At 46.5% G+C, this 112,651-nt stretch overlaps 3 protein-coding genes, 1 long non-coding RNA gene and 5 other non-coding genes across 13 annotated transcripts; 7 read left to right on the top strand and 2 right to left on the bottom strand.

Annotated features, from left to right (window-relative positions):
- Positions 1 to 24,425: 24,425 nt before the first annotated feature.
- On the bottom strand, positions 24,426 to 49,933 carry LOC122693998 (BRI3 binding protein). Its single transcript, XM_043902092.1, has 3 exons — positions 49,569 to 49,933; positions 38,039 to 38,141; positions 24,426 to 30,015 (listed from the first exon to the last, which is right to left on the bottom strand). The coding sequence occupies exons 1-3, from the start codon at positions 49,770 to 49,772 to the stop codon at positions 29,594 to 29,596; spliced, it is 729 nt and encodes a 242-aa protein (XP_043758027.1). The 5' UTR covers positions 49,773 to 49,933; the 3' UTR covers positions 24,426 to 29,593.
- Positions 49,934 to 53,328: 3,395 nt separating this feature from the next.
- On the top strand, positions 53,329 to 84,451 carry DHX37 (DEAH-box helicase 37). 5 transcript variants are annotated; one of them, XM_043902088.1, is made up of 27 exons: positions 53,329 to 53,543; positions 56,578 to 56,747; positions 59,677 to 59,789; positions 61,257 to 61,599; positions 64,500 to 64,648; positions 65,480 to 65,572; positions 66,753 to 66,849; positions 67,724 to 67,837; positions 70,590 to 70,691; positions 70,885 to 70,999; positions 71,607 to 71,702; positions 71,908 to 71,990; positions 72,825 to 72,972; positions 73,419 to 73,495; positions 73,822 to 74,054; positions 75,900 to 76,011; positions 77,720 to 77,826; positions 77,917 to 78,105; positions 78,575 to 78,699; positions 78,815 to 78,931; positions 80,201 to 80,373; positions 81,166 to 81,280; positions 81,405 to 81,542; positions 81,740 to 81,834; positions 81,928 to 82,001; positions 83,657 to 83,754; positions 83,910 to 84,451. In XM_043902088.1, the coding sequence occupies exons 1-27, from the start codon at positions 53,438 to 53,440 to the stop codon at positions 83,993 to 83,995; spliced, it is 3,468 nt and encodes a 1,155-aa protein (XP_043758023.1). In that variant the 5' UTR covers positions 53,329 to 53,437; the 3' UTR covers positions 83,996 to 84,451. The 5 variants fall into 5 exon arrangements, 4 of the variants coding, with proteins under 4 accessions (XP_043758023.1, XP_043758022.1, XP_043758024.1 ...); XM_043902087.1 differs by having other exon boundaries at positions 83,572 to 83,754; XM_043902089.1 differs by lacking the exon at positions 83,910 to 84,451 and having other exon boundaries at positions 81,726 to 81,834.
- A 4,659-nt stretch (positions 84,452 to 89,110) lies between these two features.
- On the bottom strand, positions 89,111 to 89,182 carry TRNAA-UGC. Its single transcript has one exon. It is a non-coding gene; the product is annotated as a tRNA-Ala (tRNA).
- Positions 89,183 to 89,444: 262 nt separating this feature from the next.
- TRNAD-GUC lies at positions 89,445 to 89,516 on the top strand. The gene has a single exon. It is a non-coding gene; the product is annotated as a tRNA-Asp (tRNA).
- A 1,555-nt stretch (positions 89,517 to 91,071) lies between these two features.
- Positions 91,072 to 95,679, top strand: LOC122693297. The gene is made up of 3 exons (XR_006340853.1): positions 91,072 to 91,389; positions 91,957 to 92,370; positions 95,522 to 95,679. It is a non-coding gene; the product is annotated as an uncharacterized LOC122693297 (long non-coding RNA).
- TRNAF-GAA lies at positions 91,781 to 91,853 on the top strand. The gene has a single exon. It is a non-coding gene; the product is annotated as a tRNA-Phe (tRNA).
- On the top strand, positions 92,354 to 92,425 carry TRNAD-GUC. Its single transcript has one exon. It is a non-coding gene; the product is annotated as a tRNA-Asp (tRNA).
- Positions 95,397 to 95,468, top strand: TRNAA-UGC. The gene has a single exon. It is a non-coding gene; the product is annotated as a tRNA-Ala (tRNA).
- A 6,484-nt stretch (positions 95,680 to 102,163) lies between the features above and the next one.
- UBC (ubiquitin C) lies at positions 102,164 to 106,042 on the top strand. The gene is given in 3 exon segments (XM_043902086.1): positions 102,164 to 102,302; positions 103,228 to 105,930; positions 105,932 to 106,042. Coding segments are annotated over 2 exon segments (2,727 nt in total). The 5' UTR covers positions 102,164 to 102,302; positions 103,228 to 103,230; the 3' UTR covers positions 105,959 to 106,042.
- The last annotated feature ends 6,609 nt before the right edge of the window (positions 106,043 to 112,651 follow it).

Genomic DNA, 112,651 nt, shown 5'->3' with positions numbered 1-112,651 from the left:
GGCCTCGTTGCCCAACAGTGGGATCCTGCCCTCCCACCACCACCTGCTTTGGAACTCATGTCCCCTGAATTGCAAGGCAGGCCCTCAACCACTGGACTACCAGGGAAACCTGTGATGGGAGTTATTTTGAAGTTTCATTTGCTGTACTCTTATTGCACCTTGGCACTGTTCTGGGGGCCTTCCCATATTCCTCATTATTTATTCTGACAGCAACCCAGTCAGCTTCTCCCAAGTAACAGTTTTTTGCAGTGCTGGCATTTTAGGAACCCCCTCCCTCCACCACTTAATCTTAAATAGCTCCCATCTCCCAGTCACGACATAAACATAGGTGCTAGCTTAGAACAGAGTATTTACTATGCTAACACAACTTCCAGAATTTCCCCTTCCCCTGACCTCCAAGTTCTGAGGCCAATTCTAGCTCTGTCTGCAAGTCACCTCCTTTGTGAAGGCGGCTGCATCTGTGCTAAGTCACTTGAGTCATGTCCAACTTTTTGTGACCGTACAGACTGTAGCCCACCAGGCTCTGCTGTCTGTAGGATTTCCCAGGCTAGAATACTGGAGTGGGTTGCCATTCCCTTTTCCAGGGGATCTTCCCAACCCAGGGATCGAACCCAGGTTTCCCATATTGCAGGTGGATTCTTTACCATCTGAGCCACCAGGGAAGCCCAGAGAAGGGTGGGAGTCCATCTCAACTCAGAAAGCTCATCTTGGAGGGACTCTTGTTTATATGTTCACCCCTTTAACGCTGGACTGCAGATCCCACGGGAGCAAACTCCTGTCTAACTGGTCTCCACAGGGTCCCCAGAGTCTGATCCATAGTAGGAGTTTAAGAAATGTTCATTCATTCATTCAGAAATGTCCAGCGAGTAACTGGTGTTGGCTAGCAAGGGCCAGTTGGGGGTCACTGTGTAAAGCATAGACCTAGCCCTTATGGGCAGAGAAGGCAATGGCAACCCACTCCAGTATTCTTGCCTGGAGAATCCCAGGGATGGAGGAGCCTGGTGGGCTGCCGTCTATGGGGTCGCACAGAGTCGGACATGACTGATGCGACTTAGCAGCAGCAGCAGCAGCCCTTATGGGGGTTTCCCAGATGGCACTAGTGGTAAAGAACCTGCCTGCCAATGAAGGAGACATAAAAGATGCAGGTTCAATCCCTGGGTTGGGAAGATTCCCTAGAGTAGGAGATGGCTACCCACTCCAGTATTCTTGCTGGAGAATCCCATGGACAGAGGAGCCTTGTGGGCTACAGTCCATAGGATCACAATGAGTCGGACAACACTGAAGCCATCTAGCATGCACACAGCCCTCCTGGGGAGTAGAATTCCAGAGCTTTACATGTAGGCTGACCATTTGTCATGAAGCCAGAGGAGGGGCTGGTTTGATATACCTGACAGCTACTTGATTCATTCTTACTTCTTTCAGCTCAGAGGCACCCGCCCCCAACTCCATAGAGGCACAGGACCTGTAGGGGAAGCCAAGGGAGAAGTAAACTACAGTCAAAATAACTGGCTATTTGTCCTCACCCCTTGACTGTCTCCCAGACACACCTTGGTTGTGCCTTTTCAGGCCCCTCCTTGCTGCCTCATACTCTTCTTTTTTGAATTTTTAAAATTTATTTATTTATTTTTACTTTTTGGCCACACTGTGTGGTATGTGGGATTAGTTCACCTACCAGGGATCAACCCTGTTCCCCCTACATTGGAAGCACAGGGTCTTAACCACTGAACCACCAGGGAAGCTTCTTAACAAGCTTAGAAGGGAGTGGGGGAAATGAAGAGATTCAAGAAAGTTCTTCCCATCTAAAATGGGAACAGAGAGGAAAGGGATAAATTAGGCATTTGGGATTACTGTATACACACTACTATATAGAAAATAGAAAATCAGCAAGGACCTACTGTAGAGCCCAGGGAACTCTGCTCAATATTTGGTAACAACCTATATGGGAAAAGAATCTGAAAAAGAAGGAATATATGTATATGTATAACTGAACCACTAGCTGAAATACAACATCGTAAATCAATTATACGTCAATGTAAAATAAAAATTAAGTTAAAAAATAAATACAATGGGAACAGAGCTGGAAGGGCTTTCCTTTACCAAGAATCTTAAACTATCTGTGGGTAACCCCTCTTGGGTCTCTGAAATTCCCATCTTCCCCATCTTACCAGTTGCTTTCTTTATTCTTTTTTGGCTGCACTGGCTCATAGTTGCTATGTGTAGACTTTCTCTAGTTTGGGTGAGCAGGGCCTACTCTCTAGTTGTGGTGCCAGGACTTCTCATTGCCATGGCTTCTCTTGTTGCAGAACACAGACTCTTGGTCTCAGGCTCAGTAGTTGTGGCACATGGGTTTAGTTGCCCAGTGGCATGTAGAATCTTAGTTCCCTGGGCCAGGAATCCAACCCATGTCCTCTGCGTTGGCAGGTGGATTCTTAACCACTGGACCACCAGGGAAGTCCCATCAGTTGCTTATGTTTGATTTAAGGATTCAGATGGATACTATTTATACACCACACTCCTGACCTGTGCTTCTCCAGGCTATTCTAGCTGCTTCCAAAAAAAAAAAAAAAAAAATGAAAGAATATAGACATTTGCCAGATGAAATGCACTTATCTTATTCTCAGACGGCTGACCTTCCAGTCACTGCTTTGGAATTTCCCCTGTTTCCCCTTAAGTTCACCTGTGTTCATTTTTATTTTTCCCACTGTGGAATGTGTTCAAGTAGATTTTCCATGTTTCAAAGTTCGCACTATTATACAGTTGACCTTTAACCGATAGAATAAGTTATGTGACAATATTGAGTCCTCTGGAATATGTTGAAAGCAGTTTCATGTGAAAGGCATGAGTATTTGCAAAAAACTCCAATGATCTGGAAGAGAAGTAGCATCCAACTTGACATAAGAGCCAAGATTATCAGAGGAAAGCGCATATGTTTTTGAAATATGAATTTCATGTTTCTCTTATCACTTTCACTTTTCACTCTGAGAGGTTTCTGTTCATTTTAGTACTTCCATCACCCATGTGTGATAGTCTAGACCAGGGGACCCCAACGTTTTTGGCACCAGGGACTGGTTTCATGGAAGACCATTTTTCCATGGATGGTGAAGTGTCGGGGGAGTAGCTACAGGATGATTCAAGCGCATTGCATTTATTATGTACTTTATTTCTATTATTGCATCAGTTCTACCTCAGATCACCAGAAGTTGGGGACCCCCTAGTCTAGACCATATGAAGCCATCAGTAATAACTAAGGAAAGTCAGATCCCCAAGTCAGGACCCGTTCTGTCACAGCTCCTGTGTCTCAGGATTCCACAAGGACAAAGAGGACAAGAACTGAAGATTCTTCACCTGCCGATCTTCGAGAAGAACCTCCCAGACAGAGGGCATAACAAGTGCAAAGGCCCTGAGGCATGCTTGGCACAGTCAAAAGGTAGTGACCGTATAGGGCCTTGGGAGGCTCTAGGGTAAGGACTTCAGATTTTATTCAAAGTGCAATCAGAAGCCACTTGGAAAGTGCTGAGTAGGAGAGGGATCTACATTTCCAAAGGATTTTTCTGTCTGTTCTGTGGTCACAGAGTAAATAGGGTTGGGTTTGGGGGGCAGGATGGAGTGCAAGCAGAGAGACCTGTTAGGCAGATATTGGTGGAAACGTGGAGCTGCTGAAAAAAGAGGAGACTGTATATACATATCATGGATAGGAACACAGAAGACAAGATTACAGCATCTTTTGACATCTCCTCCATGGATTCCACTGGATGACTATCTTGTCATTTACTTATCTCTATTCATATATATATGTGTGTGTGCTGCGTGCCTGATAACTCACTTCAGTCGTGTCCAACTCTGTGTTACCCCATGGACTGTAGCCTACCAGGTTCCTCTGTCCGTGGGATTCTCCAGGCAAGAATACTGGAGGGGGTTGCCATGCCCTCCTCCAGGGGATTTTCCTGACCCAGGGATTGAACGCGCAACCTGGATCTCTTATGCACTCTACATTGGCAGATGGGTTCTTTACCACTAGTACCACTTGGGAAGCCGCTAGTACCACTTGGGAAGCGTGTGTGTGTGTGTGTGTGTGTGTGTCTGTGTGTGTCTGTGTGTGTCTGTGTGTGTGTGTGTCTGTATGGAGTGGGATGCCTTTCCCTTCTCCAGGGAATCTTCCCGACCCAGGAATTAAACCCAAGTCTGCTGCATTGCAGGCAGATTCTTTACCATCTGAGCCACCAGGGAAGTCCCGTAGGTCTATATACTTCTATATAAATATAGGTATCTGTAGATATACATCTCTAAATGTCTATATTCTTAAAGAGATGGAAATACCAGACCACCTGACCTGCCTCTTGAGAAATCTGTATGCTGGTCAGGAAGCAACAGTTAGAACTGGACAAGGAACAACAGACTGGTTCCAAATAGGGAAAGGAGTATTGTTACCCTACTTATTTAACTTCTATGCAGAGTACATCATGAGAAACACTGGGTTGGATGAAGCACAAGCTGCAATCAAGATGGCCAGGAGAAATATCAATAACCTCAGATATGCAGATGACACCAACTTTATGGCAGAAAATGAAGAAGTAAAGAGCCTCTTGATGAAAGTGAAAGAAAGTGAAAAAGTTGGCTTAAAACTCAACAGTCAGAACACTAAGATCATGGCATCCAGTCCCACCACTTCATGGCAAATAAATGGGGAAACAGTGGAAACAGTGACAGACTTTATTTTGGGGGTCTCCAAAATCACTGCAGATGGTGACTACAGGCATGAAATTAAAAGATGCTTGCTCCTTGGAAGAAAAGTTATGACCAACCTAGACAGCATATTAAAAAGCAGAGACATTACTTTGCCAACAAAGGTCCGACTAGTCAAATCTATGGTTTTTCCAGCAGTCATGTATGGATGTGATAGTTGGACTATAAAGGAAGCTGAGCACCAAGGAACTGATGCTTTTGAACTGTGGTGTTGAAGAAGACTCTTGAGAGTCCCTTGGACAGCAAGGAGATCAAACCAGTCCATCCTAAAGAAAATCAGTCCTGAATATTCATTGGAAAGACTGATGCTGAAGCTGAAACTCCAATACTTTGGCCACCTGATGCAAATAACTGACTCGTTTAAAAAGACCCTGATGCTGGGAAAGATTGAAGGCAGGAGGAGAAGGGGACGACAGAGGATGAGATGGTTGGATGGCATCACCAACTCAAAGGACATGAGTTTGAGTAAACTCTGGGAGTTGATGATGTACAGGGAGGCCTGGCATGCTGCAGTCCATGGGGTCGCAAAGAGTCAGACACAACTGTGACTGAACTGGGCTGAAATGTCTATATATGCGTAGAGATGTTTTGGAAGAACCAAGGGGATGTGTTGCTGCATTAGAAAAGCAGTCCTTGGGAACCTCCCTGAAGGTCCAGTGGTTAAGAGTCTGTACTTCCAATGCAAGGGGGTGCACGTTCAATCCCTGGCTGGGGAACTAAGATCCCACATGCTGTGTGGAGTAGCCATGAATAAATAAAAGAAGATGGCCCATACATCTCATTAAGAGCTTTAATTCTGATTTAAAAAAAAAAAATTAAGGCAGTCCTTGAAGCCCAGAGAAGATGAAAACAAGCTGTAACAGGAAACTGATTTTCCCCATATCCTAACCAAAGGAGTCATGAAGTAAGACTCAAAGAAGAAGAAAGAAGACCTGGCCTGAGAAGCTGGCATATTTCCATTTCCAGCAGCTAATGCAAAGCAGGTCCTTCCAGGCTGGCCCAGCAAAGAGGTGAAAGCGTGATTCCAAGTGGGGACTCAGCCAAGTTTGCTGAGTTTACCAGGCCAAGGGAGTTCTTGTTCAGGCCTCCATGGCGTGATTGCCTCAACCGTCCACGCCCACCCATGTGACTGTGGAAATCAGGTGAATGGTACCCAGACGTGCCTTAAGTGGTCGCCCAAAGTTCAACGTCTCCACCTCCTCTCCAGCACCCAGGGGAAAGGAGAGAAGAAGGTGTGGTCACAGTCCAAGGTCCTCACCAGGAAAAGGAGTAAGTAAATGGTGAAAAAGTCATCTGATGGGATCCACAGAAGAGATGTTGAAAGACGCTGTAATCTTGTCTCCTGTGTTCATCTTTTTTATAGGGAGAATGTATTCAGTTATTGCTTGCAGTGTTAAAATGTATCATCTTTGGAAATTCCCTAGCAGTCCAGTGATTGAGACTCCACACTTCCAGTGCAGGAGGCATGGGTTTGATCCCTGGTCAGGGAACTAGGATTCCACATGCTGCGTGGTGTGGCAAAAAAAAACAAAAAAAAAAAGCCTTAAATCTTTGTTTACCCGTCCATGATCTGGCTCCCCTTAAGAATCTTCACTCCACAAGGTCAGGGTCTTTGTCAGATTTGTTCAGTGTCATAACCTGGCACCCTGAGGATGCTCCATAAAGATACACAGAATAAATATATGAAGGATCATAGTGTATGTAAATGTCCATCCATGTGCAGAACCCTCCACTTCAAGCCTTCTCTTTCCTGCAGTCTGGAAAGGAAGATTTCCACCGGCATAATTTGGACATGGAATTCAGTCTTCCACAAACTGGTTTTGACCCACACAAAAGCCTAGGAGCTGGATGGGCCAGGAGCTAAGAGACAGAACAGGGCAGTCACAGCATACCCCTGCCCCCACACACAAGAGTCAGGGGCTAGAATGAGATGAGGAACCTCAAGGCTAACACTCGAGGTTCTCTGGCTGGATGTTCCTCAATAGACTGAATGAAAATCTGTTCATGAAGCATATTTTCTATATTCAAGGAAAAATCAGAAGACTATATTCTTACTCACTGAAGCTAATTCAAGAAGATGAAGACTGGGACTTCCCTGGTGGTCCAGTGGCTAACACTCCTCACTCCCAGGGCTGGGGGCCCAGGTTCGATCCCTGCTCAGGGAACTAGATCCCACATGCCACAACTAAAGATCCTGCATGCTGCAACTAGGGCCCAGTGCAGCCAAATAAATAAGTATTTTTTAGGAAAGGAAGATAAAACCATAAAATCTGTTTGATTTTTTTTAAGGATCTTGATTACTTTTTATTAGTTACAAGTTTTCATGACAATTTTCCATTCCCAGAAAATTAAATCTGCATTGAAAGAATGATTATTTGCTATGACTACTGATTTTAAAAATAATACATTGCTATTTATTAGGAACTTCCATAACTACTCCTTAATTTTTTTAAAAATTTCTTTTTCCTAAATATTTTTATTAAACTGCATTGTAGTTGGATTAGATCACTATTCTGAAAGTGACCACAGAAACTGTGACTAATATCAGATGAAGGACACATTTTTAAGAAATTGATAATATTATTTCGCAGTATTTTCCTCATATAAAAATGCCAGGTAAACACTTTTTTCATAATTTCCTTCAGAACTGAAAGCTTTCATGAAGACGTTGAATTTGACATACATTTTGAAGAAGAAATAGAAGTAAACAATAGAATGGGAAAGACTAGAGATCTCTTCAAGAACATTCAAGATAATAAAAGAACATTTCATGCAAAGATGGGCTTGATAAAGGACAGAAATGGAATGGACCTAACAGAAGCAGAAGATATTAAGAAGGGATGGCAAGAATACACAGAAGAACTTATACAAAAGAAGATCTTCATGACCCAGGTAACCATGATGGTGTGATCACCCATCTAGAGCTAGACGTCCTGGAATGCAAAGTCAAGTGGGCCTTAGAAAGCATCACTATGAGCAACGCTATTGGAGGTGATGGAATTCCAGTTGAGCTATTTCAAATCCTAAAAGCTGATGCTATGAAAGTGCTGCACTCAATATGCCAGCAAATCTGGAAAACTCAGCAGTGGCCACAGGACTGGAAAAGGTCAGTTTTCATTCCAATCCCAAAGAAAAGCAATGCCAAAGAATGCTGAAACTACTGCACAATTGCATTCATCTCACACACTAGCAAAGTAATGCCCCAAATTCTCCAAGCCAGGCTTCAACAGTACGTGAAACATGAACTTTCAGATGTTCAAGCTGGATTTATAAAAAGCAGAGGAACCAGAGATCAAATTGCCAACATCTGTTGGATCATTAAGAAAGCAAGAGAGTTCCAGAAAAACATCTACTTCTGCTTTGACTATGCCAAAACCTTTACTGTGTGGATCACAACAAACTGTGGAAAATTCTGAAAGAGATGGAAATACCAGACCACCTTGCCTGCCTCCTGAGAAATCTGTATGCAGTTCAAGAAGCAACAGTGAGAACTGGACAAGGAACAACAGAGTGGTTCAAAATCAGGAAAGGAGTATGTCAAGGCTGTATATTGTCTCCCTACTTATTTAACTTACATGCAGAGTACATCATGTGAAATGCCAGGCTGGATGAAGCACAAGCTGGAAACAAGATTGCCAGGAGAAATATCAATAACCTCATATACGCAGATGACTCCACCCTTATAGCAGAAAACGAAGAAGTAAAGAGCCTCTTGATGAAAGTGAAAGAGAAGAGTGAAAAAGTTGACTTAAAACTCAACATTCAGAAAACTAAGATCATGACATCCGGTCCCATCACTTCATGGCAAATAAATGGGGAAACAGTGGAAACAGAGACTTCATTTTGGGGGGCTCCAAAATCACTGCAGATGGTGACTGCAGCCATGAAATAAAAAGACGCTTGCTCCTTGGAAGAAAAGTTATGACCAACCTAGACAGCATGTTAAAAAGCAGAGACATTACTTTGCCAACAAAGGTCCGTCTAGTCAAGGCTATGGTTTTTCCAGTAGTCATGTATGGATGTGAGAGTTGGACTATAAAGAAAGCTGAGAGCCGAAGAACTGATGCTTTTGAACTGTGGTGTTGGAGAAGACTCTTGAGAGTCCCTTGGACTGCAAGGAGATCCAACCAGTCCATCTTAAAGGAAATCAGTCCTGAATATTCATTGGAAGGACTGATGATAAAGCTGAAGCTCCAATACATTGGCTACCTTATGCAAAGAACTGACTCAATGGAGAAGACCCTGATGCTGGGAAAGATTGAAGGCAGGAGAAGAAGTGGACAACAGAGGATGAGATGGTTGGATGGCATCACCGACTTGATGGACATAAATTTGAGCAAGCTCCGGGAGCTGGTGAAGGACAGGGAGGCCTGGCATGCTGCAGTCCATGGTGTCGCAAAGAGTCGGACACGACTGAGTGACTGAACTGAGCTGACTCAAAGAAGGGCAAATACATATAAAAGAAATGAAGGGTGGGTGGATATTTGTTGTGGTGTGACCTCGTGGAGCTGACATTCTCAAGGGGAGCCAGATCATGGATGGGTAAACAAAGATGATAAGTTTTTATTTTTTTGCCATACCATGCCATGCAGCATGTGGGATCCTAGTTTCCCTGACGAGGGATCAAACCCATGCCCTCTGCACTGGAAGCATGGAGTCTCAATCACTGGACCACCAGGGAATTTCCAAGAGGCATGCATTGAAGCCTAGGAAGATGCAAGGCTTATTTGGTTAGAAAAAGTGTGAATAGGAGAATGGGATGAAATTTTATCAGTGACTTTTTCATAAAGTCTGTTTTCTCATAAATTGGTGCATCTAGCCATTTCTGCAAATCCAGTAAACTGCTTATTTGGCACACTGGTTTTTGGCAAATTGGTTTTGGATGATTCGGACCACTTCTGGGATCACTTGACATAGACATTTGTTATTAGTTCACATGTCATTCCCTGCAAAAGGCCTTCCCCAGGCAGCCAACAATTCAATAAACCTTCCTCCCACTTTTCGCCCAGCTACAGATTATTTTATTCTGCTTCCTTCATAGTCTAAGACGAAACCATTCTGATTTTTTTTAAAAAGTATTTATTTATTTGGCTGTGTTGGGTCTCAGTTGTGGCACATGGGGTCTTCGTTGCATCACAAGGGATCTTTTGTTGCAGACACATGGACTCTCTAGTTGTGGCCCAGGGGCTTGGTTGATCTGAGGCCTGTGGGATCTTAGCTCCCTGATCAGGAATAAAACTGCGTCCCTTGCATGGCAAGGTGGATTCTTAACCACTGGACCACTAGGGAAGTTCCTTATTCTGATTATTAATTGTTTTACTTTTTTATCTTCTGTCTTCCCCCACTGCCACGAGGTTCCTTGAAAGCAGGGAACTTTCTCCTTGTGTTGGCACATGGCAGGCACGCAGGAAATGTGACACATGAACACAAATGCCCCTTACAGCTCATTGATCTCTACCACCGTAGGCTCACAGCAAACAGGACACAGGCCACTTTCTTGTGCTTTCTGTACCACATTGAGTCACTCAACACCATCCACAACCGGGAGATTCACTGTCTACAGGGTTTTAAGACAGTCTTAATCCTTGTTAGCCGAGTGCTTCTGGTGAAAGAGGTATTCTGACAAGAAGCCTCATTTAACCCGAGGTTAACCAGCCCTAGAAGTCATCCAAGACTTCCTATGATTTCCTCTCTAGACTGTTTTTAACAGGGCAAGAAATGGTGACCAGACGAGGTGACTTTCCACCCTCTGGCTTGATTTGGCTCCTTATGTATTTGCGAAGTTCATTCTTCAGAAACCAGGCTTCCAAGGAAAAGGACCAAATTTCATGAAAAACAGTCTCTAGTGTATTCAACAACGCAAATGTTGAAGGAGGGTGCTAGATGGTGTGAAAGATGGAGAGAAATCTTCTAAAATTTATTTTTATATTAAAAAAATTTTTTGCAGAGAAATCTTATTTTCACACACACAGATTTCCCTTCCCTTTTTTATACAGTCTCCTGTGAGCACAGTAAAAGGCCTCCAGGAGGCTACCCTTTGCTGGGAAACCTTCCCCCATCACGTTACCCCATTTCCTTGTTGGTGGTTACAATTCAAAATACTGCCCAGATTCTCCACCCCATGGCCGTTTTTTTTTTTTCCCCACCCACAGCGCTAATCACATTGTGAAAGGAAGTCCTTGGTGTGCCTTCAGCAAGCTCCAGAGCAGCACTTGGTCCTTGCCCATGAGTTCTGGGAAGAAGCAGCTCAATAAACACTTACGGAGAGATTCAGAATTGAGGGTTCAGAATTTGTCTGTTTATACTATGTCTTTATTGGGCATTTCTTTGGCAATATCGGACAACTTAAATCTTTCACTTATTTTTATTAGCGGTCTTTTACTTATGTAGTCAAGATTCTTTTGTTTTTTTGATTTAAAAATTTTTAGGATGCCAGGAAAGAGTTTGATGGAGGGGGTCCTTGGAGGGAAAGGACACTCTGGATAAAGCTGTCCGGCTCTGCTCTTTTTTTTCCGTTTGGCACGACTGCGTTCGTGTAGGCTTCTTCCAGGACAACCTCACCAGACCCTCCTCCACGCCCCGTGACCCTCCACTAACCCTGGGCCAGCAGGACCCGCCCTTCCAGGAGCCCGCGCCCAGCGGCGGCGGCGGCGGAAGGATCCAGGTTGCAAGCACGAACCACACTTAGCTCCCACACTGATTGGCTGTTTGGGAGCTGGCCTCACATCAGCTCAGTCCGTCTCACTGAGAAAGGCGGGCCTTGAGCTCCAACCAATTGCAAGGCGTTCCGTTGCATCGAAGCCACGCCTTCCAGCCAATCGTAAAGGGGATTCAGAAAAAGGCGTGCCCAATTGGCGCTGGGCACGGGGGCGGGGTCATCCTTGACCGCTAAGGCGGAGTGCTGTCACCTTGATAACCTGTCTCAGGCGGGTCACCCTGCACCAACTGTTTGTCTCCCCCAGTCCCGAAATATTCACCGTTGACCTCACTGAGTCACAGCCTCGAGCTCGACACCTGTGGGGCTAAAGGAAGGGTTTGCTTCTGAACTGTCTGGGACACGCTTTTTCTTTCACGTAGACGTGCAGATGCTTATAGAGGGCTCCTAATGTTTACGAGACTCAATGCACTTGGGGAATCAGAGGGAACCCGACCAAGTTCGGTGGGAAGAAAGTGAACAAATTCATCAGATAACTCAAGTTAGTGAGAAATGTCCAAATAGAATAAAGTCACAGAACAGAGAGTGGCTGAGGGCAGAGGTGAGGAGGGGGCTACTTTTGATGTGGACATGGCCTGAGTTAACATATGGATTCTTTAGAATTACAGTTGTGACCCTTGTTGTTCAATTGCTCAGTCGTGTCCGACTCTGCGACCCCATGGACTGTGGATAGCCAGGCTTCCTTGTCCTTCGCTATCTCCCGGAGCTTGCTTAAATTCATGTCCGTTGAGTCAGTGATGCCATCCAACCATCTCATCCTCTGTCGTCTCCTCCTCCTGCCGTCAATCTTTCCCAGTATCAGGGTTTTTTCCAGAGTCGGTTCTTCGCATCAGGTGGCCAAAGTATTGGAGCTTTGTGATCTTTACCAGGAGGCACCTTTTCAACCATCCCCTCTACTTGGCTATGGGGCAAGTACAGGCGTGGGACCTGAAGGCTGGATTCCACAAACACAAGTGCCTACAAGGAGATTTCACGTTCTCCTTGCCTCAGCTTATTAAAAAGCAGAGACATTACTTTGCCACCAAAGTTCCGTTTAGTCAAGGCTATGGTTTTTCCAATAGTCATGTATGGATGTGAGAGTTGGACCATAAAGAAGGCTGAGTGCCAAAGAATTGACCCTTTTGAACTATGGTGTTGAAGAAGACTCTTGAGAGTCCCTTGGACTGCAAGGAGATCAAACCCGTCAATCCTAAAGGAAATCAATCCTGCATATTCATTGGAAGGACTGATGCTGAAGTTCAAGCTCAAGCTTCAATACTCTGGCCACCTGATGTGAAGAGCTGACTCATTAGAAAAGATTCTGATGCTGGGAAAGATTGAGGGCAGAAGGAGAAGGGGACGACAGAGGATGAGATGGTTGGATGGCATCACCGACTCAATGGACATGAGTTTGAGCAAGCTCTGGGAGATGGTGAAGGACAGGGAAGCCTGGCATGCTGCAATCCATGGGGTCACAAAGAGTCGGACACAGTTGAGCGACTGAACAACAACTGCCTCAGTTGGTCCCACCAGACTCATTACCCCTCCTGAAGACTTGGTTGTGAGAAGCTAAGAGAGGAGAGAATCCATTGTCATAATGCAGGCAAATTGTAGACACTCAATATTTATTTATTCACAGATGCATTTTTACCCAGAAATCTTATTGAACACAAAATAGAGTTGGGGACAGTCTTTTTCTAACTGACTGGGTCCTTTCTGAAGATTCAGGCCAGTCTTCTAAAGGACTGGGGCCTTATCTAGGCCTGAACAAATTTGATCATTTCATTCTTTCTTTAGATTCCTTTTCTTACTCCAATTGGTTGACACAAATGCTGATTTCATACTCTCTTATGAGATAGCTTCTTGCTGCAGTTTCTTTTGCTAATTCTGTTCAGTTTTTATTCCATGGTCTATGATTTACATTTTCCCAATGCTGATGTTTTATGATTTAATCAACATCCAGTTCAAACACTCAACCAGAGACAGGACATGGGCATGCATACCTTTGCCACAGAACAAATAACATCCTACTCCACCTACACCACTGAAGGGTAACCTGGGCCCCAGATGAACTTGGCCCACCTTAGGGAGCCCTGGGATTAAACACTACTGCTCTTATTTCACTCTAGCTAATAATGCTATCCTCATTGCATTACAATGGGCATAGGTGGGACAAATAAAGTGTGGGGGGACGGGGGGGAATGGGAAGCAAGTTTATCCATTAGACTAATGATGTAAATACACCTTTTCATTCAATCTCCATAGATTGGTTTCAAATTTCCTGCAGCAAGGGAAAGATGGGTAAAATGAAATTAACAGCCTTGTTCCTAGAAGACTATAGGCAAAACTAAATACTTAATGATGTTCTATTCTATTCTATTATATAATAATATTATGTTGTGTTATATATTAATGTTACAAAGTGGTATAGTTGCACTAAGTGCAACCACTTGCATAAAAGTCATAGAAACACAGTGGGGACTTTTTAAAAATATTTATTCAGCTGCATCAAGTCAGTTGCAGCATGCATGATCTTTTAGATATAGCATGTGGGATCTAGTTCCCTGATCAGGGATTGAACCCAGGGCCCCTGCATTGGGATCTTGGAGTCTTAGCCACTGGACCACCAGGGACGTCCCTAGTATGGGGACTTAAGGTCAATAAATCAAATTGAACAAGCGCAGCTTCTGTTGATCAGAACAAATTTACCGACATTCTTCATGTCCATCAATAAAGGAATAGTTAAATACACTGTGGTATATCCATAAAAATGGGATACCATATGCCAAAGAATGGTACAGAACTCTGAGATATATGTACAAATAAACAAAACAAGGTTCAGAAAGTAGATATAATATGCTATTATTAGTTAGATAATGGTACATACATACATGCTCCTGTAGTCCTTGGCTATCCCTTGCATGAGTCACAAGAAACTGATGAAGGGGTTTGCCTTGGGGAGGAGAATGTGAAGGTCGTGGGAGCAAGACCACTAGATATTGTTCACCCAACCTCCTTTTGTTCCTCTGAACTGTGTACTATGTGATTACTTATCTTTCAAAAAATTTTTATTATTATTATTTTAAATTTTTATTTATTTGGGCACACCAGGTCTTAGTTTTGGCATTTGAGATCTTCAGTTGTAGCACGTGGGATCTAGTTCCCCAACCAGAGATGGAACCCAGGCCCCCTGCTTTGGGAGCAAGAAGAGTTAGCCACTGCATCACCAGGGAAGTCCCTGATTACTTACCTTTGCCAGCAGGTCTCAAACTTTTTCGTTTCAGGACTGCTAAAAATGGAATGTCTGTGTTCCTCCAAATTCATATATTGAAACTCAACCCCCAATGTGATGGGCTTTTGGAGGTGAGTAGGTCATGTGGGTGGAGCCCTCATGAATGGGATTAGTGCCTTTATAAGAAGAGCTTTTTTTCTACCATGTGAGGACACAGAGAGAAGACAGCCTTCTCTGAAACAGGAAGCAGGTCCTCACCAGACACCACATCTGTGGGTGCCTTTATCTCAGACCTCTCAGTTTCCAGACTGTGAGAAACAAATGTTCAAACCACCCAATTGATGGTATTTTTGTTATAGAAGCCCAAACAGACTAAGGTGAGGAGCTTTATATATATATATGTGTGTGTGTGTGTGTGTGTGTATAAATGTTGACTTACTGAAGACCCTGAAAGCTTTTGTTTTTGTGGTTTATTAATTAGAATTAGAATCTATCAGAATTGATAATCAAATTAGAAATAATTACCAAATTAGAATAAAAACTGAGAACCTACACACACACACACACACACACACACACACACACACACACACACACACAGCATTGACCAAATTTCTTTTGGGTTTTTCTGTGTAGAAAATCATATAGAAAAACCTGAACAAACTTTATGGCTAATCCAATATATTTATTTAAATATAATAGGGACTTCCCTGGCAGTCCAGTGGTTAAGACTTCACCTTTCAGTGCAGGGTGTGCGGTTCAATACCAGGTCAGGGAATTAAGATCCCACAAGTTTCCCAGCCAAAGGAAAAAAAGAAAAAAAATCAAAACATAAAACAGAAGCAACTGTAACAAATTCAATAAAAATTTTGAAAATGGTCCACATTAAAAAAAACTTTAAAAAATTAATGATAAGTTCATTACATAGTACTGTAAACAATGTATTTTTGGAAAAATAATTACACTTTGCTAAACAAAAAAAAATTAGAAGAGTGGCATTGTTTTCCATTCTTGCAAATCTCTAATGTTTCACTTTGCCTTCGATGTTTCCCAGCTACAGGGTCTTTTCCTATGAGTCGGCTGTTTGCTTCAGGTGGCCCAAGTATTGGAGCTTCAGCTTTAGCATCAGTCCTTCCAATGAATATTCAGTGTTAACTTCCTTTAGGATTGACTGACAGGATGAGATGGCTGGAGTAACAGGCAAATTTGGCCTTGGAGTACAGAATGAAGCAGGGCAAAGGCTAATAGAGTTTTGCCAAGAGAATGCACTGGTCATAGCAAACACCCTCTTTCCAACAACACAAGAGAAGACTCTACACATGGACATCACCAGATGGTCAACACCAAAATCAGATTGATTATATTCTTTGCAGCCAAAGATGGAGAAGCTCTATACAGTCAGCAAAAACAAGACTGGGAGCTGACTGTGGCTCAGATCATGAACTCCTTATTGTCAAATTCAGACTGTCAACTTGAAGAAAGTAGGGAAAACCCCTAGATCATTCAGGTATGACCTAAATCAAATCCCTTATGATTGTACAGTGGAAGTGAGAAATATATTTAAGGGACTAGATATGATAGAGTACGTGATGAACTATGGACGGAGGTTTGTGACATTGTACAGGAGACAAGGATTAAGACCATCCCCATGGAAAAGAAATGCAAAAAAGCAGAATGGCTATCTGAGGAGGCCTTACAAATAGCTGTGAAAGGAAGAGAAGTGAAAAGCAAAGGAGAAAAGGAAAGATATTCTCATCTGAATGCAGAGTTCCAAATAGCAAGGAGAGATTAAAAAAGCCTTCCTCAGCAATCAATGCAAAGAAATAGAGGGAAACAACAGAATGGGAAAGACTAGAGATCTCTTCAAGAAAATTAGAGATACCAAGGAAACATTTCATGCAAAGATGGGCTTGATAAAGGACAGAAATGCTATGGACCTAACAGAAGCAAAAGATATTAAGAAGGGGTGGCAAGAATACACAGAAGAACTGTATAAAAAAGATCTTCACAACCCAGATAATCACGATGGTGTGATCACTCACCTAGAGCCAGACATCCTGGAATGTGAAGTCAAGTGGGCCTTAGGAAGCATCACTATGAACAAAGCTAGTGGAGGTGATGGAATTCCAGTTAAGCTATTTCAGATCCTGAAAGATGATGCTGTGAAGGTGCTGCACTCAATATGCCAGCAATTGGAAAACTCAGCAGTGGTCACAGGACTGGAAAAGGTCAGTTTTCATTCCAGTCCCAAAGAAAGGCAATGCCAAAGAATGCTCGAACTACCGCACAATTGCACTCATCTCACACGCTAGTAAAGTAATGCTCAAAATTCTCCATGCCAGGCTTCAACAATACGTGAACCGTGAACTTCCAGATGTTCAAGCTGGTTTTAGAAAAGGCAGAGGAACCAGAGATCAAATTGCGAACATCCGCTGGATCATTGAAAAAGCAAGTTCCAGAAAAACATCTATTTCTGCTTTATTGACTATGCCAAAGCCGTTGACTGTGTGGATCACAATAAACTGTGGAAAATTCTGAAAGAGATGGGAATACAAGACCATCTGACCTGTCTCTTGAGAAACCTGTATGCAGGTCAGGAAGCAACAGTTAGAACTGGACATGGACCAACAGACTGGTTCCAAATAGGAAAAGGAGTACATCAAGGCTGCATATTGTCACCCTGCTTATTTAACTTATAGGCAGAGTACCTCATGAGAAATGCTGGGCTGGATGAAGCATAAGCTGGAATCAAGATTGCCAGGAGAAATATCAATAACCTCAGATATGCAGATGATACCACCCTTATGGCAGAAAGTGAAGAACTGAAGAGCCTCGATGAAAGTGAAAGAGGAGAGTGAAAAAGTTGGCTTAAAACTCAACATTCAGAAAACTAAGATCTGGTCACATCACTTCATGGCAAATAGATGGAGAAACAGTGGAAACAGTGGCAGACTTTATTTTCTTGGGCTCCAAAATCACTGCAGATGGTGACTGCAGCCATGAAATAAAAAGATGCTTGCTCCTTGGAAGAAAAGTTATGACCAACCTAGATAGCATGTTAAAAAGCAGAGACATTACTTTGCCAACAAAGGTCCGTCTAGTCAAGGCTATGGTTTTTCCAATAGTCATGTATGGATGTGAGAGTTGGACTATTAAGAAAGCTGAGCGGCAAAGAATTGATGCTTTTGAACTGTGGTGTTGAAGAAGACTCTTGAGAGTCCCTTGGATTGCAAGGAGATCCAAACAGTCCATCCTAAAAGAGATCAGTCCTGAATGTTCATTGGAAGGACTTATGCTGAAGCCGAAGCTCCAATATTTTGGCCACCTGATGCGAAGAACTGACTAACTAGAAAAGACTCTGATGCTAGGAGAGATAGAAAGCAGGAGGAGAAGGGGACGACAGAGGATGAGATGGTTGGATGGCATCACCAACTCAATGGACATGAGTTTGAGTAAACTCTGGGAGTTGGTGATGGACAGAGAGGCCTGGCATGCTGCAGTCCATGGGGTCACAAAGAATTGGACACGACAAAGTGACTGAACCGAACTGATCTGAAGGGAAAACTACTTCTCGACTCACAACCTTCTGACCTCCAAATGGGTGGAGTTTCACCTCAACATTAGGTATTTGCAACAGTACCTACTTGAGGTTGGTGCAGACCACATAGTTTCCAGGCTCAATCCACTAGACTGTCCCCCACCCCCACTTCAGATGCCAATTGAAAGTAGTGGGTCCCCAATAATAGTAAAGCAATCAACGAGGTGATATGTTAAGATCTTCTCATTAAAAAATAGTTGTGAGGTGAAAGTGAAAGTGTTTGTCACTCAGTCTGTCCGATTCTTTGCGACCCCATGGACTGTAGCCCGCCAGGTTCCTCTGTCTGAAAAGAGTGGATATATGTGTATGTATTACTGACTCACTTTGTTGTACACCTGAAACTAACACAACATTTTAAATCAACTGTATTCCCATAAAACTTTTTTTAAAAGCTGTGAGGTGGGAAGCGGGACAGTTTAGGAGATTGTGATTAACTTATACACTGAGAAGTAAAAGTGAAAGTGTTAGTAGCTCAGTCTTGTTCAGCTTTGCAACCCCATGGACTGTAGTCTGCCAGATTCCTCTGGCTATAGAATTCTCCAGGCAAGAATACTGGAGCGGGGAGCCATTCCCTTCTCTAGGGAATCTTCCTGACCCAGGGATCAAACCTGGGTCTCCTACATTTCAGGCAGATTCTTTACTGTCTGAGCCACCAAGGAAGCCCTAAATATACGCTACTATATATGAAATAGCTAATAAGGACCTACTACTGTATAGCATAAAGAACTCTGCTCAATACTCTGTAAAGACCTATATGGGAAAAGAATCCAGAAAAGAGTGGATATATGTGTATGTATTACTGACTCATTTGAAACTAACACAACATTGTAAATCAACTATACTCCCATAAATTTTTTTAAAAAATAATACTTGAAAAAAAATTTAAACTAAAGCAATGGGTCCCCCAGGTTACCCACACTTCTGTCCAACCTGGCTACAGATCAGTTTCCATGTTCCCCTCCTCGGGTTCAATAATTCACTAGTTTGGCCCATAGTACTCAGGGAAACACTTTTATTTACTATTACTAGTTTATTATGGAGGATGTGATAAAGGATATAAATGAACAGCCAGTGATAGCAGTACCTAGGGTAGGGTAGGGTCTGCAAGGGTCCTAAATATAGGAGGCTTTGTCCCTGCAGAGATGGACAACATCCTCCTCGTACAAGGACGCCTCCCCCAACTTGGGCGTTGCCGTTGTTGTTCAGTCGCTCAGTCGTGTCCTACTCTTTGTGACTCCATGAACTGTAGTATGCCAGGCATCCTGTTGTTCACCATCCCCTGGAGCTTGCTCAAACTCATGTCCATCGAGTTGGTGATGCCATCCAACCATCTTATCCTCTGTCATGCCCTTCTTCTCCTACCGTCAATCTTTCCCAGCATCGGGGTCGTTTCTAATGAGTCAGCTCTTTGCATCAGGTGGCCAGAGTACTGAAGCTTGAGCTTGAACTTCAGCATCAGTCCTTCCAATGAATATTCAGGGCTGATTTCCTTTAGGATTGACTGGTTTGATCTCTTTGCAGTCCAAGGGACTCTCAAGAGTCTTCTCCAGCACCACAGTTCAAAAGGATCAATTCTTTGGGGCTCAGCCTTCTTTATGGTTCAACTCTCACATCCATACATGACTACTGGAAAAGCCATAGCTTTGACTCTATGAACCTTTGTTGGCAAAGTAATGTCTCTGTTTTGTAATATGCTGTCTAGGTTGGTCACAGTTTTTCTTCCAAGGAGCAAGCATCTTTTAATTTCATGGCTGCAATCACCATCTGCAGTAAGTTTGGAGCCCAAGAAAACAAACCTGGTTGATGCAGTGGAAATTCCAAGCCTCTAATGACACCATTGTTTCCTTGGAAGGATGGGCGCTTTATTAGCATAAACCTCTGGGTTGGGAAGATCCCCTGGAGAAGGGAAAGGCTACACACTCCAATATTCTGGCCTAGAGAATTCCATGGACTATACAGTCCATGGGGTCGCAAAGAGTCAGACAGGACAGAACTATTTTCACTTTCACTTTCTTTTCCTGTAAGGTTGAAAGGGGCTTGATATGAATAACAAGAGACACTGCCTTCACCATTATCACTAAAGAAATTTCAAAGATTTTAGGAACTCTGTGCCAGGCATGAAGACCAAATACATATTTATTGTACTATCACACCGGGCTTCCCTGGTGGCTCAGACGGTAAGGAACCCACCTGCAATTCGGGAAACCTGGGTTCAGTCCTTGGGTTGGGAATATACCCTGGAGAAGGGAATGGCAACCCACTCCAGTATCTTGCCTGGAGAATCCCTTGGACAGAGGAGCCTGGCAGGCTGCATACAGTTCTGCAGATGGTGACTGCAGCCATGAAATTAAAAGACACTTGCTCCTTGGAAGAAAAGCTATGACAAATCTAGGCAGCATATTAAAAAACAGATATTACTTTGCCAATAAAGGTCCATCTAGTCAAAGCTATGGTTTTTCCAGTAGTCATGTATGGATGTGAGAGTTGGATCATAAATTCTCCAAACAGGACTTCAACGGTACATGAACTGAGAACTTCCAGATGTTCAAGCTGGATTTAGAAAAGGCAGAGGAACCAGAGATCAAATTACCAACATTTGTTGGATCATAGAAAAAGCAAGAGAGTTCCAGAAAAACATCTACTTCTGCTTTATTGACTACATCAAAGCCTTTGACTGTGTGGATTACACCAAACTGTGGAAAATTCTTAGAGATGTGAATACCAGACCACCTTATCTGCTTCCTGAGAAATCTGTATGCAGGTCAAGGAGCAACAGTTAGAACCGGATATGGAACAATGGACTGGTTCCAAATTGTGAAAGGATTATGTCAAGGCCGTATATTTTCACCCTGTTTATTTAACTTATATGCAGAGTACATCATGCAAAATGCCAGGCTGAATGAAGCACAAGCTGGAATCAAGATTGCCGGGAGAAATATCAATAACCTCATATACACAAATGACACCATCCTTATGGCAGAAAGTGAAGAGGAACTAAAGAGCCTCGTGATGAAACTGAAAGAGGAGAGTGAAAATGTTGGCTTAAAACTCAACATTCAGAAAATGAAAATCATGGCATACGGTCCCATCACTTCAAGGCAAATAGATGGGGAAACAGTGGAAACAGTCAGAGACTTTATTTTCTTGGGCTCCAAAATCACTGCAGATGGTGACTGCAGCCATGAAATAAAAAGACGCTTGCTCCTTGGAAGAAAAGTTATGACCAACCTAGACAGCATATTAAAAAGCAGAGACATTACTGTGCCGACAAAGGTCCATACAGTCAAAGCAATGGTTTTTCCAGTAGTCATGTATGGATATGAGAGTTGGAATATAAAGAAAGCTGAGCGGCGAAGAATTGATGCTTTTGAACTGTGGTGTTGGAGAAGACTCTTGAGAGTCCCTTGGACTGCAAGAAGTTCAAACTAGCCAATTCTAAGGGAAGTCAGTCCTAAATATTCATTAGAAAGACTGATGTTGAAGCTGAAGCTCCAATACTTTGGCCACCTGATGCGAAGTACTAACTCACTGGAAAAAAGCCCTGATGCTGGCAAGATTGAAGGCAGGAGAAGGGGTTGACAGAGGATAAGATGGTTGGATGGCATCACAGACTCGATGGACAGGAGAGTTTGAGCAGGCTCCGGGAGTTGGTGATGAACAGGGAAGCCTGGCGTGCTGCCATCCATGGGCTCACACATAGTCGGACAAAACTGAGTGACTCAACTGATCTATCACATCATCACTGCCTACAGCCACCCTCCCCCGCCACGCACACCTGCTTTTGTCTAATTCTAGCTCTATAATTGGAAATCCTCCAGCCTCATCTTTATCTGATCCTCTGGTCATTTGACAGTGGTTTGCAGAACAGAGGACTGCTATCAAGCTGGGATTGACTAACCTGATGGTGTGTTTAACTGTCTTGTTATCAGGGTAGATTATCCCACAATGAGACCATTTCTAGACACAGACTCAAGTACAGTTTGTATTGTGCAGATGAAATACTGTCCTGAATTAGGAGATTCATGTTTTCCAACAAATATGCCTTGAGACTCTGTGTCTGGCATTGAACCTGTTTTAACTTGCTAAGTAGTGTCCAATTCTTTGTGACCCTATGGACTGTAGCTTACCAGGCTCCTCTGTCCATGGAATTCCCCAGGCAAGAATACTGGAGTGAGTTGTCATTTCCTTCTCCAGGGAATCCTCCTGACCCAGGGATCAAACCCAGGTCTCCTGCATTGTAGGCAGATTCTTCAGGGTCTGAGCCACCGGAGAAACCCATGTTTTGCATAAAGGTCCCTAAGCTCATACTTCTTCCCTCCCTGGGGACCACATAAGCTCACAGAGCCAGGCATTACTACCAAGATGCTTCAATGTCATGAGCACAAGAACCTGAGTGATTCATGCTGGCCATGTTCTAGCACTATTTATATTAATATAATTCAATATAATGAAAGCCACAAATGCAAGCCACATGTGCAATTTAAAATTTCCAGGAAGGGACTTCCCTGGTGGTCCAGTGGTTAAGACTCTACACAGTCCCACTGCAGGCTTCTTGGTCAGGGGGCCTAAGATTCGACATGCCATGCGGCCTATATAAATAAAATATTTTAGTAACTACATTTAAAAAATTTTTATTGGAATATAGTTGCTTCACAATGTCGTGTTAGTTTCAGGGGCACAGCAAAGTGAATCAGCGGTACAAATACTCACATACATCCTTTTTCAGATTCTTTTCCCATATAGGTTATTACAGAATATTGAGTAGGGTTCCCTGTGCCATACAGTAGGTCCTTACTAGTTATCTATTTTATTTTTTGCTGCACGTCACAGCTTGTGGGAGCTCAGTTCCCTAACCAGGGGTTGAACGTTGGCCACAGCAGTGAAAACACTGAAAACTAACCACTAGACCACCAGAGAACTAACTCCTTATCTATTTTATATATAATAGTGAGTATATGTTAGTCTCAATCTTCTGATATATCACTCCCCCCCATACTTCCCCTTTGGTACCGATAAATTTGATTTTGAAATCTGTGAGTCTGTTTCTATTTTGTAAATAACTTCATTTATGTAATTTTTATTATTAGACTCCACATATATGTGATACCATATATTCGTCTTCCTCTTACTTCAATAAGTGTGATAATCTCTAGTTCTATCTGTGTTGCTACAATTGGCATGCTTTCGCTCTTTTTATGGCTGAGTAACATTCCATTGTATATACATACCATATCTTCTCTATCCACTCATCTGTCGATGGACACTCAGGTTGCTTCCATGTCCTGGCTATTGTGACCAGTGTTACTATGAATATCGGGGTGCATGGATCTTTTTTTAAAAAAGATGTGTGCTCTTGCAAAATGATCAACCACACATATTAACTCACTCAAATGAATGATATTATCATTTCTCCTTCTGGTCCCTACTTTCTCACCCAGCACTGATGCTGTGGCTCATTGCTACATTGTCTTTCACGATGTGGAGTCCCAGCTTTTGACTTGTTCAGCTAGGCCAGCCAGCGGGCCTCCAGATAACGTCACAATGACTAGCCTCAAATTGTCTTCTGGAGACCACTGTGAGATTTTCTTTGCAATATAAATATTCCCAGGAGCAATACTCTCCAATCATAAGTGTATTTAATGTCACCTGTGGTCTCGCGTGGCATGGTATGCCTGTCACCTCTGGGGAATTGCGGGTCCTAACTGTGGGAACATTTGTTCCTGAATGTTGGCTAATGCTAAAGAAATAATTTTTAGCACCCATGAAAGCATCTCAGTTCAGGGTGGGGTGGAGAGGCGTACATCAGTTGCTATACCCTGCTAGGATTGCCTAAATTAGCAAATAAAAATAAAGGACACCCTATTGAATTTGAATTTCAGATAAGCAACAACTCTTTTTTTTCCCCTTTGTTGTAAGTGTGTCCTAAATATTGCAGGGCACACACATACTAAAAAACATATTTGTTGTCTATCTGACAAATAGACAGGTATCTTGTATTTTATTTGGCAACCCTATCTCCAGTTAAACAATTAAACTCAACATGGTATGCCCACTCTTCAGACTGGGGAACAGGATCATGGAATCAGCATGACATGTCAGTATTGGGAAAACTGCACACAGGCTTGGCTGGAAGTAATGAAATATATTTAAGAAGTCTGTACACCAAAATTACAATAAACATTTATTAAGGTGTAATTTTCACAATATTTTCATTCTGTTCTGAAATTGGTCTACAAATATCTCTATGTAACACCAAAGCCAGTGATTTAATAAATAAGAGAAATGTACGGATTGCTTTGCCAAAAAAATAAGCCTTATACATTTATGTCTATTTATATTTGTAGAATCAGTTTCCCAAGGCTCATGAAACTAAAGTGAGCACACGCCACATAGGCACACACACACACCACTATATTAAAATCAAATGGATTCAGAGTATCAAATTAAATGCCATGTAAAATTTATAACCAGATACACGAAATGTGAAGTTGACTCATGAATACACTGTGGATCATGGGTACCATACCTCACAAATATGATTTCCAGTTGAGAAGAGGGAAGTAAGTGCTAGGCTGGATTTTAAGTGAGCGCTAATCACCACCATCATCACAAAGAAATCAATTTAATTACAGTATTCAAAGAGTTAACACACATGCGGATATTAAATTGACACTACAATAAAATCTTTAAATCTGCAAAAAGACATTAGAACATATGGTTGATAACACCACTAGCTGCCACAGATTTTCAGTAGATGGTGCAAAGGGCAATCAGGTTTTTAAATCACCACCAGGGAAACACTGGTCCTGGTGTATCTCCTACAAATCAAGGAATCAGTGAAGAGCAGAGTGCAGATTTCAGTAGGCTGGACAAGCTTTGTTTATTCCAGATCCTATTTATCACATTGATGGTTGTCCAAGTCTTAATTTGAAGGCTACTGTATTAGATCCTGCAAAAGTATATGCTTCTATTATTCACAATAAGGAGCAAAGCTTGAAGTACTCAAACGGCCATACAACAAAACTTTTGCAGAATGGTGATGTATTATCCAAAAAAAGTTGGGGGAGGTGGGTGACACCTTTAGGTCTTGGAAATTCCTTCTATTTTTTTGGCCATGCTATTTCCCCCATCAGGGATTAAACCTATGTCCCCTGCATTGGAAGCATGGAGTCTCAACCACTGGACTGCCAGGGAAGTCCCCAGAAATTTCTGTTAAAAGTGAGCTAGAGGGATGGCTGTGTGTGTGCTCAGTTGCATTCCCTTTGTGACCCCATGGACTGTAGCCTACCAGGCTTCTCTGTCCATAGGATTTTCCAGGCAAGAATACTGGAGTGGGTTGCATTTTCTACTCCAGGGGACCTTGCTGAACCAGGGATCGAACCTGCAACTCTTGCATCTCCTGCACTGGCAAGAAGATTCTTAACCACTAAACCACTCAGGAAGCCCCCATACTACACTTGATCTTAGCCAAAAGGCCGAGAGGTGATGGCAAGAGCTGGCTTTTTGGTTCAGTCAGTCAATCCAAAACCCATCAGAAGTGATCGGGTATCAACCTATAAGGCCAACATCCTTCCTCAAAAGCATCTTAAGAAGTAGCAGAGGGAATTCTTTGGCAGTCCAGTGGTTAGGATGCCTCGCTTTCACTGCAGAGGACCCAAGTTCCATCCCTGGTTGGGAAACTAAGGTCCCATGAGCTATGCGGTGCAGCCAGAAAAAAAAAAAGAAAAAGAAAAAGGAAAAACAAAAGGTAGCAGGAAGCAAGGGGATGAAGTAAAGCAGGATTCCCGATAGTGAGAAGGTGTCTTAGCCATGTTTTAGATTCTGCACTGGACATCTGACGTGGTATTCCTAACCTCTCTAGGTTACTGAAATGCCACCAAAGTGGTTTAAACCTTCCCCACAAGCCAGCCCCAGGGGGTGGGTGTACAAAAGTCCTTTTACAACCCTCGCAAGTACTGACCCCATCCTGCGTGTTCACCCTTAGTGCCAACAGGAAATGTCTCCAACTAGCTACTCCCCGCCACAGTCAGCAGGGCATAGATCCTGCTCTCCTGTCTGCTTCTTGAGTCCACGTGGGACAGGCTTCCTGGGGTCGTGAGAGGCATGGTATGCCTGTCGTCTCCGGGCAACTATAGGTATTTAAAATCTCCTTCAAAGGCAGTAACCTCTCTCCATGATGTCACTCGGTCCCCTTCATAAAGACCCTGGCACAATTCACAAGACCAGCTTTCAGGAAATTCTGTCATTGCATTTTGCTACAAGAAATGATATGGGGTTAAAAAAAAAAAAAGAAAGAAAGGCGAACAAACCAAAAACAACCCCAGAAGGCAAGTAATGCTGATTGGTATTGGAAAATACAAAAATGGAAAATATGAAAGGCTGACGTGCCACAAAAGCATCTTTGCCAGGATGTCAAGGAAGAGATTGCTCCAAACATTGATCCCAAAACATCCACAGAAATCCAGCAAGTTGGAGATAACAAATCCTTTTTCTTTTCTGGGCTCTTTTCTGCTCTTGGTATTTACTGCAATATTGAAGCATTGAGAAATTAACACTGATGAACTTGAAGATATCTAAAAAACTGAGTTTTAACTATAAGAGATTCACAGTAGTTTTCGTCAGGATGTTTTTATATCACACTGAATGATATGTTACACTAATATATTCTACAACCCTGAAGATATAAAAAAACTCTTCAAGGTATGAGATATGATACAAAAATACATTTCTCATGTACAAAAGAGAGAAAAAAGGAGATGAGGGGTATTGGCGGAGGTCAATTATCCTACAAGCTTCCATGGAAAGAAGAAAAAAAAAAAAATCCCAACTATTTGAGGATAAGAGGACGCCCAAGCAAAAGTCAAATTTACGTATTAAAAAGGAGGAGTTACGCATATTGAACCTCTGTGACTTCCATCAGAATTTCAAGGACTATTCCACCCTGAAGTGATACTCATAAGGAACTAATTAACTTTTGTTAAAAATAAAGACATCTTTCATTTGGGTGTATCAGATTGTTCAACTGGCTTCATAGCCTACACTTAGCCAATCCAGAAAACAAGGTGCATGTTTTTTTAAATATTTATTTATTCACGTATTTGGTTGCATTGGGTCTTAGTTGCGGCACATGGGCTTAGTCGCCTCATGGCATGTGGAATCTTCCTGCACCAGGGATTGAACCCATGTCCTTGCATTGCCAAGCAGATTCTTAACCCCTGGGCCACAGGGAAATCCCGAGGTGTATATATTCTTAACAATAACTTCCAGTTGATGATGAGGCCTCAGTCCGCCAGCACCCAGATATGTGAGCCTTCCTCGATTTACTAGAAGTTAAAATGATTTTTCTGCTAGGGTCTCAAGACATCACAGTTCCAAAAGGTTTCCAGGTGTGAGGGTGGGCGAGAGAAGGGTGGATGTTGTACCCAGACGGTAATTTAAAACTTAAAATCTTTGTGCAGAGAATGTCAATTACCCACCTGCCTAACATGAGCAAAGCAAACACCCAAATGTGCTAGAGACATAGAAGCCAAATGCACAAGGGGAAAGAAGGCAAACATGACCTCCCTGGAGTTCTCTATACCCTGTGTGAAAACAGATTTGTCTCTAAGTATCTAAATGACAAAACTGGAACGGCTTCAATGCAGAAACCAAGGGGTTTCCAATGCCCATGGGTAAAGATTTGCCCAAGCAAATTCTAGAGGACATGTATATAATTTCAAGAAGTGAGCTGCAAATGCAAGACAGTTTGGGTCCTGTTAATGTGCACCTTAAAAATAGAAGTTTCATGAACACTCTTGAAAAACATCTGCTCCTCTTTTCCAGGTACTTGCAACCTCAAATAAAGCAGTACAGAAACACAGCACAGAAGAGTTGGCAGGCAGTTGAGTTTTCTCTGAAAGGATTCCTGGACCAGAAAGTCTTGGTTCTACCTGATCTGACAGGGGTCTCGGCAAACCTGTGTACAGGGGTTCTGTGACGGGGCTGCCAGGACACGCAGGTAGGCAAGGAAGACCAATGGAGACAGCCACGAAGCCTAGTAGCAAAACCTGGGGCTTCATTTCCTTAATTTCCTGTGCTTGTTTGGTACCCAGAAAGGGGCGTCTCCACTAGCCCCTGATCCAAACCTTGCAAAGCCCCCTTTGTTCAGGACCCCCACAGCTGTCTGTCCCGCATGTACCTCTCTTCACCCCTAGAGACCACTGAAAATGAAGCCACCACAGATTCCAAACCAAAAGCACCTAACACATATATTGTAAAAATTTCAGATAAAATAAATCAGATCTTTTCCAAGTCTGGCGGGTGTCTGCTTATTGTTCCTGAGAATGCTTTATAAGCAGCAACAGACTTGAAAGGTTATTAGCTGCTATGGTTGGTTTTCCTTTCCTTTAGTCCTGAGTCAACCAAAAACCAAAATGAAATAAGTATACAAAAAACCCTGGAGAGTGTAGCTTTCCTATATCCCCCTAGCTGGCCAATGGTAAAATTAGGACTCAAATTAGATACCTGATGAGCTTCAATGCTTGCTCAGGCAGTTCTTGGCATCAAACTCCAACGATATTCCTTTGCCTGGTTCTTGAATTTTCCTTTAGAAAATGTGGAGGTTAAAATACATCAAAGTACAGAAGGGGGAGAGAATCTTAGGTTTTCTACAAATAATGATTTCTTCATTTAGAAATCTGATTGATGGGGGCTTGGTCAGATCATCTAGGATCTCAAAGACATTGAGTTTCAACCTTGAAACCCAACAGTCCACATTCAGAAGCGACACAATTCATCAAATCAACATCAACCAAAAACAACATGAAATGAAGGTCACAGCTTTGGAACATGAAAAGAACGCACACAGACCTCAACCACCAATCCCCGTGCTGCAAAAGCAAACACTTGCCTTGAAACTTTTCCAAAAGGTCGAATTAGCAATTTCTTCCCCTCTGTGTAAAGTTTTAATAAGCTCAACTCGATCTGCCTTTATTAAAAAACCTTACAAAAGATGTATTTAAATGCTTGAAAAAATTAACTTTATGCTCTATGCACAGATAAACTTCTCTTACTGTACAGCTAATATGGTTATATCCTTTGTTTAAAAAATATTTTTTTCCACTAATGACACTTGGTGGGTAGTCCTATATCAATGATCTTGTCAATTCCTCCCGGAAGATGTCCTAAGAGTTGACACGTGGCCGGAAACACCCTCACAAAGCGCCCCTCTCTTGCTCAGGCATGTTTATTAAGATTGTTTGGGGTTTGGCGTTCTTTTTTTTCTTCTTCTTTTTTGTTTCCGGAGAGAGGGCGCTGGTGGGGGGGGAGCCGGCCGGCTGGCTGGTTGTCACTTGCTGTTGGGGCGGTCAAGACTCTCCAGCACACGGGTGAGGCGGATGTTGAGCAGTCTGACCTGGTTCTCCAGTTGTTCCAGCTTCTCCTCCACGCTGGGGCCACTGGGGCTGCCTCGCCAGTAGAAGCCCATGGGCCCGGTCATGAAGTAGATGGCCACCACGAAACACAAGGGCAGCACGGCATTCTCAGGCTCGCCCTCGTATTTGTGAAGGATGTACACGCAGGACATGGAGAACAGAATGACTCGCACCACCCAGAAGAAGCGGCCGAACACCAGGTGCAGGGCGCTGAAGGTGAAGCCCAGGGTCAGAGACAGGAACCAGTAGGCCAGGAGGACGACGCCTACCAGCAGGAGGGCTCGGGCAGGGCTGTTGGCCACCGAGCTGGGGTTGAAGTACTGGGACAGGTTCGAGACTGCAGGACAGAACAGAGGGACAGCGGCCAGTTACGGGGAGTCACAGGGGTTCTCTGCGAGCTGGGGTGGGTGGCTCAGCTCACTGGCTGGGCCTCTTCCACACCCTGAGAAACTAAAGCTGGCTGCCTGGGTATAGAACCCTGGGAGAGGACAGGGCAACACTGCTCTATCATGGGTTTAAAACACCTTTCAGGTAGGGCAGAGCCTGTACACTGGCCTTCAGCTGCCCTCCTTCCTGTCTTCCATACCCAGCATTAGGCTGAGCGCATGGCTGTCTAGGAGAAGGGTGTTTCCCAGCCTCCCTTGAAGCTAGCTATATAACTAAGTTTTGGTCAAGGAGAGGTGGGCAGAAGTGTTTTGGGATGGCTCCCTAAAAGTAGTGGGAATAGGCCCTTTACCTCTTCTTCTTCTGCCTGCTGGAATGTGGATGTGATGGCTGGTATAGGAGCAGCTGTCTTGGGTCATGAGGGAAGGGAAGTCACCTATTGGGGAGCAATAAGATGGAAGGGGCCTCGGACCTGAGGAGAATGTGCTGCAAAGCCACCTACCTGCCTAGCCACCTACCTGTGAACTTTTCACATAAGAGAAATATAAGCTTCCATCTTGTATAAGCTGCTGTAATTTGGGGTCTCTGTTACTCACAGCCAAACCTAATCGTAACTGGTACCCACACATGAAGTTCCATCTTAAGAATGGAGTGAAATGGAGGACGTGCATCTTCTGTGTGCCCGACTTAAGAAAATTTCCAAACAGAAAAGTTAAAAGGATGGTAATATAAATACTCCTATCAAAATCATCTAGGTTTAACAATGGTTAACATTTTGCTCCATCTCTAGTCACATATCCCTCCCTTTTTTTTAACCAAACCATTCGAAAGAGGCACACATCATACTTCAGCATGCAACTTTCTCTCCCACGTTTATTGAGACATAACTGACATACAGCACTATTTAAGTTCACGGTATACAGAATGACTTGACTTATATTGTGAGATGATCATAGTAAGTTTTGTTAATATCCATCATCTCCACAATAGTGTAAAGCAAATGTATTGCAATTAAAAATACATAAGCAAAACAAAAAATGTCCATCATCTCATAGATAGAAAAAAGTTTTCCTTTTCCCAAGAACTTTGAGGATCTCCTAACTCTAATAACTTTCAACTATACTGCACAGCAGGGCTAAACCCAGTCATCATGTTGCACACTACACTCCCAGGATTCATTTATCCTATAACTGAGGTTTGTACCTCTTAACCATCTTCCTCCAGTTCCCCTACTTTCCATTCACTGTCTCTGGCAACCACAAATCTGACCTCTCAATTTAGGAGTTCATTTTTTTTTTTTTTAAGATTCTATATATAAGTGAGATTATACAGTATCTGCTTTTCTCTGACTTATTTCACTTAGCTTAATGCCCTCAAGGTCCTTCTATGTGGTTGCAAATGGTAGGATTTCCTGTTTCATGGCTGAAGAATATTCCATCATATATAGACACACCAACATTTCTTTATCCATTTACCTGTCTGTGAACACTTAGGTTGACTCCATGTCTTAGCGATTCTCAGTAACGCTGCAATGTACATGGCTGGGGACAGGGCAGGGGTGGGGGTTGGCAGTGATGGTGTAGTTATTTCTTTGACGTAGTGTTTTTGTTTCCTTCAGATATATTCCCAGAAGTAGAACTGCTGGATTGTATGGTTAAAATGAAATTTTTTTTTTAAACTTTACTGATTTATTTTTGGCTGTGCTGGATCTTGGAAGCTGCATGCAGGCTTTCTTTAGTTGTGGCGAGTGGGGACTACTCTTGGGTTGCAGCGTGTGGGCTTTTCATTGTGGGGCCTTCTCTTGTTGCACAGCACAGGCTACAGAGCATGTGGGCTTTAGCAACTGTGGCCCACTGGCTTAGTTGCTCCAAGGCACGTGGAATCTTTTCGGACCAGGGATGGAACCTGTGTCCCTTGCACTGGCAGGCAGATTCTTATCCACTGCACCACCAGGGAAGTTCTCTACTTTAAAGAGGAACTCCACACTGTTTTCCATAGTGGTGGACTAATTTACATTCCCACCAACAGTGCCCAAGGGTTCCAACTTCTCCACATCCTCAGCAACATTTGTTCTCTCTTCTCTTTTTTGGTAAGTCATTCTAATAACCAAATTAACACTTCACTGTGGTTTTGATATGCATTTCCCTAATGACTAGCCTGCTGAATTACTGGTAATACAGTACCTTTTTGTGTACCTGTTGACCACTCATATAGAAGGAATATGTTTCCTTTTTTTCATAAATATGAAAACATTCATATTCATATGTTTCCTTTTTTTGGAAACAATGTTTATCCAGGTCCCTCGTCATCCCCCCACCCTTTCTTTTTCCCTGGCCACACCATGTAGCACGTGAGATCTCAGTCCCCTGATCAAGGATTGAACCCGCACCCTCCGCAGTGAAAGCTCAGAGTCCTAACCACTAGACCGTCTAGGAATTCCCTTTTGTCCATGTCTTAATTTTTTTTTTCCTGCTATTGAGTTGTATGAATTCTTTATCTATTTTGGATATAAACTCCTTAACAGATACGTTTGCAAATATTTTTCCATTCTGTAAGTTCACTTTGTTGATCGTTTCTTTGGTTGTGCAGAAACTCTCTAGCTTGATGCAGCCTCGCTTGTTTATTTTTGCTTTTGGTGTCAAATCCAGAAAGTCACTGCCAAGGACAAGGTCAAAGAGCTGACTGCCTGTTTTCTCCCAGGAATTTTACGGTTTCTGGTCTCACATTTAAGTCTTTAATCCGTTTCGAGTTAATTTTTGTGAGTGGTGTGAAATAGAGATCTGATTCCATTCTCTTACATGTGAATGTTTTCCCAGCACCACTTACTGAAGAGATTGTCTTTCCTCCATTAAGCATGCTTGGCTTTCTTGTCAAATACTAGCTAACCATACGTGCATGACTTTATTTCTCGGCTCTATTGGTCCATGTGTCTGTTTTTATGCCAATACTATTGTGTCTTGCTTTAAAGCTCCATGTTTTTTTAAAAAATATTTTTATTTACTAATTTGGTTGTACCAGGTCTTAGCTGTGGCACAGGGAATTGCCGATCTTCGTTGAGGCATGCAAAATCTTTAGTTGTGGCAGGCAAACTCTTAGTTGCAGTATGTGGGATCTAGTTCCCTGACCAGGGATCAAACCCTTGCCCCCTGCAGAGAAAGTGCAGATTTTTAGCCACTGGACCACCAAGGAAGTCCCTGCTCTAGTAAATTAACTGAGCAGAAGGAGTTCATGGGAATTTCTAGTTTGCGGCCAGTTGCTCAGAAGCACAGGTGACAACCTGGACTCATGATCGGCATCCAAAGTGGAGGGTGGTCTTGTGGGACTGAACCCTTTGCCTGTGGGGTCTGATTCTGCCTCTAGGTAGATAGTGTCAGAACTGAGTTGAATTCTCTGTCACCCCACGGTATGTACACATTGCTAGCTGGTGGGGGGAAGCCTACACACACACACACTTCGGAATTGGGTCCAGGAACCTTTTTCAGTCACACACCTAGGGCAGAGTGGAGCTGGTATTTCAAGGCAGAGTCTGGTTGACAGAGCCACCCAGTCCCTGCCCTGTCCTCAGGCAGCCTCCAAGAGGAATTCCTACTTCCCCCATTTTGTCACAAGTGTCACAAGGCTTCCAAGGCTTCAGAGAAAGTCAACAATTTGAAGATGGGAGACTGAAATCCTTCCTTCTGACTCTGGATGCTATTTCCCAGAAAAGTGTCTTCAGCCAGGAGATCAAGGGTGGAGCTAACTGTGCTGTCTTTATAGTGGGCACCGAGCCCAGGAAACATGGCAAGTGTGAGTTGAGATGTGCTGAGCCAAATACAGGCTAGATTTCCAAGACATTAGTATGCCCCAAGATGTAAGACACCTTGTTAATAATTTTCTATTGATTCCAAGATGAGATGACATTTTTTTTTTCTTGTGGCTGTGCTGGCGGCTTGTATCAAACCCACACCCCCTCCAGTGGAAGCATGGAGGTTCAAGGGAAGTACCAAGATGGCAATATTTTTAATATATTGGATTAACTAAAACACCTTATTCATTTCACTGGTTTCTTTTTACCTTTTTAACATGGCAATTAGAACATTTAACGTCACATATGTGGCTGGCATTCTATTTCTATGGAACCACTCCAGGCTAAGGACTCTCCATTTTAACCAGTACCTTGAAACATTCTGAAGCAGGCCATTAAAGCATTGTGCTCACAGATGCATTCTGTACCAGAATACCCAACTCCGGAGTCCAGTTTCCTGCAAAACCTTTTGCACCTTCAAACGTCTCAGTGTAAGACACACACTCTAGAGGTTTTCAGATGATTTGAAACTTAATGCATCAAGGGGAAAAAAGCCACAACACAGAAGTGAGTTCTTTCACCTCTGAATGTGCCAGCCACCCTTCTCATGAACATGAGTATTCAGGGCCTCTTGGCTGTAGAAGAACTCTTTGATCTTTGATCTTCACTGCGGGCATGCGGGATCTTTAGTTTCTGCACGTGGGATCTAGCTCCCCAACCAGGAGGCTGACTTGACTCCAGTCTTTCATTTCAAGCCGAGTGCAATTTCTTGCAGTCAGGTTTGTTTGTCCAGGGCTCATTGGTCAGGGATGGAAATACCGAGAGTTTAATGATCTGGGAAGGTGGTGGAAATGGATTCCAAGCCGGATTGCACTCAATTGCGGGACCCAGGTTGTGTGTTGACTCAGCCGGAGTCCCAGGAGGGGCCCTCCGCAGCCCTAGGGGGCTTGGAGCTGCACGGCAGCCTCTCAAACGGCAACGCTGCTGCCTCCAATTCTCTGCCTAAGGCCTCTCAGAGACTGAATTCAGTGGTTCAAAGCCGGAGGGTGGGTTCCCAGGGATGGAGGGGATGACAGCGGGTGCGAACCAGGGTATGGGTTTGGGCCAGCAGCCAGCTCAGCTCCAAGGCCTCAGTCTCTATCTGTAAGGTGGGAGTGTCAGGACCGATGGAAAGGGTCGGGGGTGGTGGGTGGATTCAAAGAGATGGAGCGTGGAACTCAGAGAGTGTACTGGTCTCCTCAGGCTTCTGTAACAAACGACCAGACGTGGTGGCTTCAAGCAACAGGACTGGAGCCTCAGTGTTCTGGGGGCCAGAATTCTGAAGTCAAGGTGTGGGCAGGGCTGCACGCCAGCTAAAGCTCCAGGGGAGGCTCTCTCCCGGCCCCTTCCGGTCCCTGGCTCGTTGACCGCACCCGTCCTTCTCCATCTCCGTTTTCACATTCACATGGCCATCGTCTCCGTGTGTCTGTGCCTCCGTCCAAATTTCCCTCTTTTTAAAAAATATTTATTTTTATTTATTATCTGGCTGTGTCGGGTCTCAGATGCAGCATGCAGGATCTTCGATCTTTATTGGGGCATGCATGACCTTTAGATTCGGCATGTGGGATCCAGTTCCTTGACCAGGGATCAAACCAGGGCCCCCTGCATTGGGAGCTCGGAGTCTCATCCATTGGACCACCAAGGAAGTCCCTTCGTCTTCTTGTAAGGACACCAGATGTTGGATTGAAGACCCACACTAACCTAGGATGACCTCATCTCAGCTTGATTACATCTGCAGAGACTTCATTCCCCAATAAGGTCACATTCACAGGTGTGGGGGTTTTGAGGGGGCACTTTTGGAGAGGGACACCTCAATTCGCCAAAGCAGTGAAGCAGTGGGGCTGACAGGCCTCCAACTCCTACTGACAATGGGCCTTTTTGTACCAGGGGCAGAGCCGGGCCGAGGTTGCAGCCTGGAGAAGGCACGCAAGACGTAGCTCACGGATCTCAGAGGGGAAATGATAACAAATACACACACGTGGGAGGAGGGCAGGAGGTGGGAGAATGCCAGTGTGAGAACTCAGCATGAGGGGTCCTCACACAAGGTGGTCAGGAGGGGCTTCTTGGAGGAGGTGTCATTTAGCAGAGACCCGAGCATGGGAAAGACGGGAGCAGGCAAAGGGCTGGGAAGATCATCCCCAGCAGGGAACACATAGAGCAACTGGAAGGCGTCAAGGACTCGGGTATGTCCAAGGGCTAGGCAGTGTCCTTGGTGTGAACTTTGTCAATTGAAAGTGCATCAGGAAATCACTGGGCAGTTTTAACGAGAGTGACTTAATCTGACTTTTATGTTTTGTTTTTTTAAAATCACTAACCAAAAAAGTAGTAATTAAAAAAAAAAGTCACTCTAGCTGATTTGTTGAGAAGGGACCCTGGGTAGGAGATAAGCAGGAAAGCGCTCACCCAGAAGGCCTAAGGCCACTTTCCAGAAAGGTTTGCAAGTTGGGCCCTTGGCCAGCATCTGGGAACGTGGATTTCTGGACTGTGAGATTGGGATGCATAAGAAATAAGTAGCCTCCATCCCCATTTCTGGCACAGGCTCCTAAAAACCTTGCAATTTCCTAAGTGATAACAGCAATAAAGGTGTCTTGATAATTCACAGCCCCTTTCACACATACCTGTGTTTGTTAATCAGGTGATTCTGAAAAGCCTCTAAAGATGTAGGCTGGTTGCCAAGGGAACCAACTTGGTTTTTAAAGGGTTGAGCCTTTCGATTGACCCTCCTGACCTCTTGGGAGGAGGTGAAGGTTGAATCCATCACCAGTGGCCAATGAGTCAATAGAACTCGGAACGTAAAAGCTCCGAGTCCTGCCCACAAACCCTGCCCCATGCACCTCCTTCACCTGGCTCCTATCACCTTTCATAAAAAAACAACTATCTACGAGTAAACAGGTTTCCTGAGTTCCACAAGCAGCTTTAGGAAGTTACTTGAACCCAAGGAGGGGATGCGTCATTGGTACTCTTGATCTATACCAGCCAGTCAGAGGCACTGGGGACAACCTGGCCGAGTGTCTGAAGTGGGGGCAATTGTGGGACTAAGCCTCTGACCTGTAGGATCAGATGCTACCTCCAGGGAGGCAGGGTCAGAACTGAGTTCAATCTGGGCCTGGAGGTTCTGCACAAACAATGTGGTTCATGCTGATACCTGCTTTCGTTCCAGGAGTCTGGAATTTAGAAGGTGCAAGGCAGAGGGTGCCTACATGACCAGCCCCCCAGTAAACACCCTGGGTGCTGAGTCTCGACTGGATGTCCCTGGTTGAGGACACTTCACATGGGGAACAAAGCGTGTCCTGTGTGACACCCCCACCCCCATCCTGGAGAGGGCTCTAGGAGCCTGTGCCTGGTTCCCCAGACTTCACCCCACGTGTCTTTCCCTTTGCTGACTGTGCTCTGTCCTTCCCTGTAACACATCACAGCTGAGGGTACCAACAAACGCTGGGTCCTGGGAGTCCTTCTAGAGATGCACGGGACCTGGGGGCGGGGGTGGTCTTGGCGATCCTGACACAGGCGGCTGCAGGCTTCCTGGAGAGAGGCAGCAGCCTGAACTCAAAGGCTTCCAGCAGCTGCCTCCTGATTCCTGGACCAGCACACTGACTTCCTGGGGATCACACACTGCTCCTTCCGATGATTCTGTGAGCACCTCATTCTCTGTATTAAATCACTTCCTGTCTGAGTAACTGGAGTAGTTTGTTATGGACCCCGACCACCCAGAGACTCCACCTCCAGTCCCTGAGGTTTGCCTGAGTGACAGTCGTGTCTGACTCTTGGAGATCCCATGGACTGCAGCCCATCAGGTTCCTCAGTCCATGGGATTCTCCAGGCAAGATTACTGGAGTGGGTTATCATCCCTTTCTCCAGGGGATCTTCCTGACCCAGGGATTGAAGCCAGGTCTCCTACATTGCAGGCAGATTCTTTACCATCTGAGCTAACAGGGAAGCCTAGGGACAGACAAGTTGGCACTACCCACCTACACCTTCTAAGTAGCATCTGGGAATCTCAGTTACTTACAAACACAACTATGATAATAAAATAGGTTCTCTTGTATCCCCTCCACCCCTGTCTTCTCCTGCACCATCTGCCCTGGATACCACTCCCATAATTTGAGAAGCACCAGAATGAAACACAGCCTTCAAATGAATGCCCAACACCTACCGTCGAGTCCAAGAACTTCCAAGAGCTCTGCCCAAACTTTCCACACGGTTTCCACAAACATGTCCACTCCCAGCACGAACCTCTCAGTCAGCCTTGTCAGGAACTGCAGAAATGAGAAAAGTCATTACCAACTCGGCCACAGCTTCCTTCTTCCCAGCCCAGCCAAGTTTACACTTGAACGAGAAAACACAGCCAGCCGATGACAAAGGCCACCCCAGGGCTTGGCCAAATCGCCCAGGGAATTGATGGAACTTGGGACTAGCTCAGGGTGCCAAGAACCGAGAGAATATGGTCAAATCTCCCTCCTGGACTTCCCTGGTGGTCCAGTGGTTGAGAACCCACCTGCCAATGCAGGGGACATGGGTTCGATCCCTGGTCTGGGAAGACCCCACATGCCGTGGGGCAACAAAGCAGGTGTGCCACAACTACTGAAGCCCGTGAGCCCTAGAGACCGTACTCAGCAAAAAGAGAAGCCACGGCAATGAGAAGCCTGCACACTGCAACTAGAGAGTAGCCCCAGCTCTCTGCAACTAGAGAAAAGCTGCCTGCAGCAACAAAGGCCCAGCATAGCCAAAAATAATAAATAAATAAGAAAAATATATTTTTAAAAAAGTCTCCTTTCTACAGGTGGAGGGGTCCATCGGAGAAGCCAGGAGCCCTCCGCAAAGCTGCTCACTTCACTTTGATTACTCCCAGAGCCCTCTGCTGACTCTTGTCAAAGTCCCTGCCTGAATTCTCATTTCTAAATGGTGGGAGGTGTTGCAACCAACCTATTTCACCTGGAGGCTGGGCGCTGCTGCACGGGAGCAACTCTAAGGGGCGAGAATGGCGGTTTTCACAGTTGAGTCCCACCATCACCTCTCGGGCTCATGCAAACGATGGAGACGCACCTCCATCCCAGTTTTAAGGACCCAGGGGCCTTGGAGGGCTGCAGTAGCTCTCCCAATATGAACACAAAGTGCAGCTTCATTTCACTTTATTTTTTAAAAATAAGTGATATGCCATACACATGGTATAGCCTCACTTCCTACAACCTGAATCCCCTTCCAGAGACAACACTGTTACCACTCGCTTGTATATCTTCCCTTACTTGCCCAGGTGAAGAATGGCACAGACAGGGGCTTCCCTGGTGGTCCAGCAGATAAGATGACTCTGCGTTGCCAATGCAGGGCGCCTGGGGTTTGATTCCTGGTTAGGCCCACATGCCCTGCAGTGTGACCAAAAGATAAAAAGGAAATGACCCCACCCCCCCACACCTACTAAATTATACACTTTAAATGGAGACTGTATAGTATTAATATATGAATTATTCCTCAATAAGTTGCTATTTGAAAACCGGAAGGATACTAGCATAACACTGCAAATCAACTGTACTTCATTTATTTATTGGCTGCATTGCATCTTTGTTGTAGCACTCAAGCTTAGTCGCCCTGTGGCATGTGGAATCTTGTTGGACCAGGGGTGGAACCCACGTCCTCTGCATTGGCAGGTGGATTCTTAACCATTGGAGCACCAGGGAAGTCCTCAACTATACTTCTGTTTTTCAAAAAAATGCTTTTCAAACTGAAAGAGTAAGAAATAATAATGGAACAGTTGACATTAAGAAAAAAATAATGTAGGAATGACAGAAGGAAGTATCTATGTCAGGGAAAAGAGAGTCCCTGGACCTCTCTTGGATAGGGGTAGGTGGGTGGGGGCATTTTGGAGAATGTACCATCCCCTGGAGAGAAGACACACCGGTGTCCATTTAGTTATAATTCTTTTCTTGTTAAAGAGTTTCACTGACATATCATTTACATACCATAAAGTTCTCGGCTTTAAAACGCACGATTCAATGTTGTTTTTTTTAAATCCCCCATAATTGAATTTTAGAACATCTTCATCACCCCAAAAGGAGTCTTGTCCCCACCTGCAGTCGCTCCTCATTCCCTCCTCCCCTCAGCCTAGGCAACCACTAATCTTCCCGTCTCCACAGTTGTGCCTTTCCTGGACTTTCTGTACACACAGAGTCAGGCAATCTGTGCCCTTTTGTGCCTGGCTCCTTGCACTCAAAATAATAATATCAGGCTTCACCCATGTGGCACCCATGTGAATCGGTACTTAATTCCTCTTTCTTGCCAAAGAGCATTCCCTTCGGGGTTCTCCACGCTTTGTTCCTCCTCTCGTTATTCTTTAAAAGCATCACAATTTGTGCCCATTTGTCCATAGGCAGCAATTTCTACATTTTGTTCAAGTGGAGGAAAAGGGAAAGGACTCCCTGGGGCACCTGGGGAAAAGATCAGCAGGCCTTTCAAGGGTACCAGCTCCCCTGAAAAGGGTGTGGGAAAGTAGCTATTTGGGGAGGAAGAGACATTACAGCTTCTGCTGCCTCTGACCCTCTCTGTGCCTCAGTTTTCTCAGCTTTAAAATGGGACTAGGGAAGAATGGACATTAGGGAACTTCCCTGGTGGTCCACCAGTGGGTAAGAGTCCGTGCTCCCAATGCAAGGTGGCGCGAGTTCATTCCCTGGTCAGGGAACTAGATCCCAGATGCTGTAACTAAGAGTTCCAATGCTGCATCTAAAGATCCCACGTGCTGCAACTAAGACCCAGTGCAGCCAAGTAAATAAATATTAAATTTAAAAAAAAAAAAGATGTGGGGACTGCTTAGGTTGCCTGTGTCAGATCGGAGGACGAATGGGCAGCAACCCAGTGTGCCCAGCAAGGTTGGAGGTCCAGTCCTCTCTCCAAACAGAGTCATCTCCTTCCCACCGAACAACTGTCTTTGGGCAGGCGTTGGGAAACCCAAGGGCCCAGACAGGACCTGGCTGTGCTCAGAGGAAAGTTCAGGCCGACCTTGGGGACCAGCCGGGGCAGGACAGGGTGATACATGGAAAGGCTCACGTGGGCCTTTGGGACTGGGTGGGTGGGAACACTCGCCCCCTGGGGCTGACACCGCTCACTGTGGCCTCTGCTTCAACAAGTTAGTCCTTGGTTCCCTGTCTGTGTGAAGACACAGGAGCCCTGAGGGGGTTCTGTGGGCAGCACTGTGTTCCTCCAAATCTCAGTAAAGATGAAATGAGGTCAATGTGGAGAACCTGGATCCAACAGGACTGGGGCCCTTCTTGTAAGAAGAGATGAGGGGCCTCCCCACAGGTCCTCCAGTGGTGAGGACTCTGTGTGGTCAATGCTACAGGCGCAGGTTCCGTCCCTGGTCAGGGAACTAAGATCTCACATGCTGTGCGGCATGGCAAAAAAAAAGTTAACACTGCATCTGATGGGGGGAAAAAAATTAAAAAAAAAAAAAAAGAAAGAAAATGAACCCACTCCAGTATTCTTGCCTGGGAAATCTGGATAAAGGAGTCTGGTGGGCTACAGTCCAAGGGGTTGCAAAGAGTCAGGCATCACCATGCCCATGTTTAACTGAATCTCTGCTATACATCTGAAATTAACCCAACATTGTAAATCAACCATACTCCAATAAAAAAATTTTTGAAAGGAAAAAGAGAAAAAGAAAATGGGGACACAGACATGCACAGAGAAAAGACCACTTGAGGACACAGGGAGAAGACAGCCATCCGTGAGCCATGGAGAGAGAGGCCTCAGAAAGCAGCAGCCTGGTATACACCTTGATCTCAGGTTTCCAGCTTCCAAAACTTCCAGATGATATTTCTGGGTGAGTCAGCCAGACTGTGGCCCTTCCTCACGGCAGCCCTGCAGACTAAGGTGGGGTTCAGCGAAGCCCAGAGCCTGAAGCAGTTCACAGAAATAGGTGAAAAGCCAAACCAACGGCGCAGGTTGTATGTTTTTTCTACAACTTATAAAATATAGCCAATATTTTATAATAACTATAAATGAAGTATAACCTGTAAAAAGTGTGAATGTTGTACACCAGGAACTCAAGACTATACATTGTTCAATCATATACTGCTGCTGCTGCTGCTAAGTCGCTTCAGTCGTGTCTGACTCTGTGCGACCCCATAGACGGCAGCCCACCAGGCTCCCCCGTCCCTGGGATTCTCCAGGCAAGAACACTGGAGTGGGTTGCCATTTCCTTCTCCAATGCATGAAAGTGAAAAGTGAAAGGGAAATTGCTCAGTCGTGTCTGACTCCTAGTGACCCCATGGACTGCAGCCCACCAGGCTCCTCCAGCCATGGGATTTTCCAGGCAAGAGCACTGGAGTGGGTTACCATTGCCTTCTCCGAATCATATACTACTGTACATCAACTATACCTCAATTCAAAAATTTAATAATAGAATTAAACAAAACAAATCAAACCAAACAAAACTTGGGCATTCCCTGGTGGTCTAGTGGTTAGGATTTGGACTTTCACCGCAGTGGCCCAGGTTCGATCCCTGGTCAGGAAACCGGATCCCAATTCAAATGAAGCACTTTTGCATAAAGATGTTTTGAGTTGGTCAGGGAAATAGAAAAATGGACTTGGGATGGTTATTAAAAAATTGTCAGGAGCTGTGATGATGGTATTGTGCAAAACATTTTTGCAAAATGTTTATCTGTTAAAGACAGAGACTGAAATATTCAAAAGTGAACCAATATGTCTTGGATTAGCTTTAAAATACTATGCCAGGCTTCAAACATTTTTTTGATGGAGGAAGAGATACAACAAGAATGTCAAAACTGGGTGAAGGGTATAGGGGTTCATCATACAATTCTTTCTCCCTTTGTGTCTCTTGGGCAATATTCAGGATGAAAAGTTAAAATTAAAAAGATTCAAGTGAGCCAACTCAGGAGGCCCGCGGCTGCGGCCAGTCCAAGGCAGAAGACACAATTACTCCAGCTCAGCGTTTCATCGCCCCATCCTAAATCTGGAGGATGTCCTAAACTCTCCTCACCCCCATTACCCCCAAGCACATTTAAACTGGCCCAAGCATCTGTCTCCATAAGAAAAGCAGCAAAGGAGCAGTTTAGAGGTTGCCTAAGGATCTGAGGAATAGGAAGTAAGACAAAGTTAATGGGAACTGAAGTGCTGGAACACACATGAGGATCAGGAATGAGTTACAAAGGGGAAAAGCCACCTCTGGGAGGGTGGGTCAAAGCCATGGGACAAGATGACACCAAGTGTCCTGACATGCTGCCCTCTTAAAGACACAAGGCCCTCAGGTAGAATTCTTACTGGAATGGCAGGTCCTCAATCTAACCCTGAGGAAACAAATTAGATGCATCCTGGGACAACTGAAAAACCAACTGGGTGTCAAAACCACAGGGAGAGGGACTTTTCTGGTGGTCCAGTGGTTAAGACTCCATGCTTCCAATGCAGGGGGCAAGGGTTCGATCCCTGGCTGGGTAACTAAGGTACCATGTGATATGTGGTGAGGCCAAAAAGTAAGATAAACCACAGGGAGAAACCATGTCAGTCCCACTAGAACGGTTACACTCAAAAAGACAGACAACCATCAACAGATGAATGGAGAAAGATGTGATCTATATAAACACACACACACAAACCAGAATACTAATCAGTCATAAAAAAGAATGAAATTTTGCCATTTGCAACAACTTGGATGGACCTGGAGGGTACTCTGCTTAGTGAAATGAGTCAGACGGAGAAAGACAAATAATGAGACATCCCTGGTGGTTCAGTGGTTACAACTCTGTGCTTCCACTGCACGGGGTGCAGGTCCTGGTTGGGGAACTAGGATCCGATGTGCTGTGAGGCAACGACAAAAAGAAAGACAAATACTGTATGATAGCACTTCGGGGGGAATCTAAAAAATATAACAAAGTAATGAATATAACAAAAATGAGGCAGACTCACAGATACAGAGAACAAACTAGCGGTTACCAGCAGAGAAAGGGAAGAAGGGGATGGACGAGATAGGGGTAGAGGTCTAGAGATACAACTACTATGTGTAAAATAAGTCACAAGGATATATTGCATAGCACATAGCTGATATCCTATTATAATAGCTATACATGGGATATAGTTCAAAGATATGGAATCATTGGGTTGTACACCTGAATCTAGTATAATATTGTAAATCAACTATACTTCAATTAAAAATAAATTGAATTAAATATATCCGAGGGGTGGTGGGGAAGACAAGAACGTATGTTGGCGAGGATGGGGAGAAACTGGCATCCTTTTATACTGCTGATGGGAACGTCAAATGGTACCACTGCACAGAAACTCCTTGACGTGTCAGAGCTGCCATGTGCTGTGCTGGGTGCTTAGTCACTCAGTTGTCCAACTCTTTGCGATCCCATGGATTGTCCATGGGATTCTCCAGGCAAGAATGTTGGAGTGGGTTGCCCCTTCCTCCAGGGGATCTTCCCAACCCAGGGATGGAACCCAGGTCTCCCGCATTGCAGGCAGATTCTTTACCGTCTGAGCCACCAGAGAAGCCCAGAAATTCCATGCCTAGGTACATAATCCAAAATATATAGTCATGAAAAAACTTGCACATGAATGTTCAGAGCAGCACTGTTCATAGTAGCCAAAGAGTGGAAACAACCCAAATGACCATTAACTGATAAGTGGATCAAAGGAAAACCCTAAGAAGGAATGAAATACTGACAAAAGCTTCAAAATGGATGAACCTTGAAAACATGCTGCTGGGTGAAAGAAGCAAGATGCAAAAGACCACCTACTGTCTGACTCCATTTATAGGAAATGTCCAGAATACATACGCGAATTCATAAGAACAAAGAAGATTATGGGCTGCCAGGGGTTGGGGGAGATGGGGTGACCACTAAGAGATTTAGGGTTTAAGGCGGGGAGGAGTGATGAAAATGTTTGTAACTGATTGTGGTGGTGTACAGAAATGTGGTAAAATGTACAAAATGTGATGATGTACAACCCCACTGAGTATAATAAAAGCCACTGAACTTTCAGTGAATGAATTGTATAGTATCTGAATTATAGCTGAAATAAAGCTGTTAAGAAAAATAAGACATGAACATCAAGGTCATAAAAGCACCCCCTACTCCCATTCCCAAAAGGGTAAAAGGGACTTTCATAGATTAAAAGGAACTAAAGAGGCATTAAAACCAAATGCAATGAGCTGTTGCTTGGATGCTGTATTTTTTTTTTTAAGTTATAAAGGAAATGTGAATATGGGCTATATATTACAAAATGTTATTGAACTAAATTTAAGTTTTGGGGCAAAGGGGCCATGGTATCATGGCTCTGTAGGAGAAAATATCATGTCCACAATTTACTTTAAAAAAAAAAAAAAAAGTGTATGTGTGTGTGTGTGTTTGTAGAGAAAAAGAAACAGTCTGGGGAGAATATGGTGATCCTAGGTGGAGTGTCTCACTGTTAACTTATTCAATTCTTCCAGCTTTTCAAAGAAAAAGTCAGACAACATTATTTTGATGATGGTGATGTTTTCAGGGGTGTATCCATATGTCAAAATTTACCAACGCGTACACTTTTGTCCCACTTTAAATGTGTGCAGTCTATGTCGATGACACCTCAATAAAACTGTTAAAATGTTGGTGGGGGAAAAAAAAAGACTGGAAAGTGTCAAAGTTATTCTGCTCAAAATATTTTCTTACAAACCAAAAAAAATGCCAGCCTCTTAAAAAGAAAAAGACTAACAGTTTCAGTAATGGCAAAGGAAAACAAAAATCAGTTCCCAGTAAAGATGCCACTGGATTCCGAAAAAGTGAAAAGATCGCCTATCTCACAATAAAATAATAAAACCAAATAGCTTACTGACACCTCTTTGGAGAGGTATTGGAAAGCAGCCCTCACATGTATGACAGGAATGGAAACTGGTGTAACTGGGGAACATTTCAGTAATGTCTCTCAGTACTCAAAATGCATATGAACTGGAACTGTGTATAAAGGACATGGCAGACAAAGCTAGTTTATGTTGTCAGAGTTAGGAGAGAGGTTATCTTGGGGCTAGGGGATTGGACCCCTATATTTCCAGTGCAACATGTGGGTCACATGGGCATGTTTGGTATATGACAATTCATTTCACTGTATACTTAACACAGAAAAGTGCACTAATTATATTTCAATTAAAAATCTTAAAATGCACAGACCCTTTGGTTCAGCAATTGAATTTCTAACAATTTACAGATGAACTTGTATATGCACACTCCAAAAAATTTAGATAGAAAAACCTTTACTGCAGCCAGGATTGGAGTGGCCAATCCAGTCTAGTCGGAAACTGACAAAACATGGACCATCAGGAGGAGTTGGTTAAATGAGGGTACATCTTTATACTAAACACACCAGATGAATCCTTCTTATATCTTCTATCATTTTACTAAACACTTATTCAGTGCCTGGTATTGTACACCATGACTAGTCACATTCAACCTGCCAATTATCTCCTTTGCACAAAGGAGACACACAGAGGTCAAGCAACCGGCCCAAGGTCACAGAGCTAGTAAGAAGCAGAGCTGGGATTCGAACCCAAGTCTGTGGGAGAGCAAGGCCTAGGTTCTGAACCAGAAGGGCTGGGGTTAATTTTAGACAATTCCTAGATAGAACATAGAGTGTTTCATTAAATACCCTCAAACTTTACAACCCACTAAGAAGGTCTGGCTTGTTGAAAACTATAGTTGCTAGTAGATTGTTTTCCTTTAATTATAGTTAACAGAGCAATTTCCCCAAGTCTCGCTGGTCTAGGCCATACTCCACAGGAAATGTCAGGGAGCCTCATTTTGGATGCTCCACTGATGGAGGGGCACAGGGAGGGTCGTACACCAAAAGAGCAGTGAAGGTACCAGCGCGGACTCCAGACCCACTGTGTACATGTGTGTGCATACTCCGTCGTGTCCGACTCTTTGGAGCCTTCCAGGTTCCTCTTACCATGGGATTCTCCAGGCAAGAATACTGGAGTGGGCTGTCATTTCCTATTCCAGGGGATCCTCCTGACCCAGGGATCGAACCTGCATCTCCTCCATTGACAAGTGGATTCTTTACCACTGCACCACCTGGGAAGCCCCACTGTGCCTGGGTTCAAATCCTGGTTCTGCCACCCAGGCTGACCTGAAGCCAGTCACTTTACCATTCTGTGCCTCAGTTTCCCTGTCTGTAAAATGGAAATATTAACAGTACCAACCTTATAGGCCTGTTCTAAGGATGAAGTGAGTTATTCTATTTATAAAAGGACTCAGAACAGGGAGCATTTATTTGCTAGAAGGGATGTCGCCCAATTCACAAATTGCTGATTAAAGCCAATTAGATAAAAAATAATAATAATAAAGCCAATTAGATCTTAAAAAAAAAAAAAGGCATGGATTTCCCCGGTGGTTTGGTGGTTAAAACTCTGCACTTCCACTGCAGGGGGCATGGCTTTGATCTCTGGTTGGAGAACTAAGATCCCTCGTGCTGCTTGGCCAGAAAAAAGGAGGTGTATTTTAAACAAACATGCGTGCTAGGTTGTGTCAGTCGTCTCTGACTCTATGCCACCCCATGGACTGTATGTAGCCCACCAGGCTCCTCTGTCCATGGAATTCTCCAGGCAAGAATACTAGAGTGGGTTGCCATGCCCTTCTCCAGGAGATCATCCTGATCCAGGAATCGAACCCACGTCTCTCATGGCAGGAGGTTCTTTACCACTAGTGCTACCTGAGGAGCCCTTCCAATATCTGTCTAAATTATTAACAAATATTAGTTAGTATTACGGTCATCCCTATTGAAAGCACAAACCTTCCTCCAAAAGGAATTCTGATTTCAAGATTCTCAGATACTTTGCCAGAACACAGCTGTATTATTGATACCAACCCACATCTGAACCCCTAAATATCTACTTTGTATTTCATGTCTGTGAATCTCAGATTCCTAGATAGAATGATCAGCCTAGACATGGTGGCTTGTGCTAAACCCTCCCCAAAAAGGGCCATACTTCTTTTTGCTGTGAGAGAAAGTAGCTCAGCCGTGTCTGACTCTTTGTGACCCCATGGACTTTACAGGCCATGGGATCTCCAGGCCAGAATATTGGAATAGGTAGCCTTTCCCTTCTCCAGGGGATCTCCCCAACCCAGGGATTGAACCCAGGTCTCCCGTATTGCAGATGGATTCTTGACCAGCTGAGCCACAAGGGAAGGTCTTTTTGCTGTAAAACAAATGATTTCTGCCTTCAAATGGCTAAGGCACACAGTAGGAGAGAGGTGCAGATTCACCCTGCATACTCAGGCAGTCTGAATGGCCACTTCTCTGCACTCAGGTGTTCTTGTGCTCTCCCTCTGTAGTCAGCTACAAAGAGATATTCCCCCCCCCCCCCCCCCCCCCCGCCCCATTACCCACAACCTTTACAGCTTCTCAGAACACCCATAGGAGAGGATGGTCAGAAATTAACAGCTTTCCTAACAAATTAACTTATATTTCATCTCATCCGATTAGAATATTCAGCCAGTCTGATCTGAGATTTAATGTTTTCTTTCCCCTTCATCTCAAGCAGCAGAAAACATTTTTTTAAAACCTGAAAGCGCTGCCAGCAGGGATAAGCAACCAAGATTTGAGCCTTGGCCAGGATATAACTAACAACAGTATCTGATACTGATTCAGCCATGACTCTGGGCCAAGAAGGGACCAACGATTCATAATTACAAGAGGAGATGATTACTATCCCCATTGAAGGAATAAAGAGACCGAGCCTCAAAAAAGTGAAGCCAGTTGCCTGAAGCCATCCAGTCAGAACTGGAACTTTTCTCCACTCCAAAAGCCCAGGGCTGGTGCAGAGCAGAGAGCTTAAGAGAAGGAGCACTATGGGCTGTACTCCAGGAACTGCCTGACCACATGCAACCGTCCCCCTAGTTCACTTCCCCTTGCTCGGTGGACTTCTGGCCCCAGTGGTTCACCCAGCTGCCGAGGGCAGAGCGGGGAGAGAAAGGGCTTCTCCGGAGCGCTCAACACCATCCCCAGGGGCCAGGGGCTCCTCAACAGCTCCAAAGTAAATAAAAAGCTCCAAGTGAGAGGCCCGGCACACAGTAGGTGCTTAAACGGGTTACTGTGCCAGGTTGCCAAAGCAACGGAGCAGATTGCATTACTCTCATTCTTAAAAAAAAATAACAGTAAAATAATAAAAAGCCTAAATATCTTCAAAGCAAAAGGAGGAGGGCCTAAGGTGCTCAGGGGAAGCGGGTCGGCGGTAAGGCTACAGGAAATTCGGGGTTGCTGGGGAGAGCGCAGCAGCGTGGGGAGAGGGCGCCGGCGAGCAGGGCGCCCCCTGGGCAGCCGCCACGGTGCCTGGCTCACAGTAGGCGCTCATTCAAACGTGTTGAATGAATGAATGAGAGGCGCGGCGGCGTCAGAGCTGCTGAGAGGCGGCCCGGACTGAGTGTCCCCGGGAGCAAGGTTCAAGGAGAAGTACCGCATGGAACACAGGGCGCGCCGAGGCCCTGCGCACTAGACCTGCGCCGGAACTCGCCCCCAGACACGACGCTGGCCCGGGTCGGCTCGGGCCACAGGCGGCAGGCCCGGAACCCCCGCCCCAGACCCGGGCCTCCCTCTTTCTGAGCCCCGGCCGGCCTGCAGCCCCAGAGGCCGCGCACGGCCCAGGAGGGCCCTGGGCGCCAGGTGCGCGGCGGCCGAGGCAAGGTGACCGCGGGCGCGGGCCCAGCGCCCACCTTCTGAGCGGCGCGCACGTTGTCCTCGCCGAACAGGCTGCTGACGCTCTGCGAGAAGCTGTTGACCGTGCGGCGGTAGCTGTTCTTCTCGGTGCCGCCGCGGCTCCGCGCCCCCTGCGCGCCCGGGGCCACCAGCCCGAGCAGCAGCAGCAGCAGCAGGAATCCAGTCCGGGCCCGGGGTCCTCCCGAAGCGCGCGCGCCCATCCTGGAGCCGGCGGGATGTCGGGTCAAGAGGAAGGATGAGGGCCGCACGGTGGGACGCCGCGGCTCCGGCGGGGATCGCGTTGGCGCGCTAGGGGGCCGCGCGCCGCACCTCTGCCCGCGCGCCGCCGCCGCCGCCGCCGCGCCAGCTGCCCCGCCCCGCGCGCAAAGGCGCGACGGCCCTGCCCACGCCTTGCCCCGCCCCCGGACGCGGGACCTGCCGAAGACCTGGCGGGAGCGCGGGACAGCTGTGAGGTTACCGATCTCCCCGCCCCCGTCCCCTGCCCAAGCCCTCTGTGACCTGGTGGGGCTTTAAATCTTTCTTTTAAAAAAAAAACCAAAACTTTATCTTAAACTTTTCTATAAAAAGCAACCCAAGATTGTAAAGGTGAAGCAGCGCCAACAGGAACAATGACTACCATTGATCGGGAAATATGAATTATATATATTTTGCATATCGTTGAATTTATAACACCCAATAATTGGCCACCTTTGCCGGTGGCAGGGGCACCAGCTTACTCATTCATTCTGAAATGTTTAAAAGAAAAGCATTAAGCACTCCCTCCTGCCCTTCTTGAATGAACTCTATTTCAGAGTCAGCAAATAGTTGAGAACGCGAAGTTCTTTTTAGGAAATCCAGGTAGTAAATGAAAAGGGAGTGAGAGAGATTAGAAAATAAGTTTGCACCCCTTAATGAAATGATGGACCAGGCCATGATCATCAACAGACTGAAACCAAAAGGTGACATGTTGGTGGAGAACTTGAAAATGGAGGGGCCTGGACCCACCAATCTTGGTGGTAGAAGTACCAAAGCCACCTGTGTGATGGATTCTTCCCAAAACACTTTGGACCCTAACTTGATGTGACCTCCACATCTAACTCATGGTTTACAGGAAACATAGGGAATGGAAGCAAAAAAAAATTAGCAACAGCAGAAGTTAAAGTCAGAATGTGGAACACTGAACAGCATAAATGACCTTAGTTTCTTCAATAAGTAAATGATATAAAAATAAAACAATTTTTGTCAACTCAGAGTGAAAAGTTATCTTTTAAAATATTTACTTTATTCATTTACTTGGCTGCATCAGGTCTTCATTGTGGCAGGCAGGAGCTTTCAATTGCAGCACGTGAGATCTAGTTCTCTGACCAGGAATCAAACCCAGGTCCCTTTGCACTGGAAGTATGAAGTCTTAGCCACTGGACCAGCAGGGAAGTCTCTGAATCTTGTTTTGAACTTACATATTTCTAGATTTCTGGTGAGGTTTTCATATATTCACTGGTGTATATTTCATCATCATCTTTTAAAAAAAATATTTAAAGTAAACTTTTAAGAAGTACAGTATACAAGACACCCTAGTGTTTCAGGTGGTAAAGAATCTGCCCGCAATTCAGAACTAGGGTTCGATTCCTGGGTTGGGAAGATCCCCTGGAGAAAGGAATGGCTACCCACTCCAGCACTCTTGCCTGGAGAATCCCATGGACAGAGGAGCCCAGTGGGCTATAGTCCATGGGGTCTCGAAGAGTCAGACACAACTAAGTGGCATACAAGCAGAAAAATATTCAGTCATAGGTGCTTCTCTATGAATTTAAACGACACACAAGGTGACCAGCACCCAGGTCAAAAAAAGGAACATTATCAGTTTTGCCAAAAGGCTTCCTTTGCCCTCCTGTTCACTATGCCCCCTCCAAAATTTAGGGGATTCATTTTTGCCTGTTTTTGAACTTATGTGAATTGGATCATAAAATATGATCTTTTGTGGCTGGCTTCTTTTGTTCATTATATTTATGAGATCCACACTGTTGTGTATTTTCCTTTCTCCTTTTACTTTATAGAATGTTCTTTATATCTTCTGGAGGTAATCCTTTGGTATATAATATTTTAGAAGAAAATAGAATGTACTATTACCAACCTAATAATAACTTTTTATTTACTTAAATAAGCATACTTAAAGAACTATAGACTGCTATTATCCTAAACAATAAAACCCATGAAAACACAAGTGTGATTTGCTCATTATAACTTTTCCCCCAAATCCTTTTTTTAATTAATTAAAAGAATGTTCATATGTATGCTATCAAAATCCTCTCATGCTCCACCTGTGTGTTTGTGGGGATTTGTTTTTGCTTTTCTGAAGAAGAGGGGAGCTTGTTCAGATTAATCACAGTTATCATTCATTCTCACGTTCGACAACTGTTACTTACCTACTTGGCAGCCAGCTCTTGTTCTGGGTTATTCAAATGCTTTTCCTGCAGCAATGACTTTAACTCTGGAATATAACTTTATCCTCTCTAAAATTCTAAAATAACTTCTAGCGCCTTCACTTTTTTTTTGATGATATAATTTACTTACCCTTAACCATTTATGCTTTTAATAGAAAAAAATGGAGACACAGTCAATTCAGTTCACTCAGTCATGTCCAACTCTTCACGACCCCATGGACTGCACCACGCCAGGCCTCTCTGTCCATCACCAACTCTCAAAGCTTCCTCAAACTCATGTCCATTGAGTCAGTGATTCCATCCAACCATCTCATCCTCTGGTGTCCGCTTCTCCTCCTGTCTTCAATCTTTCCCAGCATCAGGGTCTTTTTCAATGAGTCAGTTCTTCGGATCAGGTGGTCAAAGTATTGGAGCTTGAGCTTCAGCATCAGTCCTTCCAATGAATATTCAGGACTGATTTCCTTTAGAATTGACTGATTTGATCTCCTTGCAGTCCAAGGGACTCTCAAGAGTCTTCTCCTTCCGGCACTCAGCTTTCTTTATGGTCCAACTCTCACATCCATACATGACTATTGGAAAAACCATAGCCTTGACTATATGGACTTCTGTCAGCAAAGTAATGTCTCTACTTTTTAATATGCTGCCTAGACTGGTCATTGCTTTTCTTCCAAGAAGCAAGCATCTTTTAATTTCATGACTGCAGTCATCATCTGCAGTGATTTTGAAGCCCAAGAAAATAAAGTCTGTCACTGTTTCCATTGTTTCCCCATCTATTTGCCATGAAGTGATGGGATTGGATGCCACGATCTTAGTTTTTTGAATATTGAGTTAGTGAAGACACAATATAGCTGTTCTATTCACAAAATAATTACAGAATTCAGAAAATACAATATTTCCGAGTGCAATGCAAAAAATGTGATGTGGTCATGAAAATGCAAAGTTGTCTAATCGATGCCTTCTTTTACTTTTTCTGTCTTTGTAATGAAAATATTTAATGCCTTTTTTACTACACAAATAATGTTGCTTGTAAGAATATCAGAAAGTACAGATAAGCCAAAAAAAGAGGGAAGAAGACTGTGTTAGGAGTAGATTATATTTTTAAAGCCGACAAAACACTCTCACTCCCAAATTAATATTAGTAGATAATTCAGATTTAGAGGCTCAAACCATATTCCTGCGAACAGCCCTGGGCTTAAACAGAAGACTCTGTGGCACCTCAGGCCCCGCCCCTCCCTAACTTGGCCCCGCCTCGCTCCGCCCCCACAGGCCTTGATTTTTAAGGTGACCCCGCCTCTAACCCCGCCCCCAAGAGGTCTTTTAGTACCAGCTCTCGCGATAGCGTAGCCCGGAAGTTTTCCGTCCTGAACCTTGGTGGGGGCCCACGTGGGTTGGGCTTAGAAGTGCGCGGATCTTGCTATCCTACCTGCAGGAACAGGAGTTCGGGCGCCATGGGGAAGCTGCGCCGGAGGTACAACATCAAGGGGCGCCAGCAGGCGGCCCCCAGCACCTCGAAAGGCCCTCCCGAGCCGCCCCCCGTGCGGCTGGAACTGGAGGGTAAGAAGGCCCTGGACAGGGGCTGGGTTTCGGGTGAGAGACCAACCAGGGCCTTGGGGCCAGGGCAGGCCAGTGGGGCTGAAGGACGCCGGGACTATGTCTTGCTTCTGCGACTCCGGAAGGCTCCCGGAGAGAGGCCACCCACCTCAGATGATCCAAAGAAACGGGGAATAGTGACAGTTTTCGTTTTAACTGAGTTTGGAACAATACCTGGAGTTTCTTTCCAGTATGGTCGTAGTATAGCAACGTGGGGAATTTGGACAAGAAAATAAGATAATTACATTCATTTTGATGGCATCAATTATAACCTCCCTACCAGCGACCTTTAAGTTTGTATTTTTCAGCCCAGGTCTGTCTGTCTAGCTCCAGGCTGCTTGACATTTGCTAAGACTCCTCTGTTTTGTTAGGGAAGACTATGATGTGCTAGGCACTATTCTAGGAGAGTAACAGAAGATGAGATTAAGGCGGGAGAAAAATCCCTTCCGTGCAGTTTATATGCTTTTGGGAAGAAACAAGTAAAGAAAAACACAGAATATATAGAATATTTTGCATACATTCATACTAAACAGATAAAGTACAAGAGGTGTTTGGTGGGTTGCAGAGTTTCGTAAGGTAGACGGGGAAGGCCCCGTTGAGAAAGCATTGAATCCTTAAGACCTGAGTGCCATCAGAATGGCTGAGTGGAGATGAAATATTAAGTGGGGGCAGGATGGGTAGGACCTGGTGGGTCATGGTGAGAACAGTGGACCTGCAGGGTTTAGAGCAGAGGAGGAACAAGGCATGGGCTTAGGTTTTAACAGCATCACTCTGGTGCTGTGTTGAGGAAAAGCAGTAGAGGGCAAGAATCAGGGTGATTGGAAAGGAGGCTGCTGAGTACAGTCAGTAGGGCAGGAGTTGATGCTTGGTCTGGGGAGGCAGCAGCCGAGGATGTGTGAGGTAGTTGAATTCAAGATATATTTGGAAGATGGAGCTAATAGGATTTGCTGGCTGACTGTGCACAAGAACAAAGGAGATGTCAAGAATGAATCCCAGGTGTGGGGTCCAGTGGCTGGAAGCTGGAGAAGGCAGGGAGGGGCCAGCTTGGGAAGAGGCCAAGAGCTTGGATTTGGATATGAGTGTTTTGGAGGCCCTGTTAGATATCCAAGTAGAGGGATAGTCAGGCAGCTGTTGACTCAGATGCTTAGAAGAGGCAAGTCCAGGGGAGATAGCAGTTTGGAGTCCTCACTGTGTATAGATGATATTTATTAAGTCTGAAGACTGGACCATCTCTCACTGAGCAGTGAGTTTAGCCCAGTGAGGTGAGGGGAGACCCTTGGGAGTGTGGTTGTCCAGGGACCATGAAGAAGACCCACCCAACATTTGTGTCATGTTGCTGTGGGGTCAGAGAGGGAGAGGAGGACCCCTGGATGTAACACCGGGGAGCCCATCAGTGACCTTGATGCGTCCAGTTTCACAGGAGAGTTGAGGATGAAGTTATTGAATGAGTTCAGTTGTCTTGCTGGCCCTTGAAACTGAACACACTCCAAAGTTAAATTCATCCGGCTGCTTGTATAGGATCCCTGAAGCTCAGTCGGATTCAGGCATTAGGGAAGAGTGGGCCTAGATTCTGGAGGTGGAGGGAGGGAGAACCGGGCCCAATGGGGAAGCCTACTTCTCTTCACCCACTAACCAGCCTCCTCTTCCACACTCTCCTCTTGGACCCTGAAGGCAGTGAAGTTATGGGAAAGATTGTCAAGGGGAGAATCTGGAGTCTGAATTCCCTCCTCAGAAGTTGCAGGGATTGGCTGGGAGTTGAAGTAACTCACCTGACATCTCTGTGCCTCAGTTTTCTCAGCTGTCACATGGGTCCAGCAGTTACATACCTGTTCATAGGGGTGGTATTTTGGGAGAATATATTTGTAACTGAGAATGCTTTGAAAAGTAAAGACAGGCTGTGTCTTTACTGACCTGACCTGTGATGGGCATCGTTCGTTGTAGCAGCAGTGACAGCTCAGGAAGTGAGATAGACTGACAGTGAAGTGAGCGCAGAGGAGCCAGAGGTCTTTTAGACCCAAAGATTTGAGAAAAGTTTCTCACCCTCGAACAAGACATCTCCATTTATCCTTGAGACTTTTAGGGGCCAGAGGGACCTTATAAGATTATAAAGCAGCTTGCCTTCTGCAAAGAGCCTTCTCTGATCACTGATCCAAAAGTTACCCTCTTTCTTATTTTTAGCATATCCCCCTCCCCTTTTTTCTTCCTATGGCATATTGGTTCCCAAATTTTTTCCTCTAAGGACATTTTTAACGTTCTTAAACATCGAAGACTCCAAAGTGCTTTTGTTAGTGTGAGTTCTGTCTATGGAAATTTATCATATTAGAAATTAAAACAGGGATTTGGGGGCTTGGGGTTTCTTTTTTGTTTTTGATTGACTTTTGGCTTCCCTGGATCTTTACTGTAGTGCACGGGCTTCTCTTGTTGTGGCACGTGGACTCAGCAGCTGCAGCACACGAGCTTAGTTGTGACGTAGGATTTTAGTTCCTCAACCAGGAATGGATTTGCACCGCTTGCAGTGAAAGCGTGGTGTCTTAACCACTGGGACCACCAGGGAATTCCCAAAAATGCTGACATTTAAAAATAGATATAACACAAGCTCAGAACTTAGTCCACTGTACACCCAGAAGAGAGTATCTTTTAGAGTTATTGTAAAAGTGGTTTTGACCTCACAGACTCTATGAAAGCAGGACCCTACTGGGAGGAAGACACTGGTGTAGTTTATTCCCTCCTTGCTGTACCTCCTTCTGTCTCCTCAAAACACAAGTATGGAGGTACCCCGACTCATGGCTGAGGCTGACCTGTGGCAGGTACTGGATGGAGAGTGTAGTAAAGGGGCGGCGGGCCTACATCCCCATTCCTGTGCAGGTGCTTGGATGGCTTGCACAGAGGGCAGGAGGGCCACCCCAGAGGAAAACAGCATTAAGATGCATCTTGAGACCCTAGGCATCCTCGCTGTCCAGCCTCCAGGGCTGTGGGTCAGGCGAGTGTATCTTTTCAGATAAGGACACGTTGAAAGGAGTCGATGCAAGCAATGCTCTTGTCCTTCCCGGGAAGAAGAAGAAAAAGACCAAAGCCCCTCCCCTGTCCAAGAAGGAGAAGAAGCCTCTGACCAAGAAAGAACGGAAGATGCTGCAGAGAATCTTAGACCAGAAGGAGAAGAAGAGCCAGGTATGCATGCTCTGTCTGCACTCAGCCCTCCAGACTGGCGAGGGATGGGGAGAGAAGGGGTCTGTGTCCCCTGACATGATCTCTGCAATAGGACCATCAGGTGGAACTTTCTGGAATGAAGGACAAATTCTTTGTCTGCAGCATACAGTACACTGGTCACCAGCCATGTGTGACTGTTGAGCACATGAGATGTGGCCAGTCAGATTGAGAAATTGATTTTTTTTTTTAATATATTTATTTGACTGCACCTGGTCTTAGTTGCAGAATGCGCGATCTTTAGTTGCAGCATGTGGGATCTAGTTCCCTGACCAGGGATCAAACCCAGGCCCCCTGCATTGGGAGCATGTCCAGCCACTGGACCACCAGGGAAGTTCCAGAGGAATTGAATTTTTAATGTGATTTGGTTTTAATTAATTTAAATGCAAATAGCCACATGTAACTAGTGCCGCATGTGGGACATGCAAAATCAGAACCTTCCAGCCTTTGAAGGAAGACATGCTTCTGGTGTGTCTGTCAGTCTGGAATCGGTTCAGGTTTATAGAGACCAGGTTTGTTGAACTAGGAGTCAAGTCGATCAACGTGCTCACTCTTTATTCTCCACCCCACATTCATTTTGTTTGTTTTTTAAACTTTATCCTAGAGAGTTTTGGCCTTTTTTGCTTAATGTTTTCTTAAGGAGAAAATTTTGTATTGAGAAATTCTAACATAAATAAAAGTAGAGACATTAGTGTTGCAAGGTCCCGTGTACCTGTCATCAGCTCCAACAGTTGTCAGGCCCTTTGTCAACCTCGATCATCTCCACAGCCAGCCACTTTCCTTCCCTGTAGATCAGAGCCCAGGCAGCCTCAATCTGTACTGCTTCTGTGTCTGTCCTGACAAATGACCACCAACTGGGTGTCTTAAACTGTGGAAATGTGTTCTCTTGATGATCTGGAAGCCAGATGTCTGAAATCAAAGGGTGGGCAGGGCTGCGCTCCTTCCGAAGGTTCCAGGGGAGGGCAGTGCCTGGCCTCTTCCAAATCCTGGTGGCTCCAGGTTTCCTTGGCTTGTGGCCACATCACTCCATTCTCTGCCCACATCTTCACGTGGGCTGCTTCCCTGTGTCTCTCCTCTGTGTATTTCTGATAAGGACACTTGTCTCTGAATTTAGGACTCACCTGGTTAATCCAGTATCTCATCTTGAGATCCTTAATTACCCTTAACTTGAATAAGATCCTGCCCCGGGACATAGGCTTCCCAGGTGGCGCTAGTGGTAAAGAACCCGCCTGCCAAGTGCAGGAAACTTAAGAGACTTGGGTGTGATCTCAGAGACCAGAAGATCCCCTGGAGCAGGGCATGGCAACCCACTCCAGTATTCTTGCCTGGAGAATCTCCATGGACAGAAGAGCCTAGCAGACTTCAGTCCATAGGATCGCAAAGGGTAGGACACAAATGAAGCAACTTAGCATGCACTGGGACATGGATGTATCTTTTTGGAGGGCCACCATTCAACCCATTATGTAGCATTGTATCCGTGAATATTTCAGTTTGCATCTCTAAAATAAAGACCATTTCCAATAACTGCAGTGCCTTTAGCACATCCAGATTTTTTTCAAAATACCATCAAATATCCAGTAAATAGTCAAACCTTGCACCATTTCATTGCTGCTCCCCACCCCATCTCTTGTCTTTCCCCCTTATCATTTGTTGCAGAGATTGGTTTGTTTGCCTCAAAGACTTTCCAATGGTCTGGATTAAATTTTTTTTATCTCTGTCATTTAAAAAGTGTTCTTCCACTGTCCAGTTTCCTATAAATTGGTAGTTGGATCTGGGGCAGTGGCTCAACAGAGACAGTTTTGCCTCCACTGAGACCATTTGGCCAAGTCTGGAGACTTTTGGGGTTGTGACGATTTGGAGGATGCTAGTAGCATTTTGCGGGGTAGAGGCCTGGGATGCTTTTAAATAGCCTGCAGCGCCCAGAACATCAAAAAATTACCTGATTCTAAATGCTAGTAGTGTGGAGACTGAGAAACCTGACCTAAAGGCTTCAGGACACTACCTCCTAATAGTCTTTTTAAATTGGAGTATAATTGCTTTACAATGCCATGTTAGTTTCTGCTGTATAACAACATGAATCAGCTATAAGTCTACATATATCCCCTCCCTCTTGAACCTCTCTCCCATCCCTCTTTAGTCGTTTTGACAGGGTGACCACACAGGGTGCTGTGACCACCAGGGGACACACACAGGCCTGCCATTAGCAGCTCTGACATTAGTCCCTGGAGCTCTTCATCCAGGGGAGGACTCACTGTCCTGTGAGTGTGTGCTGTTTTTTAATCCTGCGAGCATCTTTGCTTGCTGTTTTGTACGTTGTTTTTTCTTTTCTCGATTATGAAATTTGCGCACGCACATATACATGTGTGTGTACATATATATACATATATGAGCACATATAAAGTATCTGTATAATTTCAAGAATAGTGAAACAAATACTCGTGACTTGCTCACCCAGAGGAAGGGAACCAACTGGGCCCACCCCCCTCACTGCTTTATTCCAAATAGCGTGGGGACTACTTCCCATCACACAAAGAACTGTTCCTCCCTTGTACTAACTGCCAGGGAGTCTTGCATTATACAGATGGGCCCTACTTTATTTATTCCATCTCCCTTTGATGGGCATCTGGCTAGTCAATAATCTCTTACGACACACCATGGGGCAAAGAACCTTGTTTCTCCAACCACAGAGTCTGTAAGGGGACGAGAAGCCACCCCAAGCTCACATGTCTGTCGACGTTAAGAACACTGTGAAACCAGGCAATTGAAGTTCAGCCTTTGGTTTAAAAAAGACTGTGGGTGTTAGGGATGCTGTAAATTTATTTAGAGTCTCAACTTCCCTTCTAAAGAGAGGCTTATGATGCCAAATGCATAACACACTCGTTTCCTTCCCCAGCGAGCTGAGATGCTACAGAAATTGAGTGAAGTCCAGGTTTCAGAAGCTGAAATGAGACTCTTCTACACCACGTCCAAGCTGGGCACCGGGGAACGCATGTACCACACCAAAGAGTAAGTCACCAGGTTCCTCTCTGAAGCCCGTTCCTCCCGCCAGGATTCCCAGGGCAGGGAAATGTCTTGGAAGTTATGGGGTCTTCTGGGGTTATGAGAAAATACATTTGCAATGACCCATGTGCTAAAATACATCCAATGGGTAGAGACCTCACATGCTGCTGAATATCCTACACTGCGTAAGACAGCAGAGTTCCTTACTCCAGGGATGCTGGTGTTTCCCTGAAGCACCGAGCCTTGCATTTCAGGTCCCTCCAGCTGGTGCCGGGATGAGTAGGTTAGAAATTACCATCAGGCGGTCAAGAATTCTATTTAGCCCATTTTGTCTGGTTCATGTAGCATCAGTAGGCATTTGGATCTTTTGTCCATGTATGAGTCTTCTAGAACTTCGGTAACAAGGCACCACAAACTAGGCACCTTAACACAAGAGGAATTTATTCTCATGGCTCTGATGGCCAGAAGTCCAAAGTCAAGGTGTCAGTGGGTTGGTTCCTGCCAGAGACAGGAGAACCTGTTCCATTCTGTTCTCTAGCTTCTGGTGGTGCCAGCAATCCTGGGTGCTCTGAAGCCCACGTCACCCCAGTCTCTGTGTCATTGTAGTGTCCTCCATGTGTCTCTCTGGGTCTTCCATGCCCTTCTCCTGTCTGGGTCTGGGCCTCTGTTTTCTTAGGACACCAGGCACGGGATTTAGGGCCCACCACAATCCAGTTTGACGTCATCTTAATGATGTCTACAAAAACCCTGTTTCCATATAAGATCATATTTTGATATCTGGGTGGCTGTGAATTTGGGGAAGACAGACACTTCCACAATCAATATTTAAGAATTAGGAGATTTCATATGAAAATCCCAGGTTCCCCCTCATGCCCCAGTATTGACCTGTTGGATGATGTGGTCACGCCAGCTGGCATTCCCGCAGGGCAGCTGGCCTGAGGTGGGGCCCATGTATTCCCTCAGCTCAGGCCCCTGCTCGCTGCTGTCCCACACTTGGCCTGTGTTCATTTCCAGTACCGTCCCATAAGACTTGGGGCACATTTAACGACTGCTTATTGAATGCAAAGTGCATCTCAGGCTCTCCTTTGGGCCCTAGGAATAGAGCAGTGCACAAAAATAAAGTTTCTTCCCATAAGGAGCTTACGTCCTGGTGATGGGGAGATGGGCAGTAGTTAGACAAATACATACACATCTAGTGCTGTAATTGCTCAGTAGAAAAGAGCAGGGTGACGAGGATGGAGGGGGTGGGAGAGGTGATGAAGGCTGCAGAGTCAGGGGAAGTCTTCCTGAGAGGCGACCTTTGAGTCAAGTGAGGGAGAAGTTACCTGCAGGGACCATGGACAGCAGGTGCAAATCCCTGAAGCAGGAAGGGGTGTGGCCTCTGAGTCCTGCCTCTGATGAGCCTTCAGCAACCCAGAGCTGCCTCAGGTCAGCTGGCCCACCCTAGAGTCTAATTTCTGGCCTTCCTGGCAGGAAACCAGATGATATGGCAGCCCAGGGTCCGGAGAAGATCAGCAGCCTCAGTGGGGCCCACCGGAAGCGCCGCCGCCAGGAGGCAGAAGAAGAGTCTGAATCCTCAGTGGACTCTGAGCCCGAGGAGGCCCCAACAGACAATCGATCAGAGGCCAGTGCAGGGTCGGCCCCAGTGCACCTGCCACCAGCTCCATCTGGGGCCACAGGCCAGAGCCCAGTGCCCAGCGGCCCAGCCAAGACTCCTGCCCCTCCGGCAGCTACTCCCACAGCAATCTCTGCTCTGGCCAGGCCCGCATCGAAGCCTGCCGTCTTCATCCCTGTGAACCGCTCCCCTGAAATGCAGGTTGGTCGCTCCGGTGTTTGATGGAGAGCTTAGGGGATCAGGTCAGTACGGTGAGGGGCTGAGGGTGCAGCAAGAGGGCATCCCAGGATGTGAGCAGGTTGCGTCTCCTTCTGTGTCTAGGTTTCAACATCTGGGAAAGGGGGATAGCTGTACCCGCCTTGTCAGGCTGATGAATGAGTACCTGGCACGTGGTGGGGCTCTTGAGATGGGTGTCAGCTGCCTTTCTCATCTTCTGGTCGCTGTCACCTGCAGCCTCTGACCATGGGTCCTGGCCCGTGTCCACTCCTCGGGACAAGAGCTTAGGCTATGGAGTCAGTTGACCTGGAACGGAGTGCTGGTCCCTCCACCTCCCAGCTCATTCCTGGGCCCCACTTTTTTGATCTGTGGAATGGGGGTAACTGTCTACTCACAGGGGTTCCACTTCTCTGCACTTGGTTTCCTTGTCTGGTAAAGTGAGTGTCTTACTGGGTTGTCACGACAACAAGATTAAGGGACATGAAGCTCGAGGCCCATGGAAATATAGAATAGAAAATATTAGTGCGTTGTTCCAATTAAGAATAAGTCATTTAATGAGACTGCTTTGAGGTTGGTGATGCCTCAGGGTTTGACCCGTTGTAGATGGTGGTTACTCCATCTACCTGCCAGCCCAGGAAGTAGGGCGGTCTGCAGCCTCTGGAGCTTTCAGTCCAGCGGACAAGACCAAGATGGACAACACAGTGTCACACAAGGGGAGGGACAAGAGCCACGGAAGGGAAGATCAGGTACCATGAGGGGCAGTGCGGGAGGACATAGGCTCATCAGGGCAAGTGTCTTCTGGGCTAAGAGCTCAGTGACCAGCTGAAAACAGGGGACCTGTCCCATACTGAGAACTGCGTGAGCAAAGGCCCTGAGGCAGAGGGCTCATGGGTCTCAGAGCAGCAATTTCAAACCACAGATTGGATTGTGGAAACATGTGGGATGCCGCCAGCTTTTTTTTTTTTTTTTTTTTTTAATGGAAAAGAATAGAAAATATTAGTCACTGTTCCTTATGAAAAGTAGTAGTTTACTGAGTGGGCTTCCCAGGTGGTGCTAGTGGTAAAGAACCCACCTGCCAATGCAGGAGACGTAAAAGATGCAGGTTCGATCCCTGGACCGGAGAGATCCCCTGGAGGAGGGCACAGCAACCCACTCCAGTACTCTTGCCTGGAGAATCCCTGGACAGAGGAGCCTGGTGGGCTACAGTCCACAGGGTCGCAAAGAGTCAGACACAACTGAAGCGACTTAATATACACGTTTAATGAGATTGCAATTCTGGTCACAGGTACATTTGTGTGCTTATACATGTTAGGTAGTTAGAATAGGAAAAAGGAGTCCAGAATGGCGGTGGCAAAAAGACAAGGAAGGGGAAAGCCCATGAAAATAGAACAAAGGAAGGTTCGAGAACCGGAGTGAAGACCTCAGGTGAAACAAACAGCACTCATGGCTAGCCCAGTTTACATAGGGCAGGCCCAGGGGGAGGAGAAAAAACATATAAAAAGAAGAGCCAAAATTGGGCCAGGGGCCTCTCTTTTCTCATCTTTTAGGTCGGCCTGCCCTCACACCGTGAGGATGTATTTTTCTTTACTTTCTGAATAAAACTGAGCTATAACACTGGTCCGTCCAAGGGCTTCAAATTTTTGTTGTGATGAGACAGAACAGGGAAATTACAAATTCCCTCGACACATATAAAGAATTAGGGTGAGCTCACTGCTCTAACAGACCTTGAAGTGCCACTAGCTTCACGCCACAAAGGTTTCCTTGTAGGTGATCTCAGAGCCTGATGCTATCCACTGGCAAAGTGAGGCGTGTGGGATTCTGCTCCACACACTGATTCAGCGACGCAGGCTCACCACCATCCAGCATCCCTCGTGTCCCCCAGGTTCCTCCCTTGGCCTTTCTCTGTGGTTTTTCCATAAGCATATTCCTGAGCCTAGGTTTGTCTGTTTTTATAAGTGGCCTTGTGTCACATATGTTTTCCTGCACTTTGCTTTTTTGTTAATCAGCGTTATGTTCCTTGGATTTACTTATCTGTGAAGATGTATGTCACTGAGGTCCATTTGGTTTGGTTTTGGTTTTGAAACTGCTGTAGAGTATTCCTCTGCTTGAATAGAGCATGGTTTAAGTAGTCATCTCTGGCTGGACATTTGAGATGTTCTAGCTTTTTGCTCCCATCTTCTCTGCTGATGGGACATTTTCTTGTCCTTTTCTTGTCATCACAGGTGCAAAACTTTGGGGGACAGGGTTTGCAAACTGGAGGTCACAGCCGTCATGAGGTCATGAGATAGCCAGCGCTTCTTTCTTTAACCAATAGAATATAAGTAGAGAACAGAATTTTTAAAATTAGACATGCTTCACACATAATCAGAGCAAGCAGGGGTTCACAAAACTCCTCCCTCACTATGTAATACTTGTGTGTGCATGTATGTGTGTGTGCATGTACATACACTCATGTGAGTACCTAGCAGGATCACACCTAGGATGTGATGCTGTGTCTCACATCCTGAACTTTGGTAAAATTAGCACCTGGTTGTTTGCTTAATTGACTCTTCCATAAGTGTGAACTCCCCCCAGCAGGAGCGGAGGATTCTTGTGCCGCCCAGGGGCTTCTCTGCACCAAGCTGACCCTTTGGATGCTAGATGTGACATTCCAAAGGACCCAACCCGTGTCTCTGGCCCCCTCCCCAGCCATCAAGGCTTCCATCCTCCAGGGGGGCCCACCTGTTGCCCTTTGACTGGGTGCCAGCCGCTGCCTTTGTAGGAACCACATCACCTGTATAGTCTTGCTTTGAGCAAAGACCCCTCATCCCGTCGGCCCTTCTGCAGCGGCTGCAACCCCCCTCTACCCCCCATTCCCTGGGTTCTGACTTCCTCTTTCTCACCAGGAAGAGCGGCTGAAGCTCCCGATTCTCTCTGAAGAACAAGTGATCATGGAGGCAGTGGCTGAGCACCCTATCGTCATCGTATGTGGTGAGACCGGCAGCGGGAAGACCACCCAGGTGCCGCAGTTTCTCTACGAAGCAGGCTACAGCAGGTGGGGGCTGGCCACAGGGTCCGCCGCAGGTCTCTCAGGTGACAGTGAGACTTCCCCGAAGTTGTTAGGAGCACGGGCTCCTGGAGATCTAATTCCAGTTCTGTGGTTGACATGGTGTGTGACTTGGGGCAATTTCCTTAACCTCTCTGGGCCTCAGCTGTGAGATGGGGGCTCAGCATTGCCACCTACTTCACAGGGTTGTTATGTAGATGAAATGACTGGGTTTGTGTAAAACACTTAGGTCAGTTCCTAGTGGGAGCGGCGGTGTGTCATCTCCTGTTAGCCCTTTTGACCTGTGTATGTTGAGGTCCCCAAGACTGCCCCCAAGTTCAGCCGTTTTCTTGGAAGACCCCCAGGTCCTACAGTGAAGGACACAAAGTTCCCATCAGCAAAGGGGGAAGGCACATGGAGTGAAGTCTGGGGGAACCAGGCGCAGGCTTCCAGAGCCCTCTCCTGGGAGGTCACACAGGACATGCTTCATCCCCCAGTGATGACTTGTGACAACACGTATGAGTGTCCTCTACCAGGATGCCCGTAGAGACTCGGTGCCCAGGGTTCTTCGTTGGGAGTTGATCACATGGGCACTCTCTGCCTGGTACCTGCCAAATTCTAGACTCCCTGAAGGAAAGCAGTTGTCAGCATGAATCGTGTAGTTTGTACAGACAGTCCAGGCCCAGGGAACCCCTCTTGTCCATCAGGGAGAGGTGGGAGCCCCCCTGAAACCCAGGGTCCCAGACACCAGCCAGGGGCATTCGTAGGGACAGCAGCCTCAGGCCTGCTGGGTCAGCTCCTTCCTGCCTGAAAGTCAGCCCTGTGTTCTCCCTCTCACAGCGACAATAGCATCATCGGCGTCACGGAGCCCCGCCGAGTGGCCGCCGTGGCCATGTCCCAGCGAGTAGCCAAGGAGATGAATCTGTCGCCACGGTGAGTGCTCTGCTTCATGGGGGAGGGTTGAGGGTGGCCGTCCGGACCCACCGAGCTGAGCCGTGACACACGCCCTCGTTCACCCTGGAGGCTGTTCACAGATTGCTATATCTTTCCTATGCCATTTCATTGCATATCTTGAAATTTATAGTATACACAAAGCTGCCCCCACTTTCTTTCATCCTCTCTATTTAACTTGTTAGTGTTAAATTTCCAACCACATGCAAAAGTGGAAAGACCAGTATAACGAGCCCCCACGTACCCGAGACCCGGTTTCAGGAATCGTCACCTCATGACCAGTTCTGTTTCATGTGCGCCATGCTCTCCCTCAGTTCTTGGGGAGCAAGTTTCAGATGTCTCATCATCTCAGCCTCAATATTTCATCGTGTAGGTCTGAAAGATCAAGACTCTGTTTTGGGGATTTTTGTTTGTTTTTGGCTGCCCCTCGTAGCTTGGGGATCTTAGTTTCCCAGCTGAGGACTGAACCTGGGCCCCTGCAGTGGAAACTAGGAGTCCTAAACACTGGACCACCAGGGTACCTAGTTGCTCAGTCGTGTCTGACTTTTTGCAACCCCATAGACTGTAGCCCTCCAGTCTCCTCTGTCTATGGGGATTCTCCAGGCAAGAATACTGGAGTGGGTTGCCATGCACTCCTCCAGGGGATCTTCCCAACCCAGGGACTGAACCCGGGTCTCCTGCATTGCAGGTGGACTCTTTACCGTCTGAGCCACACAGGGAAGCCCTAGGACCACCAGGGAATTCCCTGTAACTTTTTTTTTTTTACAGACAACTATAAACATAATTGCAGTACCGTCACCATCACTAAAAAGTGTGTCCTAACTCCTGAGTGTGCTCCTTCCATGTTCCCATTTCCTGGATTGCCTCCTAAGAAGTTTTTAGAGTTGATTGTTTACACTGGACTCCAGCCAAGGTCTGTGTGCATGTTTGATTAACATGCCCTGCACTTGTCTGTGAGCTCCCCTCCCCTCACCCTGGAGGCCAGGGTTCTAGAGAGGGAGGCAGAGTGGCCCAGTGTCTGGGCCTTGGTAGGGGAGCTGGTGGGCACTGCCTTTAGCCACCTGCCTAGCAGGTCCAGGCCTACTCTGCTGGTCTCTTTGGAGTGGCTACAACCCCAAGTAGCCGCAGCTCTAGGGGACTGATCCGTAGCTTGTGCCTGCAGGGTAGTCTCCTACCAGATCCGATATGAAGGAAATGTGACCGAAGAGACCAGAATCAAGTTCATGACTGATGGTGTCTTGCTCAAGGAAATCCAGAAGGTTGGTTGCTTTTCTCATGTCACAGAGCAAGGCTGGTGAGCGTAAGGGTGGGAAGCTAGGATGTCACCCAGGGTGTGAACAGCCAGTGTGGCAAAGTTTGGCAAAGCACTGCATTTACCGTCATGTTGCTGTGTGACCTTGAATAAGTTGCTTAATCTCTCTGGGCCTTGGTTTCTTGATCTGCAAGCTGATACCTTCCTCCTAATTGCTTTAAATCATATGCAGCATGAAAGCACTTTAGCAGAACACCTAATAGGTGTTCATTACATGTGAGCTTATATGTTTATTGCAGTTTGGTTCACAGACTTTATGCATTAGCCAGAAGCACACTGCTACCCACTGGCTGTATGATGTCCCCCTGGGCAGGGGTCCCTGGGGAGGACAGAGGTGACTTCCTGCCTCTGCCTCGAGGCCAGTCAAGATCACTGTGAAGGCGGCTGTGTGGTTTGGGGTCTGATGGCCCCTGTCTGTATGGCCCGTGCTGCCCTGTTTCCCCTGGTCCCCACCCAACATCCCCTGGTCTCTTTTCCTGCCTGCCTCCCCACCATCCGCATTGATAGCTCGGCTGTAATAGATCACAGCTGCCTTTTCTCTAGCAGTTTCTCTGCCAGGCCCCAGGCTCTGTGCTGTCTGCTTTACAAGCAGTAATTGTCATCAAAACTTCTCCATAACCTCTTGAGATGGGTCCTCTTGTCCCATTTTACAGATGAAGAAATAGGCCTGGGGTCGTAGGCCATGACGCCCTGCAGGCCAAGTGCTCTTGGATCCGTGCCAGCTACCAAAGCAGTTCATTGAATGGGTGCTTTGGGGTGCACACTCGTCTTGGGGTGCTCCGGCCCAGGCGGCCATCCTCATCCCTGGACCTCCTCCCTAGGACTTCCTGCTGCTGAAGTACAAGGTGGTGATCATTGACGAGGCCCACGAGAGGAGCGTGTACACGGACATCCTCATCGGCCTCCTGTCCCGCATCGTGTGTCTCCGAGAGAAGGTAGGCAGGAGGTGCCGGGGAACCCCGAGGCCCACTCAGCCCACGCCCATCCACACCCGGACTGCTGCTGTGAGAGGGTCTCCTAGAACAGCATCCTCCAGGCCAGGAGCCAGGGCTCTGGGTCTTGGTGTAAACAGATTCCAATCCTAGGTTCAGCCTCCTCATCATCTGTTACCTTTCCCTCTGTCAGAGCAAGAGGCTCAAGCAAGGAGTTCATGGCGGGCCAGGCTGCACTGTGGGCTTCCCAGGTGGCTGAGTGGTAAAGAACCCACTTGCCAATGCAGGAGATTGAGGTTTGATCCCTGGGTCGGAACGATCCTTTGGAGAAGGAAATGGCAACCCACTCCAGTATTCAATGGGCAGAGGAGCCTGGCGGGCTATAGTCCATGGGGCTACAAAGAGCTGGACATGATTGAGCACACATGCACTTAGCCAGACCCCACTGCATCTGGCTTTAAGACACCAGCCAGGTCTTTGAAATCCACAGAACTGATGGGGCCACCCACCAAGCCTTTATGCTCCATGTCCTGTGAGACACCCTGTGCCCGGCCTGCGGTCAACATTTTCTTCCATCTCCCCCCTCCCTCGATCGGGCAGGGATGGTCGTCAAAGGGATGCTGTGCTAGGATGGGGTGCCATGGAACAGTTCCCGCCAGTCCCGCTGAGAGGTTGATGTTTCACCACACCCAGTTCTTAGAAGTGCAGAATCTTTGTCATCAGACATCAGTTCTGTGTGGGCTGTGTGCCAGGCATCGATCAGATCTCAGTGAACAAGACAGAGTTTCCTGCCCTCATGGGGTTTCCATTTTAGTGAAGGCAGCTGGCAGTAAGCAACTCAGAAGCCTGTGAATTCCTGGTGGACAAAACCAGAAAGAGGGAGCAAAATCAGGCAGAAGGTAGAGGGTTGGTAGTATGATGAGACTCAGAGAGGGTGGCCTTTGAGTGGGGGGTTGGAGGAAGGGAAGGAGTGAGAAGCAGCTGCTAAGAGGAGGAGATTCTGAATGTCAAGAAAAGCAGGTGCAAAGGCCCTGGGGCAGATGTAGGGCTTGTGTCAGGTTTTATTTTGGGGTTTTTTTGTTAACTTTATGTAATTGATGCATTTAAAGTGTGCAGTTCAGTGGGTTTTAGCATATTCAGAGTTATATGCCATCACTACAGTCAACTTTAAAATATTTTCATCACCCTGAAAAGAAACCTTTTAGCTATCTCCATAGTCCTCCCTCACTCTCCCATCTCAAGGTATCCAGTCTATTTCCTGTCTCTATGGATTTATCTATTCCATATATTTCACATAAATGAAATCACACTATATGTGTGGTTTTTGGTTTTTTTGTTTGTTTGTTTGTTTATTTGGCTGCACCAGGTCATAGTTGTGGCATGCAAGATCTTTGATCTTTGTTGCAGCAGGCAGGATCCAGTTCGCTGACCAGGGACCAAACCCAGACCCCCTATATTGGGAGCACAGAGTCTTGGCCACTGGACCACCAGGGAGGTCCCAGCATGTGGCCTTTTGTGATTGGTTTCTTTCACTTAGCACATTTCCAGAGTTCATCCCCATTGTCACGTGTCAGTGCTTCATTCCTTTTTATGGCTGAATCATCATCCATTGTGTGGCTGGACCACATTTCATATACCCGTTCATCTACCGTTGGAGACTTGGGCTCTTCCCACTTTCCATCTCTCGTGAATGTCCATGTCCAGGTGACCGTGCTTCCTTTCTCTTGAGCCTATGCCAGGGGCAGGGTTGCAGGGTCCCACAGGGGCTCCTCGTGTAATCATCTGAGCCGCTCTAGACTGGCTTCCGCATTGGTCATGCCTCCTGTCTTCCCACCCACAGTATACAGGCTGCCTTCCACATCCTCACCCACACTTGACATTTTCCGTGTTTTTAGTCCTCAACCATTCTAGCAGCATCTCACTGTGGTCTTGATTTGTGTGTTGAGATGGTCAGGCCGCTGAGGGTGGCGGAGCAGAGCAGGTGAGGTGGGAAGAACAGGAGATGCATGGGGTCATGGAGGTGCAGGGGGTGGGGCCAGATGGGGAAGGTTGTGTTGGGGAGGAGGTGGAACCTTTGGTCTGCACTGTGCCTCTCACCGTGGCTTTTGTTCTCCAAAGACACTGAACTTCTGGGGTTTGCAGTTTACAAGCTTCAGAAGACAGCTTCCACGGGCTCGAGAGCAGAGCCCACCACGGGGGGCATAGCAGGTGCTGCTGAGGAGACTGAAAACCAGGCACACCCACTGCACCCATCCCTGAGTCAGGCTGCACCTCCTTGTCCATTCTGGGGACAGACAGTCATGATGTCGGGCGGGGGCTGACAGCAGCCATACCCACTGTTCCCGTGTGTGGGGTGGACCCCAAGCTCAGCCCTCCTGTCTCGCCTAGCGTCATCAGAGCTTGACTCGGGAATCTTTTTTTTTTTTAAGACTTTGTTTATTTTTTACCGTGACACACTGCTTGCAGGATCTTAGTTCCCCAACCAGGGATTGAACCCTGGTCCCCAGCAGTAGAAGTGCTGAGTCCTAACCACTGGACCGCCAGGGAAGTCCCTTAGGGGGATCTTAAGGGCTCCTTTAACAGGCCACTACCATCCACTTCTACTTTTTCTTGGATCTTTGGCACCCAGAAGAGGGGTTGAGGAGCAGGTTGTGGGGCTGGAGATGAGACCAGGAGGGAAGAAGTCTGCCCCAACCCTGCCATCAGTGTTCCCGGCCCCGGGTGGCCGTGGGTCCCCGGGTCTCTTGTTCCCCAGAGGCACCTGCCGCTGAAGCTGCTCATCATGTCGGCCACGCTGCGAGTGGAGGACTTCACCCAGAACCAGCGGCTCTTCACCCAGCCACCCCCGGTCATTAAGGTACCATCCAGGCCGGGGTCTCAGGGCTGCCGGGGGGAGGAGGGCCCCTCTGTCAGCCACAGCAGAGCTTGGAGTTGCCTGATGGTTGGGGTGGTAGCAACCAGAGACCTTTATGGTCAGAGTTCAGAGAAGGGGGAGGGCTCAGCCCTGGGCTCAGGTCATCCCCCACCCCCGCCCCCATGCCTCCCGGTAGGTCGAGTCCCGGCAGTTCCCGGTGACAGTGCACTTTAACAAGCGGACGCCACTGGAAGACTACAGTGGGGAGTGCTTCCGGAAGGTCTGCAAGATCCATCGCATGCTGCCCGCAGGTGAGACCCTGGCCGGGTGGGCCGGGGGGTCCTCCCCTTCCAGACCCGGGGGTGCAGGCAGCGGTGGCTCAGGGTAGCACTTGGCCTCTCTGTGTCTCAGTGTCTGCAGTGGTCCTGGGGTGCTCACCGCACCTGCCCTGCCCCATTCTGCCCCAAGGATTGCGAGGCTTCAGGGGCTAACCAGACAGTGGGGCTGTGGGTGCCTTTTGTCCCCACAGACACAGAGCAAGTGGACAGGGGTGTTTCACTTGAGTGTCCCTCCTCACCACCCCCCCCGCCACAGTTCTCCCCATGTCCCCATGGCACATGCTCTGGTAGTTCCATTTATCCATTTACCAGGTGATGGACACTTGGGTTGCTCCCACTTCCTGGGAGTAGACCTGCTTTCCCAGTGCTCATGTCCAGGGATTCAATGCCTGTTTCCATGGTAACAGTTTAGCGCCTAGTCCCAGCTTGTCCCATTGCTCACCTGGGCCTCTGCAGCCTTGATTTGACCAGTGCTTCCTCGCGCCCCAGCTCTCAGATCAGGGCCTGGCATACGGTCATGGCCAAGGCCGCATCTGCCACGTGAACGAGCGGGTCATGGTGGGTCTGGTTCTCCCCACAGGCGGCATCCTGGTGTTCCTCACGGGGCAGGCAGAGGTGCACGCTCTGTGCCGCAGGCTGAGAAGAGCTTTCCCCCTCACCAGACACAGGCCCCAAGGTAACTCCAAGCGGAAGCCCGTCACCCAAGAGGCTGGGGGGCGGGCGGCCTGGCCTTCGGAGCCTCCCTAAAGGAGCTGGTCCCTTGCTTGCCCTCCCTTCCCCGCGAATGGTGATCAGTGACCCTGGACAGTGAATGGCGGATCCTGCTGACCTGTCATGAGCCCGGAGATGTCTTTCTTCCTAATTGGTTCATCTTTTCCCAGAAAAGGACGATCAGAAAGATTCAGCAGAAGAAACGAGGAGGTTTAAGAAGTCGCGGGCACGGGCGAGGAAGGCCCAGGCTGTGGTAAGTAGAGACCAGAAAAGGCAGCCCAGGCTCTGAAGCGGCCTTGTCCACGTGGTGGGCACCAGCCCTGTGCACCCGCACAGATGTAAAGTTAATTAGAACCACATAAGGGAGTTCCCTGGCGATTCAGTGGTTAGGACTCAGTATTTTAACTACTGAGAGTCTTGGTTCAATCCCTGGTCAGGAAGCTAAGATCCTGCAAGCCACACAGCATGGCCAGAAAAAAACCCAAATAAATTTAAGATTCAATTCCTTGGTCATTTTAGATACTTTTTCGGGTGCCCAGTGAGCCCCAGGGACTGTTGGTGACCTTGTTGGGCAGCAGGGATCTAGAACCTTCCTGCTGAGAAGGGAGTGGTTGGCTGGTGCTGCTTCAGGGGTGGAGGGTGGGCTGGGATTTCAGACATTCCAGGCTCCCTGTGCTGGGGGCTGGGAGGAAGCTTCTGGAAGGCCCAACCCTGAGGCCTTGAGCAGGGCCTGCAGACATGCCCAGGTGGGATGGGACAGAGAAAGCGGCCCTTGGGGTTTGCTGGAGAGCTGGGGGTGGGCAGGCCTGTCGTTGGGGGCTTTCACCCCAGGGCATTTGCACGACTTCACTATTGTTTCTACACCATGCTAGGCAGCGATCTCAGGGCTTCACATTGTGTTAGTTCTGCATCCTCAGGGCAGCCCTATGAGCGGTCCTGTGGCCATCTCCGACTCCCAGATGAGAACACTGAGGCAGGGGTATCATGTGACCGGCCAGGGGTCATGTGGCCTCGGACTCTGCTCGCGACACCAATCTCCACATAGGGCCATCTGCAGCCCTCCATGCTGATGTCCTGTTTACCATAGACGCTGCCCCAGATCAGCTTGGACAATTACTCGGTGCTGCCAGCGGGCGAAGGCGATGAGGACAGGGAGGCAGAAATGGACGACGAGGAGGAGGCGGCCCTGGGCTCTGACCTGGATCTGGACTTAGGGGATGACGGGGCAGACGGAGGTGGGACCTGGCAGGGACTCGGCTCACCTGCCTGTTGAGCCCCAGGCTGCTGGTTCCTGCTGCATGGGCTAGGGTTGAGCAAGGAATCCTCCCTGGGGATGACCCCCAGGGGAGCTGGGGTTTCTGCCTGCTCCACCCTTTGCTGTCTCCTGAGCTCCTGCAACCACCGAGCACAGAGGAGGCCTTCAAATATCTCTTGTGCTGGTTGTCACGGGGTGACGCTCCCAGACTCGGCTTTGCAGGCAGTGTGGGGATTAAAGGGGCTGAGATTAAGCCCTTGGGGGTCCCTATGCAGGGCTGGGGGCTCTCCTGAGGAGAGACTGCAGTGTGCCCACCCTCTCTGCTGGTGCCCGGGCTTGAGCCCTGGCTGTGGAGCTGCAGGGGGGAGCCTCTCTGGCAGAGCAGGCAGGGGCGCAGGACACAGCCGACCTCTGCCGCCCCTACAGGTGAGCAGCCCGATGCCTCGCTCCCCCTCCACGTGCTCCCTCTGTACTCACTGCTGGCCCCGGAGAAGCAGGCGCAGGTAACCGTGTGGGGCCTGGGATGGAGGCCCAGCAGGGGTTCCTAGGATGTTGAGATGGGGGTGGGTCAGGCCCTGGGTCACCTCCCCATCAAGCTGTTAGATCAGCACTCCAGGCTTTTGAGAAGGTCTTGGGATCTCCTACTTGGAGAGCATTCCCACGTTCAGTTTGGGAGCAATGGCCAGAGGCAAGGAGAGAACCCGCTGACCTGGTCACCTCCAGGCCCTGCCCTGCCTGCTGACTTCCTCTGACCTCAGCCCCGTGATTTCTTCCCTGACTGGCGAGACAGTGGTCAGTTTTCTTGCTGCCATCCGCCCCCCCATCCTAGGTCTTCCAACCTCCCCCAGAGGGGACACGGCTCTGTGTCGTGGCCACCAACGTGGCCGAGACGTCCCTGACCATCCCGGGCATCAAGTACGTGGTGGACTGTGGGAAGGTCAAGAAGAGGCACTACGACCGTGTCACTGGCGTGTCCTCCTTCCGCGTCACCTGGGTCTCCCAGGCCTCAGCCGATCAGCGGGCGGGCCGCGCGGGCCGGACGGAACCCGGCCACTGCTACAGGTGGGGCTCCCTGGGGTCCCCCCAGTGTCCTCAGGGCTACTGTGCAGTGGTCACCCACCCTCGTCCGGGGAAAGGGGGTCCCATGTCCCACTGGAGACTGTCCTTGGGGTCCACACACCCTTTCATGTTGGCTTTCAGGCACTTGCATTATTCATTATTCTGCTACTGATATCAGGCCCTGTGTTTATTAGCACCTTTGTTTTTATTTTATTAATAGCTTTATTGACATGAGATTCCCATAGCATAAAGCTCACCATTTTGAAATGTGCAATTCTGTGGATTTTAATATATTCAGAGTTGTACAACCATCACCACTATTAATTTTCTTTTTAAAAAAAAAATCTATTTTTATTTATTTATTTTGCTGTTCCGGGTCTTAGTTGTGGCATGTCGGATCTAGTTCCCTGACCAGGGAATGAACCTGGGCCCCCTGCATTGGGAGTGTAGAATCTTAGGCACTGGCCCACTACTGTTCATTTTCAAATATTCTCATCACTGCAAAAGAAACCCAATACCCAGTAATCAGTTTCTCCCCACACCTCCCTACCATCCCCACCCCCCAGGATCTGGCAACCACTATCTACTTCCTGTCTGTATGGATCTGATCATTCTGGACATTTTCTATAAAGGAAATCAGATGGTATGTCACCTTTTGTATGTGACTTCTTTTCACCCCACATCATGTTTTCAGGGTTCATCCACATGATAGCCGGTCAGTGCTTCATTACTTTTAATGGCAGAACCACATTCTGTTGCACGTTGGATGGGCCACATTTCCCATGCCTGTTCATCAGCTGATAGACACTTGGATTGCATCCACATTTTGGCCCTTGTGACTAGTGCTGCTGTGAACACTCACGTACAAGTATTTGAATGTCTGTTTCCATGTCTCTTGGGTAAATACCTAGGGAGTAGAATCTCACAGTTATGTGGTGATTCTGACATTTTGAGGAATATGCCAGACTGTTTCCACAGCAGGCACCTTATTTTATATTCCCACCAGCAGTGTGTGAAGGTTCTAATTTCTCCACGTCTCACCAACGCTTGGTATTTTCCACTTCATGAAAATGAAAGTACAAGGTGGTATCTCACAGTGGTCTTGGTTTGCATTTCTCTAATGACATTGAGCATCTTTTCACATGCTTATAGGTCATTTGTACTTGTCTTCTTGAGGGATATCTGTTCAGATTTGTCGTTTATTTTTCAGTCATGTCTGTGTTTTGATTGGTGAGTTGTAAGTATTCCCTGATGATCCTGATGTTAGATCCTTGTCAGAGGTATCATTGGCATTCTCCAGAGGTATTCTCCCAGTTCATGTGCTGGTTTTTTTTTTTCCCTCCTTCAGTAACTAACTTTACGCCATTCTTCTCAACTTTGCTTTAAATTACAAAAAAAAAGAAAATTGAGGAACTATGCAAAGAAAAGTAGTAAGAAATAAAGTAGTTGAGTGCCGTGTGCCAGGCACAGTTCTAAGCTCTCTGTGTGTGACACCTAAAGTATCTTCACCAGGGACTTCCCTGGTGTTCAGTGGTGAGACACCACACTCCCAGTGCAGGGGTCACAGGTTCAATCCCTAGTCAGGGAACTACGATCCCACATGTTGCATGCCTCAGCCAAATAAATAAATAATATTTTAAATAAATAAATAAAGTATCTTTCCCAGTCTTGACGGGTAGCTGCTGTGTTAGCCCATCTCACAGGTAAGGAAAGTGAGGCAGGAAGTGGGTAAATACCTTGCCTAGTAAGGTGGTGGAGTCAAGATTCAATCCCAGATAGTTTGGCTGAGTCTCTTTTCTTACTTCCTTTTTTTTTTTTTTTAAATCTCCGGTGCTTCCCTCTGCTCAGACTCTACTCATCTGCAGTTTTCGGTGACTTTGAGAAGTACCCGCCTCCTGAAATCACCCGGAGGCCGGTGGAGGATTTGATCCTTCAGATGAAAGCTCTCAACATCGAAAAGGTCAGTTGTAGCCACAGCCCTGCCCTCGCTCCACTGACTTGCCAGTGTCCCTGAGTTCAGCCTGGTGTTCTTGGGCAGCCTGAGCCCCCTCATGGGTTATTCCCCTTTCTTGGGCTGTTCCCGATTCCCTGTGGCCCTAGGAGCTGAGCCACGTGGTGCTCACCCAGCCCCCTGGTGGTCTCTTATGAGACCCCCACCTTCCCAGTACTGTACCTTCTGAGGAGAGGGTGGTCAGTGACTTTGGGGCTCAAGGGGTATTCTGCCCACTTGGTCCTCTAGGGGAAGGGTCACTCGCCTCTCCCCTGCTCCCAGTGGGGTGGGGTAGGCAGAGAAACCCCCTCCCTATCAGCTGTCACTCCCAAGCCTTCCTCTCTCGAGCCACTGGCAACCATGAGTCTACTTTTTAATCTCTGTGGAATTTATATTTTGGACTTTTCATAAAAATAGAATCCTTTGATACTTATTCTTTCTTATCTGACTTCTTTCAGTCAGCATTGTGGATTTTTGTTTGTTTGTTTTAGCCAATTTAAAATTCATTTATCAATCAATTCAGTTCACAGTAAGATAACCTCATAAAAGAGAGGATCAGGCTTTTCATTACATTAGTATGTTTGGTATTTTTTTTCACTGTCAAAGACCCTAGCTGACAGTTTGAATCAGTTTATTTCGGAAAATATTGTAAATTGACAGCTGTTTTATATTTCTGTTGCTTTGATAATCCACGGCTGAACTTATCAGTGGTTGTGTTTTAAAGGTTCATCCACACTGTGACACACGTCAGAGTTTCCTTCCTTTTTATGGCCGAATCGTACTCCATTGTATGGATGCGTAGACCATAGTTTGTCCATCTGTTGATGGATATTTTGGGTTGTTCCCATCTTTTGGCTGCTACAACTAATGCTGCCATGGACATTTGTGTACAACTATTTATTTGAACACTGGTTTTGAGTTGGTCGCTCTTTCTAAGCAACCTTCAGCCGATTCCTGAGCCTGGTCACTCTCTGTTCGCTGATTATCTCATTGCCTGGGCACATTTTCTCCCATGAGACTGTTTATTCACGTGTATACTCACTGGTCATCTGCAATGAAAGGTCAGTGGGGCCAGAGCCCTTGTCTTGTTTTTATTGTTTTTTTCATTTTGTTTTTATTGGCGTATAGTTGCTTTCCAGTGCTGTGTTTATTTCTGCTGTACGGCAAAGTGAATCAGCTATGTGTATATGTTTACCCCTCTTGCTTGGATTTCCTCCCCGTTTAGGTCACACAGGGCACTGAGTAGTTCCCTCTGCTACACAGTAGGTTTTTTTTTTTTTTTTTCATGCATCCAACCTACACAGTAGGTTTTTGTTAATTATCTGTTTTATGCATAATATCAGTAGTGTTTACATGTCAATCCCGATATCCCAGTTCAGCCCTTGTCTTGTTTTTATCAACCTCTGTCACCAGGAACAGCCCCTGGTGCACACGAAGTGCTCAGTACATGCTCTTGAGTAAGAGATGATGTGAATGAATGAACAAAGAGGGCCTTTGGGGTTCCCCTGGCACATGGACTTTGAGTGTGCCCAGGCCCCCATGTCCCATGTTCTGAGCGTGAGTGGTGCTTGGAGGGTAGGCAGTGGGAGCCCCATCCCCTTGCCAGACCTGCCCTCGCCCCCTCCTCCAGCCCTCCTCTGCACTCACGTGTCTCCCGCCATGGCTCCCTGTGTCCTAGGTCATCAACTTCCCCTTTCCGACACCCCCCTCCGTGGAGGCCCTCATCGCTGCTGAGGAGCTGCTGATTGCACTGGGTGCCCTGCAGGCTCCCCCAAAAACAGAGAGGTAGGGGAGGGACTTGAGGGAAGCGGAGAGCCCAGCTCCCACCCCGTTCTCGGCTCTGACCCCCCTCCGAGCTGACCCTCCATCCTCCAGGGTGAAACAGCTACAGAGGTCCCGGCTGAGCTGCCCCATCACCGAGCTGGGCAGGACCATGGCCACGTTCCCCGTGGCGCCACGCTATGCCAAGATGCTGGCGCTGAGCCGGCAACACGGCTGCCTGCCCTACGCCATCACCATCGTGGCTGCCATGACTGTCCGGGAGCTGTTTGAGGAGCTGGACAGGTGGGGGGCTGTGGGACGGACATTCAGGGATCGGGGTGGGTGGGTGGGGGGAGACCACCCTGGGCTGAGCAATGCTGTGAAACCCAGCCTCCTGGGGCATAACTGACTCAGTGAGTGGTCTTGTATGAAATCTATATCCTCCCTGCGCCCTGCCAGTGTTCCAATCTCTGCAGATCTTGGAGGGGTTGGGGGGGGGTGGCTGGGGGAGGTGGTTTGTTTTTGAATTTTGCCTTACCACAAGGCTTGTAGGATCTTAGTTGCCTGACCAGGGACCAGACAAACCCATGCCCCCTGCAGTGGAAGCCCCGAGTCATAACCACTCGTCCTCCAGGGAATTCCCAAGACCATGATCACAGTGATCAGTAACCCCATCAGGCATTTTCTGGGCCTGCTCTGAGAAACTGGCAGGTGCCCTGCCCCTGTGGCCACAAGCATCAGGGCAAAAAACCCAAGTGGTGTGTGTTTGTAGGCCAGCCGCCAGTGATGAGGAGCTCGCCAGACTGAAGGGCAAGCGGGCCCGCGTGGCCCAGATGAAGAGGATCTGGGCAGGGCAAGGAGCTTCTCTGAAGCTTGGAGACCTCATGGTGCTCCTGGGTGAGTGCCCAGCATGGGCATGGCCTGTGGGTGGTGGGGAGGGCGGGAGGGCAGGATGGGGCAGCGGGAGGGCAGGATGGGGCAGCAAGCTAGTGCTCCCCTCCTCTTTGCACAGGTGCCGTGGGAGCCTGCGAGTATGCAGGCTGCTCACCCCAGTTCTGCGAGGCCAACGGACTGCGGTACAAGGCCATGTTGGAGATCCGGCGACTGCGGGGCCAGCTGACCACTGCAGGTACGTACGGCCCCCCACCACCCTCTGGCCTTCTGCTATCCTTGGGCAACACCCAGCAGAGAACTTGACCCTGTTGACATTCTGAGCAATGTCATCTACATATAGTCATTTCTCGTGCACAGATTCCGTATTTGCGAATTCACACATTCAGTAAAATTTACTGTAGTGTGTGGCACTTCTGTGGTCCTTTGAGGACACGCACGTGATCAGGGCAGTGACACATGGATGCTCTCTCATCAGGTTGTCTGTCCGTCTCATCTTTTCCTTGGTGACGTCCCTCTCATTGCCCTCTGTCCCAGGTCTAGCGTGGACCAGCTGCTGGCTGCACCTCCGGCCCAGTGGCCACATCCAGGGGTCTCTACTCTCAAGTAGGGTCCAACCCTGGTTTGTTTCTCCAGCAGTGGAGAGGACCTCTCTTGTTGAAGTTGGGGAGCAGGTAGCGGTTCAGCCCCCCACTTTCCACTCCCGTTTAGTCTGAGCAGTGAGGACCAGACCTGTTTGAAGCTACATCAAGGCCTGGCGTGGGTGGCAGATCTTCTTTGTCCAGCCCAGGGATCTGCTTCCTTCCCGTTTTTTTCCTTCTTTCACTTTTAAACAACATGGGTTTCACTAAAGGTTTTGCAGAGAAGACAGATTTACATTGCAAATCTCATAACAGAAAGCGCTGGAATTCCCTGGTAGTCCAGCAGTTAGGACGTGGGGCTTCTGCTGCAAGGGGTGCAGGTTTCATCCCTGGTCAGGGAACTAAGATCCACAAGCCCACTCTCCCCTCCTGCCTTCCCGGTCCTTCTTATTTTCACCCTTCTGCTCCCTCCCACTCAAACAGCAAGGCCCAAAGCCCCATCTCCTTTCTCCCTGCTGCACAGTGGGCTTCAGATCCTTCTTGAGTGGAAGGAGGAGGCCTCGCCCTGGGTCTCACGCCAGGGCTCCACAGCACAGGGCGCTCGGGAGAGATGGTCTGTCTCCACGCTCTCCTGCTCAGAGAGCATGGCGCATGCACTGGGTCTCCTGGGTGGGCATGCTCCCTGCCCCAAGGCTGACAGGGAGTCAGGTGTGGGCTGTCTCAGCATAGTCTGCTGCCCACAAGGAACCTGGGGTTTTGTCCCAAGGAAGGGGCAGACATGGGTGTGGGTGGGCAGCTGTTTCTGCCGCACTGGGGGCTTTGTCTCCCGGCAGCCTCTGTGCACAGGGGCCTAGATATACAAGTGGCTGAGGCCAGGCAGAGCCAGCCCCGGGCCTGGCCGTCCTGACACCTGGCTCCCCTCTCAGTCAACACCATGTGCCCTGAGGCTGGGCTCTTCGTGGACCCTAAGATGCAGCCACCTAACGAGAACCAGGTGACCTACCTGCGGCAGATTGTGACAGCCGGCCTGGGTGACCACCTGGCCCGCAAAGTCCAGAGCGAGGACCTGGTGGATGACAAGTGGAAGAACGCCTACAAGGTTTGCCGCTGGCTCGGGGTTGGCCAGCGGGGCAGTCATGCCCAGGGCCCCTGCCCTCCCCATCCTCCCATCTGTCTTGTGTTCTAGCAGCCTGAGCGCTTAAGACACCTGGCTCTGGACAGTGTCAGGATGTCTGTGGGCGGCAGCTGGAGGGACCCTTGGCTCTGGGTGGGCCAGTCGTCCTCGGTCATGGGTCCCCCTGCCCCTGGGAAAGTTCCCACCCAGGACCAAGGTGAAATGACAATGCAGCTGCTTCTCACTTTGAGCATGAGCTTCCCCCCAACTTCACTGAACAGAGACAGAAAGCACATCCCATGCTCGCCACTGTAAAATGTACAATTCAGAGGTTTCTGGTCTATTCACAGAGTTGTGTAACCATTACCATATTAATTTCAAAACATTTTTATCACCCCAAAAAAGACACCCTGTACCCATTAATCACTCCACATTTTCTCTGAATCTCCATACCCCTTGAGTCTGCTTTCTGTCTACATGGATTTGCTGTTCTAACGCATTTCCCGTGAATGGGATCCTGCACTGTGTGGGTTTTACACTGGCTTTTTTAGCTCAGTGTCCCATTTTGGGCGGGTCATAACTGTAGCCTGTGTCTGTACCTCTCCCAGCAGGCTACCCGCTCCATCGGTGGACACACCCTGCTGGTGTAGCCATTTGTCGTTTGATGGATGCTGTCCTGCTTTTCTGGCTAAGGGTGTAACTGAATTCACAGCGGTCAGCCTCATGTGCAGCTCGTGTATCTCCCAGACTCATGCCCACCTACTATCTCTCTTGCAGACGCCCCTCCTCGACGAGCCTGTCTTCATCCACCCCAGTTCTGTGCTCTTCAGGGAGCTCCCTGACTTTGTGGTCTACCAGGAGATTGTGGAGACCACCAAGATGTACATGAAAGGTAGTGCAGCTGGCTGGACCCCCACCTGACCCCCTTGCTCTGGTGAGCTGTGTCGCCGGACCTGTGTGGGGAGAGCCCACGAGCCCCTCACTGAGACCCCATCCCCTCTCTCCCGGGCCCCCAGGCGTCTCGACCGTGGACATGCAGTGGATTCCGGTCCTGCTGCCTTCTTACTGCCAGTTTGACAAGCCCCTGGAGGAGCCGCCCCCTGCCTACTGCCCCGAGAAGGGGCGGATTCTGTGTCACCGGGCCAGCGTGTTCTGTGAGTCAGGGTGACTTCCCAGTGGCCTTGGGCTCCAGTGGACACATGGTTCCCCATCCTGTGTGCCCTGGAAAGTGTCTGCGTCCTGGGCAGTGTCATCCCAGGCTGCAGAACCCTGCAGGTGGGAAGGGATGGGACTGCGCGGGGAGCCGTGGGGATCCATCACGGCCCCTCGCTCACCAGCTCCTGTGCTCCAGATCGCGTTGGCTGGCCGCTCCCGGCCGTCCAGGTGGATTTCCCAGAAGGCCTTGACTGCTACAAACACTTTGCCCGGGTTCTGCTGGAGGGGCAGGTAGGCAGCCCAGCAACTCCCTCGGCCCCTTCCTTGGCACCATGGGCAGGACGTGAGTCCTGGATTCCCCACCATCCTGTGATCTCTCCCCAGGTCTTCCCCAAGCTGGCCTCATACAAGGGCTGTTTGCTGTCCAGCCCCAGCACGATGCTGAAGACATGGGCCAGGTATGGGCTTCCCTGGGAGCATCAGAGCAGGCAGGTGATGGTGGAGGAGCTGTGTCTTGGGGCTGCTGTAACAGATCCCTACCCACCGAGGGGCAGACATGTATTCTCTCATAGTTCTGGAGGTTAGAAGTTCAAAGTCGGGGTGTCAGCAGGGCTGCACTCCCTTTGAAGGCTCGGGGGGGATCCTCCTGGCCTCTTCCCACCCCTCGTGGTTCCAGGCACTCCTTGGCCACCACATCCCTCTAGTCTCTCCCTCTCTTTTCCCATGGCTTCCCCTCGTCTCTATGTTTCTCAGGTTATCAGATTCGGGGTCCACTCTCTCCCATTTGACCTTGTCTTAATTACATCTGCAAAGACCTTCTTTCCAAATAAGGTTACATCCTGAGGTTCTAGGCAGACATGGACTTTTGGGGAGATACTAGCCAACCTATTGGCTTCCCAGATGGCTCAGTGGTAAAGAACCCACCCGCAATGCAGGAGATGTGAGTTCAATCCCTGGGTGGGGAAGATCTCCTGGAGAGGGAAATGGCAGCCCTCTTCAGTATTCTTGCCTGGAGAATCCCATGGGTAGAGGAACCCAGTGGGCTATAGTTCATGGGGTTGCAGAGAGTCAGACACGACTTAGTGACTAAACAACAAGTCAGCCTATTGTAGAGCTGCCAGGTGCGAGCCCGAGGCACCCTGTACACCTGTGCCCCTGGGGGCTTCTGCCCACTGAGCATGAAGCCACCCCAATCCCACCTATCGTCTTCCTCCTCCTGCCCTTCCTCCTGGTCTCTGCTTATCCCCGCTCCTCTCTTTAGGCTTCCCTGGTGGCTCAGATGATAAAAAAATCCACCTGCAAAGCGGGAAACCTGGGTTCGATCCCTAGGTTGGGAAGATCCCTTGGAGAAGGGAATGGCAACCCACTCCAGCATTGTTGCCTGGAGAATCCCCATGGACAGAGGAGCCTGGCCGGCTGCAGTCCATGGGGTCGCAGTCAGAGATGACTGAGCGGCTAAGCACACACACTCCTGTCTTTTTCTTCTTTCTGCCCATGGACCAGTCCCAAGAAGCTTCCTCCCTCTTCCTGAGGCTGGCACCCCAGACCAGGCAAGGGGCTTGAGGCACCAGAAGCAGGCAGACAGGTGTGCGCACACACCTGCATCCCCCGGGGACTCAGGATGGGGCTGTGCTTCCAGGAGCCCCTGCCTACCAGGTCATTCACCCAGCACTTGGTTGTGAGCGTCCACTCTGTGCCAGCGGTGTTCTCATGCTGGGATCGAGCCACGACCATGTTCTGTGCGATGTTCCAGTGCAGGGAGGTTGAACAACTAGTACAAAGGGAAGGTGGTGGCCCAACCATAAAGGGACAGAGCAGGACGTGGGAATGAGGCATCGGGCAGGGAAAGAAAAGGAAAGCCTGACTGAGCAGGTTCAGGGGAGGCAGGGCTGTGAGGCAGGCAGAGGTCTGGAGGAAGGTTCTAAATGGGACAAGCAGCAACTACAGAAGCAGTCTGGGTGGGTGGATCAGAGGCAAGTGGTAGGAGGTGATGGAGTCAAGATCCTTTCATCCATCCGGCACCCCCAGCATGATGGACAGAAGGAGACCTCCTGGGCAGGGCTGGCCTGGCAGTGGACTTCAAGATGCCCCATGTCCTGCATCCCACCCACAGGCTGCAGCCCAGGACAGAGAGCCTCCTGAGAGCCCTTGTTGCCAAGAAAGCCAGCTGCCGAGATGCCTTGCTGGTGGCTTGGAGCAAAAACCCCAAATGTGAGCCTGACCAGGGCAGGTGCCCCACAGCAAGGGGGTTGGGGGGAAGATGGTATGGGGCCACCCAGGGGACCTGGGGCTGGTGGGAGGGTCTTCCCTGCAGCTGGCGGGCGGGCACAGAGCTACTCTGACCGCCCTCCCTCCCTTCTCTGCAGACCTGCTGGCCGAGTACCTTGAGTGGCTCCCACAAGCCATGCACGCTGATGTTGAGAAAGCCTGGCCGCCCACCCCTAACCACTGATGCGGCGCCTGCCTGCGGGCCAAGGGGGCCTGGCAGCAATCAGGGTCCGCTGTGGCCACCCTGACTCCAGACTGCACTCAGGAGATGGGTGGAGCCCCGGGACACCCTCTTGGCTCAATCCTGGGCACAACTTGCTGCCATCCTGGGCAGTCCAACCCAGGGTGACTTTTTTAACTATTTATCACATAATGGATAATGGTTTTATCTCCCACGCTGGTCCCGTTTTAAACATGCTCTGTGGACTACATTAGTCCCTTGTAGAGCAGCAGGGCCAAGGGTGAAGGCAACCGTGGACCCTTCCTCTGCTCTTCGTTCCCTGCCTGTATGGTGCAAGCCCCTCCCCTGCCCCAGCCAGGGAGGGCCCCCAGGGCTCCAGCCGGCTCCTGTGGAGCGGGCAGGGTCAGCTCCCCGCCGGCTACATTGCTGTGTAATAAATCATAACTGACAACAGCTGTATACTGAGTCTAGTGAGTTCTTTTGGTGAATCTCCAAATTGGGGTGGGGGGGTGGCAGGTCTGGGAACATCCTGCCTGTGCGTGCTTGCACACTCAACACACGCACACACGCATGTGGAAACTAGTCTGGGTAGATGCTCACAAATGTGTTAGTGGTGATACAGGGCACAGTGAGCCTATAGGAGTTGATCATTTTTCTTTTACTTAGGTTTTTGCCCTGAATCAACTTTCGCTAATAGAAACACAAATTCGGGAATTTCCTGGTGGTTCATTGGTTAGCACTCTGCACTTTCACTGCTGGGCCCCAGGTTTGATGCCTGGTCAGGGAACTAAGATCCTGCAAGACTTGCAGAGCAGCCAAAAAAATAAACACATACATTCCATAATATACATACATAAGACAAAACAACAAAGATACGTGGGGGTTAATGTTTCCAAAACTATTCACTTTCTCCACAGCGTGGCCCTAGTGTTCCCCAACTAGGAGGTCTCCCCTACTCCTTCTCCGCCCACATCTAAGCCATCTGCCAGGTCTATTAGTTCGCTTCCAGGATCTGCCCTTTGTGCTCCCCACTTCCACTACTGGGCCACCCCCACCTCCACTGCCAGGATGCCACCACCGGCTCCCGCTTGGGCCGTGGCAGTGGCTTCCTGGCTGGTCTCAGGTCCCCTCTGCCCAACTATGATGAATTTTCCACATGGCAGCCAGAGGGAGCCATTTAAAACATATCACATCCTTCCCCTGCAACAGGTCTTCCAGTGTCTTGGAAGAGTCAACCCTCTCCTGTTGTTTAGTCCCTCAGTTGTGTCCAACTCTCTGTGACCCCATGGACTGCAGCATGCCAGACTTCCCTGTCCTTCACCATCTCCTGAATCTTGTCCATTGAGTAGGTGGATGCGACAGAGGACGAGACGGCCATCCAACCGTCTCGTCCTCTGTCGTCCCCTTCTGCCCTCAATCTTTCCCAGCATCAGGGTCTTTTCCAATGAGTCAGTTCTTCACATCAGGTGGCCAAAATATTGGAGTTTCAGATTCAGCATCAGTCTTTCCAAAGAATACTCAGGACTGATTTCCTTTAAGATCGACTGGTTTGATCTTGTAGTCCAAGGGACTCTCGAGAGTCTTCTCCAACACCACAGTTTGAAAACATCAATTCTTTGGCGCTCAGCCTTCTTTAGGGTCCAGCTTTCACATTCATACATGACTACTGGAAAAACTAGCTTTGACTATATGGATGTCTCTGCTTTTTAATATACTGTCTAGATTTGTCATAGCTTTCCTTCGGAGAAACAAGTGTCTTCATTTCATGACTACTGTCACCGTTCACAGTGATTTTGGATCCTAAGAAAATAAAGTCTGTCACTGTTTCCATTGTTTCCACATATATTTGCCATGAAGTGATGGAACAAGATGCCATGATCTTTGTTTTTTTGAATGTTGAATTTTAGGCCAGCTTTTCCACTCTCCTCTTTCACCTTCATCATGAGGCTCTTTAGTTCCTCTTTGCTTTCTGTCATAAGGGTGGTGTCATCTACATATTAGGTTATTGATCATTGTCCCGACAATCTTGATTCCAGCATATGCTTTATCCAGCCCAGCATTTCTCATGATGAGGTCTGCATATAAGTTAAATAAGCAGGGTGACAATATGCAGCCTTGATGTACTCCTTTCCCAATTTGGAACCAGTCTGTTGTTTCATGTCCAGTTCTAATTGTTGCTTCCTGACCTGCATACAGATTTCTCAAGAGGCAGGTAAAGTGGTCTGGTATTCCCAGCTCTTGAAGAATTTTCCACAGTTTGTGTGATCCACACAGTCAAAGGCTTTAACATAGTCAATGAAGCAGAAGTAGATGTTTTTCTGGAGTTCTCTTGCTTTTTCTATGATTCAACAGATGTTGGCAATTTGATCTCTGGTTCCTCTGCCTTTTCAAGTTCTCTGTTCAATATACAGTTGAAGCCTAGCTTGGAGGGTTTTGAACATGATCTTGCTAGCGTGTGAAATGAGTGCAATTATGCAGTAGTTTGAACATTCTTTGGCATTGCCCTTCTTTGGGATTGAAATGGAAAATGACCTTTTCCAGTCCTGTGGCCACTGCTGAGTTTTCCAAATTTGTTGGCATATTGAGTGCAGCATTTTAACAGCATCATCTTTTAGGATTTGAAATAGCTAAGCTGGAATTCCATCACCTCCACTAGCTTTGTTCGTAGTGATGCTTCCTAAGGCCCACTTGACTTATCACTCCAGGATGTCTGACTCTGAGTGAATGATCATACCATCATGGTGATCTGGGTCATTAAGATCTTCTTTGTTTAGTTCTTCTATGTATTCTTGCCACCTCTTCTTAATCTCTTCTGTTTCTGTTAGGTCCATACCATTTCTGTCCTTTATTGTGCCTATCTTTGCATGAAATATTCCCTTGGTATCTCTAATTTTCTTGTCCTTGGAGAAGGAAATGGCAACCCATTCCAGTATTCTCGTCTTTTCCATAATACTGTTTCCCTCTATTTCTTTGCATTGTTCACTTAGGAAGGCTTTCTTATCTCTCCTTGCTATTCTTTGGAACTCTGCATTCAGATGGTTATATCTTTTCTTTTCTCCTTTGCCTTTCACTTCTCTTTTCTCAGCGATTTGTCAGGCCTCCTCAGACAGCCAATTTGCCTTTTTGCATTTCTTTTTCTTAGGGATTGTTTTGATCACTACCTCCTGTGCAATGTTATGAACCTCTGTCTATGGTTCTTCAGTCACTCTATCAGATCTAATCCCTTGAATCTATTTGTCAATTCCACTGTGACAAATAGTTGATGATTATTACATCTATTACTATGGGCAAGGATCCCTTAGAAGAAATGGAGTAGGCCTCATAGTCAACAAAAGAGTTCGAAATGCAGTTTTTGGGTGCAGTCTCAAAAACAACAGAATGATCTTGGTTTCTTTTCTTTTCTTTTTTTTCGGTTTATTTTCAAAGCAAACCATTTAATATCACAGTAATCCAAGTCTATGCCCCAACTATTAAGGCTGAAGAAGCTGCAGTTGAATGGTTCTATGAGGACCTACAAGATCTTCTAGAAAAGTGAAGTCGCTCAGTCGTGTTTGACTCTTTGGGATCCCATGGACTGCAGCCTCCCAGGCTCCTCTGTCCATGGGATTTTCCAGGCAAGAGTACTGGAGTGGGTTGCCATTGCCTTCTCCAGGGGAATCTTCCTGACTGCAGGGACTGAACCTGGGTCTCCTGCATTGCAGGCAGACGCTTTACCCTCTAAGCCACCAAGGAAGCTAACACCAAGAAAAGATCCTCTTTTCATCATAGGGGAATGGAATGCAAAAGTAGAAAGTCAAGAGAAACCTGGAGTAACCAACAAGTTTGGCCTTGGAATACAAAATGAAGCAAGGCCAAGGCTAGCATTATTTTGCCAAGAGAACACATTGGTCAAGAAGAATACCTTCTTCCAACAACACAAGAGATGACTCTACACATGGACATCACCAGATGGTCAATACCGAAATCAGATTGACTATATTCTTTGCAGCCAAAGATAGAGAAGTTCTATGCTTACTCACTCACTTCAGTCGTGTCTGACTCTTTGCAACCCTATGAATTGTAGCCCACCAGGCTCCTCTGTCCATGGGACTCTCCAGGCAAGAATACAGGAGTGGGTTGCCATGCCCTCCTCCAGGGGATTCATCTCGTGTCTGTCTGCTTCTCCTGCATTGCACACAGATGGATTCTTTACCCACAGGGGCCACCTGGGAAGCCAGGAGAAGCTCTACAAAGTCAGGAAAAACAAGACCAGGATTTGACTGTGGCTCAGATCATGAACTCCTTTTTGCAAAATTCAGACTTAAATTGAAGAAAGTAGGGAAGACCGCTAGGCCACTCAGATATGACTTAAATCAAATCCCTTACAATTATACAGTGGAAGTGAACTCTCTCCTACTCTTATTCATTGAAGGCAAATTCCAGCCCCCACTGCTCTCAGCCTCAGGGCCTTTGCATCTGCTTATATCCTCTGTTTCTGCAGACAGTGTCTGGTCACACACACACACTTTATCTATGGCAGCTCCCACATCCTCCTCCTTTAGTCTCCATGTCATCACTATTACTGTCTTCATAAGATTCACTGCTCCTTGCTTATTGCTAGCTTTCTAAACTGGAATACCAAGTCTGGGAGAGGTGTGAAATCTTGTATGCCATATCTGGGGCTACAAGGGTAATTGACACTACCGGAGCACACAGTAGGTGCTCAATGTGTCCACTTTTCTTTGCACTAGGTGCTTAGGAGTCCTTGAATGAATAAATGTCCAGTTGCAAAACCCTGCTTAGAAAGTTAGTGCTTTCTAACCGCTTGATTACCCAAATCACTAGGAATGTTAAACACCGCAGGCTCCATGCCGACCTGAAAGGGAATCTTCAGGGGCGGGGACAGGGACGTCTGATTGAGACCAGGGGCATTTGACTAGCACTACATGAAAGGAGGAGCCTAATAGGCTACAGTTCATGGGGTCGCAGAGTCGGACACGACTGAGCGACTTCACACTTCACCCTCTCCAATGAAGCCCACTTCTTAAGTCAGATGATACGGAGAATTTAGGTCCCCTTTCCTGATTTACTGTGTGACTAATCCAGAGGAGGTGGTTTAAGAAAAAAAAAAAGAAAGCGTGGAGATGCCGGGGATTGAACCCGGGGCCTCATACATGCAAAGCATGCGCTCTACCACTGAGCTACATCCCCTCCCCCGAGAAACAATATTCTTGGAATGAGGATATAGGAAATCGCATTTTCTCCTCTTTTCCAAACGTTGCGTTCGTTCTGGACACTCAGAATTCAGTCCGTGAGTGCCTTTACCAATTCAAAATAGGTCCACATCCCTGGGAGCCCGCTAGCCGGGGACGCCCAACACTGAGCCGGTGGAGATGGTGGTGCGGAGTAGACGTGGCAGCAGAAGAATGGTATTTCTTTATGAGTCCGGCTGGAGACAGTTAAGCAAGCTGCATCCTCGTTAGTATAGTGGTGAGTATCCCCGCCTGTCACGCGGGAGACCGGGGTTCGATTCCCCGACGGGGAGGCTGTCAAGATGTTTTAATTCACTACAGACTCCAAAAGGTCTCCCTTAATCAGCCTATAATGTACAGATAATGAAACGAAAGCATGCTATAATCCCATTTGTAACCAGTACGGGTAAATCACGAAAGATGTTCGTGACCCTAAGAACATAGATGAAAAGGACTTGATACTCAACCAGAAGCAAAGTTCTCTTTTATTGTAAGAATAAATATGCAGTGAGTGTATCCATACTTGTATGTTTAAGAAAATTTAACACATCATTATGACTATAGTTTAAAATGAAAATTGCTCAGAGAACAGATTTCACATGCTATCATGATAAAAAAAGAAATGGTTATTGTGTCAGATAATGAAAAACTGTACTGTGGTTAATTTCAGACTATATAAATGTTTCTAATCACATTGTACACCACAAACTTACACAATGGTAAATAATTATATCTTAATAAATCTGGATAAAATTTTAACAAAATCTTCTATTGAAGTATAGTTGGTTAGCAATGTCGTCTTAGTCAGTTACATTTCTGATCACAATTAATGACAACTAGAGCACGCATTATATAGCTCCTGTCATATACAGGGTAGTATGCAGAAGCGCTTAGCAGGTGTGCACTCATCTAGTCCTCACAGCAAGTCTGGTGGGGGTCAGTTTAAGATAGTAAACAGATAAAATGCAGGCACAGAGAAAGGGTCCAATAACTTGTCTAAGGTCACATAAATCACAATCTGGTCTAGACACTGGTTACTTCTGGGAAAAACTGGGATAGGGTGGGAGTGACTCTGCCTTTCCAAAATTCTGTACGTCCGTGGACTGTGAATTTTTTCACTCTCCTTCCCTTCCTTCCTTCTTTCCTTTCTTCTGTACTCGATTTTTATCAAATTGATACACTACTGTGCTTTCGTGAAAAGCAGCAGTAGGGGTCTCCGGCCGTATCCCCTCTCTCCTGAAGGAATTCTGGAGATGCTGCTTTGGTGTATTGTTTATTTTGAGCTGTCAGCATCTCACTGGTCTCCTTGCTGCCACTTGAGTCCCTCCTGTCCATTCTCCACAAGGAAGCCAGGGGAGACTTTAAGATGTAAATAATATCACTCTCTCCCCAGAGGCTTACCCACACGGAAGAAAGTACAAACCCTTTACCAAGACCTTCAAGGCGGGCAAGACCTGGCCTCTGTTCACCTTTTTCTTCTTGCCTCCTACCTTCTGCCCCCTCACCCTCTTTGCCTCTTCCATGCTGGCTTCCTTTCCATTCCTACAAATAGCCCGACTCTTTCAGCCCCAGGGCCTTTGCATCAGCTGTAGCCTCTACCCCAGAGGCTCTTCCTCAGCGGGCTCTTCATTCCCCAAGTCTTCCCGGCATTCCCTTCCTCTTACTGCCCCCATAACCAGGTATTCCACCCCCTCACAACCATTTATTTTGCTTCTTAGCATTCCTATCACAAGGAACTATTTTGTTACCGTATTTGTGACTGGATCACATAGACATTAAGTGCTTCTCAAACACTTATTAAATGACTTCGCATCATGAAGGACCTCCCCACTTGCTCAACCTCTCCCAAACAGTACTCCCCACCCACCCACCTCCCAAAGGGCAGGGAAGCAGAGAGAGCAGAACCTGGATGCCGACCTGTTGATTTCTTGGTGCCTTGAAGCTGAGCAGGTGTCACGGGTGAGGTGGCTATGCTTGGAGTCTGGATTTGAGTCACTTAGTGCCACGAGGAAGCCACAATCTGGCCCATAGGGCCTCCCACACGCCTTGGGTGGTCAGCCATGGGCTGCTTGCCATGCCTTGGGCTGCCCCGGGAGCTGCACCCAAGGGGAAACCTTGCTCTTTTGCTCACAGAAGAGATCCTGAGAAAGCGGAACTCTGAGCAAGGTAAGATTCAACTAATATTTTTAAGAACCTATTAAGTGCCAGGCACTGTTGTCGGCCTTAAACGATACAGCAGTAACCGAGGCTGATGACTTCTCTGCCCGTCGTGGATCTGTCATTCTAGCTGGGGAAGGGAGGCAACAGATGATGGACAAGGAAAACAGTACCTAGGCTAATAGTAAACAATACAGGGCTGGGGTAGTGGTGGGAGGCGTGATCAGGGAAAGCTTCTCGGAGGCGACCACCATGAAGGACGAGAAGGGGCAGGTGCGGGGCAATCCTGGAAGCCGTGCATTCCAGCTGATTCAGGTCCCCCAGCAAGGAATCCTCTGGTCTATGACGCGGGTCCCTTAGATCACGAGGGGGAAAGAACTGCAACCCCGCGCTAACAGTAGCCGAAATAGCTCAGTTGGGAGAGCGTTAGACTGAAGATCTAAAGGTCCCTGGTTCGATCCCGGGTTTCGGCAGCAGCGTTTTTTTCTTTTCTCCCCCCTTTCCACTTGTGTCGGAGGAAAACAAGACGATTCTTTCGAATGATTAAAGGTATTTCATTTTCTTCGTTTAAACCAGCTTCGAGTAGTATCAGAGGGAAGCCAGACGGTGTGGGTACTTCCTCGCACTTCCCCGACTGGAAAAATCCGACAAGTCGAAGAATTACTTGAAGCCATTTCTTTCATTTCATAAACTACCTCTGTTAGACGTTTGTTGACGTCTGTTGGTTACTTTTTGCTGGTTATTTTTTGCTGCTTATTAATTTCTGTTCTCAGAACCCTCGCGACTAAATCATGGGCCGAGGAGGAAGCGGATTCTTTAAGACAGAATTAAATGAAGTGGAACTTTTCCTTTTTGTATTTTGTAAGAAAAGATGAGATATTTAACCTTTTAGGACACGTCACCAGTTGAGGAACGCTGAGGAACACTCAGTGTACCTTTAAGAGCTGAACTGGAAAGGTTCTGGTACAGCTAGTCCTCGTTAGTATAGTGGTGAGTATCCCCGCCTGTCACGCGGGAGACCGGGGTTCGATTCCCCGACGGGGAGGCAACTTGTTTTCTGTCGCCTACATTTTATTTTCTTTTTCTTTTTTGTTCTATATTTTATTTTCATTTCTCTTTCAAGCCAGTTCTTCAGCTTTCATAAAAATTCCTTATTCTTCTCTAAAAAACTAAACCTGGCAAGCAAGCGAGATTTGGTCTGGCGATTGTCTTATTAACTGCTTGGTCACAGTCACCCACGAGCGCCTTCACTTCTTCCCTTGGTTACAAGAAAAAAAAAGTTCTCACATTGAAGTGGAATTTTCCATTTCCAGCATGCCACAACGCCGCTGTCAAGTGCTTGGTTTATATAATGGTTTCCCAAAATAAAACTGTTTCCCTCTAAAACGAGAAGATGCTCACTCTGCTGCAAATATTTCATCTTCTTAGGTCTTGCGCCGGCCCAGAGGTTGGCCTTCAGAAAATGTTCATGGATTTGAAACAGAGTGACTCTAAACCGAACTGTTTTCTCGTCTTTATTCACTTGCAGACTGAACTTTTTGAATATAGCTATCATTCTCCCCAGGCGCCTAGTCTTCATTCATTTATTTGCCTGTTCATTTATTATTTTTTTTCCACACTAATTCTATGAATATTTACTGAGTAGTTGTCTGCCAGGCACTGTTCATGGCACAGAAGATAGAGCAGAAAGCAAGACAGAGGAGGCTCTGCCCTCACGAACCTACCAAGTCAGGGGCACAGACAATAAACAGTGTAAAAACAGGTTCTGAAACCGATATATGCTATGAAGAAAAACAAAACAAATCAAAGTGAATGCAAAGGATTCATGGGTGCCTTTATTTTTTTATTAAAAACCTAAAAAAAAATTTTTTTTTGGCCACAAGCACATCAGGTGGCATCTTATTCCTCGACCAGGGATCAAACCAGCCCCCCTGAAGTAGGAGGGTAAAGTCTTAAGGACTGGACCGCCAGGGATCCTTTCAGAGAGTTAGTCAGGAAGGCCTTTCTGAGGACCCTGACAGTGAGAGAAAGATGATCATGAGTATATCTGCTTTCCATGCAGAGAGAATGGCAAGCACAAAGGCCCTGAGGTGCAGGGAGTCTGGTCTGCCTGAGGAACAGCAAAGACAGGTGTGTGGCTAGAGTTCTCCTAGAGAGGAGGACGGGAGTAAGCGAGGGACACTGGCGGGGCAGGGGCCCGCAGATGCCAGATCACAGAGATGCCAGATCACCGAGAGCCTTAAAGGCCACTGTTAGGAGTATGGATTTGATTCTAAGTTTTACACAGAAAGGAAACATGATCGGATTTGTCTGGAGCAGAGCAATCAGGGACACCTACTGAACTGACTACAACCCTTCAACTGGCTTCCAAGCCAGGTCCAGAATACCTCCACTTAAGCCACTATCCTTCTTCCATCCTGCAGGTAAGGTCGCTCTTGTGGCTGTCCCCTTGAGCTAGGGGTATAAGGTCAGACGATGGCTTTCTACAGAGCTCCATTCGGCACCTCACCCCAGCACTCTCCTGTTCTTTCTCTGTTTCGCCAAACAGCATCAACAAAGCATCAATCCACACCTGGGGTGATTATGCAAAGCAATAGGTCTTCGCTGGAGCTCATATAACAGCATTTTAAATAATGAGAACTGGCATTTCAGAGCACAGGTCTTGTACCAGGCACTGTTCTAAACCTTCTCTATGTGAAGGAGACATATCATTTGACATCCCTTATACATGGAATATAAAAAGAAATGATACAAATGAACTTATTTACAAAACAGAAAGCGATTCAAACTTAGAAAATGAACTCATGGTTGCCACAGGGAAGGGATAGTTAGGGAGTTTGGGAAGGTCATGTACACACTAATATATTTTAAATGGATAACAATCAAAAGTCTATTGTACAGCACATGGACCTCTCTTCAGTGTTATGTGCTTCCCTGGATGGGAGGAAGCTTTGGGGGAGAATGGTTACTAACACAACATTGTCAATTGGCTATAACCCAATACAAATTGTTTCTGGAGCTAAAATAAAAATAAAAATGAAAAAAATAAAATAAAATAAAAGATCAACCTTCTCTGTGTAACTCATTCAAAGGTCACAATCACTCTATGAAGTAGTTACTATTCACATCTCCATTTCACAGAGGAGGCCCAAAGAGGTAAAGTAATGAAATCACAGCTGCTGGGTCCAGTGTCCTGGACACCAGTTCATTTGGACTTTACTGTGAAGAGTTTCAGGTATCCACAGACTGGAAGAGAAATGATCAGTTGAGGATTGAGGTAGCAGGGTATTTTCAGGTGCATTCTGCACATCATAGTAAGTGACTCTATTTCCTGCCAGGAAATCTCAAGTGCTGGTGGGAAAAGGTGAAGCCTAAGTTTTCTGTATTCTCCTTGTCTCTCACCCAACCGGTGAGTGGCAACTTGTTGACTTGAAGGACACTCCATTTTCATCGAAGTACAGTTAATTTACAGTGAGTGCTGTGTTAGTTTCAAGTGTATAGCAAAGTGATTCGGTCACACATATATATATTCTTTTTCTGTTATACATAGATATACATATATTATATACATACATATATATATTATTTTCCAGATTCTTTTCCATTGTAGGTTCATTTTTATAATGGTCTGCAAATCTCAAAGTCACCGAAAGTTGGAATGATTGTAAAGAACAAGAAACCAGAGATTTCTGGGTGGGGGTGCAGTGGGGGCAAGTCCTTATTCATTGGAAAGAAACTCTTTATTTTCCTTTCCTTCTTTTCTGATTGTGAGGCGCAACATTTATGAATAGGTCTGTCTCCCTTTGTTCCTTGGTTCCGGTATCAGAATTTCGGCTGCGGAGCTATGAACCACAGGCCTAGTTCTGAAAGATAAAAGTCAAGTCCGGATTTATTTTGGTTGGTTTTTGCTAAACAAATATACATTTAAACCATTTAATATACAAAATTTTATTTGGAAAAAAAAACTGAAAAATAGACTATAGCAGAGAATTTCAGAATTCCTGTTGAAGAGGGAGGGGGATGTAGCTCAGTGGTAGAGCGCATGCTTTGCATGTATGAGGCCCCGGGTTCGATCCCCGGCATCTCCACTATGGTTCCTTTTATTTTTTTTCGTGATTTCATTTTACTTCAATTTCTGCAGGTGTTCACCATACAAACACCTCAGACGTGATTATAACAGGAGGTATTACAGTCAATCCTAAAGGAAATCAGCCCTGAATATTCACTGGAAGGACTGATGCTGAAGCTGAAGCTCCAATACTTTGGCCACTTGATGTGAAAAACTGACTCATTAGAAAAGACCCTGATGCTGGGAAAGACTGAAGGCAGGAGGAGAAGGGGACGACAGAGGATGAGATGGTTGGATGGCATTACTGACTCAATGGACACGAGTTTGAGCAATCTCTGGGAGATTGTGAAGGACAGGGAAGCCTGGTGTTCTGCAGTCCATGGGGTCGCAAAGAGTTGGACACGAGTGAGAGATTGAACTGATTACTCCTCCAGTCACTATGTGAAAAGGAGATTTTCACAATAGAGGTGACCACCCCTTGCTTAACTCCCTAACACTCTCAAAGTAATTTTGTTAGAAGAGGCAGAAGGAAACAGTTACAAGAAACATGTCAAGGCAAAACCTAATGTGATGACTGAAACCATGGCAAAAGTGAGAATAATCATTTAGGGAGTTTACCCCCTGCTTCCTGGCATTTGACTGCAGTTAGAGGCCTGGAGGCCTGGTGACTCATTTCAGGCCGTGAGACGGCAAGCTTGGTAGTCATTCAAAGGTCTAAGCGGCTGTGCTGGCCTGTGCCCTTTTTTCTGCTCTCAGTAACGACCATTTTTCAAAGGCAGCCACCCAAAAGGAAACCAGCAGTTCGAGGAGGCAGCATTTTGCTTCCTGCTTCCTCCCCAACGGGCCACAAATGAATGCATGAATGGCTGTGGCACACATACCTTTTCAACCTGTATTTGTACACTGTATTTTATCCTTAAAAATAAGAGCTATTTTATTAAAAGAAGGGATCCTGTTGCATTCTGTAGGGTTGGCAGTTCTTTGTCTGCAGTAATAACGAATTTGTCAGCCATCAAATCCTTTCTCTCATTTGATCTGACCTCATATTTTAAATCATAAGAACAGCTCAGCTTAGAGCTGGAGGGATCTGACTCTGCACAGACCTCATGTTTTGAGATGAAACTGAAATTCATGAAATGACTCACCAGTTGGGGAGTGAAATACCGGTGACAGCTTCTCTTTGTAAGGAAATTCCATGAAGGTTATTTCTCCCTAAATGTCAACAAGGTTTTAAGAGAAAAAAAAAGTTGAGATTATTTTTAAAGTTATCAGACCTCACATGAAATGAATCATATGCTTCTGTTTTACTGTGTATCTTATGATTAAATAGTTCTAACGGCACAATGATAAAGAAAAAAACACCATAAGGAAGAAAGAACAAGGTTTGCGCTGGGAAATGGAGCTTTCTAGAAAAGATGTCTTGAATCTTTGGGGAAAAAAAATGTTTTCCAATCATTAGATCTGGTTTCACAATTAAAAAAAAAAATCAAAGCCCTTTGTATGAGGTACCAAAAGTAGTCACATTCATGGGACTGCCCTTACAGTCTTCTGTCTAAGACTCCATCCTTCCACTGCAGGGGGCAGGGGTTTCATATCTGGTCAGGGAACTAACATCCCTGGATACAGCACTGCCAGGAGTAAAAAACAAACAAAAAATTAGCCAAATTCATAGAGACAGAAGGAATGATGGTGGCCAAGGATTGGGCGTGAAGGATTAGGGTGAGTGTTTAATGAGTACAGAGTTTCAGTCTTGCAAGATGAAGAGTGGTGACAGATGGTGGTGATGGTTGCACATGAACTGAAAATTGAAGGGTAGCAGAATATACCACCCGAAAATATGTTCCTTTGATATTATTTTGAGCTATTGGCACTTGAAAAACAGCAAAGTGAGGTTTTCACTGAACTCCACTTATTTGCCCAAACACAGATCCTTCAAAAGGAACTCAGTGGTCCTAGATCCTCTTCCCAAGAGTTTAACTAACCAGAGAAGATTGGCTTTTGACATAGGAGAGACTAAAATGACACTGAACTTTGTCACAAACTATCATATCTCTATTCTTCTGTTCTCCCAGTAAAAATCATTTACTCTCCCTTTAGAGACCTTTCTATATTAAGATGATGTGTGTGTTAGTTGCTTTGGGACCCCATGGACTGTAGCCTGTCAGGCTCCTCTTGCATGGAATTCTCCAGGCAAGGATACTGAAATGGGTTGTCATTGCCTTCTCCAGGTGATCCTCCTGACCCAGCGATCAAACTCTGGTCTCCAGCACTGCTGGCAGATTCTTTACCATCTGAGACACCTGGGAAGCCTGTTAAAATGGTATGTAAGCCTAAATTCTAAAGTCTCCTCTCTGAGTGACACATTTTCCCTCTGGAGTATGTCCCTAACATAACACGAAGTGTGCTTGTTAATAAACTATTGTTTTTTGTCTTTAATATCTCTTACTAATCTTTCATTACAGGTGTCTGGGCTAAGAACTCAGAAGGGTAAAAGGAAAATAATTTTTCCTTCCCTACAATATACTTACCACTACTGACTTGTACACTTAGAAGTGGTTAAGAGAAAAAAAAAAAGTGGTTAAGAGGATATATCTTGTGTGTATTTTGCCACAATCTAAAAACAATAAATTAAAACACAAAACAAAGCAAAGACCCAATAAGTTAACTGCTTAACATTCCTATACTAGGCAAAATTGGAGACTAGAACTTCAGTATGATTTTCTCACTGGTAGATTATGAAATGGGTTGTTTTGAAGCTGGACAAATTTGTGTTCTGCCACACAATGCAAATACACACTTGTTCGCAGCGAAAGGAACATAGTCTCTAGGGCCTCTTCTTTTTTTTTTCCCCAAGCAGTAGGTTTCCTTGACTTCCTTTTATGGTTATATAACTGATGACACTGCAAGGCAAAACTTTCCCATCCAGCTCTCCGATTTCACCCTCTCTTGGGAGGAAAATGTTTGTTGGTCATTTTGTGGACATTCTCATGATGTTAAGCTCCATACAATGTTGTGACCTTCAAGGGGAACTGAATCTGTTGGGGGAAGGAGGAAAGGCAGGCGGACAAACAGGCACCAGTCCAATCTCCTGCAGCCCAACACCCAGGCCCTTTGTGAGCTCAGCTCATCACATGCTCGTGCCTGCCTGCCAATTCTGCCTTGTTGCTGGGCCTCTGTCACTCTTCCATTGGTGCCAGCTCTGAGGCAATCCTTTCTGGGGTGCCTGCAAAGGACGGATAAGTGGGTGGAAGAAACTGAAAATGGATCCAGTGACTCATCCTGCTTCTGGCATGTTCTAGCATATTGCATTCTAGGTCAGGGGATTTTAGCAGTGTGACTTGGATTACTGAATCCAAGTGGGACATTTAGATTTTGGGAGCCCTTTTCAGCAAATAGAAAAGCAGTTGTAACAACAACAACAATAATCCTCTGTAGAGCAAGGTTTGTCAACACAGTGGATTACTGACATTGGGGGCCAGGTTAATTCTGTATTGTGGGGGAATGTTCATTGCAGATTGTTTAGCAGCATCCCTGGCCTTCCTCACTAGATACTAGTGGCACCCCTCAACCCCAATACCATAGTGTGACCACCAAAAATGGCTCCTGGGAATTCCCTGGAAGTCCAGTGGTTAGAACTTGTGCTTTCACTGCTGTGGCCTGGTTTCAATCCCTGGTTGGGGAACTGAGATGCTACAAGCCTAGTGCTGAGCCAAAAAAAAAAAAGAAAAGTCTATAGACATTGTCAAATGACCACCCAGGGGCCAAATCTCTCGTGATTGAAAACTACCGCTCTGGAGAAACATCAGCCACCTGTCTTTGGAGAGGTCATTTTTCTCTCCCTTCCCTCTCACCTCAGGGCTAGACCTTGGGCAAATTTTTATTTCTATTTGCTTCAACCAAACCCACAATTAGACTTAAATTAGAGAGGGCAAGGGTATTGCAGAGAACTCTTCTGATAGAGATAACATCAGTGTTTTCAGTTCCTAAGAATATAGTTTTCTCTTTGGAGATAACCCCTGGCCCATTCCCCCCTCCCCTCTCCCTCCTTTGAGCCTCTCTTCTCCCTCCTCTTTATCTTTCTTTCCTCCCATGTCTCTGAAATCAGGCCTGTTTTTCTCTGTACCTTTTGGATTCTGAAAAAAAACTATCTCACAAAGCTTGTGACTCAGGCTTTAAACAGCATGAATCACAAGGCTTGCAGCAAGCGAACAGCCAAAAGCAAACAGGGTGTGGTTTGAAGCCAGGCCTGGTCATCTGAGAAAGAACCTCACCTTTTTGTTCTTCTGTAAATCTCTTTCTGAAATTTAGGGAGCAGGGGGAAACCAAAAACTTAGAGCCTCAATGTTCTGTCCCTTTAAATCTCCTTTCCAAAAATTTAGAAATAACTTGCACAGAAATCTGTATTAGAAGTCACTGTGAAACCACAGAAATGTGGTTTGCAGGGAGAAGGGGCTCCAAAGAGCTCCAGTTCGCTAAGTTTCAGTACAGAAAAAATTTGGTGAGAGGCAAAGTGATAAATAAAAAGTGATTTATTAGACTAAGATGATTGTAAGGTTTACAAGCAGGAGGGTGAGAGGGTGCTGCTCACCAAGTACTTAGTGGGCTACAGTTTATAATCAAAAGAAAATTGGGGAGTGGGAGAAGACCACCTTCTTCATTCTCAAGTAGACATCAAGCTTCCATCATCAGTTCCTCCTCCATATTGGGCAGGGTAGTTTTCTTATCCCTGCCTGGTCGAGTCAGGATGGTCATGGCATGATAGCGATGAGCAAAACGGTGGTAACATATACTAAAAATGGTAAATCAAGTCAGGTTTCAGTATAATGTCACCCTTTCTTTTTATTTTTTAGTGTGCCCAGAGGAGCATGTCCTAGGAATCAATACGTTATTGAGCTCAGTGGGCAGGATGTGGGTCTCATTCTACCATTGTTTCATTGGTTTGGGGGCCTGCCTGATGCTTCTGTTGCATGGTTTTATTGCTGAGCAAGCCTGCTTGCTTTTGTGGTTAAGTAAAGCTGCTTTCTTGAGTGAAAGACCCCTTAATTTATAAGGATCTCCCTTACTCTTTTCCCTATGTGATTAGTCCCAATCACATAGGGTCTACTAACATGAAAAGTGACATTTTATTTTTAATTTTAACTTCCCAGTAATAAACTCATCCTGAAAAATGTTAAAAATTGACAGAGGTTAAAGGCTGTTTAGAAAACTGCTTGGATCTTTTTCATAACTACATATATATACACGGGTTACCAAAGAAAATATATACCAGTTTTGTTTTTATTCACATTTTATGTATAATCTTTAAATTATGTAATGTTCATAAGCTCAAGCAGGAATGTAGTCTTTTCCTAACGGCAGAATATTTCTTAATTGGTTGCCTCTTTTTCTATATACATATATTTTTGAAGGCTTTACCAGTAAAAACTTAAAAACACCCTCCTCTCATTTATAGAAATAGGAAATAGTCTAGAAGAGTCCAGAAAGAACAGTAGCTGGGGAATTGCAGACATGAGGGATTTTTCACTGTAAATGTCATGTCAACATGTTAAAATATTTTAAGGTTTCATCGTATTCATATGGTTTACTTTAAAAAGTCTGCTGGAGAAATGACATAGAGATCAATCACAAAATACATTATCATAAAAAATAAGAAAGATCTAACTGGTAATCTTTCTTCTTTTACCCAAATGAAATTTGCCTATAGAAGTTTTATGTTTGGGATATTTCACCCCCAGGAATAAACAGAACTTAGATTCAATTAGTATCTTTTTAAAATCTTGGGCTTAAACAGGTTTGATTTCTGATTTTTGAGCTCCGGTAAATATCAACAGAATTCAAATCCTGATGCCTCCCGGATTACAAATCAAGCACAAACCAGGAAGCCTAAAGAGCAATCTGGAAAGTTCTATCAGCTTCCAGGTCCAGCTCAAAGAGTTTTACACGGCTGTGTGGAATTTCTGCTTTTCTTTTCAAAATTCAATGTACTCCTGCTATAGGGATTTCTCCCTTGGAAACTTATTTTTCATTCCTGTTCGGAGGAATTCCTGAGGGTTCTGACGACCTGTCTGAGGCGGGCTTTAGACCGTAGCCCTGATATTTGCCGAGTCATTCACCTTGTCCCGGTGCCCGCCCGGTGGGGGACGGGCTCGGCCGCCACAGGTTGGGGGCTGGACCCCCGGGGAGGCCTTCCGACGGGCTGAAGATAAAGTGGTTAGGAAAATATTGTCGTTATCTAAAGTAGACCCAGAATAAAGACCCTTCTTTATTCGCGAGGTGGGGGGAGGGGCAGGGAGGCGTGCGCGCCTGGGGATCCGGACTCTGGCTCGGCGTGAGGCGCTAGACCGCAGCACTGTCCGCCTAGGGCGGGTCTCGCGAACGGCGGGGCCCGTCCGGGCTGAGGGGAGGGGGCAACGGGGTCGGTTGGCTGGACAGCCGGTTCCGGACGCCCAGACAAATCCGTGGCATGTTTTCGCACCTGCCGCTCCCCGCTCCTTCCGGGCAAGTCGAGCGCTGGCTGCTTCCGCTGTCTACCGTTCAACGAAAGCGCTGATCCCTCCGCTCGGCCGCTCAGGACGGCCGCCCGCTCCCCAGCAGAATCGGCCCCAAAGCCCCAGTATTCATGAGAGAGCACCTTAAGTGGAGAATGAGTCGATTCTGGGGGACTGCTTTTCTCTTTAGAGGGTCGGAGGCCTGCGAAAAGTAGTCCCTTCCCGGCTTTTTGCGGAAGAATCCACCGGGGCGGGGCTACCCATGAATATATAAGGAAGCCCCGGGTGTGGCGTAGGCAGTTCCGTCCGAACCGGGAGTTCAGATTTCGTTCTTCTGTGTTCGGTGCTGTCACCACCACCAATTGGTGAGGAGGGATCCCGGGGGTGTTGCGGCCGTGCAGCTGCTGGGGGCGCGGGTGGTTCGCCGGCCCACCGCGGGCCGAGGGGCATCCGGGGCCTACAATTCCCCTGGGCGCGCGAGCAGCAGGGTGGCCCTGAGGGGTAGGAACGCGGCAAAATGGCGGCCGTTCCCGATCCCTCAGTGGGAGAAGGCAGGCTCTGAGGCTGGTTCTGAGGTGGGACGCGAGGATGGGGAGTAGGGAGGGGACTGTGAGTGTAAAGTGAACGCGAGAGGCCCGTGAGGTCTCCGTGGCGGCAGGGTCCAGCTTTCTATGGGACGAGGGTTGGGTAGCGTGTGAGGGAGTCGAATATTAGGTCACGGTTTGACAGGTGCGACTACTCGATTTCCTGTCGCAGTGGTGGTGATGTTTAGTCGCTCAGTCGTGTCCTACTCTTTGCAACCCTGTGGGCTGCAGCAATACAGGCTTTCTTGTTTTTCGGGGGCTAATAACTGCAGACGCTACTGAGCCGTCCTACGCCGGCGATGGGGGAGGGGACGCGCTGGTCACCGCAGTTAGGAGACGTCAGCCCTTCTGTGGGCTCATAATCTAGGGTGGGGCCATCTCCCGGCATGTATGTGGGGAGGTGTTTACTCCTTTTGGGACACAGGGTTTGGGCCTGGGGTGGACGCTGCAGTGTTGACAAAGGACAGACATCAAGTGAGGGGGGAGGATAAGTGAGGCCCGTGAATTGATTTGGGTCAGGCTTCCCTGCTTTTCACTCTTAAGTACCTGAAACTGTGTTTTTGAGCTTGTCAAGCTTGTGAGTTGTTGGGCAAGTTAGTTGTTTGGCTAGTACATAGTGAAGTTTTTAACATTAAGCGTTGGTTGAGCCGTGAATTAACTGCTAAATGCTGGGGCTCTTTTTTGTGTTATTTTTTTGTTCCAGCAGACAATGCAGATCTTTGTAAAGACCCTCACTGGTAAAACCATCACTCTGGAGGTGGAGCCCAGTGACACCATCGAGAATGTCAAGGGGAAGATACAAGAAAAAGAGGGCATTCCTCCAGACCAGCAGAGGTTGATCTTTGCCGGGAAACAGCTGGAAGATGGGCGCACCCTGTCTGACTACAACATCCAGAAAGAGTCCACTCTGCACCTGGTCCTCCGCCTCAGAGGTGGGATGCAGATCTTCGTGAAGACCCTGACCGGTAAGACCATCACCCTGGAGGTGGAGCCCAGTGACACCATCGAGAATGTCAAGGCCAAGATCCAAGACAAAGAGGGCATCCCCCCGGACCAGCAGAGGTTGATCTTTGCCGGGAAACAGCTGGAAGATGGGCGCACCCTGTCTGACTACAACATCCAGAAAGAGTCCACTCTGCACCTGGTCCTCCGCCTCAGAGGTGGGATGCAGATCTTCGTGAAGACCCTGACCGGTAAGACCATCACCCTGGAGGTGGAGCCCAGTGACACCATCGAGAATGTCAAGGCCAAGATCCAAGACAAAGAGGGCATCCCCCCAGACCAGCAGAGGTTGATCTTTGCCGGGAAACAGCTGGAAGATGGGCGCACCCTGTCTGACTACAACATCCAGAAAGAGTCCACTCTGCACCTGGTCCTCCGCCTCAGAGGTGGGATGCAGATCTTCGTGAAGACCCTGACCGGTAAGACCATCACCCTGGAGGTGGAGCCCAGTGACACCATCGAGAATGTCAAGGCCAAGATCCAAGACAAAGAGGGCATCCCCCCGGACCAGCAGAGGTTGATCTTTGCCGGGAAACAGCTGGAAGATGGGCGCACCCTGTCTGACTACAACATCCAGAAAGAGTCCACTCTGCACCTGGTCCTCCGCCTCAGAGGTGGGATGCAGATCTTCGTGAAGACCCTGACCGGTAAGACCATCACCCTGGAGGTGGAGCCCAGTGACACCATCGAGAATGTCAAGGCCAAGATCCAAGACAAAGAGGGCATCCCCCCGGACCAGCAGAGGTTGATCTTTGCCGGGAAACAGCTGGAAGATGGGCGCACCCTGTCTGACTACAACATCCAGAAAGAGTCCACTCTGCACCTGGTCCTCCGCCTCAGAGGTGGGATGCAGATCTTCGTGAAGACCCTGACCGGTAAGACCATCACCCTGGAGGTAGAGCCCAGTGACACCATCGAGAATGTCAAGGCCAAGATCCAAGACAAAGAGGGCATCCCCCCAGACCAGCAGAGGTTGATCTTTGCCGGGAAACAGCTGGAAGATGGGCGCACCCTGTCTGACTACAACATCCAGAAAGAGTCCACTCTGCACCTGGTCCTCCGCCTCAGAGGTGGGATGCAGATCTTCGTGAAGACCCTGACCGGTAAGACCATCACCCTGGAGGTGGAGCCCAGTGACACCATCGAGAATGTCAAGGCCAAGATCCAAGACAAAGAGGGCATCCCCCCGGACCAGCAGAGGTTGATCTTTGCCGGGAAACAGCTGGAAGATGGGCGCACCCTGTCTGACTACAACATCCAGAAAGAGTCCACTCTGCACCTGGTCCTCCGCCTCAGAGGTGGGATGCAGATCTTCGTGAAGACCCTGACCGGTAAGACCATCACCCTGGAGGTGGAGCCCAGTGACACCATCGAGAATGTCAAGGCCAAGATCCAAGACAAAGAGGGCATCCCCCCGGACCAGCAGAGGTTGATCTTTGCCGGGAAACAGCTGGAAGATGGGCGCACCCTGTCTGACTACAACATCCAGAAAGAGTCCACTCTGCACCTGGTCCTCCGCCTCAGAGGTGGGATGCAGATCTTCGTGAAGACCCTGACCGGTAAGACCATCACCCTGGAGGTGGAGCCCAGTGACACCATCGAGAATGTCAAGGCCAAGATCCAAGACAAAGAGGGCATCCCCCCAGACCAGCAGAGGTTGATCTTTGCCGGGAAACAGCTGGAAGATGGGCGCACCCTGTCTGACTACAACATCCAGAAAGAGTCCACTCTGCACCTGGTCCTCCGCCTCAGAGGTGGGATGCAGATCTTCGTGAAGACCCTGACCGGTAAGACCATCACCCTGGAGGTGGAGCCCAGTGACACCATCGAGAATGTCAAGGCCAAGATCCAAGACAAAGAGGGCATCCCCCCGGACCAGCAGAGGTTGATCTTTGCCGGGAAACAGCTGGAAGATGGGCGCACCCTGTCTGACTACAACATCCAGAAAGAGTCCACTCTGCACCTGGTCCTCCGCCTCAGAGGTGGGATGCAGATCTTCGTGAAGACCCTGACCGGTAAGACCATCACCCTGGAGGTGGAGCCCAGTGACACCATCGAGAATGTCAAGGCCAAGATCCAAGACAAAGAGGGCATCCCCCCAGACCAGCAGAGGTTGATCTTTGCCGGGAAACAGCTGGAAGATGGGCGCACCCTGTCTGACTACAACATCCAGAAAGAGTCCACTCTGCACTTGGTCCTCCGCCTCAGAGGTGGGATGCAGATCTTCGTGAAGACCCTGACCGGTAAGACCATCACCCTGGAGGTGGAGCCCAGTGACACCATCGAGAATGTCAAGGCCAAGATCCAAGACAAAGAGGGCATCCCCCCGGACCAGCAGAGGTTGATCTTTGCCGGGAAACAGCTGGAAGATGGGCGCACCCTGTCTGACTACAACATCCAGAAAGAGTCCACTCTGCACTTGGTCCTGCGCTTGAGGGGAGGTGTTTTAAGTTCTCCCTTTTAAGCTTTCAATAAATTACATTGCACTTTTCTTTCAATAAAGTTGTTGCATTCCCAAATAGTGTAATTTATTTATTTAGGGGTGGGTGAGAGTTCAAGGGTTTTGTTCTACCAGATATTTTAGTAGTAACCTGAAGGTAAAAAATGTCAAGAAAAGATGGCCTTAATTAGAACTGTAGTGGGTGAGTATAAATGAAAACAAAATTTGGAGGTTGTGGTTAGAATTCTCCATATGTACACTCATATGTAGATTTACTTATAAACTACTGATTTTAAAAGCACTGAGTTTGGGAGTTGTGCTTAAGAGTGGGAAAGTTTCCGAAACACCAGCAGGGAGGTGATATTAAAAAGGGTGGGAATGGTGGAAGAGCCTGCAGAAAAATCACCTTTAGTACATAGTTGCGAGTTCACATTGAGGTGCACAGAAAATGGTTTTACCATAATTTTGAGAAAGATGTGGCATAGTCTCATTAGATTTCATGCTAGAAAGTTTGGGATTTAGTAATTAAAGCTACTGTCATTTTTGTTGTAAAGTTGTCAAGATTCTTTAATTTTATATGACTATATGAAGAATTTATATACAGCTTAATTGTGGGTGAAGCAGTGGGCTCTTGGTGTTTTATAGTAGTGACATTTACCAAGGCAGGTGCTATTGGTATGCTTTTTAAGTCATAATGAGAGCCAAAGGTTTTTGAAAGTAGGAAGAAGCTGGTGGTAGGCACTGCTGAAATCTGACACATTGAAGGAGTTTAAATAAGAGGTGGTTTCCTCCAAAGAACAAATTGACTGCAATTTCTCCCTTCCACTCTCCCATATTTAGGGTATCCACATGTAGTATCTGTGCAGAGAAAAATTTGTATTACTGAAACAGCTAAGTAAGGCCTAGGTGTAAGGGGACAAGAAATGCCGTTTGGTAAATTTGTAAATCTTAGGCAAATTCATTACTTGTGGTTTTTCACTTCATTTTTACAAATGCCTGTATATTTCATTGGATTTTCATGATTCACTCATACAAGTGAATATATAGGTCAAGAAGCAACATTACAAGAATATGTGGAACTTCACACATCTAGTCACAATGTGAATCTGGTCAATATGTGAATAGACCTGTAACCACATCTAATAACTATGTGAATAGTTTTTGTATAAGTAATTGTGTTGCTCATTGAAAATGAGTGGTCATAAATAGGGGAAAAACTTCAATAGCATCTTGAAAATGGCCATTCTGTGGGACAGGTTTTGCATGATTCCTCCATCAGTGTTATCAAATGATGAGTTCTTTGTCTTCAAGTATGAGTGTGTCAAAGTCTAGTTAGCACTCAAGAAGGTGGGGCTGGGTCATTTCAGCAGGACACGTGTGCACTGCAGTTGGAAGGGTCTTGACTCTGGAGCAATAAAGCATAAGTCTAATATAGCTATGTGGGTATTGCAGGGTGGGGATGCTTACTGGAGAAGTCATGGAAGAACACGTGGCTCCTTCCTGTCAAGTTTAATGAAGGAAATTGCTAATCACAAATGTAAATACTTGAAAAGTTTTGAAAAACAAGTACAGTTGAGTACAAACATTAAAATTGATGTAGAAATTGAAAGTTCCGTATAAGCTTATGGGGGGGGGGGGTGGAATTAGTATATTTGCCTCACTGTTTATGGTTAAAATGTTTACACACATTGTGTTTACAAAGTCAGAGGTAGCCCTCGTAAGTCCCTAAGTGTGTGTGTGCTCAGTTGCTCAGTCATGTCAGACTCTGCAACCCCATGGACTGAAGCCTGCCAGTCCCTTATGCAACTTTCCAGGCAAGAACACTGGTGTGGGTTGTTTCCTACTCCAGGGCATCAGTGTCTCCTGTGTTGGCAGTTGGATTCTTGGCTAGTTAACTACATCTTACCAGTTATGACATTTTTTTTTTAGCCACTCTGGCATGTGGGAATCTTAGTTTCTCAACTAGGGTTTGAACCTGTGACCCCTGCAGTGGAAGCCCAGAATCTTAACCACTGGACTGTCAGGGAAGTCTGCTAGGGATAACTAAAATTAGTTTGGTGGTATTTTGGACTCCTGTGTAGTAAGTACATATATGCATATACATACATACAAATACAAGTAGGACCATTCACAGTGTTTCTCAGCTTTTTTTTTTTTTTGACTAGGCAATTGATGTCTTTCTGTGACAGCATGTCAAGATTGCTGTCATTCTATTTAATATTCTAGCATTCAATTGTATAGATGCCCTATGATTTACTTAACCTGTCCACCAACATTTGTTTCTAGGTTTTTGCTGTTAAGATGCTGGTGAAGTACATCCTTATACATGTATTTTTCATATAGTAATACTTGGATAGTATAAAAACAAGATTTCTATTTAATGAAGTTCTTGGTGATAATTTAAAAATCAGTCAAAACAGTTTTATAAATACTATTGTCATGATGTTTTCCTACTTTTTTGAGTAATACTTGCATGTGTTTTAGATATATAAACAGTATATAGTGAAATATATTCCATTTTTTTTCTCCCAGTTCTCCACCTGCCCTAGTATATATATACTTTCAGAGTTTCCCCATGCATGTACAACAAGCAACTACTACTTTACACAAAAGGTATAAACTAGTTATACTGGTTTGCAGTCTCTTGCACCATGCTTTTTAACTTTATATTTTTTATAGTTTGATAGAGCTCTTATATCCTTTCATTCTGTATAAAGGAAAAAGACACTTTACATGTCATTTTCTCAAAGACCACGAGAGCAACACAATCCCTAGTGAATATTTACAGGACCCTCCAACAAATATAAGCTTGTCGGGAACAATAATGATACGGTGATGAATGAGAAGCATTTCTAATATCAGGGGATCTAGTCTCTAGTTAAAGAACAGAAATGTTAGACTTCTTCAGTTTCTGAAAGTTGAATGATCGCTAAATCTGAAAGTACCCCAATGTTTGAGTTAATACTATGTAAGGATTCAGTTACATAGATGGGATCATGTGAATGTTGAATAAACCAGAAGAAAAATGTGTGGCTCATATTTTTTAGTATTCCTTTTTTGTCTGAAAGCACAGCAAAATCCTTTTCGCATTATTACAAATATGGTTCTCACAGAGGTATGTTTAGAGATTGGCAAGTGCTTTTTAATTCAGTGTTATCAGCCTTAGTGTGTAGTGCTTATCTGCCAGAAGAGGGAGCTATGGGGACAGATTTTTGGTTTAGTACTGAAGCTTGCAACGCCCTCAAGCGGTTGTGGTTGGCCAGGCAATTTGTGCTTTTAATACTTTGCTGTTTCTCAGAAGGTTGCTTTCTCATCAGTAAAACTTGCCGTTTCCCCAATTCCTTTTACCTTATCCTTTTTCTGCCAGTCCTGAAGCCATCTCTTTTTATTTCAGCTGGAATGACTCCACAGCATCTAATGGAGACTCCCGTTTCTTACAGCATCTCATCAGGTCTAACCCCTTAAAATGCTCTTCTGCCTGCTTCTCTTAACTGCTGGTCACTTTCTTTTTTTCCATATGCTCTCTGACATTTTCCACTTTGTTTCATTCCACCTGTTCCCTTTTCCTAATATACCACCACTACCCTATATCTGACTTAAAATGTTTATCCTTGGCTGCGGTGAGGAAAGAGCTGGGTTCCTGGGACAGCACAGAGGTTAAGTAGCTTTTCAGAGAAGCCACATACAGGATGGCAAGAGGTCATTGGCAGAATTTCCTGGGGCAGGAGGCTGGCTGAGAAGTGACTATCAGCACAGATTTGTGGAAAGTATACGTATTCCTCAGAAACCCACAAAAATATCAGGAAGGGGAACTGGTAAGTGGGCTTCCTAGAGGGTCATATACAATGCAGAACAGACTTGTCATACAGGCTTTAAAGGAAATGCTGATCCCTCCACACTGGTTTACACACTCCCTGCCCCCTCCTCCTCATTGGGAGGGATTGGATGGATGAAGAGATTAAGGCTTTGGCTGGAACAAGAAGACATGGAAGAGATACTACCTGAAATGAAAAGAGGTGGAAATCTGAAGACAATAAATGTGTTCTATTATATATTTTTCAGAATGGTGCACATGCATGAGGAAACTGGCAAATCCAGAATGGTAGACATTTGTTAAGTCAGCTGGTCTGGTTCTTCAAAGTCTGTCCTTGAAAAAAAAGCATAGGGTTCTTCTAGATTAAGAGAAGGAATTCCTTCTCTTAATCTAGAAGAACCCTATGTGGTCCAGCGGTTAGGAATCCACTCTCTCATTGCTAAGGCACCAGTTCAATGTCTGGTAAGATCCTCTCTCTCTCAGGATATTGATAACTCAGTCCTCACCATGCACTGGGCTCACTTCAATCTGAAACTTTTTTTAAAAGATTTTTATGATACGGACCATTTTAAAAGTCTGTTGATTTGTTACAATACTGCTTCTGTTTTATATCATTTTGTTGTTTTTGGCTATGAGGTGTGAGGAATCTTAATTCCCCAACCAAGGATTGAACCTGCACCCCCTGCATTGGAAGAGGATGTCTTAACTGCTGAACCATCGAGAAAGTCCCTCAATCTGAAACTTCTTAGTGACTCTGCAACAAAGGCAAATTAGAAGACAAGAAATGTGTTCCAGATTTTATTGATGCAGAAACTGAGGCATAGGAGGTAAAGGGAGGGTACCAGACAGTCTGGCTCCAGTTCCATGCTCTTTTTTTTTTTTTTTTTTTAGTATTATATATTTATATTGATTTTTTGGGCATTTTTTAATGTTTATGCAATTTTTTTTGTTTGTTTGTTTTTTTTTTTCATTTACTCATAGCTTTAATTTTTTTTTTTATTATTTTTTTTTTTCCAGTGGGTTTTGTCATACATTGATATGAATCAGCCATGGATTTACATGTATTCCCAATCCCGATCCCCCCTCCCACCTCCCTCTCCACCCGATTCCTCTGGGTCTTCCCAGTGCACCAGGCCGGAGCACTTGTCTCATGCATCCCACCTGGGCTGGTGATCTGTTTCACCATAGATAGTATACATGCTGTTCTTTTGAAATATCCCACCCTCACATTCTCCCACAAAGTTCAAAAGTCTGTTCTGTATTTCTGTGTCTCTTTTTCTGTTTTGCATATAGGGTTATCGTTATCACCTTTCTAAATTCCATATATATGTGTTAGTATGCTGTAATGTTCTTTATCTTTCTGGCTTACTTCTGTTTATGCAATTTTTAAAGGTTATTTCCCATTTATAATTATGAAATATTGGCTATATTCTCTGTGTTACACAATACATCCTTGAGTCTGTCTTATACTCAATAGTTTGTACCTCTCACTCTTAGCATCCTTATATTCTTCCTCCCTTCCCTCCCTACTGGTAACCACTAGTTTGTTCTCTGTATCTGTGAATCTGCCTCTCTTGTTTTATTCGTTAGTTATATTTTTTTAGATCCCACATATAAGTGATAACATTCAGTGTTTGTCTGACTTATTTCACTTAGCATAATGCCCTCCGAATTCATCCATGTAATTGCAAATGGCGTTATTTCATTGTTCTTGTGGCTGAAGAGTATTCCATTGTGTATATATAGTATACCACATCTTGATCCATTCATCAGTTGATGGGCACTTAGGTTGCTTCCGTATTTTGGCCATTGTAAATAATGCTGCTATGAACATTGGGGTGTGTGTATCTTTTTAAATTAGTGTCTTTGGTTTTTTCGGATATAGACCCAGAGGTGGAATTGTCCACTCTTAACCATTATGCTCTCAGATCCCTGTGGAAGCACCATAAAGATTGAGGCTTTTTCTGTTTTATTGCTCTGACCTTGGCTCTCAGTGCTAAGGGCCTAAAATGTCTGAATCAGGGTCCAGTTCCAAGAAGTAGTTTATTTCCTTGCTGGGCTGGGTGGTGGAGCCATTGCAGCAAGCCCTGGGCCTCAGGAATAGTCAGCCACGTCACGCATTTAGGAGAATGAACAGCTTCAGGGAAGTCTCAGGCATAACTCATTGGTGTGGATAAATGAAAGTCAAAGCCAAGTTGTTAGAAGTTTGTAGCTCAATTCCAAGAAGCTAACCACATGTGGCTATTTACATTTAAATTAGCTAAAATCAAATAAATGTGTTCATCCATTGCAGCAAGCCCTGGGGATTGGGATGGGGGTAATTCCCTGGTGGTCCGGTGGTTAGGATTTGACCCTTTCACTGCTGTGGCCTGGGTTCAATTCCTGGTCTGGAAAATAAGATCTCTGCAATCTGCAAGCCTTGTAGCCTGGCCAAAATTTAAAAAAAAAAAGTTTAGTAGAAACATGTGACTAGTGAACATGTTCCCATCATGGCAGAAAATCCCCTGGAATGGTGCTGGTGTAGATGAATCATTATTTAGCTAAGCATTCTTCTACTGTTAGATATTCATGTTGCTTCCAATATTTTGCTACTATAATCAGTGCAACAAGATTATAAAACTATTCTTTCATTAAAATAAATTTTTCTTTTTATACAATTTTTTGGGGTTTTTTTTGTCCTTAACTTGTGGTTTGTGTGATCTTAGTTCCCTGACCAGGAATTGAACCCAGGCCCTCAGCAGGGAGAGTGCAGAGTCCCACCCACTGGACTGCCAGGGAATTCCCTGTAAGACTGTTCTTAGACATAGATCTTTGCCCATGTGTGTGTGTATATCTGATAGCTACACTTCTCAAGGGAACTTGTAGGTAAAAGGG

The sequence above is a fragment of the Cervus elaphus genome, chromosome 5, assembly GCF_910594005.1.
Source record: "Cervus elaphus chromosome 5, mCerEla1.1, whole genome shotgun sequence".
In the NCBI taxonomy this organism is placed as follows: domain Eukaryota; kingdom Metazoa; phylum Chordata; class Mammalia; order Artiodactyla; family Cervidae; genus Cervus; species Cervus elaphus.
This window is presented reverse-complemented; position numbering and strand designations above follow the sequence as displayed.

Excerpts from the sequence above, each read along its gene's own strand:
- LOC122693998 (XM_043902092.1), bottom strand. The coding sequence starts at position 49,772 with ATGGGCGCGCGCGCTTCGGGAGGACCCCGGGCCCGGACTGGATTCCTG. Across the intron at positions 38,142-49,568 it reads ACGTGCGCGCCGCTCAGAAG|TTCCTGACAAGGCTGACTGA; the intron begins GTGGGCGCTGGG and ends TCATTTCTGCAG. Across the intron at positions 30,016-38,038 it reads GGAAGTTCTTGGACTCGACG|TCTCGAACCTGTCCCAGTAC; the intron begins GTAGGTGTTGGG and ends TCTGTCCTGCAG.
- DHX37 (XM_043902087.1), top strand. The coding sequence starts at position 53,438 with ATGGGGAAGCTGCGCCGGAGGTACAACATCAAGGGGCGCCAGCAGGCG. Across the intron at positions 70,692-70,884 it reads AGCCACCCCCGGTCATTAAG|GTCGAGTCCCGGCAGTTCCC; the intron begins GTACCATCCAGG and ends GCCTCCCGGTAG. Across the intron at positions 71,991-72,824 it reads CGAGGAAGGCCCAGGCTGTG|ACGCTGCCCCAGATCAGCTT; the intron begins GTAAGTAGAGAC and ends TGTTTACCATAG.